The 138,604-nt window shown below is 44.0% G+C and overlaps 2 protein-coding genes and 1 long non-coding RNA gene across 3 annotated transcripts; all 3 read right to left on the bottom strand.

Annotated features, from left to right (window-relative positions):
- Positions 1-29,452: 29,452 nt before the first annotated feature.
- LOC309562086 lies at positions 29,453-126,626 on the bottom strand. The gene is made up of 3 exons (XR_014225622.1): positions 126,564-126,626; positions 88,736-88,867; positions 29,453-29,495 (listed from the first exon to the last, which is right to left on the bottom strand). It is a non-coding gene; the product is annotated as an uncharacterized lncRNA (long non-coding RNA).
- On the bottom strand, positions 58,550-71,378 carry GPX7 (glutathione peroxidase 7). The gene is made up of 3 exons (XM_082265935.1): positions 71,210-71,378; positions 63,203-63,464; positions 58,550-59,172 (listed from the first exon to the last, which is right to left on the bottom strand). Exons 1-3 carry the CDS (start codon positions 71,333-71,335, stop codon positions 59,009-59,011), a joined length of 552 nt encoding a protein of 183 aa, XP_082122061.1. The 5' UTR covers positions 71,336-71,378; the 3' UTR covers positions 58,550-59,008.
- On the bottom strand, positions 122,402-123,207 carry LOC309561036 (uncharacterized protein). Its single transcript, XM_082264750.1, has one exon. It carries the CDS (start codon positions 123,152-123,154, stop codon positions 122,405-122,407), a length of 750 nt encoding a protein of 249 aa, XP_082120876.1. The 5' UTR covers positions 123,155-123,207; the 3' UTR covers positions 122,402-122,404.
- Positions 126,627-138,604: the final 11,978 nt, after the last annotated feature.

Genomic DNA, 138,604 nt, shown 5'->3' with positions numbered 1-138,604 from the left:
ACGTAGTTCCAAAACATCTGGGGTGCCAAGGTTCACCATCACTGCACTAGAGGGATCCCCAGCAGAAGGATAGAGGTCCTGATTCTCCTATATAGATCTTTAGTTGCCATTTGTTTTAGGCATGAATGGACACTGGTGCAATATTCATTCATGCAGTGTTTGCGAAGCACTTGTAGACCTCTGTCAATTATGCTATAATAGAAGGAGGTCCTGATTTCCCTATATAGATCTATAGTCATCACTAATGGATCACCAGCAGGAGGAAAGAGCTCCCGATTTCCATATATAGATCTTTTGTTTCCATTATAAGGATCACCAGGAGGAAAAAGAAGTTTCTAATTCTTCTATATAGATCTTTAGTTATCACTAGAGGAATCACCAGCAGAAGGAAGGAGGTCCTGATTCTCCTGTATAGATCTTTAGTTATCACTAGAGGGATCATCAGCATGAGAAAGAAGGTTCTGATTCCCCTATATAGATCTTTAGGAATCACTAGTGGAAACACCATCAGGAGGAAGGAGGTCCTGATTTCCATATATAAATCCTCAGTTATTGAAGGGTTAATGGTTTTTTCATGCTGTATTTTCTTCTGTTATTTCTGCAATCTTCTGATTTATAGTCATAACATCTTGTTTGTTCGGCTATGTCTGACTCTGCAGAAATATTTGCACATAAGAACATCTTGATTGGTAAATTTGTTGTGGGAATAGTTTATACTTGTGTAGTATGCCAAAAAGTATCATGTGATCGTGAGTCATACTAAAGCCAAGCCCCTTATTACAAAATACATTTTTTTTGTTGTTCTAACTGTATAAATGCTCGGGACATTTCCTGAAATAAACAAACATGCTTTGACTCTACCCTTGTGTATATCTCTGTGTGTTCCCGAATATTTGTAGGGAGTCCATCTAGCCAATCGGTTCAAAAGTCCCTTACAGTTTGGTGTCAGTGTGTGTGATGCAAGATCATCTAAGGTGAGTGAATTGTGCCTTATTTTTGGCGCATTCTAACACCTTAGCTCTGATTATTTTACTTTTTTTGCATTAAAAGAACCACGGGCCATAAAATAGTTTTAATGGGACAGATATAAAAGATCTGTTGGTACCGATTCGGTTGCTCTCTGCACTCAAGTTTTGCAGGAGCTGCGCAGAAGCTGTGTTGTAACATGGCAGGTTTTGATGGTTGGATGGCTCCCACTATGTGCATATTAGCTGTATTATATGCTGCATGATTAAAGTTATAATATATATACAGTATGTATGTATAAGAGTTATATGTGAATGTGTGCAATGATGCTGCACTCTTGTGGTTGACCAGATTGTCGGATGTCTCTGTAAAAAGAGATTTGTACAGCCGATCCCAGTGAGAAGCAGGTCTTTGTGAGAAAAGTCACATAGGGATAGCAAAAGGAGAGGCTGTTTAGTACAGTGGCTACCCCGCATCTTTAAAGAGTTTTTAAGGTTTGATTGAAAATGGGCTCCCAAAGTAGCAAATATACACCTCTGATTTATGGAGAAAATTGTAAAGATTATGTAGGCAGAGTGTCATCAACTAATTATTACCATGTTAACCCTTGGGTTTTGAATATAGTGGTCTGGACAAAGACTGTGGGAAGTGGTAATCTTTTTCCAAGGGAAGGGGCTAATGATGAATTTCATATGAGGATGATTAGAGGACTTTGTCTGGGAGACACAAGTGCCTATGATGCATTTGGCCCTGATCCCAAGTGGGATATGGAATAAATGAAGGGAGGAGGAGAGAATTGGTTAAAGGTGGCTCCACATTGGCACCCAGTAGTGGATCCTAGTGAGGTTAAGAAGGGAAAAAAACAAACAGAGAAAGGTTGTACGTAAACGAAAAACGAATGTAAATAATGAGAGTAAAGGGGAGCAGGATTGGTGTGCAATTGATAGGATTGCTGCTGCAAAGAAAGCTAGCGGTGCTCTATCTGTTAGGTGAAATAACAATCCTTTTGTTGGATACCCCCCCCCCCCCCCAGCATACCAACCCGTCCTGTGTGCATCCTTGTACCCCAATTTAGGCGAGGCCCCTAAACCTCAGAAAAATCCAACAGACTGTATAGCCTTTTTAAAAAGAGCTACAAAAGGGAGACAGCTGTCACAGGAAGATATGAGGCTTCTTGTGGATGGTATACTGGCATATGAGTCAGGATCAGGTTTTGACTGGATAAAGGTACCGTCTATTAGTACACTTCAACCAGCGGGTACTCCGGCAACCGCAAACACTTTGGCCACAGAAGCTGGCAGATCAACAATGTGGACAGAATTAGAAACTGAAATGGTTAGATTGTGGAAGGGACGCACTTCCCTTCCAACGGCAGTGGCATGTAAACCAAGTCTTAGGGAAAGAGATATGAAGTTGGTGGAGAAGGATGTAGCAGGTTGTTTTGAATTTAAAAAACCCGAAAAGGCGTTTTTTAGTGACCAAGGATTACAGCACTGTGATCCTGGGCAGGCAAGGGAAAGAAACACGACAGGTGAAAGGAGGCCTTGGAAAGGTGGTAGAGGCAAGGGTAGAGGAAGAGGGAATTTCAACAATACAGGGAGATGCATTCACTGCTTTGGATGTGGACAACAGGGTCACTGGAAGAATAAGTGCCCCCACCTCCAACAGCAGGGTAATGCTCCTTTGGGTAATCAACAACAAGGTCAGGTAGTACCTCAGCATCAGCCCCAGTATGCCCCTGCACTTTAGCAAACTCAAGCACCAGTGAGATACCACCTGCAATAGCAAAATCAAACTCAACAGCCAAAGGGTGAGTATAGTACTGCCCACACAGGAGAGAAAAAACTGTAAACACAGATTTTAGGTTAATTCCTGGCTGCCTGGTGAACTTATTGAGTAGAGACCCAATAGGTATGCTGGGAATCTCACTAACATCCACACCGGAAGGAGGGATACATGCTACATCTCCTCTTTGTTTTTTCCAGGGAGATATGGAATCTGATTAACCGTGACGTTTGGGCCCAGTCCAAAATAGATGTGGGAAAAATTTCTTGCACTCCCTACAAAGCAAGGTTAAAGTAAAGAATAACACCAGTGTTTCTTAAGCAGTGTCCACTGTCACAGGAAAAGATTGAAGGCATCAGACCTTTGGTGCAATCTTTTCTGAAACGGGATAATAAAAAGAGTCTTCTCACCCTACAACACTCCCACTAACCCTTAAATCAGTGCCTAAAGCAAAAGGCACTTATCGTTTTGTACAGGATCTGGGAGGGGTTAATATTCTAGTGATCCCTATAGACCACATTGTACCTGATGTACCATTGCTGATTACCTCTATACCCCATGACTCTACATGTTTTTCAGTAATTGATTTAAGTAAAGCATTTTTTTCTGTCCTTGTTGACAAACAGACACAACTACTTATGGCATTCAGTTTTGATGGTCGCCAACTAACCTGGGCCCGTCTTTCCTAAGGCTATATAGACTCATCTGTAGTCTACTCCATAGCACCCCATGCTACATTGCAGTCTTGGACAGCTGGTCAGGGTTCCGTCCTCCTTCAGTATGTCGATGACTAGGGATGATCGAACGGTTCGGGTCGACCATCGGTTCGACCCGAACATTGGATGTTCGATATTCGGCCGAATACCGAACTTTTTGCGGCAAAAGTTCGGTATTCGGCCACCAGAACCGCCCAAAATGCACTGGGACAGGAACTGGGCTTTAAAAGCCCGTGATTGGCCCAGAAACGTCTGCAAAAGCCAATGAGGGGGCAGGAGTCTCCTAGGAACGTGATTGGAGTGACTACGGGGACCAGAGGCCAATCAGGAGTGAATACGCCCCACACTATATAAGATGGCCCCGCCTAACCCCTAGCACAGTTATCCAGAGCCTGTTGAAGAGAGTTGAAGCAGTTCTGTCTGACTCCTGCTTGCTACACTACATTTCCTACATATCGAGTGGTTCTAAAGCTCCATATAGCAGAATTGTATTTAGCTTACAGCCAGTGTAGTTAGATACAGCGATTGTGCTGGTTCTTAGAGTTAAAAAAAAAAAAAAAAAAAACTTAAGGGACAGTGTCAGTCTTCTGCTGTATGGAGCTTTCTATTTAGTGGAAAGGGATATCTAGTGTAGTTAGGGAACTTTGTACTACATTAGTTAGATTTGAAAATTTAGTTTCTGTAGGGAAAGTGTGAGGGTTCTGTTTAGTGAGCACGTGGCACAGTGCTGCTGTATCACAGCAGGTATACGTGCTTGCTAGGCAGCAAAATACAGTGACAACTTAACGCCTGTTGTTCAAAGCGTTAGGTGCACTGTACAAAAGCCTTTGCAACTGTGCGTGACACGCAACTGCTGTGCTGTATCCAGCGACAACTGTGGGTCGCATAGCAGTGTGCGTTTTTCACCGCACACAGTTGCCAACGCATCAGTGACAACCTAACGCCTGTTGTTCAAAGCGTTAGGTCCACTGTGCAAAAGGCTTTGCTACTGTGCGTGAACCGCAACTGCTGTGCTGTATCCAGCGACAACTGTGGGTCGCATAGCAGTGTGCGTTTTTCACCGCACACAGTTGCCAACGCATCAGTGACAACTTAACGCCTGTTGTTCAAAGCGTTAGGTGCACTGTACAAAAGCCTTTGCAACTGTGCGTGACACGCAACTGCTGTGCTGTATCCAGCGACAACGGTGGGTCGCATAGCAGTGTGCGTTTTTCACCGCACACAGTTGCCAACGCATCAGTGACAACCTAACGCCTGTTGTTCAAAGCGTTAGGTCCACTGTGCAAAAGGCTTTGCTACTGTGCGTGAACCGCAACTGCTGTGCTGTATCCAGCGACAACTGTGGGTCGCATAGCAGTGTGCGTTTTTCACCGCACACAGTTGCCAACGCATCATTGAGAAATATGCCTGGTAGACCAAGAAAAGGCATACGTGGCCCTGCTGCGGAAAGGGGCACAGCTTCTAGGGTGTCTAGAGGCAGGGGTGGACGTGGTGGTCAGTCCTCAGCCAGGCCACCATTTGGATTGTTCTCCGGCAGTGGCCAAGCTATACGTCCACAGTATGTACAGGAGGTGGTGGACTATATGAACAAACCCTCATCATCGGCATCATCTGCAACTACAGTGACCCAGGCAGAGAAAAGTGGTCAGTCTTCTGCAGTTGTCAGAACAAATACAGATGAGTCCATGTCCACCTCATGTCCTCCCTTAGACCCAATTTCAGACATGGCAGAGGAGTCAGCTGAGCTGTTTGACCACAGTGTCGGCCATCTACTCCAGCCTGATGCTCAGTCCTTTATGGAGTCTGATGTTGGGTCTGAGTTTGAGGAGGAGGCAGAGCAAACAAGAGGGGAGAGCAGACGGCCCGCTCCATCTAAGACCGCACCTGTTGTCTCCCAGGCCAGGCCTGATGCTCAGTCTTTGATAGAATCAGATGTTGGGTCTGAGGTTGAGGAGGAGGCAGAGCAAACAAGAGGGGAGAGCAGACGGCCCGCTCCATCTAAGGCCGCACCTGTTGTCTCCCAGGCCAGGCCTGATGCTCAGTCTTTGATGGAGTCAGATGTTGGGTCTGAGGTTGAGGAGGAGGCAGAGCAAGCAAGAGGGGAGAGCAGACGGCCTACTCCATCTAAGGCCGCACCTGTTGTCTCCCGGGCCACTATACACACCTCATCTTGCTGGGCCTTTTTTGAGACATCCCATGCAGATAAAACAGTTGCGATCTGCAAGATTTGTAAGAAGGGTATAAAACGTGGCAAAAATGTCAACCACCTGGGTACAAGCTGCCTAAACAGGCATTTGACAACCCACCACTCGGCCGGTTGGCAGGAGCATTTAAAGAACCCACAAAAGGGCCAAAGATTGGTCAGTCGGCCTCCTAGTTCTCCTCGCGCTCCTCCTCATGCTCCATCTGCTCCACCTGCTCCACCTGCACATCAGTCTGTTCCTGGCCCTGCTATAGTCACTCGTCACCTGTTGGCAGCCTCCACTGGCAGGGATGATGATATAGCAGGCAGTGCCGCATCTACCTCCAGCACACCACCAGCTGTATCATCTAGACGCCAAATTTCGATTCCACACATGCTGGAACGAAAAAAAATGTATACTCCCCGCCACCCACATGCCCAGCGTCTAAACAGTAGTTTGGCTAAACTACTGGCTCTGCAACTATTACCATTTAACCTGGTAGAGTCTGCTCCCTTCCGTGACTTCGCAAAATGTGCAGTTCCACAGTGGCAGGTGCCAAGTCGGCATTACTTTTCCCGTAAGGCCCTGCCATCCCTATACCAACATGTGGAAGGCAATGTAGTGTCATCCCTGGCCAAGTCAGTCAGCCGTAAGATACACTTGACGGCTGACACTTGGTCAAGCAAACATGGGCAGGGACGGTACATTTCTGTCACTGCTCACTGGGTGACACTGCTTGCCAGTGGAAGGGATTGTAGCCAGGGCTCGGTGCTGCAGCCAGTGTTGCCCCCACGTCTGCAAACAGCTGGTGGTGTCGCTGATCCGGGTAGATCGATCACTTCTACCCCCTCCTGCTCCTCCTCCTCTACCTCCTCCATGCCCTCCTCTGCAGAATGGTCCTTTGAATATGATGAGATACCACGTAAACGTTCAAAGGGCTATTCTATGTCTCAGGCCAAAAGGTGTCACGCAGTGCTGCAGCTTGTGTGTCTAGGGGACAGGCAGCACACTGCCCCTCAGATTCTTGGGGCTCTGCAGGCACAGGCCCAGAGGTGGTTGACACCACGCCAGCTGCAGCCAGGGATGGTGGTTACTGATAATGGGTCAAACCTCCTGGCCGCCCTTCGTCAGGGAAAGTTAACCCATGTGCCATGCCTGGCGCATGTCCTGAATCTCGTGGTACAGCGGTTTTTGAACTCGTACCCGGGAATGCAGGATGTGCTAAGGATGGCAAGAAGGGTGTGCAGTCACTTCAGGCGGTCGTACAGTGCCACTGCACGTTTGGCCGAAGTGCAGCGCGAGTTTCACCTGCCGGTACACCGCCTCATCTGTGACATGCCCACCCGCTGGAACTCCACCTTGGCTATGCTGCAGCGCCTGTACACGCAGCAGAGGGCCCTCAATGAATACCTATGCGAGTACGGCACCAGCACTGGCTCTGCGCGCCTGGGCTTCTTTTCACCACGGCAGTGGCTTTTGATTAAGGATGCATGCGCTGTCCTCTCGCCATTTGAGGAGGCCACAAGGATGGTCAGCCGGGACAGCGCATGCATCAGTGACACCCTACCGGTACTGTTTTTGTTGGAGCACACTCTGCGTGGCATTATGGACAGGGCACTGGAGGCAGAGCAGCAGGAGGAAGAGGAGGACTTCCTTGCCTCTCAAGGCCCCCTTTATCCTGAGAATCCTGACCCCATTATGCCTAGCTCCCAGAGGCCCGAGCAGGATCCAGGGGTGGAAGAGGAGGAGGAGGACGATTCTGCGGGAACTTTTGCAGGGTTTGAGGAGGAGGAGGAGGAAGACATGCGGCAATCTGCAAGGCCTAGTTTGACTCCCTCGGGACACTTTGGAGTAGTACGTGGCTGGGAGGAGGAGGAGCCCGTTGAAGATAATGTCGTTATGAGTGACCCCGAGGAGTCAGCTTCTCAGGCCTTCGCTAATTTGCGACGCATGGGAAACATCATGCTCCAGAGCCTGCAAAAGGACCCCAGAATCAAGGCCATTAAAGAGACTAACCACTATTGGTTGGCCACCCTACTTGACCCCCGGTACAAGTGTAAAGTCTCGGAGCTTTTCCCATCCACCCATAGAGTCCACAGGATCAAATCCCTTGAGGACAGTCTCAAGAGGAATCTGGTGAACATGTTCCCCGACTCCCGTAGGGTGCAGGGGCGGGGACAACCTACCATGGATTCTACTGGTGGTCACGAGAGGAGCGTTGGAGAAGGCGTGCGGTTGACGGATGCCTTTCGGTCTTTTTTTAGTCCTCACCGCCCAGGCCTCTCAGCTGCCACATCGCATCGACACCGTCTGCATCACATGGTGGACGATTACGTGAGGGCACAAAGTGACACAGAGGGCTTTTCATGTGACGAATCCGATCCACTGGCATACTGGGTCTTAAGATTAGACCACTGGCCAGAACTGGCCCAGTATGCCATGGAGTTGTTGGCCTGCCCTGCTTCCAGTGTCCTATCGGAACGGGCATTCAGCGCAGCAGGAGGATTCGTCACAGACCATCGAACTAGACTCTCCACCGACTCAGTCGACCGTTTGACATTCATTAAGATGAATCAGTCGTGGATATCAAGCTTTGATGCACCTGATGCAGACCTTGTAGACTAGGCTATCGTTGTGATGTGGCAGTTGAGCCTCAGTTTAAGCCTGGACCATGGTGCCACCCTCAAACCCTCCTCTCATTCTCTTTACGTTCACAGAACCTCATTTTGGTTATGACAAAAACGACAATGTTTGCGCACCTGTTCCACAGGTGCACACCTTTACAATTTTTGGGCCTCCTTCAACACCAGCTCTTTGGGGTTAAGGTGGGGAGGCTATGCTAAAACAAAAACGACAATGTTTGCGCACCTGTTCCACAGGTGCACACCTTTACAATTTTTGGGCCTCCTTCAACACCAGCTCTTTGGGGTTAAGGTGGGGAGGCTATACTAAAACAAAAACGACAATGTTTGCGCACCTGTTCCACAGGTGCACACCTTTACAATTTTTGGGCCTCCTTCAACACCAGCTCTTTGGGGTTAAGGTGGGGAGGCTATGCTAAAACAAAAACGACAATGTTTGCGCACCTGTTCCACAGGTGCACACCTTTACAATTTTTGGGCCTCCTTCAACACCAGCTCTTTGGGGTTAAGGTGGGGAGGCTATGCTAAAACAAAAACGACAATGTTTGCGCACCTGTTCCACAGGTGCACACCTTTACAATTTTTGGGCCTCCTTCAACACCAGCTCTTTGGGGTTAAGGTGGGGAGGCTATGCTAAAACAAAAACGACAATGTTTGCGCACCTGTTCCACAGGTGCACACCTTTACAATTTTTGGGCCTCCTTCAACACCAGCTCTTTGGGGTTAAGGTGGGGAGGCTATGCTAAAACAAAAACTACAATGTTTGCGCACCTGTTCCACAGGTGCACACCTTTACAATTTTTGGGCCTCCTTCAACGCCAGCTCTTTGGGGTTAAGGTGGGGAGGCTATGCTAAAACAAAAACTACAATGTTTGCGCACCTGTTCCACAGGTGCACACCTTTACAATTTTTGGGCCTCCTTCAACACCAGCTCTTTGGGGTTAAGGTGGGGAGGCTATGCTAAACAAAAACTACCATGTTTGCGAACCTGTTCCACAGGTGCACACCTTTACAATTTTTGGGCCTCCTTCAAAGCCAGCTCTTTGGGGTTATGGTGGGGAGGCTCCGCCAACACCAAAACTACCATGTTTGCGCACCTGTTCCACAGGTGCACACCTTCATAATTTTTACGCCTTCTTCAACACCAGCTCTTTGGGCTTACAGTGGTATGGCTCCGCCAACACCCAAACAACAATTTTTGCGCACCTGTCACACAGATGCATATCATTGTAATTTTTTTCCTTACAAAGGCAATTATTGCTTTCATTACCAGCACTTTCATAGGGATATGGTGTCAAGGCATCGTCCGCACCACCAAATGCCCAATTTTTAAGCATCCTTTACTTCTATTCAAAGTCAAGAGACAACAGTATTCATCCAAAACATCTCTAATCTTGTTCACTCTGCACTACATTGTGGCCCCTACCCCTAACCCTCAATGTATCCGTGCATATATGTCTGTTTCTTGTGAGATTTCAAGTTAAAGTGCACCAAACACCATTTTACATGAAATAAAGTGCAATTACATACATCTTTGGACTTCTTGAAACATTTGGTAATAAAAGCCCCATTGTGGAAATACACCCGTTAATTATATGCACATTTAAAGAGACAGCACCTTTTTCCAAAAAAACCTCTAATCTTGTTCCCAGTGCACTGCATTATGTCCCCATCATACACATTGGCTGAGCCGTTGATTAGGAGCAAAAGAAAGGTGCGGTTAAGCAAAAAAGTCATTTTTGAAGGTTTGGTATGCTGTAATTCTGGTTCTGGACATGCTACAGAGCTGAAACTTCACAGGTACAACTTTTAGACCCCCCAGACACTAAATCCAAAGAAATCTCTTTTTTTTTTTTTTTTTTAATTTTTTCAATAATTGGCTATCTATCAAAAACGACAATTTTTAAGAACTTTTTTTTGTGTGATTAATAGTCCCTGGGGCATGACCCAGAACCCTAGGCACTTTTTAGGGGCATTTATTGGGTTTTAGGGCTTAAAAATGGTGTTTTTTGATTACAGAAGTTCGGGTCCCATTGATTTCAATGGGGTTCTGAAATCCGAACCGAACTTTCGTGAAGTTCGGGTGTTCTGGTCGAACCGAACTTTTCAAAAGTTCGATCATCCCTATCGATGACTTACTGTTGTGTAGTCCCTCCCTGGAGGCTAGTCAGGTTGATACTGCAAGTCTGCTGAATTATCTGTGTAAAGATGGTCACAAAGACTCCCAGTCCAGGGTCTAGCTCTGTCTTCCACAGGTTGAGTATTTGGGGTTTACGCTCAACCCCGGGGAACGCAAAATAAGCTCAGCAAGGGTTACAGCTGTCGCGGGAATGGCACGCCCACTAACAAAAAAAACATGCTGTCCTTTTTAGGTATGATAGGTTATAGCTGCCAATGGATACCAGACTGTTCCCATTTTGATAATATACTCAGACAAAGCACTTTGACAGAAGCTACTTGGAATGATGAAAAAATACATGATTACACAAGGTTGAAAACTGCAATGATGGCTGCCCCAGGGCTTGAACTTCCTGATTATTGTAAACCTTTTCATTTGTATACGAGGGACAATTGTAAAACAATGGCTGCTGTCCTTGCGCAGGAGCATGGAGGTAAGCTGAGACCTATAGCCCGTTTTTACAAACTAGCTCCAGTTTCCGGTATAAGGAATTCCGGGGTGTCCATGGGCTCTGGAAGCCTGCGAAATGGGGGTAGAGATGTCAACGGTTCTCACATTGGGACAATCAAGTGTTTTGCACACATCACATCATGTTTTGCAGTTGTTGAAAAATCTGAACACACAACATATGACATCTCAGACAATGGTTATGAGTTACTTCTCCCCCATTCTACTACCTCTCTGACAATTCAGTATGCTTCTCCCACATCAAGTCCTGCCCCCATTCTTAATGCTTTATTGGGTTTAAAAGGAGAAACTGATGAGGTTATTGAGCCTCATAATTGCATCACACAGATTCAAGACAGGCAGTCAATATTTATATTGATTCCAAATATGCACATGGTGTTGTACACAATTGTGGCCATATAAGGATGCAGAGGGTATTTGTCTCGGCTGATGGCAAATCCATCTCTCATTCAAAGCTAGTCAAACATCCTATGGATGCTATTCTCTTGCTTTCAGAGGTTGCTGTAGTTCATTGTAGGGCACATACACATGGGAGAGATTTTGTCTTCAGGGGCAATGCCTTGGCTGATAAGACAGCAAAGGAGGCTGTGCTTACACAGCCCTGTGTTCTTGCCTAACCACCTTTGCAACTCCATTTTCCCCTTATGACAGTATGATCAGAGATCTCCAAACATATGCCTTGATTATTGGTCTGCTTAAGGTTTGATAGTGACTCCTAAAGGACTCATTGCCAAAGAGGGGGGGGGGGGACAAAATACTTTAATAGGTATTCCTCAACATAGTGCCTCTGTGTTTAAAAGTCATGTACACTGAGTAGAACATAAGATTTGGATGGAAAGCAGATTTTGGGGTGGTAAAACTAACTAAACCAGGGAAATACGTTAAAAGAAAGTGAGAGAATGATATGCCTGTGTTGTGTACAAATGGGAAAAATGTAAGCAATTTTAAAGAGATAATTGCGTATGTGTGAATGCTGGAAATATTTTTCTACATCTTGTGTGTGTCCTGTTAGCTGTGTGCAGATGTAATAATTTCTTGCCCCCTCTCTTTTCTCTTTTTCATAAAAGGAATGTACTAGGATGAGACATTAGTTATAACTGGCAAGGTCACCCATGATATGACTACTCGTATATCATAGCAATGTGTGCGGGGTTAAATTAATACTATGATTAACAATGTGATCACAGTTATTTTGAATCTGTTTCCCAAACAGAATGGTAAGGCCCCGTTCACACTGGGGTGACCTCACAGGTCGGAGCGGCCGGCACGGACTTCATAACATTGAAGTCAATGCAGGTCGCTCCAGGTCGCCCCAAAGAAGCTCTGGACCCTTTTTCTTGTGTCGCTCCTATTAGAACGGGTCCACAGCTTCTCTGTGGAAGGCGACCTACGGCGACCTGTCAGGCGACCAGGTCGCCTGACAGGTCGCCCCAGTGTGAACGGGGGCTAAAAGGCATGGTTAAAGAAATAATTCCTGGGTGGGGGTGTCCCCTAGTGATTGCTGATAATGGGCTAGCATTTGTCTCTATGATCTGCCAGGAACTTTTAAAATTCTTGCAGATTCAGTGGAAATTTCACATTCCATATCATTCTCAGAGTTTGGGTATAATGGAAAAAATGAACAGGACAATCAAGGATAAAATTGTAGCAAGAGGAACTTTTAAAAAACTGGGAAGACACTATTCTAGCAGTGTTAGCAGAAATTAGGATGACATCTGCCAAAAATAACTAAATTGTCACCATTTGAAATTTTAATGGGAAAATCATTTCCAAAACCTTGGGCAAAAGGTCCTCTTCTAATCATGCCTGGTGATTTGGAGCACATTATTGTACTAGGTTGATTCGGACTTTAAATGGCATCTACGCTGACGTGTCTGTTTTCCACTTCCTTCACAGGAACCAACACATCCTTTCCAACCTGGAGATGTAGTCGTTGTGAGACAAGTAAACAAGGTCAAGGGATCTGGATTCCCCTTTGGACCACAGGCGGTGATCTCAGTGACCAGAACAGCAGTCCTGTCTCCAGTGGATCCATGTGACCAGAATAAAGAGAGTGGAACAGGTGATAAAGACCCTGAAAGCAAAGTAACAGACAAGCCGGAAGAGGCTATAGAAGATGTCCTGGCTACTGTCTCCCCAGATCTCTGGGAAAGCACTGTGTGGACTTAGTCTTTTGATTTTGTTGGTCTTTCTGCCAACATGGATCATAACGAACTGACTTAAGTGGGGGTACACACTAGTAGAAAATCTGCCGAAAATTCCCGTCCGAGGTAAAATCGTAAGATTTTCGGCTAGTGTGTACACAACTTTCAGCATCCGATGCTGACATTTTCAATGAAATAAAAAAAAGGGACAAACACCAACATTTTTATCGTCTGTCCCCAATAGACCAATTTTCGTCAAGTGTGTACGGCCTTAAGACCCATTCAGGCCCGTGTGTTTTGAGGAATATGACAAAACAAATAAGCCCATGTATTCCCAATAGGCGATTTTTCAGCGCCCATAGGTCCAATTATAGACGTACTTAAGCAACAAAGGACATTTTTACAGCACCCTAACAACAATTAATTTGACAGTGCATCGGGCATTAGTAAAAACAGCCATTATAAGGGGCAAACTTTCAACAGGCCACCACTCGGTTGTCGCAGGGTACCCACCATTCATGGTATGATGTGTTTACAGGGTGGTCACCCACAGGAAGTGAGGTGGTGGGAACTTTTTCCTACCCACTTGCTGTCTGTGTTATTGTTTTGGTTATACTTGTCCTGTATAGTTGTTATTTGGTATTCGCTGTCAGGGAAGGAATTAACAGGATGATTAACAAGGATGATGATCAGGCTTGGACAGGCCTGTTGCCCAAGTGATTTAATGGGATTTATCATATTCATGATAAAAGAGGGGATTGAAGGGTTAATGGTGTTTTCATGCTGTATATTCTTCGCTATTATTCCTGCAATCTTCTGATTTATAGTCATAACATCTTGTTTGTTCGGCTATGTCTGACTCTGCAGAAATAGTTGCACATAACAACATCTTGATTGGTAAATTTGTTATGGGAATAGTTTAAATTTGTGTAGTATGCCAAAAGGTATCATGTGATCATGAGTCATACTGAAGCCAAGCCCCTTATTGTGAAATATATTTTTCTTTCCTTCTAACTTTACATCAGGGGTGGGGAACCTATGGTTCGGGGGCCGTATGCGGCCCCAGAAGTCATCTGGTCCGGCCCCCCATGCAGCTGAGTCTATGTCTCTCAACTGACCTGTCAGAATGGAGCCGATGCTTCCTGTATAGTTCCTGCTCCGTTATGACAGTCTGAGTGAGTCACAGGCGGAGTGATATCAAATGCACTCCGCCTGTGACCAATACAGAAAACATCACCTCTTCCTCCAGCATGGCTCTGCTACACTTCTCCTAGCCAGCATCTCCCGCCAGCACACACAGCAGTACCAGCCAGAGCCAGCAGTACCAGCCAGAACCAGCAGTACCAGCCAGAGCCAGCAGTACTCACAGCAGTACACACAGCAGTACCAGCCAGAACCAGCAGTACCCACAGCAGAACCAGCAGTACTAGCCAGAGCCAGCAGTACCAGCCAGAGCCAGCAGTACCAGCCAGAGTCAGCACTACATACAACAGTACCAGCCAGCAGTACCTACAGCACAGTACCAACCAGCAGTACCCACAGCAATACCAGCCAGCAGTACATGCCAGCAGTACCAGCCTGAGCCAGCAGTACCCACGGCAGTACCCGTCTGAGCCAGCAGTACCAGCCAGCAGTACCCACAGCACAGTACCATCCATCAGTACCAGCCTGAGCCAGCAGTACCCACAGCAGTACCAGCCAGCAGTACAAAAAGCACAGTACCAGCCTGAGTCAGCAGTACCCACAGCAGTACCAGCAAGCAGTACCCACAACAGTATCAGCCTGAGCCAGCAGTACCATCCAGCAGTACTCACAGCACAGTACAAGCCAGCAGTACCAGCCTGAGCCAGCAGTACCCACAGTAGTACCAGCCAGCTGTACCCACCAGCAGTACCAGCCAGCTATACCCACCAGCAGTACCTGCCAGCAGTTCTTTTCAAAACTTACCACCACAAAAAAGTAGTCTGCGCTCCAGACTGACCGATGCAAACCTGGAAAACCTGTTGCGAGTAGCAACATCATCAATACCAGCTAATATCACACACTTCACCAAAGAGAAGCAGTTGCAGCCATCACATTAGGGGTGAGATAATTAAATGTTTGACCAAATATAACAGGCTCATTTTTAAGGTGATAATTTTGTACGGCCCCCGAATGGTTTTATAAATACCCAAATGGCCCTTGGCAGAAAAAAGGTTCCCCACCCCTGCTTTACATGCTCGGGACATTTCCTGAAATAAAGGAACATGCTTTGACTGTACCCTCCTGGGTTATATGGGTTATATGGGAAGAGGGTCTTCTGACGCATGTACTCGGTTCAGTGTCCAATAATATTCACATATGAGTTCCATCTCTGTAGCAGCTTCTTTGTTGATGGTGGAATGGAATTCCTCTGCAAAGAAGCTGCTGCAGAGATGGAATTCATATGTGAATATTATTGGACACTGAATCGAGTAAATGCGTCAGAAGACCCTCTTCCCATATAACCCAAAGTGCAGGAGAGAAAAAAATATACATCCTAAAGCCTCATAACATCTGGGATCTGGTAAGAGGCCCTTTTGTATAATAGGTGTGGGATATTGATTCACTCCCACCTGGTGTTGTCACAAGAGGCTCTCCCTGGATTGATCTCTGCTTATATATGCCCTTTACACTGCTTTTCTGGTAAGAAGCAAACCTGTGAGGTGGTGGGAAACTGTCACATTCTCTGTTGGAAAATCATTTGTCTACTTCCGCACCAGTTTACTGCATTACTTTTCACGTTCATCACACCCAGCACATCCGGATATTGAGTTGGAAAGTTGGGATTTATTTCATCACTGTATTTGGACTTTGAGTTTAATTTGGACTATTGGCACCATTCCCAATTGGGATATCACTTTATTCACTATGTACAGAGTTGGAGTTTATATGTAATATAAGGATATGTTCAACATGAATATGTTTTGATTATTCAATTGTTTTAAGATTATTCACTGTAGCGCACCAGACTTTTTCACAATCACATTTACATTCCAGCACATTGGATCTTTGGTTGCAGCTCAATTTATATTTATCAGCACACTTTTTCATACTTTCTATTTACTTAGATAGGCTTTTTAATTAAGCTGAGTCTAGAGTTTCAATCACAAGATGGAGTCGAGGGAACAAAATGGAGGATAGATATTCCTGCAAAAGGGTGTAAGATTCTGGTACCTCTGGTACCCTTAATAATCTATTTCCTTCCAAATATGCGTCCCACCTTTCTTACTAGGTGGTACGCATACACCTTTAAGACAGATGATGTCATCGCTGAGCGCCGCAGAGCGGCTATTTCAACCGCCGGCGTTCTCACTCACATCGTTCGTTCAACCTGCCTTGTGTATCCACATGCTTTCAAGCCTGTCTTGCTGTCGGAACCTCCAGCTGGTTGCTTCTACCTGGAGCAGACCGGAACCTCGCTACTGATCCCTGTATCTCGCTACCGGATCTTCCCCTCTCTACTGGACCCCTCTACTACTAACATTTACTAGTGATAAGTACCCCACAGGGGAATCCTCCATAACCTACTTACACTATCTATCATCTGCACTGTTACATAGATTGCTAGCTCTTGAGTCTACTACCATCTATCATCTGCACTGTTACATAGATTGCTTGTTCTTAAGTCTACTACCATCTATCCTTGCACTGGGTTAGTCTATCCTGTAATTGTCATCTGCTGTCCTTACCACCTGTTACCATACTCGATTACTAACCTATCTGCACTCTACCTAATACCATCTAGTACTCTCCTGAACAAACCTATCAAGTACTTACCATCTCTATCACTGTTCACACCTGTCCCTTCAGCACAACACCTTCATACTGTCATATACATTCCACCACTCCAGGAACATCTTATTGAGTGTGTATATTTCTGTATGTTGAAGCTGACAGGCCCACAGTGATGAGTCTGGAGAGTTGGATCTGGTTATTCAACACATCTCTACATGACTACTGAGTGGAGATTTTGCAGCTGCATATCCAGCCTACTACAAAAACGCAGGAGCGTTACAAAGGGATACATTTTTATATTCACCTTGGATTCTTATACAGGACCTCAAAAGTAGAAATTGTGGTTAAGTCTTAAGCTAAATTTTTTAGTTTTGGATAGTACAGGAGACCTGATTTTTCTCTAATGTAGATAACTGTAACATTTACAACTCTTATCACACCCCCAGATTGTGACTAGATAGTGATAGGATGAGCGTATCTCCCCATCAATTTTCTCTATTCTCCTATCAGGATATGTTTTGCAGTACAGCACTATTAGCTTGCTTCTTGTGCTGTTTTCCCTTTCCCAGTCATAGCTCTCCTGTACATGAGATTACAAGAGGCTAATACCAAAATAAATTCAGGTTCTTATGCTGCTTACATTAAAAAATAAATTTAGTGATGTATCCTGTAATACAGAGTAGTGTGGATTTGTGTCTATATATTTGCCTGAAGTTCAGGCTTGTTAGATATTTGTGGTACTCTGAAATATTCAGGTAATGGTATTAACAAAAAAAAAAAATAGGTCTATTTTTGCCATCATTCCATCTTCTTATCAATATCCACTTAGAGGTATCCACTTTTCAACTCAATAGGAAAAAAATGCTGTACATCTCTTTTTAAATGGCATGACAGTTCCCTGTACTCTGTGATCTCGGACCTTGACCAAGAACCCAGGATTTAATGGCTGTTCAACACACTTCTATCCTTACAGCTAGAACAAGGTGCACCTGGTGCATCCCATTAATCAGATTGGTTACACTGTGGTGAAATAAAAATTCATTTTCAGCTGGTTGTGCAATGGCTTCCCGTAGAATATCTGTATATGCCAAATGTCATTGCCAGCATAACAGCAAGCAACTTACACATTTTATGTATTCTATATGCAGCATGGTTTTATTTGTGCTACTTTCCCACAGAAATAAGAAAAATGTATAATACTCTGTGATTTTAACCACTATATATACTGTGGCAGGTCAGTTCTGCAGAACCCGACAGTGTCCTTCATCCTGTCCATACTTGTCAGGAACCTTTCCCTGGGCTAAGTACTAACCCTATCAACTGGGTTCCTTTGCCTAACCTGCCATTTGCCTTAAGCGCGCCAAAGTGACTTGGTATCCCATATTTAAAGGCTCCTATGTTAATATGGCTGCCTCAACTTAGCATCAAATCAGATGCCTACTGTCCTAGGGAGTCCTTAAGGGGCAAACTTCCCTTATAGACTCCTCTTCCCCTGTAACAATGGCACAGTGCCACCTACAGGCCGAAAGAATACCTGCATCTGCTTGCAACCTTGCCAGCATGCCCCCCACTGCAGTTATAGACAATACTTTGCAATTTGGGGTATGGAAAAACATGTGCCCTCATCTCCTTTGAAAGTCCTAGCATCAGCAAAGTCCAGTCACATGCTGGGGGGGTGGGGACATCACTGTTACCTTGGGCTGTGAGCACCAGGCATTTTAATACTGGCTGCAGAGAATGAAGAAGTTGGAAGGGATTGCCGTTAATATTAGTATAGGGGGTTGAAGGACTCTTTTTAAAGGTGTGCTGACAGCCCAATAAAAATTGAATTGGCTGTCTAAATGTAGGGAACCATAATGCACATTAACTCATTGTGTTGATGCAGGTGCATTAGCATAATCAAAAAACAAAATTGGGGATAGAATAAATAGTGTAATAGTGTCCAAATGTAAGATTCTGGTACCTCTGGTACCCTTATTTTCCATTTTCTTTTCAAATATGCGTCCCACCTTTCTAATTAGGTGGTACGCATACACCTTTAAGACGGATGACGTCATCGCCGAGCGCCGCAGAGCGGCTATTTCAACCGCCGGCGTTCTCTCTCACATTGTTCGTTCAACCTGCCTGTGTGTCCACATGCTTACAAGCTTGTCTTGCTACCGGAACCTCCAGCTACTCTCTTTTACTTGGAACAGACCGGAACCTCGCTACTGATCCCTGTATCTCGCTACTGGATCACTCCCTCACTACTGGACCCTTCTACTACTAACCTTACTAGTGATAAGTACCCCACAGGGGAATCCTCCATAACCTTACTTACACTATCTACCTCTGCACATTAAGGACTGTTACTATCTATGCATACTAATTCTATCATCTGCACTGTTACATAGATTGCTAGCTCTTGAGTCTACTACCATCTATCCTTGCACTGGGTTAGTCTATCCTGTATTTGTCATCTGCTATCCTTACCACCTGTTACCATACTCGATTACTAACCTATCTGCATTCTACCTAAATACCATCTAGTACTCTCCTGAACATTTCTATCAAGTGCTTACCATCTCTGTCACTGTTCACACCTGTCCCTTCAGCACATCATCATCATACTAACATATACATCCTATCACTCCAGGAACATCTTATTGAGTGTGTATATCTGTATGCTGAAGCTGACAGGCCCACAGTGATGAGTCTGGAGAGTTGGATTTGGTTATTCAACACATCTCTACATGACTACTGAGTGGAGATTCTGCAGCTGCAAATCCAGCCTACTACAAAAACGCAGGAGCGTTACACCAAACCACTTTTGTGGTGTCCTGCTATTAACCAAAAAAGCATATATAACACAAAAAATCGGTTAGGAACGAAGGGTCCGCTCCCTGGTAACCAAGTGGTTATTAAAGCGGTTGTAAACCCTATTAAAAAAAAAAAAAGAACCTGCAAGACAAAGGCATAATGAGCTAGTATGCATCGCATACTAGCCCATTATGTTTAACTTACCTTAAAACGAAGCCCCGACACAGACCCCCGGACATCGATGCGGGCGCTGCCATGATCCCTCGTCGTCTCTTCCGGGTTCGGCGGCTCCGGCGCGCTGATTGGCCGAAAGAGACGGCTCCAGCGCGCTGATTGGCCGGAGCCGCGATGACGTCACTCAGTGATTTTTCCGGCAAGCTCCCGGCAAGTTAATTGAAGGTCCCCCCGGACCTTCAGAGCGCATGCGCCGCTCGCGCGAGCGGCTGCATGCACTGTAAATATCTCCTAAACTGTGCCGGTTTAGGAGATATTATTTGTACCTACAGGTAAGCCTTATTATAGGCTTACCTGTAGGTAAAAGTGTCAAAAAGCGGGATACAACCGCTTTAAAGCAGATACTAGACTTGCTGGTAATTCATCATATATTTATATTGTATAGTCAAAATATGGTAAAATGTAATCAAAAAGTGTGCCACATGCACTCAAGCAGGTAACCCCTTCACACCCATAAAATACATGTCACCAAATGAACGTCTGGACCTATAAAGGGCTGCAAAAACTGTGCATTTAAAGGGCTGCAAAATTGTGATGAGTCCAAGCGACAAGCGCTAGAGAAAGCTAAAACAGAGACTATGAGAGCCTAAAGGCTATATGGACAAATGTTCTGACTTCCAACACATGGATCTCAGATTCCTTGAAGTGCACTTCTAATGGGATTACATGATAAGAATATAGAGGTGTATAAGTGATCAAGTATTTCCAATAATAGTTCAAAGAATCACTCCAGTATGGTAGTGGAAGCGAGCCTGCTTACCCCGTCCTGTGAGTCCTTCTGTGTTCACACTAATGGTGGGCTGATTGAATCTGCTCTAAGGACTCTTCAGGGTTTCTTCCCACTCCAGCTTCCATCTACCGTTGATAGGCAACCTTGGTCGCTAGGGAACAGGAGTCCAATGCCTGTAAAATGCTGCCGAGACTGACCCTTGGTATGTCTCATGAACGAGTTCCCCGCATCTCGCTGGTATCCAGGTTACTTCCGGATGTCACTTTTGACGTGTTTTTCCTTCTGGTGTCCTGCAAGATGCTCTTCTCCAGGTCAGCATGCAGAAGGTCCGAGACGTGGCTGTGACGTCTAGATTTAGTTACATCAGGCGTAGCTTCGTCAGGATGACGTTTCCCCATTCTCATGTGTCTTAAATAGAACTCTCTCCTCAGGGGGGCCATCCATAATGCAATTGTCTTAAGGTGACAGTGTATCCTGCCAGAATAGCTCTGTATACAAGTCCTTCAAACTCACTGAAGTTGGCTAATTGTTACCACTCTGGTCCCCAATAGGTGGGACCCAAATTACATAATTACATTATTCCTTCTCTATGAATCATATATATAATTGTTTATCCACTATGTAAACATGGTTATGAAGTTTATCAAGTATCGTATAGTCATTGAGTACCTCACCTAAACAGGGGGTGAGATAGAGAACAAACACATCAGGGGGACGGACAGATTAGGGGGAGACCAATTGTCCCCACAGACTATTCTAGCCCCAACCATCTAGAAACATTAGATATATGTTTCTCAGAACAGAATTTTTTTTATATATTATTATTATTATTATTAAGAAACAAGGGGATTATAGATCAATTCCATCAGTCATATAGAAATATCTGACAACTCTGTTCTGTATTTAACCCCATAGGTGCAAATACCCCTAATTTATAAATCCACCATTTTTCTTTTTTAATCAAAGCTTTATCAAAATCACCTCTTCTGGGTGATAGTCTAAGCCCTTAACCTTCATCCCTTGTAGATTACCACTGTGTACTTGTCGAAAATGTTTAGCAAGGGGTTTATCAGGGTCCTTTTCTCTCATCTCTCTTAAATGTTCACCTATCCTAATGCGCAGCTGACTTTTGGTCTTGCCAAAATAGGACTTGTTGCAGGGGCAGATGAGCATATAAATAACTCTTGTAGTAGAACAGTTGATCAAGTCTTTTATAAAAAATTCATTTTGATTGTCAGAATCCATAAATCTATTGGTATCATCCACGAATGGGAAAATCCAGACGTTCATTTGGTGACATGTATTTTATGGGTGGGAAGGGGTTACCTGCGTGAGTGCATGTGGCACACTTTTTGATTACATTTTACCATATTTTGACTATGCAATAAAAATATATGATGAATTGCCAGCAAGCCTATTATCTGCTTTAATAACAGCTTGGTTATCAGGTAGAGCGCACCCTTTGTTCCTTAGTCTAAACAATTTTTTTGTGCATTAGCATAATGCATAGTGTGTAGGGGGTCTAGATGAACCTGTGTAACCTATTGCAGTTAGATTAGGCAGACATGTGTGGAGGACTGCAGCATCTTATTGGATGATTCTGTGATGTGTCATTTTCCACTCTTTCTCCAAACAAGGAGCCAGAAATTGGAGTTTTTATTTAATTTCATATAAAACTGTCAGAATAATAAAATCAGATTAGTGGTTAGCTGCTAAGCATACAATACTCTGTTCTTTGCCTTATTAATTTAATTTGTTTGCACTAAAGTATGAAAAGAATCTAATTAAACACTTAATTTAAGAAAATTCTGATGCGTGATAAATTTGTGTGCTAAAATCTCCCATCTGCAGCTTAAGCAACAAAAACAGCCTTTCATTTTGCATTAACGAAGTCATCATATCCTTTTAAACTTTAAACAAAAATCTTTGCTGGAACGGCTTTTATTCAAATTCTACATCCACAGAGGAATGTTCTTCTCCCTCTATACTGGGTATAAAGCAGACTGCAATCACTACACAGATGAGACTCTTCAAGCTTGTTCTAGAAATAAAACAAATTATTAATTGCATAAAATATTAATCAAGTCCTGGGCAACGGGGAACAGCGACATTCATCAGGCTATACGCTGCTTTAACTGAGCTTTGCAGGGCAGTAAATTTGCTTTGCATTGATTCAAGCTGTGGCCACTGATAGAAAGGACAAGGATGAGAAGCATTTTGCTGATGATCAGCCTCCTGTTAGATTAATGAGACTCCTTAGCTTTTCTGCATAAAAAGTAAAAGTCAGCAACTACAAATACTGTAGCTGGTGGTTTTTAATAAAAGGACTCTTACCTGTCCAAGGATCCCCAGCATCCCCAGATGGGCCGGTCCTGCATTGGTCTTAGAGTCCCCAGCTCCAGCATGTTTTGTGTTGGAAGCGTACCGTGACTCCTTGCAGCTGAGTAAATAGACCCATGGCCTCCTTGGACCAGTGACGTGTCCCAAGAGGTTGCGGGTAGGGAGGCAAACTTCCAGTGGAATCACCTAAGCCAGGGGTCTACAAACTTCCTAAACAAAGGGCCAATTTACTGTCCTTCAGACTTAAGGGGGGCCGGACTGTGGCCATTGGAAGTAGCAAATGTCCAAAATCAGTGGGGGAAAAAAATCCCCATCGTTTGTTTCAGTGGGAGTAACTGTGCCTCATTGTTGGTGTCACTGTGAGCAATTGTGCCCCATTATTGGTGTCATTGGGCCCCATTGTTGGTCTCATTGGAAGGAATAGTGCCCCATCATTGGTGTAAATGTGAGGGATTGAGTCCCTTCATTGAGGTCAGTCTGGGGGGGGGGGGGCTATGTCCCATTGTTGGCATCAGTGCCCCAAGGACCAGATAACAATAAGCAAAGGGCCGTATCTGGCCCCCAGGCCACGGTTTGAAGACCTCTGGCCTAAGTTGTCTTACCGGAAGTGGGAGTGGGTACCTTCCCACCCAAAAAAAAAAAAAAAAATGTACAAAAGTGTTAGAGGAGGTGGGAGGAGGACATAGAGTTGAACTCCCCCTTTAGGGTGAAGTTCTGCTTTAACTATGCATCTGGGAAAATGTTTCCTATGGATCATGGGGAGCAGCAGGGAAAAAAATTAGAATTTCCACCAATAACATCAGTATGTTACTTTTTGGACCCCAGGCAATAGTAAACCGTAACTTTAGTTCATCATCAGATATCTATTGAAAAATTTGTGTAATATTGTTTCATATCTTTTAAGGGATATGATTAGATTGTAAATGCCTTTGGGGAAAATAGAGCTGATTTGTTTGGTTCACTGTTCTCATTAAACCCCTGCAGAATATGCTATCACTATAAACCTAGCATGGTAAATTGTACTAAGTCTCTGGTACATTCAGCCCTCTGATATCCATTTTCAGGGGAACGGTCCTATCCTATGTATGATAACATGTAATCCTACTTGATCTTCTCATTCTCTGAACACCAAGGGTTGTATTTAAAAAAAATGCAGTTCTATTCACCCTTGGAGACCATGTACATTCATTCTGTGCTAATGGGTAAAAATTAAATGTTATTGGGCTATTTTCTCTCTAGGTCGAATATTAAACTTTCATAAAGAATAGAATGAATTAGGAAAATACCACAATATAGTCAGTAGATGGAGCTGATGATCACAGGAAATAAGTAGTAGTAGGAAATAAGTACCGTATTTAGCGGCGTATAACCCGCACCTCAGTTATACGAGGGAAATTTTAGGAAAAAAGCTTAAATTGGAAATAAAACAGCTTTGAACTCAGAACTTTTTTTAAAATTAAATGCAGCCTTACCAGTGCCCATGAATGCAGCCTCATCAGTGCAGTGTCCATAAATGCAGCCTCGCCAGCGTAGTGTCCAGCAATGCAGCCTCACCAGCATAGTGTCCTGTATTACCTCACCAGCGCAGTGTCCTGTATTGCCTCACCAGCGCAGTGTCCTGTATTGCCTTGCCAGCGCAGTGTCCTGTATTGCCTTGCCAGCGCAGTGTCCTGTATTGCCACGCCAGCGCAGTGTCCTGTATTGCCTCGCCAGCGCAGTGTCCTGTATTACCTCACCAGTGCAGTGTCCTGCATTGCCTCACCAGTGCAGTGTCCTGTATTGCCTCGCCAGCGCAGTGTCCTATATTGCCACGCCAGTGCAGTGTCCTGTATTGCCTCTCCAGCGCAGTGTCCTGTATTACCTCACCAGTGCAGTGTCCTGTATTGCCTCACCAGTGCAATGTCCTGTATTGCCTCACCAGTGCAGTGTCCTGTATTGCCACGCCAGCGCAGTGTCCTGTATTGCCTCACCAGCGCAGTGTCCTGTATTACCTCACCAGTGCAGTGTCCTGTATTGCCTCACCAGTGCAGTGTCCTGTATTGCCTCGCCAGCGCAGTGTCCTGTATTGCCACGCCAGCGCAGTGTCCTGTATTGCCTCTCCAGCGCAGTGTCCTGTATTACCTCACCAGCGCAGTGTCCTGTATTGCCACGCCAGCGCAGTGTCCTGTATTGCCTCTCCAGCGCAGTGTCCTGTATTACCTCACCAGCGCAGTGTCCTGTATTACCTCGCCAGCAAAAAATCGCAGATTGCCACCATTACTAGAAAAAAAAAAAGCAATAGAAATTACATAAATCTTTGCCGTAGTTAGTAGACGCAATAACTTTTGCGCAAACCAATCAAAATATGCTTATTGCGATATTTTTTACCAAAAATATGTAGCCGAAAACAAATTGGCCTAAAATGTTAAAAAACTTTGATTTTTAAATTTTTTTTTTGAGAATGTCATATAGCAGAATGTGAAAAATATTGTTTTTTTATTTTCAAAATTATCGCGCAAAAAATAAAAAATGCACAGATGATCAAATGCCACCAAAAGAAAGCTCTATTTGTGGGAAAAAAAGGACATCAATTTTATCTGGATACAGCTTTGCACGATCATGCAATTGTCCGTTAAATTAACGCAGTGCCGAATTGCAAAATAGGGCCTGGTTATTAAGGTGGCAAATCCTTCCAGTCTTAAAGTGGTTAATATATAGTGCATTTTATATACAATATAGATCAGACCAAAATGAGGGACCAATGAGGAGGAAAGAGGGACAGAGGGACATTGTTCCGTATGAGGGACGGTCCCTTGAAATCAGGGACATTTGGGAGCTATGCGTGTATTATGCAGGCAGGGCTGCGATTTCAAATGAAACTCAAAGAATAATTTTTTAGGTCTCCAGCCAAGTGCCTACATCATTTGTGTTTTCTCTTCAGAGTCCCTCAAACGCTCACGGATCACACAGCATAGGCCAATCATGGTAGTGGAGAGCGGCTGGTGGTATACAAGCTATTATGAGGCATTCCAGCCTTTGTTTGCACTGACGCCAGTGAGCCCTGGGCCCAGCCTGGGGCAAGAAAGCTTTGCCAGGGAAAGTGTTTGTAAACTTTATTAAAAATGTATATGGAAGGGACTTACAACTGTGCAACTCATGGCAAAATATATTGTATTATCTCACAGAGGTGCTGGAAGCCTAAAGCAGAAATACATTTCACAGCAATGCAGATTGTTTATAGTGTACATAAGGGTAAATCCTTAGGAAATGGGGTTGACGACTTGGCAATTACTGCAATTTGCATATATGTTTTTCTAAAGACTATATGTCGCTTTAAGTTGGTTTCTGTAAACAATGTTGACTCTTTCTTGCTAAATTTGTGCGAGATGTCACCCCATTTATGCTATACCGTATGTTTGCATTCTTAATAACTTCCTAACAACATAAAAAAAATTAAAATTAAAATGGAAAATAAATAAAATGATCTGGGGAAAGGGGTGTCATAATCAAAATCCATACACAGTCATCGCATTGTCAGAATGAGCATTCAAACTCTCAACACTAAATTCCATCCAAAGTTTGCATGTCTCATTACAAAAGGCCCAAACAGTGACTGTTCTCAACCATGGCACAACATTAAAGTCGATAAACAGGGTCTTAAGGGCCAAATATCGGGTGGCATTGTCCAATCTCCCTTGACCAGCCCGAGTGTACAGCAGCCGGTCAAACATCAGCCAGCCAAACGCCTGGCTTCTGTCCAAGGGGCATGAATGAAAAAAGCCTGCTGATCGATATCTGATCAGCTCTCTCAGCCAATATCTGTGAGCACTGACCGGTGTGTTCTGGCAGGGGAGGGGGGGGGGGGCATCCCCCTGTCCAAACACAATAAGTCAGCGGGGGAAATCGCTGTTGAATTAGACTCTGCGGGAACCAAAGACCATAATTTGTTAAGTATTTTTTCATTCTTAAAATATAAAGAACGTTTTATCTAGTTTTCAACAGAGTGGAGGGGGATTATAACCCCTGCCAGTTTTTGCTGCTGTCTGTGTCCCTTTTATAGATATTCACCCTCTCTATTTGTCCTGTTTACTATTATCACTCAAAGTGAAGGAAAATCCTGAATTTTGGGTTGTCCCCAGAAAAATCCTCTATTGGGGACATTAGTTCTGGAGACCTGGGGGGTACCCAAGGGTTTCTCTTTAATTTGAAGAGATTTGCTCTCATTTACTGTTTGGCTATGGGACAGTGAAGGAAAATCTCCGCAATGGGTCACAGATGGCAATAAAAAATCTGACAGGGGTTATAATTCTCCCTTGCTCTATCAAAAATTAAAATAAAAGTATTGGCCTATAGTTCTATGGAAGGAATAGTGCCCCATTGTTGGTATCAGTGGGAGGCATAGTGCCCTATCATTGGTATCAGTGGGAGGAATAGTGCCCCATCATTGGTGTCAGTGGGAGGAATAGTGCCCCATTATTGGTGTCAGTGGGAGGAATAGTGCCCCATTGTTGGTGTCAGTGGGAGGAATAGTGCCCCATCATTGGAATCAGTGGTAGGAATAGTGTGCCCCATCATTAGTGTCAGTGGGAGGAATAGTGCCCCATCATTTGTATCAGTGGGAGGAATAGTGCCCCATCATTGGTATCAGTGGAAGGAGTAGTGACCCATTATTGGTGTCAGTGGCAGGAATAGTGCCCTATCATTGGTATCAGTGGGAGGAATAGTGCCCCATCATTGGTATCAGTGGGAGGAATAGTGTCCCATCATTGCTTCCAGTGGGAGGAATATTGCCCCATCATTGGTGTCAGTGGAAGGAATAGTGTCCCATGATTGGTGTCAGTGGAAGGAATAGTGCCCTATCATTGGTATCAGTGGGAGGAATAGTGCCCCATCATTGGTATCAGTGGAAGGAGTAGTGACCCATTATTGGTGTCAGTGGCAGGAATAGTGCCCTATCATTGGTGTCAGTGGGAGGAATAGTGCCCCATCATTGGTGTCAGTGGAAGGAATAGTGCCCCATCATTTGTGTCAGTGGGAGGAATAGTGCCCTATCATTGATATCAGTGGTAGGAATAGTGCCCTATCATTGATATCAGTGGTAGGAATAGTGCCCTATCATTGATATCAGTGGTAGGAATAGTGCCCCAACACTGGTGTCAGTGGAAGGAGTAGTGTCCCATTATTGGTGTCAGTGGAAGGAATAGTGCCCCATTGTTGGTGTCAGTGGAAGGAATAGTGCCCCATCATTGGTGTCAGTGGCAGAAGTTATGCCCCACTGTTAGTGTCAGTGGGGAGAATAGTGCCTTTACCAGATTAAAGAATAGTGCCTCAGGGGCCAGATAAAGCAAAGGGCCACATACAGCCCCTGGGTCGCAGTTTGGAGACCACTGGTTTACACTGTCAGATGTACTCATTTGGCAGTCTGCACTGAACCAATCAGCTTTTCCATCTATTTCTGGTCTGATATACAGTATATTGTTAATTATAAGCTATACCTGTATATTATGCGCAAGGCCTGAACTTCTTACATTCCGCACACGGAGCCTTTCCAAAAACTCACCAAATCAATATTCACCAGGCAGCTTCTCCAGATTTGTTTTTAGCTATTACTTAAAATGACCCTCTTTAAACCCATAACATGTAAAATATTTAAAGCCTGACTAAAGAGTGATCAGCACTTGGGTATTATCTCGTACATAATTTAAAGTGTAGTTGATTCGCCAAAATCTCTTTTTGTCAGAAGAAATGTACAACCTACTTCTCCACAAGCTAATTATGTCCATCAGGAAATGCTTATCTGACATTTTTTGAAAGAGACCCTATAAATAGAAAGAAAGATATGAAAGATCAGTGCCATCTTGTTTTTAGAGTGTAATCTCCAGGGCCTAATGCTCATCTTTTTCCTCCCCACCTAGCAGATCAATGTCTCGAAGCAAGTATGTAGGTCAGGAGTTCAGACTTTACAGGCTGCCTGACTCATTATGTAGTACAGCAAGGATGAGAGCCCTGGAGCTTGCACAAGTCAGTAATATCAACCCTTTAACCCCGCTACACACTTATGCGAATTCTTAATGGATCAGATGCGATCCGAAATGCCCAGATTCACATGTCATGTAAAAAAGCATTATTTCCAATGAAGGCTGTTCATATACATTATATTACCAAAAGTATTGGGACACCTGCCTTTACATACATTAATGGCATCCCAGTCTTAGTCCTTAGGGTTCAATATTGAGTTGGCCCACCCTTTGCAGCGATAACAGCTTCAACTCTTCTGGGAAGGCTGTCCACAAGATTTAGGAGTGTGTCTATGGGAATGTTTGACCATTCTTCCAGAAGCGCATTTGTGAGGTCAGCTGTGAGAATGCTGTACCCATTGGAAATTTTTATCATTTTTTTAAAGACAGATAAAGCTTTCTTTTGTTAATATTTAATTACCACTGGGTTTTTATTTTTTGCTCTAATTCATCCCAAAGGAGTTCTTTTGGGTTGAGGTCAGGACTCTGTGCAGGCCAGACAAGTTCCTCCACCCCAAACTCACTCATCCATGTCTTTATGGACCTTGCTTTGTGCACTGTCTATAAAGACATGGATGAGCAAGTTTGGGGTGGAGGAACTTGACTGGCCTGCATAGAATCCTGACCTCAACCCAAAAGAACACCTTTGGGATAAATAAGAGCACAAAATAAAAACCCAGTGGTGATTAAATATTACCAAAAGAAAGCTTTATCTATCTTAAAAAAATGATAAAAATTTCCAATGGGTACAGCGTTGCATGACCGCACAATTGTCCTTCAATGTGTGACAGCGCTGAAAATTGTCCTTGGCATGAAGGGGGTGAAAGCAGTATTGAAGGTTGTAAATGTCTCCTAAGCGATACAGAAGCTCTTTTCAACTATGCTAAACCTGTTCTTATTTCTTAAAACTTAAAAAAAAAATAAAAAATTGTTGGCTGGATATATACTTAAAGTGGTTCTAATCTTTTTTTTTTTTTTTTTTTTACTTTAACCACTTTGCGACCGCCCACCGTAGATATACTGGGGCAGGCTGGCTCGGCTGCACGAACCAACGTATGGGTACGTCCTTCTCCTGGGAAGCGGAGAAGCTCCATTAGGAAGCAGGGAAGCCGATCCACAGTGCCAGCTGCCGTGATTGCCGCTGGGCACCCGCGATCACTCCCCACAGAGAGAGAACGGCGGTCTGCTGTTGTTCTCTCTGGAATGAACACAGAGAGCCTGTGCTCCTCCTATTTAGGATCACAGGTCTCTGTGTTGATTCCACAAGTCCTTCCCCCATACAGTTATAAAACACTTCCGCTAGGCTCACACTTAACCCTTTGATCACCCCTGGGTTAACCCCTTCCCTGCCAATGTCATTATTACAGTAACAGTGCATTTTTTTAGCACTGATTACTCTAGTAATGTCACTGGTCCCCCCAAAAGTGTCAAAAATGTCAGTTAGGGGTCCGATCTGTCCGCTGCAATGTTGTAGTCCCTCTAAAAATCACAGATTGCCGCCGATACTATTAAAAATAAATAAATAAATAAATAACAATTACATAAATCTTTCCCCTAGTTTGTAGACGCGATAACTTTTGTGCAAAGCAATCAATATACGCTTATTGGGATTTTTTTAACCAAAAATATGTAGCAGAATACAAATCGGCGTAAAAGGATGAAAAAATTCGATTTTACATTTTCTTTTTTTTCAGGGGAGGGGAGGGGGATGTTATATAGCAGAATGTGAAAAATAATGTTTTTTTTTTTTTGTTTTTTGTTTTTAGAATTGTCGCTCTTTATTTGTTTATAACGCAACAAAATAAAAAATGCACAGGTGATCAAATACCACCAAAAAAAAAAAACTCTATTTGTGGGAAAAAAAGGACATCAATTTTATTTGGGTGCAGCGTCGCACAACCGTGCAATTGTCAGTTAAAGTAACACAGTGCCAAATCGCAAAAAATGGCCTGGTCGTTAAGGGGGCAAATCCTTCCGGTCCAGAAGTGGTTAATGCATTTTGTCACACTACATGTCCTATCCATCACCAACCCTAAACATTCACCTGACTCCTGTCACCGTTTCAGGGCTGTCCCGGCTGCAGCAGCGCTCCCCTCACTTCCTGCTTTCACAGGAGGTACTGAGAACAGTGGGAGCCATAGACGCCTGCTGCTGTCATTCAGCCCCCATTCATACCGATGAAACTTGTCATACAATTTCACAGGTCAAATGGCACTCTATTTTTGGCAGTGGACCTGTTCAAATTGGTGCGACACCAACTTTGCGGTGCCACGCTGATTTAAAAGAGCAGTTCCTGCACTACGTTTGGTGATTTCAGGTGTGACTTGCATAGACATCTGTGCAGATTTAAAGTGAAGTCGCATGATTTCAAAGCTGCATTCGGTGTGAGCCTAGACTAAAACTCCTGTGAGGAGAGAGCGGGGGTGCTCAGAAAATTATAACCTTTGTAGCACCCTCCTAGATAGGTGCTAGGTTGGGAGAGTAGTTTTGTCTCTGCCTGCCTATCAGGAGAGCAGCAGGTAAAATATAGCTGCACTCTGCTTATCAGGGGAGCATAATCACTAGTTAGGCCTGTTCAGTGTGTCTGATGAGTGATTCATCTGGGCTGAGGGAATGTCCCCACTGTGTCCAATAGGGAGGCCTGTTCACCCAGTCAGTCAGTGACACACAGGCTTTTGTGGCTGTCTCAGTGGATTGGCACAGACAAGTGGTGCATCCTGGGATATGCTATAAAAGCCAAGGACACATGTGGCAGGGGGTTTTTGGGCGGAAAGCCAAGTCCCAGAAGGTGGGTGATGGCTGTCTCCTCTTCTGAAGCTGTGGAAGGTGGTCACAGACAGTCGGCCTGGTAAACGAGAAAGTGTGGCTGAACCCAGAGGTCCGGTGGAGGCTGATTAGTGGAGTTGGAGGCAACGGTGACTCTGGAAAAAGAGTGTCCGTGAGTACAGAACCAGGGGTCTGCCAGGAAGGGGACCACTCCAGAGGCTAGAGTCAGTGGACGGGTGTCAGCACACAGGCAGTGAGAGTAGAGGGGGTGCCAAGTTTAGAACCCTGAAGAGAATAACCAAGCAGGAACCTTTAAAGTATCTTAGATAGGGGAAATGGAAGAAGTAATTGGCGCTGCCTAGTGGGGTGTTTGGGAATTCAATTTGTGGTTGCTACACTCCTGAGTTGAGTTTTATATAAAATGCAATATAATTATATTAGGACCTATATATGGCCTTATAAAATCATGAAACAAATGGTAAAACTGTGTAAAATCAGAGGTGGTCTATGTGCAAATTCTAAACATAAAGTAAAAACCTCTAAAATTAGATCAACATATACATACAATGCGTGCAATTGGTGAATAAAAAGTGCAAAGGAGTGCAATAGTGAATATCAGGAGTGAAGTAATAAATAATTAAATAATTAAAAAATCCAATCATAAATTAGCAACCATGAAATAACAAACAATAAATATGACCGTAAAACTCTGATAAATATAAGTGCAAAAATATATATATATATATATGTAGCTGCCAATAAATACGTGCAAAAGTGCAAAGGTGAAAAAATTCCTTCTTATATATAGCTGTGCATAGACGGCAGCACAAAAAGTAAAAAGTGTCCGTATAAATTATGAAACAAATAAATCCAAAAACATGTGCAAACTCTGTGATTTAATAGATCCAAAGAAGTCCTAAATATGTATAGTCCGTGTATGGTGGTTAAGGTGCTCTTTTCTCTATGCCCAGAGTGTGGTGGATGGGCAGAAGGAAAAAGTGTTCCCCTGAGCCTGGGGTCCTGCGCTTACCAGATTCCCTTACCCCTACAGGGGTAAACAGCGGGTCGATAATAGGGGATCGCTCCCATACACTGGCAATCAGGATATCCCTAGACCTCGATCTCTCTCCTTTAGTGGTATTCAGATGTCAGCTCAGTAGGTATAATATACTCCAGTGCAGTACCCGGGTATAGAGAAGAAAAGGGAAGGAGCCTTGCCTTTCTGTTGGCAGCCAATCACTTCTTCCATTTCCCCTATCTATGTAAATGCTCCCCTTTTAGGGTTGCATTTTTTGAAGTGGGCAGCAGCCAGGTGCGGTGTCATTTTTTCCATATATACTCCCTATCCTAAGCGCGGAATCACATAAACCCTTTCACTTTAAAGTATCTTCACTTCAGTTGCAAGGTGAAGCAGCGGCCTTGCCGTATTCTACAGTTAGCTGTCCTCAAGACTGTGAATAGTTAACAGTTGGAATATTCCACTCATCCTTTCTCTTATCCAAGTTCCAAATAAAAACACAAAAATAACATCCCCTGGATTGATTATTGACTGAGCCAAGGACTTTCATTGCTTTTTATCTGCTATCAGTTGCTACGGGTAACCCAGGGGAATCCAGAAAGTGTAATTCTCAGCAGTCCTCTAGGGGGCAGTGCTACACCTCTTTTTAATTTTTAACAAAAAAAACTGCTTTTAGTATCATTTAAAATTCAAATTGTAATGCCCCCTTCCTGCAGTACAAGGGTTAATTGATTATTTTGTCTAAGGGGTAATGAGAAAAGTGAAATGCTTACTTTATTTCTCGTTCAACCAGAAGCTGGTGCTCTAAATGTGTGCAGGATAAAGCAAGCAGGACGGGCGTTCACTGAGAACACACCATCCCAGCATGGGTGCCTGCCGGAGAGCGAGAGCAGACAGCCCCTCTTCCTGACTCTCATATCCAGAGGACCGGTACAAGGACGCATCCATCCAGTGCCCAGGAAAAGGATGAGGAACTGCGCCCCCTCTGCTAATGCATGTTGCAGAATGGGTGTACTGCCCTGCATTCATCTTTTCCCACTTTTCTCTGCTGCACCCAGGGCAGCTTCCCCTCCTGCCTACCCCTTGTCCTGGCCCTGCCCATATCACATGACCAGAAAGGGGAAGAAGAAGAAACTGCCTCATTCTTTGGCAGGTGCCAAGCTGAAGAGGTTTGAATTGTAAGTATGCAGAGGGTGAAGGACAACCCTGCCTCTGTGATTCCTCTCTCTTTCTCATGGCCCCCCTACCTCCCTCAAGGCGTGTTTACACTTGTGGTTGGGGGGGGCAGTAAAAATGCATTTTTAAATCCAACCCAAACCACTCCCCCTTATGCTGAAAAAGCAGTTGGTGAGGGTATACACAAGCCATGGCAAGAATTAAACCCTCTATGACATGTTCAGCTGACAGTACTGCCCACTGAAAACAACCCACTCAAGTGAATGGAGCCCGGCTGCAACCACAAAGCACACAGATGCAGGGCAGTGGGGCGGGCTTTTATGGGTTAAAACAGGCGTTGAGTGAGGTGCATCTCTACCACCCTGCAGCTGCTCCTTCTTAAGGTGGTGTATATATGCCATGGTGCTTTGTATTGTGGCAAAAAATTATCCTCACTGTTGTGTTCAGCTGGCATTTTGTCCTTCCAATGAAACCACTAATATAGGGATATTTTTTCCTTCCAGTGAAAGCACCAACACTATGATATTTTTCCTTCCAGTGACACCACCGATGTGAGGACATTTTTTCCTTCCAGAGACACCATTGATGCAGGGACATTTTTTCCTTCCAACACATAAATGTTTTCCTTCCTACACAAGGACATTTTTACAGTGACACCTCCAACACAAGGACATTTTTTCCTTCCAGTGAGACCACCAACACAAGGACATTTTTCCAGTGACACCACCAACACAAGGACATTTTTCCAGTGACACCACCAACACAAGGACATTTTTTCCTTCCAGTGTTACCACCAACAAAGGGGCGTTTTTTTCCTTCCAGAGACACCATTGATGTATACTGCCATTAAACACATACTGTAGGTATGTTTCAGTGCAGCATGACTTGTCCCAGCACTGATTATGCCTGTCTGCCCTTTCCCTCTGAATTCCCTTTGGAACAACAGATATTGTGCATCCTTACCTCTACAGCTACTTATTGTATGTAATGGAAAAAAGCTTCTCAGTGTTACAGAGACCCCTGATTGGCGCTACTGTCACCTGTAATGAAGAAGCAGTGCCCACAGTCTATTTCTGTGCCCACTTTAGCACAGATATGTTATAAGATTACATTACTGCTGCAACCTGAAAATCCCACAACCTGCAGCACCCGTCAAAGACCTCCACTGCTTTCTAATAACAGCTTTCGTAGAAGTGAGAATGATTAGAGCACATCACAAGCTTGTGTTATTACAAGAGATCAATCTGGTATATACAAGGGCTCAGTCTGACACCGGCTTCTAAACCAGCCCACATATTTGCTGCTAAATTCTCCTTTCCTGGAAAGTCTGTACCAGCCTTTAGTATGGAAAATGAGCTTATTATTGTGCTACATATAATGCGGCACTGTCCATCAGGGTGCAGGTTACGGACCTAGTAGACAGCGCTGTAAATTCAAGAAAACAATGCTTTTTTTTTTTTTCATTTCCACCCCCGTACACTCCATGTTTGCAAGATTCTCCCTTTCTTACATTATACTCTTCTCTTTCCTTGTATAGATTTTCCTTTTTCCTGTAGGACATCATATGACATTGAAGCAGAGATATTGGGATGATGCCTGCAGCTACAGGCATCACCCCGGTATTCTTTTTCAGGCAGCGATTCCCAACAATGTAACAGCCATCCTAGCGGCTGATTAGCCACTGGATTGCTTTTGCAGGCAGCGGGAGGAAGGTGTGTCCCCCTCGCCCCCGCCGCTTCTCCAGGCTCTCCCATGCGAATGTGAAGCACAGAAAACTATGTGGTGGTGCCGCCGAGTTACCATAGAAATCAATTTTTTTTCTCACATGCTTTCCAGGGTAGAGAAGAGATCTGGGGTCTTATAGACCCCAGATGTCTTCATAAAGACATGCCTTATTTCTATCACAATGGATGTTTACATTAATTGTAGAAGGAATAAAAGCGAGCAAAAATAATTAAAAGGACAGTGTAAAAATAAATAAATAATAATAAAAAAAATGTTTTTAAAACACCCCCGTCCCCTCGTGCTCGCACACAGGAGCGAAAGCATACGTAGGTCACGCCTGCATATGTAAACGGTGTTTGTACCGCACACGTGATTGCCACAAACTTTATAGGGAGAGCAATAGTTCTAGTGCTAGACCTCCTCTGTAACTCTAAACTGGTAACCTGTAAAACGTCACCTATGTAGAGTTTTTAAGTACGCCATAAGTGGCGCCATTCCACAAGCCTGCACAATTTGAAAGCGTGACATGTTTGGTATAAATTTGCTTGGTGTAGCATCATCTTTTATGTTTTACCAAAACATTGGGTTGTATATTGCATTTTTTTTTTTTTCTGCAATAAAATTCATTAAAATGTATTCTTCCCAAAAAAAAAGCGTTTGAAAAATTGCTGTGCAAATACCATGTGACATAAAAAATTGCAACGATGACCATTTTATTCTCTAGGGCCTCTTGCACAAATGCAAATGACTGAAGTGTCTTAATCAGGAAAATACTGCATTATGCCCACTAGAAGGAGCTGACATTATTAGGCAATAGCCCTATTATTAGACACATTACAAGGTTTTTTTTGGGACAGCTGTGCTTACAGCATATTCTTTTTTAAAAAAGTAGACACCATAGGGCTTTTTTTATATGATTGTTTTTCTCCATTAATTTGCAAAACAAAGATTAAGAATTAAAAAAAAAAAAAAAAGTTAGCAAATTACAAATTCCAGACAAAAGCAAGAACAAAGGCTTGGCATAGGAGAAAAAGAGGACCCTGTTTGTATCAGATTTCCTGAGCTTATTGTACTGTATATACCAAATGATTAGAGTGCCATCTTAGGGGGATAATATAGAATACATCTCTGACATCTCAAATCACACCCCTGACAACCACCAATCCCCTCCTAATTTCAGGCACATGTTACTCTGCACAGAGAAGGAAACAATCAATGATCATTCTGCCAGTATTTTCCAACAAGTCAGTGCGTGTGATAATGAGCGATCCCATCTCTAATTAAAGGGTAACTCCAGTCAAAATGTTTTATTCTAATTTTGGAGTAAAGATGGTGCTGAAAACTTGGTTTCTTATTGCAGTCTGTGTTCCTGTTAGGGAAATCAGATCTCACTATTTTTCCCAGGCAATCAATGTCACTGGAAGAGGAGAGCACAGCACAGGGGTAGAAATGATATGTTCTATTACCCCGGGGGCGTACCTACAGGGGTTGCAGTGGTCGCAATTGCGACTCAGCCCCATGCTGCAGAGGGCCCTTGTGCCCCCCCCCCCCCCCTGTACGCTTGGATAGGAGGAGCAGCAGAGGCGGCTGCATATAGACTAACTGATCTCACCTCCATTTTTCTTCTACAGCTGAATGCCTGTGGGAGGGAGAGGAGGAGAGGCGGCCATTCAGCGACTGCAGGAGGAAAATGGAGAGATCAGTTCATCTATATGCAGCTACGCCCACCACTCCTCCTATCCAGCTTCTTTCTGCTGCCCCTCCATGTGCTCTTCATCAACACTGTGCTCTTTCCCAGCCCTCCTGTGCTCTCCCCTGCTCCTGCCCCCCCCCCCCACCTGATATCAGGATGGATAACGAGCAAGGATCCAGTAAATGTGTCATTTACCGGCTCCTCCTTCCTTTTCTAAATAGAGAACCAGGGATCAGTACAGGAACCATAGTTACATAGTTAGTCTGGTTGAAAAAAGACATACGTCCATCCAGGGCTTTTTTTCTCCGAGAATAGGTGCAGGTACTCCCCTCTTCTGAGTCACCCCTTGACTCCGCCCCCCCTACCCACCTCCGAGTGTTGTCCTTTGGTTCCACCCTCTACCTACCTCCCAGAACCCCCCCTTTTAGAGAATACAGAACCAAGTATCATGTTGTGGCTCTAGGTAATTTGTATAGAACAAGTTAATGATAACTAAAGAAGCAGTAAAATAGATCCCCTGGAATCGGCAACAATAGACCCCCACCCCAACAATAGATCCCCCCAGCAACATTAATCTTCCCCTGCAACAATAGAAAAAACAGTAAAATAGATCCCCTGCAATCAGCAACTATAGACCCCCCCCCCTGACAATAGATCCCCCCAGCAACAATAAATCTTCCCCTGCAACAATAGAAAAAACAGTCAAATAGATCCCCTGCAATCAGCAACAATAGACCCCCCTGACAATAGAACCCCCAGCAACAATACATCTTCCCCTGCAACAATAGAAAAAACAGTAAAATAGATCCCCTGCAATCAGCAACAATAGACCCCCCCCCCCCAACAATAGATCCCCCAGCAACAATAAATCTTCCCCTGCAACAATAGAAAGAAACAGTAAAGTAGATCCCCTGCAATCAGCAACAATAGACCCCCCTTGACAATAGAACCCCCAGCAACAATACATCTTCCCCTGCAACAATAGAAAAAACAGTAAAATAGATCCCCTGCAATCAGCAACAATAGACCCCCCCCAACAATAGATCCCCCAGCAACAATAAATCTTCCCCTGCAACAATAGAAAGAAACAGTAAAGTAGATCCTCTGCAATCAGCAACAATAGACCCCCAACAACAGTAGCCCCCCAGCACCAATAAATCCTCCCCTGAAACAATCGCCCCCCCCCCCCAATAAATCCTCCACTGCAACAATAGACCCCCCAACAACAATATCCTCCCAGCAACAATAGTTCCCCAAGCAGCAATAAATCCTCCACTGCAACAATATCCCCCCCCCAAAACAAAATGCCCCCAAGAAACAATAGATTCACCCCAGCAACAATAGATCCCCCAGCTGCCAGCATCAATAGGCCATTCAGCTCATCCCACTGACCCCAGCACCCCTTTGCCATTGCATACATTCAGACTGGAGGTGCCGGAACTGCGTTCCCCCGCGTTCCCGCTGAAAAAAAGCCCTGCGTCCATCTAGTTTAACCAATAAAAGAGAAGAAAAAAAAATGAACCGTGTTTACTATGAAGGCTGTGTTCTCACTCTCCTTTCTCTGTCTCAAAGGTAAAACATCAGAGGTCTGTTTAGACCCCCTGATAAGGGATTCTTAAAAAAAATTGTAAAAAATAATTTAAAAAAATATTGAAAACAAATTAAAATAAAAAAGGTAAAAAAAAAATAAAAAATAAAATAAAAATAAAAAAATACTGACACCAGTGGTGGAACTACCAGGGTCACAAAGGTTGCAACTTGCGACTGGGCCCTGGTGTTCCGCCACTGGGCTCAGAGGGAAGGGCCCCAGCCGGGGGTCAGGGGGGCCTTTCATGGTTTCTTGCACCAGGGCCCTGAAGGTTCTAGTTACACCAGTGTATTACCCCCTTGCTACCGGGAGCCAGCCCTTTAAAGCCCAACTTCAAGAAACTTAAAAATATCTAGCAGTGCACTGCCAGGGTTCATTGCTGACATCATTGGAAGCCAGCTGCCTTTTCAATGTCCAAGCAGCTGGGTGCCCACCATTGGGTCTGCCTTCTTCTGGCCACTGTATGAAACCTTAAGCCCCCTGAGATATGTGACGTGTATATCCCAAGAGACTTCAAAGTGAGGGAGACATCATTCTCACCTGTAGCAGAATGGTGGCTAGGGTGGGGGGGGGGGGGAATAAATAAAAAAAAAAGAAGAGGGGGTAGCTGTGCAGTGAATGTCTAGTGCATCTGCAGAGTGAAGGTCTGCTTTAAGGACTCAGAGGGACTTCCAGGAATGGTGAATAGTGATGTCGCGAACCTAAAATTCGCCGTTCGCGAACGGCGAACGCGAACATCGGCAAATGTTCGCGAACCGGCGAACCGGGCGAACCGCCATAGACTTCAATAGGCAGGCGAATTTTAAAACACACAGGGACTCTTTCTGGCCACAATAGTGATGGAAAAGTTGTTTCAAGGGGACTAACACCTGGACTGTGGCATGCCGGAGAGGGATCACGCAAAAAAAAGTTCTTAAAAATTATAATTTTTTGATAGAGAGCCAATTATTGGAAAAATTAAAAAAAAATAAAAATAAAAAATTTCTTTGGATTTAGCATCTGGGGGGTCTAAAAAGTGTACCTGTGAAGTTTCAGCTCTGTAGCATGTCCAGAACCCCTAAAAAACAGCATTTGTCTTATATTTTCAGGAATATGGCTTCTCTGCGGCTGGCTTTTTCTCTTGCAGGCATTTATCGGGCATTTTTTTAGGCAGGCATGTCATTTTTTGTATTTAGTGTCTGGGGGGTCTAAAAAGTGTACCTGTCAATTTTCAGCTCTGTAGCATGTCCAGAACCCCTAAAAAACAGCATTTTTCTTATATTTTCAGGAATATGGCTTCTCTGCGGCTGGCTTTTTCTCTTGCAGGCATTTATCGGGCATTTTTTTAGGCAGGCATGTCATTTTTTGTATTTGGTGTCTGGGGGGTCTAAAAAGTGTACCTGTCAATTTTCAGCTCTGTAGCATGTCCAGAACCCCTAAAAAACAGCATTTTTCTTATATTTTCAGGAATATGGCTTCTCTGCGGCTGGCTTTTTCTCTTGCAGGCATTTAGCGGGCATTTTTTTAGGCAGGCATGTCATTTTTTGTATTTAGTGTCTGGGGGGTCTAAAAAGTGTACCTGTCAAGTTTCAGCTCCGTAGCATGTCCAGAACCCCTAAAAAACAGCATTTTTCTTATATTTTCAGGAATACGGCTTCTCTGCGGCTGGCTTTTTCTCTTGCAGGCATTTATCGGGCATTTTTTTAGGCAGGCATGTCATTTTTTGTATTTAGTGTCTGGGGGGTCTAAAAAGTGTACCTGTCAAGTTTCAGCTCTGTAGCATGTCCAGAACCCCTAAAAAACAGCATTTTTCTTATATTTTCAGGAATACGGCTTCTCTGCGGCTGGCTTTTTCTCTTGCAGGCATTTAGTGGGCATTTTTTTAGGCAGGCATGTCATTTTTTGTATTTAGTGTCTGGGGGGTCTAAAAAGTGTACCTGTCAAGTTTCAGCTCTGTAGCATGTCCAGAACCCCTAAAAAACAGCATTTTTCTTATATTTTCAGGAATACGGCTTCTCTGCGGCTGGCTTTTTCTCTTGCAGGCATTTAGCGGGCATTTTTTTAGGCAGGCATGTCATTTTTTGTATTTAGTGTCTGGGGGGTCTAAAAAGTGTACCTGTCAAGTTTCAGCTCTGTAGCATGTCCAGAACCCCTAAAAAACAGCATTTTTCTTATATTTTCAGGAATACGGCTTCTCTGCGGCTGGCTTTTACTCTTGCAGGCATTTAGCGGGAATTTTTTTAGGCAGGCATGTCATTTTTTGTATTTAGTGTCTGGGGGGTCTAAAAAGTGTACCTGTCAAGTTTCAGCTCTGTAGTATGTCCACAACCCAAAAAAAACAGCATTTTTCTTATGATTTTTAGTAGAAAACTAATGCAGTGTCTTTCCAGCTGTCTTTTTTTCTTTCTGGCAAGCTGAAATATGATATGCCAAGGCAAACATGCCTATCAGTTGATCTATGACACAGACAACACTGCACACATGGGGAAATATGTAAAACAAAAAACAGGAAAAGGAAATTAGGTGACGGTCACAAAACATGATATTGTGATTGGCCAAATAAAAAGTCGCCTCGCGATGAGGTCGCGCCAAAGTCGCGCTAAGTCGCGCCAAAGTCGCACTGGAAGCGACGCTACTTTAGTGGTAGCGGCAGTGTAAACCAGCACTAAAACATCCAGTGTGTGAATACGATCAGGTATGATGTTTTATCGGTCAAGTAGTGTAAGGGTTACGCCCGTCGCCCGCTTCACAGTGACAGACCAAACTCTGACAGACCAAACTCCCCGTTTAACAGTCAGTCAGTCCATTTGCACAACCGCAAACTCCCAATTTGCACAAGGTTGGATACCAAGCTAGCCATGTCCCGTTCCTTGTCCTCACTGACATCATTGAAGGTCTCTTCCTCCACCCAGCCACATACAACACCAAGGGTCCCCGAAAGGTGAGAACAAGCCCCCTGGGACGCCTGCTGTGGCTGGTATTCCACCTCCTCAAAGCCACCTTCCTCCTCTGACTTCTCTTCTTCAGACTCCTCTCTCTGCGTTGCCACAGGTCCAGCAATTGACAACGACAAGGCTGCTTCTGGTGGTGATGAGGACCACAACTCTTCCTCTTCATGCTCATCTACAGCCTGATCCAGTACTCTTCGCAGGGCACGCTCCAGAAAAAACGCATATGGGATGAGGTCGATGATGTTGCCTTGGGTTCGACTGACCACCAGGGTTGTCATCTCCGCAAAAGGACGCATGAGCCTACAGCCATTGTTCATGAGCATTCAGTAACGCGGCCAAAAAATACCCAGCTCCGCAGAAAGAATGAAAGAAAATGAATGGTTTTTTTTATGAAAAATTATCCTGCGGATCGCTTTTGGTCTGTACACAATGAAGCAACGACCTTATCATCTGGGGTGTGCCAACACAATCCTAGAGGTGATCGCTTCATTGTGATACGCAAGCCCCTTCACCACGACAAGGTAACGATCACGAAGGGGAATTGACACATGTATGTGCCTTTTTTTTTGTTTTTTTGCAGCCACAGTGTAGCACCAGAGGCCAGAAAAATTAGGCATGTACACATGCATGAAAAAGTAGGTATTGTTGCAGCCGCTGCTGTAGCAGCGGCCTGAAAAATTGAGGTTTTAAGGCAGAAAGTGCACTAAAACATTGCGGCTTGAACCGTAGTTGGTGGCGGAGACGTCACGTAAGTCATCCGGCATGCAGAGAATGATTATATACAGCAGCGTGTGGACCATTTTTAGGCCAAGGCATCTCAGTCATCACCAGGCCTTTTTTAGTCAAATGCATCCCCCACTGTCAGTCCCTTCGGGATCCATGCCTCATTCATCTTAATAAACGTGAGGTAATCAAGACTTTTTTGACCTAGGCGACTTCTCTTCTCAGTGACAATACCTCCTGCTGCGCTGAAGGTCCTTTCTGACAGCACACTTGAAGCGGGGCAGGCCAGAAGTTCAATGGCAAATTGGGATAGCTCAGGCCACAGGTCAAGCCTGCACACCCAGTAGTCAAGGGGTTCATCGCTCCTCAGAGTGTCGATATCTGCAGTTAAGGCAAGGTAGTCTGCTACCTGTCGGTCGAGTCGTTCTCTGAGGGTGGACCCCGAAGGGCTGTGGCGATGCATAGGACTAAAAAAGCTCCGCATGTCCTCCATCAACAAGACGTCTGTAAAGCGTCCTGTCCTTGCCGGCGTGGTTGTGGTGGTAGGAGGAGGATTACTTTCACCTCTTCCCCTGTTGGATTCCCGTTGTGCTGTGACATCACCCTTATACGCTGTGTAAAGCATAGTTTTTAACTTATTTTGTAGCTGCTGCATCCTTTGCGACTGCCGGTAATTGGGTAACATATCACAGACTTTCTGCTTATACCGGGGGTCTAGTAGCGTGGCCACCCAGTACAGGTCGTTCTCCTTCAGCCTTTTTATACGAGGGTCTCTCAACAGGCATGACAGCATGAAAGACCCCATTTGCACAAGGTTGGATGCCGAGCTACTCATGTCCAATTCCTCGTCCTCACTGATGTCATTGAAGGTGTGTTCTTCCCCCCAGCCACGTACAACACCACGGGTACCAGATAGGTGACAACGAGCACCCTGGGATGCCTGCTGTGGTTGGTGTTCCTCCTCCTCAAAGCCACATTCCTCCTCTGACTCCTCTTCCTCACACTCCTCTTCCAGTGTTGCCGCAGGTCCAGCAATCGATGGTAAGGCTGTTTCTGGTGGTGGTGATGGTGACCACAACTCTTCCTCTTCCTCTTCACGCTCATCTACGGCCTGATCCAGCACTCTTCGCAGGGCACGCTCCAGGAAAAAAACATATGGGATGATGTCGCTGATGGTGCCTTCAGTGCGACTCACTAGGTTTGTCACCTCCTCAAAAGGACGCATGAGCCTACAGGCATTGCGCATGAGCGTCCAGTAGCGTGGCAAAAAAATACCCAGCTCCGCAGAGGCTGTCCTAGCACCCCGTTCATACAAATACTCGTTGACCGCTTTTTCTTGTTGGAGCAGGCGGTCGAACATTAGCAGTGTTGAATTCCAACGTGTCGGGCTGTCGCAAATCAAGCGCCTCACTGGCATGTTGTTTCGCCGCTGAATATCTGCAAAGTGCGCCATGGCCGTGTAGGAACGCCTGAAATGGCCACACACCTTCCTGGCCTGCTTGAGGACGTCCTGTAAGCCTGGGTACTTCTGCACAAAACGTTGCACAATCAGATTCAACACATGTGCCATGCACGGCACATGTGTCAACTTGCCCAAATTCAATGCCGCCAACAAATTGCTCCCGTTGTCACACACCACTTTGCCGATCTCCAGTTGGTGCGGGGTCAGCCACTGATCCACCTGTGCATTCAGGGCGGACATTAGTGCTGGTCCGGTGTGACTCTCTGCTTTCAGGCAAGTCAACCCCAAGACAGCGTGACACTGTCGTATCCGGCATGTGGAATAGCCCCTGGGGAGCTGGGGGGGTGCAGTTGGTGTGGAGCAAGACGCAACAGCAGAAGAGGACTCAGCCGAGGAGGTTAGCAAAGAGGATGGAGTAGGAGGAGTAGAGGAGGTGGCAGCAGGCCTGCCTGCAAGTCGTGGCGGTGTCACCAACTCCTCTGCAGCAGAGCCACGCATTCCATGCTTGGCAGCCGCCAGCAGGTTTACCCAATGCGCAGTGTAAGTTATATACCTGCCCTGACCGTGCTTTGCAGACCAGCTATCAGTGGTCAGATGGACCCTTGCCCCAACACTGTGTGCCAGACGTGACATGATTTCCTTTTCCACAATAGAGTACAGGTTGGGGATTGCCTTTTGTGAAAAATAATTTCGGCCGGGTACCTTCCACTGCGGTGTCCCAATAGCGACAAATTTTTGAAGGCCTCAGACTCCACCAGCTTGTATGGTAAAAGCTGGCGGGCTAAGAGTTCCGACAAGCCAGCTGTCAGACGCCGGGCAAGGGGGTGACTCTGCGAGATTGGCTTTTTACGCTCAAACATTTCCTTGACAGACACCTGACTGTGGGCAGGTGACGAGCAGGAACTGCTGAAGGTGAGAGGTGGAGGGGCGGGTTGTTGATAGGGGGCATGGAGGACAGCAGTGGTTGACGTGGCTGAAGATGCTGGACCAGGAGGAGGATGGTGGCTTTCAGTTTGTGTGCTGCTTTTACTCATGTGTTGATCCCATAGGCGTTTGTGATGTGAGATCATGTGCCTTCGCAAAGCAGTTGTACCTAGGTGGGTGTTGGACTTCCCACGACTCTTTTGGCACAGGTTACAAATGGCATCGCTGATATCAGAGGCAGACACACAAAAAAAATGCCACACTGCTGAGCTTTGCAAGGACGGCATTCTGGTGGTGGCAACAGCTTGCGTTGATTGGCGTGCTGTCTGGCTGACCCTGGGTGCCGAATCTACATGCTGTCTGACTGCGCCACTAGCTCCTTGCGATGACCTCCTCCCCCTGCTTCCAACTCGTCTCCTCCTCCTCTCTGTCTCCCCATCTGAACTTTCCCCCTCTTCTTCTGCTCTTCGAGCAGGCACCCAGGTGACATCCACAGACACATCGTCATCATCAGCCGCTTCACTTGACAACTCAGCAAAGGCAGCAGCAGCAGGTACAACATCATCATCATCACAATGTACGTCCATGTGTATAATGCTGCCTGACTGAGACATATCCCCGTTATCTACATCCTCTGGCACTAATAGTTGCGCATCACTTATTTCCTCAAACTGATGTGAAAATAACTCCTCTGACGGATCAAGTGAAGCGGCTGTGGTGCTAGTGTTGGTGGTGGTGCCGGCGGGCTGGCGAGTGGTAAATTGAGAGGTGCCCGAAGCTGAGCTGGAGGAGGATGGTGCATTAGGGTTCCGAGCGGAAGCTGTAGACGATTGGGTGTCTTGTGTAAGCCAGTCAACTATGGCCTCAGAATTTTTTGAGTTCAGGGTCTGTGGTGGCCTCTGAACAATGGGCATTATTCTAGGGCCTAAGGAAATCACAGCACCACGACCACGACGGCCCTTGCGGGGTGGCCTGCCTCTGCCTGTCATTTTCTTTTTTAATGTGTTGTGTACTATGAGTGCAAGGTGCTGTGCCACCCTATAGGAGTGTTGGGCAGTGGGTACAGTACACTCTGTGGACCTGACAGTCACTGGCACTCAGGCACTGCACACTGCAATTAAAAAATATATATATTTTTTTTACTTGGCAAGCTGCTGTGCCACCTTATATATCAGTGGTGGGTGGGCAGTGGCACAGTACACTCTCTGTGGACCTGACAGCAGTCACTGGCACCCAGGCAACTGCAATTTTAAAAAATATATATTTTATTTTACTTTGCAAGCTGCTGTGCCACCTTATATATCAGTGGTGGGTGGGCAGTGGCACAGTACACTCTCTGTGGACCTGACAGCAGTCACTGGCACCCAGGCAACTGCAATTTTAAAAAATATATATTTTATTTTACTTTGCAAGCTGCTGTGCCACCTTATATATCAGTGGTGGGTGGGCAGTGGCACAGTACACTCTCTGTGGACCTGACAGCAGTCACTGGCACCCAGGCAACTGCAATTTTAAAAAAATATATTTTATTTTACTTTGCAAGCTGCTGTGCCACCTTATATATCAGTGGTGGGTGGGCAGTGGCACAGTACACTCTCTGTGGACCTGACAGCAGTCACTGGCACCCAGGCAACTGCAATTAAAAAATATATATATTTTTTTTTACTTTGCAAGCTGCTGTGCCACCTTATATATCAGTGGTGGGTGGGCACACAGTGGCACTGCAGTGGGCACAGTACACTCTGTGGACCTGACAGTAACTGGCAGCCCAGGCAACTGCAATAATAAAAAATATTTTTTTTTTTCAATTTATTGCAACAAGATGCTGTGCCACCGTATATATATCAGTGGTGGGCAGTGCACTGCAGTGGGTACAGTGCACTCTGTGGACCTGACACAGCACTCACTGCAATTATGACAGAGGAAAAAAAAAATATTTTTTAAAATGCCAGGTACTGTGCCTGTGCCACCCGAAATGAGTGTGGTGTGCACACAGTACAGTCTGTGGTAGGTCTGTGGCCTCTCACACACAGCGGGCAGGCAACTGCAGTGTACAATAGATATATATAGATATATATATAAAGAAAAAACTCTATTACCTTACCAGCCCTTAAAAGGGCTTTTGGGGACACTATATATATATATATATATGTATATATATAAATAAAAAAAATCCTCAATTACCAGCCCTTAAAAGGGCTTTTGGGGACACTAGATAGATATAGATATATATATATATGAAGAAACAACTCAATTACCAGCCCTTAAAAGGGCTTTTGGGGACGCTAGGTATATATATATATATATATATATATATATATATATATATAAAAAAACACAAATACCAGCCCTTAGAAGGGCTTTTTGGGGTGCTGATATTACAGCAGTAGTGGACCAAGAACACTGCAAGACCAGGAACACTGACTAACTGTCCCTAGCTTAACAGCAGCAGCAGCAGCAGCAGCAGCAGCAGCTCTCTCCCTACTCTCACTACACACACTGCTTCAGAATGATCTAAGATGGATGCTGCCCTTGCTTATTTATAGGAGGTGGGAGGGTGTGGGAGGGAGGTATGCTGATTGGCTGGAAATGTGTCTGCTGACTGTAAAGTTCAGGGTCAAAGTTTGCCTCAATGATGTCTTATGGGGGGCGGACCGAACATCGCATATGTTCGCCGGCAGCGGCGAACGCGAACATGCTAAGTTCGCCGGGAAGTGTTCGCCGGCGAACAGTTCTATACATCTCTAATGGTGAAGAGAAGGCAGCAGTAAGTTTGACCTAGAAACAGAAATGCCAAGTGCGTTCTTTGAATCAATATGATCTAATGGGTTTCTCAAGGGTGATCAAATCCGATAAAGTACACTTTTTTCTTTAATATCATTTTTATATTAATCTCTGGGTGGGTTAATAAATATACATTTTTCCTGACCTGGGGCATAACCAAGACCTTATGAAGAGCCAGTCATATGATTAGTGAAGATGGATGTCAGTCTAACTCATCTGCTGAGTGAGATGAACTTGCCCTCGGAGGGAGATTCTGATTACATGTATTGATCAGAGGAATTGAGGTGGAGTTGCTTTAGCCAAAGTAACTAAGATTTTGAATTAATATAAAGCTAGGCTGGGAACAGAATGTGAAAGGGGGGGGAGGGTTATACATCATTTCCAAGTACTTTGACACTCAGCTTTTTTTATTTAAAGCTGAACTTCAGGCAAATAGCAGATATGCTGTTGAAATACATATGCAGTATATGATCTGTCTACCTGCCGTTGGCTGCTCGATGGAGATGAGGAGCACATTCCTATGATACTCAGCAGCACCATCTAATGGCCATATTGAGGTATTTTCCTAATTCCCCCAGGGTTTTCTGATTCTCTCTAGCCACTTCTATGATTCAGAAGTCAGATGCCAAGCAGCACAGCCAGGAGGGTGGCACCACTTTTTCTATTAGAGTCAGATGTACAATGGTCTTACTGCATGAAGCTTAGACATAGTGAATTGTTCTATGATAACAACAACACAATGGTGAGCCATCAGCTCTACAGAAGGCTAGGATGGTAAAAGAACAGGGGGCACCCCCGGGGTACATAGACTAAAATGTTGATGATAAAAGGTGTTTAAGATGTTTTGTCTCTCTAGGTCAGGGGTGTCCAAACTATGGCCCTCCAGCTGTTCAGGAACTACAATTCCCATCATGCCTAGCTATGTCTGTGAATGTCAGAGATTTACAATGCCTCATGGGACGTGTAGATACGCAACAGCTTGAGGGCCGTAGTTTGGACACCCCTGCGTAGATCTTCTCCAGTACCAATATCATTATGTTTAGGTTTTCAAGGCTTCACTTTATAAACTTGAATGTGATGTTGCTCTGTCTGGTTACCCAGTTGTATGTTATGCCCATTAAATCTGGGCAGATTATCCACCAATGCCCCTATGAGAGGCAGATATTTTGCATCCAAAGCAGAATAAAATGGAAAGGGTATGCAGGCAGTCTCCATACTTTCCATTACTGTATGTTGTTCTTGAATTATTCTTAATGTATAACTAAAGAAAAATTTTTTTTTTTTAGTTTTGGATAAACGGGAGAAGGATTAGAACACCTATTACGTTTTTATTGCTGTCTGTGCCCCCGTTAGGAAAAATTCAGCCACTCTTTTTGTCCTGTTTATCATTATCATTGAAAGTGAAAGTAAAAGAAAATCTGGGTTATCCCCAGTCAAGTAATAGAGGGGAAATCTTGCAATGGGGACACTAGTTCTGGTGACCTGGGGGCTCCAAGGGATTCCCTCAACCACTTCTGGACCGGAAGGTTTTACCCCCTTAGTGACCAGGCCATATTTTGCGTTTCGGCACTGCGTTATTTTAACGGACAATTGCGCAGTCGTGTGACGCTGTACCCAAATAAAATTGGTGTCCTTTTTTCCCCACAAATAGAGCTTTCTTTTGGTGGTATTTGATCACCTCTGCGATTTTTATTTTGTGCACTATAAATAAAAAAAGAGCAACAATTCCAAAAAAAAAACAATATTTTTCACATTCTGCTACATAACATTCGCAAAAAAAAATGTAAAGATCACATTTTTTCATCCTTTTAGGTCAATTTGTATTCTGCTACATATTTTTGGTAATAAAAATCCCAATAAGCGTATTTTGATTGGTTTGCGCAAAAGTTATCACGTCTACATACTAGGGGAAATATTTGTCTTTTCTTTTTTTTTTACTAGTAATGGCGGCGATCTGAGATTTTTAGCAGGACTGTGACATTTGCGGTAGACAGATTAGACCCCTAAATTACATTTTTGACACTTTTGGGGGGACCAGTGACATTCCTACCGTAATCAGTGCTAAAAATATGCACTGTTACTGTAATAATGACACTGGCAGGGAAGGGGTTAACCCAGAGGCGATCAAAGGGTTAAGTGTGAGCCTAGGGGATGTTTTCTAACTTCCAGGGGGATGGGCTTGTGGAATCAACACAGAGACCTGTGATCCTAAATAGGAGGAACACAGGAGCTCTATGTTCATTCCAGAGAGAAAAACGGTCTGTTGTGTTTAGAACAGCAGACCGTTGTTCTCTCTCCACGGGGAGCAATTGTGGGTGCAATCGCAGCCGCTGGCCCCGCGGATCGGCTTCCCCGCTGCCTAATGGGGGCACGAGCGTGCCTCCAGCAGAGCTTGCGCGCCCCCCCCAGGAGCGATTCCGTGATCACAGTATATCTGCAGTGGGCGGTCGCCAAGTGGTTAATTTGAAGGGATTTCCTCTCACTTCCTGTTTTGTCTGTGAGAAAGGAAGCAACATTAAATCTTCCTAATGGGACACAGGTGACAAAAAAACTGACAAACGTTATAACTCTTCCTTATCGTATTCACAGAAAAAAAAAAGTTTTTCCCAATAGTTCTACTTTAAACAAGGTGTACATCGCCATCGCCAGCATGTCATTTGATTTCACCTTAGAGGAGCTCAGGTATACTGCTCCATGTACGATAACATCCGAACACCAGTGAACTGCTGCTGGGGGCCACTAGATGGAGCTGAAGAGCATAGTTAATGCCATCTAGTGGCCACAATGCAGTAAAGTTTACTTTCACTTTTTTTTTTTTTTTCCAATAAATACCACTGAATCTGTGAATATAACTGGAGAACATTGGATTTGCTACCATTTTGTACCAAATTAATTTACATGGAATTTCGATGGACAAACAGCTATGCAGATATTTTTTTTTATAAATACACCCCTAAATATATCCTTTTGTAAGTCAATTTAATGTGATGCTGACTGACTCGAGTGCTTTGGAGGATTTGATTCTGAAATATGAACAGATAGAATTTAGTTTCATTAGGCCATCTTCTGTCTCCTCCATCAACAGCAATGTGTGTAAAGAGTGAGTCCCAAGAGGTTCCTTTGCTGCCTTTCCACCATCTGCTATGAGCTGCTGATAACATTGTTCTAATTCTTTCTCTAATTTTCTGCAGTAAATGTTTCCTCCCATGAGTCTAGACTTCAATATTTGTTTTATATTGTCTTAATTAATTTATAATTTCAAGACATATGTTAGTTTTTTTATACAGTAATTAGCTGCACATCCTCTACCTCACTCCATGTTTTATCATGCACAGGGATGATATTACAGTGGATGGCTTTGCAAAAGAAAATACCTAATGAATGATTTTTCATTTAACCACTTAAGCCCCGGAAGATTTTACCCCCTTCCTGACCAGGGCCTATTTTGCGATTCGGCACTGCGTGAGTTTAACGGACAATTGTGCGGTCGTGCGACGCTGTACCTAAACGAATTTGGCGTCCTTTTTTCCCACAAACAGAGCTTTCTTTTGGTGGTATTTGATCACCTGTGCGATTTTTTGATCATGCGCTATAAACAAAAAAAGAGCGTAAATTTAGCAAAAATATTTTTCACATTTTTTTATATGAAATTCCCAAAAAAAATGTAAAAATCAAAATTTTTTAACATTTTAGGCCAATTTATTTTTTTACTATATATTTGGTAAAAGAAATCGCAAAAAGCGTATTTTGATTGGTTTGCACAAAAGTTATTGTGTTTACTAACAAAGGGAAAGATTTTTGTCATTTTTGTTGTTTTTTTTTTAACGCGTACTGCGATTTTTTTTTTTTTTGCGGGACTGCGACATTGGAGCGGACAGATCGGACCCTTGACTGACATTTTTGACACTTTTGGGGTTACCAGTGACATTACTACAGTAATCAGTGCTATACATATGCACTGTTACTGTAAAAATGACACTGGCAGTGAAGGAGTTAACTGTATTGGAGAGGGAGGGGTTAAGTGTGTCCTAGGGGCATGTTTCTAACTGTGATTGACTGTGGCTTGATGTGTAAGAGCCGTGATCAACGGTCCTAGATAGTAGAACCGTTTGATCACCATTCTTACACAGGGAGAACTGACAGGCGGCTTTGTTTACACTAGCCGCCTGCCTTTCTCCCGCTGTCACGGACGGTCGCGAGTGCCCGGTGGACATCGGGTCCGCCGGGCACACGTGTGGGGGGGTCCGTGACCGAGCGGGAGCGCACATCCGGCGGCGCGCGCTCGCTCCCAAAACCCTTACAGGTTAGCGACGTAGCCCTACGTCGCTCTGCCTGTGAGGGGCTTACTGCCGACGTAAATAGTCGTGCGGCAGTGGGCAAGTGGTTAAAATGACTGTCACTAAAACCAAAAAAAAAATTCTAGCACATACCTGCAACAGCTACCTGTGACCCTGCTGTACCTAATTTTCAGACCTGGTAATGTCACAGTATGTTTGGTTACTCCTGCCCCTGCATTAAAAGTCAAGCAGTGTGACGGACCCGGGTATCAGATCCCTGCCCTCCTCACTAACTAGTGACAAAGGACTGGCCACTTACATGACAATGCCACCCTCAGCTGCACCCTGCACAAAGATTTTCCAGCTCGCTGGACCACAATCTAGGTGCCAGCAGGCTGAGAGAGATTGTCACTGGGCTAAGTAAGCAATTAACCCTTTAACTGCCACTGCCCCCATGGGGGAGCTCGTCATTTTAGCAATACCATTTATGATTTTGGAATGATCATCTGTAACACACAATGTCACCAACAGGTATGTTCATAGGATTTATCCTATACAGTAGCACTCATAAAGGGGCAGGTTCTTTCTTAGCTTGCATTAAGAGCTTAGGAACAAGGTAACACTTTTCAAAATGTGGTTTTAATAATGAGAAGTACAAAGTTATCCTGGGTTTATGACAATATCATGTTCCTCCCTTACACACAGTTTTATACCACTAATCATATCTTCCAATATGTACTGGTTGCATTCTTGAAACTGATAGATTATTGTTCAGCATTGAATTTTGCATCTAGAGATACTAAACACGGGGTAGCTCAGATAAACTCGTCACCCAGGGAATATCTGACAGCTATCTTCCCTTCTATATGTGCTAGTGTGGACATGTATGACCTTGATTCGTTCAGTAAAACATCCCCCATTCAAATATATACTTATTATTAATGTGTCATGTTGTTCCTGTAAAAGTTTATGAATCATTTGTGGATTTGTTATGTTTTGAATTGGGCAGAGCTCTCTGATTGCCTTTTATGATTCCCATTAGTTCTGGGTATCCTTTTTATGACATGCTATGTATTCTTAATGGATTTGGTCATAGTTTTACGATAGGCCTGGAAAGCAGAACAAGACATACTGCCAGGACTCAATTAGCTGTTTCCAGCTCTGCACAGGCCTAAACGCTGGTTCCTGATGTCTCTGAGTTGAGATAACGGCTCTTTTGAAAAAAACATATGCATTCCATGAATTAAAGGAGGAGGGAGGGGATAAGATCATTGTTGCAATCTGTAACTGTTCTGCAAGACTGTCATGGCTGACCTATGATGACTGAACAATATGGTAGCTACAGCTTTTTTCTGTGTCCAGTACATGATATTACAAGCAGCACATACTGTAGCTGCTGACTTTAATTATTAGGACACTTACCTGTCCTGGAACCCAGCAATGTCTGCACCTCAGCCGATATTTCCATCGGCTCTTGGGTGCTACCACCGCCATAGCCTGTAAGGGAAATTGGCAGTGAAGCCCTGTGTCTTCACAGCTGATTCCCAACTGCGCACTGCGCTTTCTGGATGGCCTAGCGGCGGCAAAGGAGGAGGGGGACCGAACTTCTGACAGACCTCGCTGCAACAAGGTCTAACAGAAGTGGGGAAAGAGGGGGTGGGGGAGTGCCAATTGTTGCTGGATGGAATCTACCATTGCAGGGCGGGGTCTACTGTTGCTGGTGGGGGATATTTTCCTCTTTTCTATGTTGTTGGGGGGGATCCACTGTTAAGGGGGGGAGGGTCTATTGATGCTGGCTGCTGGGGGATATATTGTTGCCAACAATAGTCTTTTGGTGCTGGTGGGAATGTTTCGTTCCTGGGGGAGGGTCTATTATACATTTGGCAACTTTCTGGGGGTACCTGTTTTTGACAGGTACCCATCCCCACGGCGAGGTCTGTCAGAAATTCTGTCCCCCTCCTTACATGCCGCCAGGCCATTCAGTCAAAAACAGGTACCGGCTGCCCACCGAAAGGTCCCAAATGTGGCACTGGAGGGGGGGAGAGACAGGTAAGTGGAGCTTCCACTTTTAGATGGAACTCTGCTTTAAGACATTTGTATGGAATTGATTAATGATTATAGACCCCTCCAGCATCAACAAATCCCCCCAGAGACAATAGACCCCCAGGCACAATAGACCCTACTCCAGGAACTAAACATACCCCCAGCAACAATAGATTCCCGCCAGCAATATAGACCCCTGTTGGCATTAATGGATCCCCCAGCAGCCAGCATCAATATACCCTATCCCTCAACAGTGGATCCCCCCCCCAACAACATAGGAACCCCAGAGTAAAATATCCCCCACCAGCAACAGTAGACTCCCCTCCACAATGGTAGATCCCTCCAGCGACAATTTACACCCCCCACAGTAGTTAGCATCAATATACCCTCAAGCACACCCCAGACCCCCTTACCATTACATACATTCTATGCTCAAGGTGCCAGATCTGCTTTCCCCAACATTCCCGCTCAAAAAAGTATAATAGGCTGCCTCACTGGCCAAAAGGAATGTATTGGGGGTAGGAGGAATGGGGGGAAATGTGCTTATAGGTGCCTGTACTTTATACCTGTCAGCAACTTTTTGTTTTTATATTGTTACCCCCTTTTCTACCAGCGCTGTTTATAAATGGTAATAGGTATTAGCAGATCAGCACTGGCACTGCAACCACCAGTTGTCAATGAATGCAGGGATCCAGCAAAAAAAAAAAAAACAATCAAAACAAAAGTGCCACTCAAAGCGCCATAGTGTTTAACCCAGTGATCCCAACTCTACCGTATGCCGACAGCAATTTGTAGAAAAAAAGTAGAAGCGCACACCAGATGGTCATCCCGGTTTCTAGGATATCAGAAAGGTTTAGTTTTCTCCTTCCAAGTCACAGTCCTCAAACTCATTTCACCGGGTCAAGGACTTAGTCATAGAGGTCCAGAGCTAGACCCTGGAGTTGAAATGATCAGCTCCTGGGTTTCTGATCATCCTATAGGTCACTCCATAGAAGAGCAGGTAAACGCATGTATTTATATGGGAAGGGATGTGACATCACGGCACTTCCTGTCAGCACAGAGTAATTTCAGGCGTTTGTGTTACACGTATGCACATTCGAGTGTACAATACATTCCATATGCCAAAATCTAGAAAATGTCAAAATATTTATGTTCATATGCCAGTATTTGCACGTACGGAAATGTTTCTTTACAGTAAGAGCCGTGAAAATGTGGAATAGACTCCCTCCAGAGGTGATTCTGGCTAGCTCAGCAGATTGCTTTAAAAAAGACCTGGATTCTTTCCTAGGTGTACATAATATAACTGGGTACTAATATTTATAGGTAAAATTGATCCAGGGAATATCTGATTGCCTCTCGGGGATCAGGAAAGATTTTTTTTCCCCTGCTGGAGCAAGAATATGCATCTGTGTGCAGGCACATAAATAATGTGCTGCCTTTTAGTTCAGGGGAAAAAAAAACACTTCACTGACCTTTTTCAAGCTGCAGTGTGCAAGGGGTCTATAGCGATCTATTGCTTGCTGATTGTAGCTTTTAGAAGTGATCTGCTGCTGCACAGCTGCATGGGGGTCTTGATCTGGACTCCACTGGCCAGATCCATGCCCCCCATGAAGAATTTTGATTAAAAAAATTGTAAAATATATATATATATATGTTCTGGGACGACAGCCATGCAGATGCAGTGTGTGGCATATGGTCTGAGCACTGACAGACCCCTTCAACCTCTGAAGCAATGCTGGCAGCACTGATCCGTCTATTTCCCAAAGACAACCTCTGTATATGACGCTGAGCACGTGCACTCAACTTCTTTGGTCGATTATGGCGAGGCCTGTTCTGAGTGGAACCTGTCCTGTTAAACCACTGTATGGTCTTGGCCACCATGCTGCAGCTTGGTTTCAGGGTCTTGGCAATCTTCCTATAGCCTAGACCATCTTTATGTAGAGCAACAATTCTTTTTTTCAGATCCTCAGAGAGTTCTTTGCCATGAGGTGCCATTTTGAACTTCCAGTGACCAGTATGAGAGAGTGAGAGCGATAACACCAAATTTAACACACCTGCTCCCTATCACACCTGTGACTTTGTAACACTAATGAGTCACATGACACCGGGGAGGGGAAATGGCTAATTGGGCCCAATCTGAACATTTTCACTTAGGGGTGTACTCACTTTTGTTGCAGTTTAGACATTAATGGCTGTGTGTTGAGTTATTTTGAGGGGACAGTAAATTTACACTGTTATACAAGCTGTACACTCACTACTTTACGTTGTAGCAAAGTGTCATTTCTTCACTGTTGTCACATGAAACGATATAAAATATTTACAAAAATGTGAGGGGTGTACTAACTTTTGTGACATACTGTACTTAGAGTCTTTCAGGGGTGAGTCAGGACATTTTTCTTGCAGCTTAAAGTATGTCGCACTGCCCCCTCGAGGACTGCTGAATTCTTCACCTTTTAGGATCCCTCTGGGTTACCATTAGCAACTGCATGCACAACTTGACACTTTACTTTCCGGCTCAGTCAATAATCAGTCTAGGGGTTGTAGTTGTTTTATTTTGAATAGGGATGGGAGAAGGGATAGAGTGGTATACTCCAGAATTGAACTATTCACAGTTGATGAGGACTCATATCTGAAGATGCAGCCAAGCTGCATCTTCACCTTGCCACTGGATGAATTTAAAGCGGAGTTCCAGCCTATTTTGCAACTTTAGTGATTCCTCGAGTGCTCACTATGCTGATCAACAATTGGGCATTTTCATTTTTTTTCGGGGGTCCCTTACCTTATTTTCAGGGCATTTTTGATTGTACTTCCCCCCTTCTGCCCCCCTCTGTGGCCGCGGCCGCCGACATCACTTACGCCTTTGCATTGCATCCTGGGAGCTGTTTGTCATCACTTCAGGAGGCTGAAATCAGGAAGAACTCCCTGGAATCAGGAAGAAGGACACAGCAGATTACACTGCAGCTTCAGATGCCCACATCCAAGATGGCCGCGCTCAAACAGCGTTTTTAAAGGTAAGATTTTGACTAAAATCCAATACAGTACACCTTGTAAGTAGGAGAATAGTGGTTCTGTAAAGGGTGATGGATTAGTATTATAGGGGTATTTTTAGTTAAAAAAGGTATTTGAGGCTGGAACTCCGCTTAAAGGTAAAGTCTCTGAAGTGAAGACTTGATTGAGCAACTATCTTCAGAGTACTCGCTTAGCACCCCCTTTCATTCCATCAGCTGACACCCATCCTCTGACTACTCTACTCTGGGGTGACCCCCCCACAGGTCAGGCCCTCAGACACGATCCCCTGTACTCACTATACTGTTTTTCCAGGTTCTCCAGTGTCTCAACCCATCTAGCCAGCTCTCCTGGACCTCTAGGTTCAGCTCCTTCCTTCTGGTTCACCAGGCCGTGAAGGAGTAAGAGCTGTGAAAATGTGGAATAGACTCCCTCCAGAGGTGATTTTGGCCAGCTCAGTAAATTACTTTAAAAAAGGCCTGGATTCTTTCCTAGGTGAACATAATATAACTGGGTACTAATATTTATAGGTAAATTTGATCCAGGGAATATCCAATTGCCCTTTGGGAGATCAGGAAATAATTTTTCCCCTGCTGTAGCAAATTAGATCATGCTTTGCTGGGGTTTTTCACCTTCCTCTGCATCAGCTGCGGGCATAGGATTGTGTATATGGGATTGTATGGTTTGGTTTTCTTTTTTATTGGTTGAGCTAGATGGACTTGTGTCTTTTTTCAACCTGACTGTGTCACTTTTGTCTGCTGCTTCATTCCTCTGCTATCAGCATGAATAACTTCTGACAAGTTTCCTGACACCAAGAGAAAAATGATGATAGGGGAGGGATCACCATCTGATTGACAGCCCTAGCTCTGTTGCTGTGTGGAGGGGGGGGGGGTGTCCCTTACCTTCTCTCCAATCAGCTCTGAGACCTCTCCTCACTGAGCTTTGCAGAGTGTAACTTCAGCTCTCCACCCCCTTTTTCTAAACCTTTAGACAGGCTTTAAAATTCAGCATTTTGAATGGATGTAGAGAAGAGAAGGCAGCAGATAAACAGGTACAACGTATGTAGGAGGATTTGTTTAATCTCTGTGTATCACCTGAGGCCAGTCACTTCACAGAGTATATGTGAGGGTTTACAACCGCGCCCCGTATATACTACCACTTCAGTTTCACATTGTGAGAAATGCAAGGAATTCAGCAGCTATAGCGGGGGGGGGGGGGGGGATTTGGCTGACAGAGCTCACATATGATATCAAAATCCAAGCCCAGCAGATTTCATCTGGAATTGAATTTTAATTTCTACGTGGGCTGCCTTTCAAATCCTATGAAAACAGACGTGTCAGGACCCCCAGCACGTTGTAATGCTGATCCCACATCTCTGGTTGTTGTATTAGGCTAATTTTAGCTCCCGAGAAGACGAGAATAAACCAATACACAGGAGACGGAGGAATTCTGCTAACCTTCTGACTCTGATTATTGCATTTTGCTCAGAGAAATACATTTTCTCATTCATTTTATTGGAAACATGTCTAGTGGCATTTGTCGAAATTTCTTTCACAGTCATGGTATACTTATTTCTTGAATAAAAAAAATACCTTAGCCTACAGAAAAATCGCAGAAAATGGCAATTTTTGCCCTTTATAGTGATGAACAAGCCCAGCGACACAGATAAAATGTCACGCATTCGGGCATGCAATTACCGCGTAATGTCACAATTGCTTATTTTTAGTCCCGTGAGATCTTCCGGTGTCACATCTTGTGCGGTTGTCTTCTTACTGTTAGGGATGACCGCCTGAACGTTGTTAATTTATTGATTTTATTTTTTTTTGTCGATGTTCTTAACCAATCAGTAATGTCCATTGGCAGTAATATAGTATAAAAAATTGGATGATTTGATTGGTCAGACGCAGCATGTTGAATTCCTATTCCCTGAGCTGCCTAGATGAGGCCAATAGGTATCATAATTCATCCTTCTTTTTCAGGATCAGCTTCCTCACGAGTTCTGTGACATGTGGTCTGATCTCCTCCACAGAAACCGTTGGACCCCATGCATTCACCACTTTACCATTTGGATCAATCAGATACTTCCAGAAGTTCCAGTCCGGTTCTTTGCCGGAAGACTCTGCAAAACACACATAGGTGGCATCATAACTACCAAATAAGAACACATTGATCACTCCTAACATATGGCACCTGTCCAACAATTGGAATTTCAGCTTAGCCAGCCTGCCCGCCAGACGCTAGGTCCCTGACCCAGGGCCACTGATAGGGGGGGACCACCAGCCCTCCTGTAGGGGGCCCGGGCACACAGGGGGGACCCAACAGAACAGGGAATTGGTGTGGTCGGGTGGAGGGGCAGTTACAGAAGGAAGCCCTGTGTAGCTCTCTGCATCAGCTGAAAGCCTTTTTCTCCCCCTTCTGCCAGCTTTCAGCTGCTGCAGGGAGAGACACAGACACAGGGCATCATTCCTATAATTGCTTCTACAACACCGATCCCCCTCCCTGTTCTGCCTGCATCTGATCCCCCCCCCTCCCCGTGTGCACCCCTTTGACTGTGCCCCCCCCACCCTCCGCAGCGCTGCAGGCTTCCCTGTCCTGTAATAAACATAACAAATTAAAAAAATTAAATATTGTAAAAAATAATTTTAAAAAAATGTAAAAAAAAAAAATAATTGTAAACATTTGAAAAATTATAATTTTTTTTTAAGCAAATGTAAAAAAACATCAAAAAGGGCTAATTCAAACATGTTTGTGTCTGCTAATAATGATTTTAGTGTATTTTTAGTGAAAATATTGTCTTGATAAATTCGGGGGGCTGCCAGGTAGGCTGTAAGGGGCCCCGTGATTTCTAACAGCAGTCCTGCCCTGACCTTACCATTCTATACTGCACTTATGCAATACAGCCTGGTCACTTTGCACATCACGTGCTGGTTGGACAATGAAGAGTCAGCGGAACACTTAAGAGGTGATCATTATGCTCTCTTCTCCTGCTGGAAAACTCCCAATGATAGACTGACAGCACTGTACAGTACAGGTGAGCCTGATTTGCATAGTGTTTTCTCATGGGATTACAGGTGGTTAATGATCTTGTACTAGGAAACAAAATAAAACATTCTTAACCACTTAAAGACTGGAAGGTTTTACCCCCTTAATGACCAGCCCATTTTTTGTGATACGGCACTGCGTTACTTTAATGGACAGTTGCGCGGTCGTGCGACGCTGTACCCAAAAACAAATTGATGTCTTTTTTTTTCCCACAAATAGAGATTTCTTTTGGTGGTATTTGATCACCTCTGCGATTTTTTTTTTTTATTCGCTATAAACAAAAAGAGCGACAATTTTGAAAAAAAAAATATATATATATATATTGTTTACTTTCTGATATATAACATTCCCAATAAAAACAATTTAAAAATATATTTTTTTATATTTATGGGTCAATTTGTATTCTACTACATATTTTTGGTAAAAAAAAATATCCCAATGAGTGTATATTGATTGGTTTGCACAAAAGTTATCGCGTCTATAAACTGGGGGAAAGATTTAAGTAAGTTTTATTTATTTATTTATTTATTCTTACTAGTAATGGCGCAATCAGCGATTTTTACCGGGACTGTGACATTGCTGCAGACAGATCGGACCCCTTACTGACATTTTTGACAGTTTTGGGGGGTCCAGTGACATTACTACAGTAATCAGTGCTAAAAATATGCACTGTTACTGTAATAATGACACTGACAGGTAAGGGGTTAACACCAGGGGTGATCAAAGGGTTAAATGTATGGCTGCAGGGCTGTTTATAATGGCAGACCGCTCTTCTGTCTCTCCGAGGAGTGATCGTAGGTGTCCGGCGGCAATCGCGGCCGCCGGCCCCACAGATCAGCTTCCCCTCTCGCGATATGCCATGCGCACACGTCTCCGGGCAAGGAGCAACATATGGGTACGGCCATTCGCGTATCCCTGCCACCTTGCTGCAGTATATCTGCGGGTGGTCAGCAAGAGGTTAAAGCTGAACTCCAGGCAGTTAGATAGAAAAAGCGGAAAAAATTGCACTATTTTTTATTTTTTTACACTACTACCAAAAGTATTGAAACATCTGCCTTTACACGCACAAGAACTTTAACCGCTTGCCGACCGCCGCAAGTACATATACTGCGGCGGTCAGCCCCGTGTAGGCAAACGCCCTGTGTGCATGAGTCCGTAGGGTTCAATATTGAGTTGGCCCACCCTTTGCAGCTATAACTGCTTCAACTCTTCTGGGAAGGCTGTCCACAAGGTTTAGGAGTGTGTCTATGGGAATGTTTGACCATTCTTCCAGAAGTGCATTCGTGAGATCAGGCACTGATGTTGGATGATAAGCCTGGCACGCATTCTCCCATCTAATTCATCCTAACAATGTTCTGTCAGGTTGAGGTCAGGACTCTGTGCAGGCCAGTCAAGTTCCTCCACCCCACAATCTACCATGTCTTTATAGACCTTGCGCTCCGATTCTGTCCATCGCACTGTGTTTTTTTTTAAAGCGGTAGTATACTCCGCTTTTTCATTTTTACCTACAGGTAAGCCTATAATAAGGCATACCTATAGGTAAAATTACGGTTTAGGAGATATTCACCCTGCATGCAGCCGCTGACACCAGCGGTGCATGCGCTCTGAATTTCCAGCGTATCTTGCCGCACCTTCAGAGGTCATTGCTGGCTCCTTGCCAGAAAGTGAACTTCCGCGTGACATCATCGCGGCTCCGGCCACTCACAGCGTTGGAGCCGCCGAACCCGGAAGAGACGCCGAGGGAGCATGACAGCTCCCACAGGCGACCGTGTGGGGGCTTCGTTCTAAGGTAAGTATTTCATAATGTGCGATGCATACTAGCTCATTATACCATTGTCCTGAAGGCTTTTGTTTTTTTTTACACAGGGGATACAAACGCTTTAACCATTTTGGGGTGTAGTTAACCTAACATTAATAACCACTGTTGTTCACATGAACGCTGTTGTTTCCCACACCACATTGAAATCGCACAGCGTTCATGTGAACAACAGTGGGTGTTAATGTTAGGTTAACTACACCCCAAAATGGTTAAAAACACACAGTGTGATTGACAGAATTGGACTGCATAGGTGTGAACACCCATGTGTGATCGGATTCCAGCACAGCGAAAAAAAAAAACTGCAACTTTTTTTGTGCAGAGGAGGTGTGATTTGAGCGATACAAATGAATGGCTCAAATCGCTCTGCACAAACATTGCATGTGATTTGCACTGTAATTCGGGGTGATTCCTGTGGAAATCACATGGGATGTGCTGCACCCCATATATTTCAACTGAGCCTAATGCCCCGTACACACGTGCAGATTGTCGGCAGAAAATGTTCGGCCGCCGAACGATCGGCCGATTTTCGGCTTGTTAGTATGATGCTTCCGACAGCCGACAGCGCACTTTCGGCCGAAAAGAATCTGTCGTGCAAGCATTAAAATTTTTGTAGGCCGACACCAGAGCGGCCGATTGTTCGCCAGTCAATACAGAATTCGGCCGACAGACAGCAGATTTGCAAGACTGGGCATGCTCAGAAAAGGAAAAACATAGGGAAAGTTAACCATCACATGACATCACTTCTGCAGTCGCCTGTAGTCGGCGGACAAAATTCTTGTGCAGTCTTTTGCACTTTTCAACAGACACGACAGCCCGGGGACAAAAGACGGCCGATCGTTCGGCCGACGATCTGCACGTGTGTACGAGGCATTAAGCTGGATACACACTATACAACTTTTGTTGTTCAATTTCCTTTAGATTTACCTTCAACTATGTAGTATAAGGGCCTGCCTGATTGCATACAAATTGAAAGTGTTTAGGTCTGACCTCCATATTATATGGTTTTGGTAAATCTAAAGGAAAAAATCTAAAGATAATTGTATAGTGTGTATCCAGCCTTACTGGTTAAGGTTGTTGTTGGGGTTACAGGAAGGATTAGTGTTAGAGTTGAGGTTACAGGGAGGTTGAGTGTTGGGGGTTACAGTGAAAGTTGGTGTTAGTGTGGAGTGTTAGGGTTACAGAGTGGGTTAATGTGATGGGGCCCTTAGGTAAGGGTATCAGTACTGGGTTATAAATGACTAGTAGAGATCTCCCAGTGCCATAAGCTTATGTCCCCCCAATCTCTTACCAGTCAGATATTTGAATGCATTATTGGCTCCAATACCGGTGACTGCTATCTTGCTGAACATGGGGAAGGACACGCTGTACTGCTTCCTGACAAACTGATCAATCTCACGCTCCGTGTCTGGCTCCTGATGTCCAAACTGATTACATGGGAAGCCCAAGACATTGAAGTGGTAAGGCCCCAGGTCCCGCTGGAGCTTCTGCAGTGCCTTGTAGTGGCCTTCTGTGTACCCACACTGACTGGCCACATTCACCACCAGTGACACCTGGGAAAAAAAGACAAAAATTTAAGTAGAAGATTTAGAACCAGCACTGAAATTTGTAGGTATGGCAGCATTGTCCCTATGGCACTTTTGCCGCTATGGATATAAAAAGTCTACACACCCCTGTTAAAATGTCAGGTTTCTGTGATGTAAAAAAATAAGACAAAGATAAATCATAAATAAATAATGTGGTTGCATAAGTGTGCACACCCTCTTATAACTGGGGATGTAGCTGTGTTCAGAATTAAGCAATCACATTCAAGCTTATGTTAAATAGGAGTCAGTACACACCTGCCATCATTTAAAGTGCCTCTGATTAAACCCAAATAAAGTTCAGCTGTTCTAGTAGGTCTTTCCTGACATTTTCTTAGTCGTATCCTACAGCAAAAGCCATGGTCTGCCGAGAGCTTCCAAAGTATCAGAGGGATCTCATTGATAAAAAGGTATCAGTCAGGAGAAGGGTACAAAAGAATTTCCAAGGCACTAGATATACCATTGAACATGTCATCATCAAATGGAGAAAATATGTCACAACAGTGACATCACCAAGAGCTGGACGTCCCTCCAAAATTAATGAAGAAGAAGAAGAAAACTGGTCAGGGAGGCTGCCAAGAGGCCTAGAGCAACATTAAAGGAGCTGCAGGAATATCTGGCAAGTACTGGCTGTGTGGTACATGTGACAACAATCACCCATATTCTTCATATGTCTGGGTTATGGGGTAGGGTGGCAAGACGGAGGCCTTTTCTTACGAAGAAAAACATCCAATCCCGACTACATTTTGCAAAAACACATCTGAAGTCTCCCAAAAGCAAGTGGGAAAATGTGTTATGGTCTGATGGAACTAAGGTTGAAATTTTTGGCCATAATTCCAAAAGATATGTTTGGCGCAAAACCAACACTGCACATCACCAAAAGAACACCATACCCACTGTGAAGCATGGTGGTGGCAGCATCATGCTTTGGGGATGTTTTTCCTCAGCTGGAACAGGGGCCTTAGTCAAGGTAGAGGGAATTATGAACAGTTCCAAAGTCCTACAACCTTCAGGCTTCTACTAGAAAGCTGAACATGAAGAAGAACTTCATCGTTCAGCATCAGAACGACCCAAAGCATATTTCTTTCTCTCATTTTTTTTACATCACAGAAATCTGACATTTTAACAGGGGTGTGTAGACTTTTTACATCTATTGCATATACAATGGTGCTATAAAGAAAACTGTTTCTGAGAGAACCCTGGAGGCTTTCATTATCTTCAGTACTATGGGATGTATTTATAAATAATCAACAGAGCTATTCGTCATGCAAAAGTGAATGTACATTTGTGTGTGAATGGGGTAGAGAATGGTATTAAAGTAATATTAAGCCTTTTAAAAAAATACCAAACATGTTATACTTACCTGCTCTGTGTAATGGTTTTGCACAGAGAAGCCCCGATCCTCCCTTCTGGGGTCCCACGCCGACACTCCTGACCCCTCCCCTTCTGAGTATCACCCTCCAGCAATCTGCTTGCTAAGAGGGGTGATCCTGCCTTCCTGCTCCTGAGCCCCGCTGCCTGCATCCATCGACACAGACAGCAAGGCTCAGCCTTGCCTCCCCCACCCACCCTCGTCATAGGTTTTGATTGACAGCAGCATGAGCCAATGGCTCCCAGTGCTATCAATGTGCCCTGTTAGGAGGGAGAGAGCTGGGAGAGCTGCAGTTCTTGTACACAGTGCTGGATCGAGAATGGTCACAGGTAAGTATAAGGGGAGTGGGGTGGGGGGGGGGCATTAATGTAACAAACTTTAAGGCTTTAGAACCACTTTAAAGAAGAACTCTGGGCATTTTTTCCCATGCAGTAGGGCTGTGCCTGCATTACATGGGTTAACTGCTCATTTCTGTCTAGGGGGTGAGGAGAGAGGTGATATACTTATCTAATCTGCTTGTCTTCTGAGCACAAGACTGGTCCCCACTGCTCCTGCCCCCACCCCCCACGCTAATGGTCTTGTGCATGGACTGTTCCTGATGTCAACACGCCAATAGACCGACTCTGGATGTGAGGATGGCAGGAACAGTCCACTCCTGTACGTGGGGGAGCACTGTTTAATGGAGGATCAACGGATCAGGTAAGTATAGCTTTTTGTTGCGCCACCACAGTTAACCAATTCAGTGCGGGCAGTGGGGGTTAAATGTGTGCTTAACAATGTGTACTGTGTGTTATGTGCTGCTTTTAGGATAGGTTCACACTAACCCGCACTGTGAGTTCCAGTTGCAGAAATCACATTGATTCCCACACCCGCATCGCACTGCTCCTGTGAAACATGCGGGGCTGCCATTCATTCTGTGATCGCAGGGGCGGGTACCGCAGGGAAACTGCATGGTTCAAAAGAACATTTTTAAAAAGGTGCATGCACTTTTTTTATGCGGTTCACGCAGCACAGCAGCCCTATCAAATGAATGGAGCAAACCCGGGACACATGGCCCGCACTAGTGTGAACCGAGCCTTACTAAGCAAAATTGCTGGGTTTTTTTGTTTTTTTCTGTGTTTCCAGGATCCAATCAGACACTCTAATAATGACTAAATGCACCTAGACCTGCTTCACACAAAAAGTGCCGGTTCATAAATATGCGTTACGGGAACCCTGTGAATCCACTGCGGGTTCCCGCATCGCACTCTACTTGCAGGCAGTTCACACTGTCATATGTGAATCTCTGTGGGGGGCAAAACAAAGTTAATGACACCCCCAGATCAGTTCACCTATCCCAGTGCAAATTTCCAATTCGGACATGAATCGGAATCATGAATAGGTGTGAACACCCATGCGATCCGATTCTGGTGCGGACCAAAAATAGGATCCTGTGCGACTTTGGTCCAAATGTGATGCAAATTCAGCCATGAAATCTGTATGACTGAATTCCCAACGCACAGACGTTGCATGTGATTGGCAGTGCGGTGCGAATTGCATGCGATGTCTGACATTGCTATAGTGTGAACCAACACTCAGCTCTGCAAACACATTCATATACATTTATAATGTGCCCACGGTGCCTTTTTGTTGAATTTGCGGTGTGCTTTTTTAGCCATTATGATTTTTTTTTTTTAATTGCATTGACATTGGTCTTTGTAGTGTGTGGTGGTACATTGACATTGGCCTTTGTAGTGTGTTGTGGTACACTGACATTGGCCTTTGTAGTGTGTGGTGGTACATTGACATTGGCCTTTGTAGTGTGTTGTGATACATTGACATTGGCCTTTGTAGTGTGTTGTGATACATTGACATTGGTCTTTGTAGTGTGTTGTGGTACACTGACATTGGTCTTTGTAGTGTGTTGTGATACATTGACATTGGCCTTTGTAGTGTGTGGTGGTACATTGACATTGGCCTTTGTAGTGTGTTGTGGTACATTGACATTGGCCTTTGTAGTGTGTTGTGGTACATTGACATTGGCCTTTGTAGTGTGTTGTGATACATTGACATTGGTCTTTGTAGTGTGTTGTGGTACACTGACATTGGTCTTTGTAGTGTGTTGTGGTACACTGACATTGGTCTTTGTAGTGTGTTGTGGTACACTGACATTGGTCTTTGTAGTGTGTTGTGATACATTGACATTGGCCTTTGTAGTGTGTGGTGGTACATTGACATTGGTCTTTGTAGTGTGTTGTGGTACATTGACATTGGCCTTTGTAGTGTGTTGTGGTACATTGACATTGGTCTTTGTGGTGTGTTGTGGTACATTGACATTGGCCTTTGTAGTGTGTGGTGGTACATTGACATTGGCCTTTGTAGTGTGTTGTGATACATTGACATTGGCCTTTGTAGTGTGTTGTGATACATTGACATTGGTCTTTGTAGTGTGTTGTGGTACACTGACATTGGTCTTTGTAGTGTGTTGTGATACATTGACATTGGCCTTTGTAGTGTGTGGTGGTACATTGACATTGGCCTTTGTAGTGTGTGGTGGTACATTGACATTGGCCTTTGTAGTGTGTTGTGGTACATTGACATTGGCCTTTGTAGTGTGTTGTGGTACATTGACATTGGCCTTTGTAGTGTGTTGTGATACATTGACATTGGTCTTTGTAGTGTGTTGTGGTACACTGACATTGGTCTTTGTAGTGTGTTGTGGTACACTGACATTGGTCTTTGTAGTGTGTTGTGGTACACTGACATTGGTCTTTGTAGTGTGTTGTGATACATTGACATTGGCCTTTGTAGTGTGTGGTGGTACATTGACATTGGTCTTTGTAGTGTGTTGTGGTACATTGACATTGGCCTTTGTAGTGTGTTGTGGTACATTGACATTGGTCTTTGTGGTGTGTTGTGGTACATTGACATTGGCCTTTGTAGTGTGTGGTGGTACATTGACATTGGCCTTTGTAGTGTGTTGTGATACATTGACATTGGCCTTTGTAGTGTGTTGTGATACATTGACATTGGTCTTTGTAGTGTGTTGTGGTACACTGACATTGGTCTTTGTAGTGTGTTGTGATACATTGACATTGGCCTTTGTAGTGTGTGGTGGTACATTGACATTGGCCTTTGTAGTGTGTGGTGGTACATTGACATTGGCCTTTGTAGTGTGTTGTGGTACATTGACATTGGCCTTTGTAGTGTGTTGTGGTACATTGACATTGGCCTTTGTAGTGTGTTGTGATACATTGACATTGGTCTTTGTAGTGTGTTGTGGTACACTGACATTGGTCTTTGTAGTGTGTTGTGGTACACTGACATTGGTCTTTGTAGTGTGTTGTGGTACACTGACATTGGTCTTTGTAGTGTGTTGTGATACATTGACATTGGCCTTTGTAGTGTGTTGTGATACATTGACATTGGTCTTTGTAGTGTGTTGTGGTACACTGACATTGGTCTTTGTAGTGTGTTGTGGTACATTGACATTGGTCTTTGTAGTGTGTTGTGGTACATTGACATTGGCCTTTGTAGTGTGTTGTGGTACATTGACATTGGTCTTTGTGGTGTGTTGTGGTACATTGACATTGGCCTTTGTAGTGTGTGGTGGTACATTGACATTGGCCTTTGTAGTGTGTTGTGATACATTGACATTGGCCTTTGTAGTGTGTTGTGATACATTGACATTGGTCTTTGTAGTGTGTTGTGGTACACTGACATTGGTCTTTGTAGTGTGTTGTGATACATTGACATTGGCCTTTGTAGTGTGTGGTGGTACATTGACATTGGCCTTTGTAGTGTGTGGTGGTACATTGACATTGGCCTTTGTAGTGTGTTGTGGTACATTGACATTGGCCTTTGTAGTGTGTTGTGGTACATTGACATTGGCCTTTGTAGTGTGTTGTGATACATTGACATTGGTCTTTGTAGTGTGTTGTGGTACACTGACATTGGTCTTTGTAGTGTGTTGTGGTACACTGACATTGGTCTTTGTAGTGTGTTGTGGTACATTGACATTGGCCTTTGTAGTGTGTGGTGGTACATTGACATTGGCCTTTGTAGTGTGTTGTGGTACATTGACATTGGCCTTTGTAGTGTGTTGTGGTACATTGACATTGGCCTTTGTAGTGTGTTGTGATACATTGACATTGGTCTTTGTAGTGTGTTGTGGTACACTGACATTGGTCTTTGTAGTGTGTTGTGGTACACTGACATTGGTCTTTGTAGTGTGTTGTGGTACATTGACATTGGCCTTTGTAGTGTGTTGTGGTACATTGACATTGGCCTTTGTAGTGTGTGGTGGTACATTGACATTGGTCTTTGTAGTGTGTTGTGGTACACTGACATTGGTCTTTGTAGTGTGTTGTGATACATTGACATTGGCCTTTGTAGTGTGTTGTGGTACATTGACATTGGTCTTTGTAGTGTGTTGTGGTACACTGACATTGGTCTTTGTAGTGTGTTGTGATACATTGACATTGGCCTTTGTAGTGTGTTGTGATACATTGACATTGGTCTTTGTAGTGTGTTGTGGTACACTGACATTGGCCTTTGTAGTGTGTTGTGGTACATTGACATTGGCCTTTGTAGTGTGTTGTGGTACATTGACATTGGCCTTTGTAGTGTGTTGTGATACATTGACATTGGTCTTTGTAGTGTGTTGTGGTACACTGACATTGGTCTTTGTAGTGTGTTGTGGTACACTGACATTGGTCTTTGTAGTGTGTTGTGGTACACTGACATTGGTCTTTGTAGTGTGTTGTGATACATTGACATTGGCCTTTGTAGTGTGTTGTGATACATTGACATTGGTCTTTGTAGTGTGTTGTGGTACACTGACATTGGTCTTTGTAGTGTGTTGTGGTACATTGACATTGGTCTTTGTAGTGTGTTGTGGTACATTGACATTGGCCTTTGTAGTGTGTTGTGGTACATTGACATTGGTCTTTGTGGTGTGTTGTGGTACATTGACATTGGCCTTTGTAGTGTGTGGTGGTACATTGACATTGGCCTTTGTAGTGTGTTGTGATACATTGACATTGGCCTTTGTAGTGTGTTGTGATACATTGACATTGGTCTTTGTAGTGTGTTGTGATACATTGACATTGGCCTTTGTAGTGTGTGGTGGTACATTGACATTGGCCTTTGTAGTGTGTTGTGGTACATTGACATTGGTCTTTGTAGTGTGTTGTGGTACATTGACATTGGCCTTTGTAGTGTGTTGTGATACATTGACATTGGCCTTTGTAGTGTGTTGTGGTACATTGACATTGGCCTTTGTAGTGTGTGGTGGTACATTGACATTGGTCTTTGTGGTGTGTTGTGGTACATTGACATTGGCCTTTGTAGTGTGTTGTGGTACATTGACATTGGTCTTTGTGGTGTGTTTCGGTACATTGACATTGGCCTTTGTAGTGTGTTGTGGTACATTGACATTGGCCTTTGTAGTGTGTTGTGGTACATTGACATTGGCCTTTGTAGTGTGTTGTGGTACATTGACATTGGTCTTTGTAGTGTGTTGTGGTACATTGACATTGGCCTTTGTAGTGTGTTGTGGTACATTGACATTGGCCTTTGTGGTGTGTTGTGGTACATTGACATTGGCCTTTGTGGTGTGTTTCGGTACATTGACATTGGCCTTTGTGGTGTGTTGTGGTACATTGACATTGGCCTTTGTAGTGTGTTGTGGTACATAGACATTGGTCTTTGTGGTGTGTTGTGGTACATTGACATTGGTCTTTGTAGTGTGTTGTGGTACATTGACATTGGTCTTTGTGGTGTGTTTCGGTACATTGACAAGTGGAAAATGCCGCATGCTGTACTTTAGTAACGCACAGAATGGTGTACAACGGACTCACTGAAATACATGGATTTATTCTTTTTTCTGGCATAGGCGCTCTCATGTATAAAAACTCATACGGCTGCATCCGGGGTGAACGAGCCATTTAATACTGGAACATCTCAATGCAGGAAAAAGTGATTGGGGGGTAATAAAGTTGATTCAATTCCCGGATGACATGAGAAAAGGTGATGAGAGAAGTGTGAATGAAGAGCACAGAGTAGGGATGATGGTGTAGGGAGCCCCTCTGATCTGATCCATGCCACGTCCTCATCCCTGGAAGAGCTCACAGAGGGGAGGGGGGGGGGGGAATCACAGAATGTTAACTCTCTATGAGCCGGACAAGAATTGCAGGCAGCTATCCTGGAATGATCCCTGTGCTCCCTACACTGCATGTTATCAGAGGATCCGCAGTATTAGTGATTATCTGCACAGATCACACACAGGGTTAGTATCGGTGAGTCCATATCACCAGACATTGGGTAACCGATGAGGATCGGAGTGTTAGTAGAGGAAACTCACCGATCCCCGGTACTTCTCCAGAGACACCAGCTTCCCCCTGATATTCACCACCTTGAAGGTGTAGAAGTCCCGATCCTTCTGCAGGGAGGGGGCCAGGAACAGGAGGAGGAACACTGCCGGGTACATGGCGGCTATTATCTACTAATCTACACCGGCAGGAGGAGGAGGAATAACCGGACAGCGATCCCCCGCCACTACATACCAATGGAAGAGTCCTCTACTCTCTGGGCATGGATACTTTCATGACACGCCCATCCAAATAATGGAAGGGCGTGGTTATAGACAGCTGGAACAACTGGAATATAGCGAGGCGGAACGACACGCCCACCACTGTATAGAAGAGACCCAGCGCTGAACATTTTATGACACGCCCCCTAACTTTTAATGATCCATTGGGGCGTGGTTACAGGCAGCTAGAATAGCGACCCGCCCACCAGAAGGGTCCGAACATGCTAAGACTGGACACGTCCCTAATGTTCCACCTAAAGATTTGGGAAGGGGCGTGGTTACAGATAACTACAGCATTGAAATACAGACTGAGACTCCTCCCTTACTGGACTCAGAAGAGCCCCAACCTTCTAATACATTATTGACACGCCCATATAGGCTTGGGGGCGTGGTTACCGACAAATACAGTATTAGAATCCAGTGATGCGGAGAGCTTCTACTACTATTGTATCTATAGGTGTGTGCAGGGAGTACCCTAATCTCTCTGTACACAGAGCCAGTTCCCCTTACTGCCCTGGCTCCCCTACCCTCCATGTTCCACCCCACCAACTCCTCTCTCACCGGCTGCTGTGCCAGATGTTTCAGGACAGAGAGTGGGGGAAGGGGCTGATCAATATGTCATTTACCAGCCCCCTTCCTTTTATAAATGGACACAGTGAGCAGTGCACACTCACTCACTATGATCAATCATAACCGAAGCATAACAAACTGTGTTTACAATGCTTCAGTTTGTGAATGATCAGCACAGAGCACTTGCCATTCATTGGCTGTCCGGTGCAGCTGAGGATGCAGAGAAAGGCGCCTGTGTCTGAGCTTTGGGGTGACACCCTAATATGATAGTCTGCACACACCTAGAATTGTAGCCATAGAAGAGCTCTAATGTTCTAAAACGTTCATAACACGCCCTTATAGAGTTGGGGGCGTGGTTACAGACAACTCCAGCATTGGAATACAGCGATGGGGAGAGGATCTACCACTATTGTATACGTAGGCATGCTCAGGGGGTGTGCCAGGTGTGTCTGGGCACAGGGCCGCTGTTAGAAATGATTGGGCCATGTCCGCTGACACCCGCTGCTATCCGATCCTGTCCGTGAAATCCGGACAGATGGAAACCCTATTTTCCATCCGTCTAGCGGATCGGATGAGAGCGGACAGGCGGTCTGTTCTCATCCGAATCCCCCATAGAGAGCAGCGGGGCTCTGACACCTCCGTCTCTGCACACAACACGGAGACGGAGCTGTCACCTGCGGACGGATGGAAACCCTATTTTCCATCCATCTGGAGGATTGGATCGGATGAGAACGGACAGGCGGTCTGTTCTCAACCAATCTTCCCATAGAGAACAGCGGCGGGCATCTGACATCTCCGTCTCTGCACACAGAGCAGAGCCGGAGCTGTCACCCACCTGATCAGCGGGGATCGGTGGATCGATCCCTGCTGAGCAAAACGGACTCCGTTGGGGCCTAAGTAACATGCTGCCAGCAAATCTTCGAGTAGTGTGCCTATAATGCTCACTGTGAGCTTCTCAGAGGGTGTGTCAGAAGCTGCAACAAGTCCAATCGAGGCCTCCCTCCATTTCCTGGCTGAAGGACATCCAGCATCATCCCTGTCTTTTCTCCTCAGAATAATGCCTCGTACACACGTGCAGATTGTCGGCCGAAAAGATTCGGCCGACGACCGATCGGCCGATTTTCGGCTTGTTAGTATGATGCTTCCGACAGCCGACAGCGCACTTTTGGCCGAACAGAATCTGTCTTGCAAGCATTAAAATTTTTGTATGCCGACACCAGAACAGCCGATTGTTCGCCAGTCAGTACAGAATTGGGCCGACAGACAGCAGATTTGCAAGACTGGGCATGCTCAGAAAAGAAAAAACACACGGAAAGTTAACCATCACATGACATCACTTCTGCAGTCGGCTGTTGTTGGCCGACAAAATTCGTGTGCAGTCTTTTGCACTTTTCAACAGACATGACAGCACCGGACAAAAGATGGCCGATCGTTCGGCTGACGATCGGTACGTGTGTACGGGGCATTACTTTCTCTGGCTCACCCTCTTCCCTAACTACATTTCAGTTCGTTGAATCATGTAGGCTCATCACATGTAGGCTCATCACATGTAGGCTCATCACATGTAGGCGTTACAGCAGGGGCTTCGTTTAGGAGGCCATGTACTGCATCCGGCCAGCCCCTCCTACCAGCCATGATCTGCCTCAATTACATAGAGAAGCACAGAGACAAAGTAATGAAGTCAACTGATCTGAAATGAGGTATATAGTGAAAACGGTTTTATCATTATATCAGCAGATTGGAAAGAGGAGGAAAGGAGAAACTAGAAAAGACAAAATTTGCACAGAATAAATTTCAGTTGTAAATAATACCATTGCCATTGTCTTTTTAACTGCTTGCCGCCCGGCCACCGCAGATATCAATTAATACAGAGCTCTTGTGTTCCTCCTATTTAGAAACACAGGTCCCTGTGTTAATTCCATAAGCCCATCCCTCTCACAGTTAGAAGACACCCCCCCAAGGCTCACATTTAACCCTTTGATCACCCCTGGTATTAACCCCTTCCCTGCCAGTGTCATTACTACAGTAAAAGTGCATATTTTTAGCACTGATTACTGTAGTAATATCATTGGTACCCTCAAAAGTGTCACAAATGTCATTTAGGTGTGCGAGCTGTCCGCTGCAATGTTGCAGTCCCGCTAAAAATCGTTGATCGCTGCCATAACTAGTAAAAAAAAAATAAATAAATAAAAATGACAAATATTTCCCCTAGTTTGTAGCTAAGATAACTTTTGCGCATACCAATAAAAATAGGCTCTTTGGGATTTTTTTTTTTTACCAAAAATCTGTGGCAAAATACAAATTTGTCTAAAATGATGAAAAAAACGGAAAATTGTATCATACTTACCGTAATTTTCCTTTCCTGGTGCCTATCCATGGCAGCATACTAGTGATAGAGCTCCGCCTCGACTCCACCTTCAGGATCAGTGAATAGCATAAATTAAAAAGGTATAGCCCCCCCCATCATTCTCCGTAAATAGGAAAACCGAGGGAGGGATCGTATGCTGCCATGGATAGGCACCAGGAAAGGAAAATTACGGTAAGTATGATACAATTTTCCGTTTTCCTGGTGCCTCCATGGCAGCATACTAGTGATAAATAACTAGCTTACACGGGTGGGATAATGCTTAACCAAAAAATAAAGTTTAATTAGACAAAGACATTGCTGCTTGAACAACTCGTCTTCCAAATTCAACTGTCGTTAGGGCCCCTGGATCAACTCTATAGTGCCTGAGAAACGTGTGCTGTGACGACCAAGACGCCGCCCTGCATATTGTCTCCAATGAGACGTTTGCTCTCGTTGCCCATGAAGTTGACACTGCCCTTGTTGAGTGTGCGTTCACTCTGGAAGGAACATCCATGTTTTGTGCAGTATAGGCCTTTTGAATGGTCTTGACTACCCAGGATGCCAAGGTCCTTTTTGAGGCTTCCTTTCCTCTGTTTTTACCCCAAGGAATCACGAAAAGCTTTTCCGAATTCCTGAAGGCTGCTGTCATTTCCAGATAGGCTTTTAGTATCTTGGGAACATCCAGTTCCTGACACGAATCTGAGAAGACTGGTAATGCCCATGGTTCACTTAAGTTGTCTGGCGTAGTCACTTTTGGAGTAAAACCTCGAAGAGGCCGTAGCTCCACTCTGTCAGGAAAAAACGATATATGCTCCTCCCCTATTCCCAGGGAGTGCAAGTCTGAAATTCTTTTGCCGGACGTGATCGCCACTAGAAAAACTGTCTTCAAAGTCAGGTTCCATAGCGAAATTTGTTCCACCGGCACAAAAGGGTGTTTGGACAGCATCTCCAGAATCAGAGGAAGGTCCCACTGAGGAAAGGGACTTCTATTTGGAGGACGAATCTTAAGAACTCCTCTGAGAAAGGTGATTACCAGCGGATTATCTGCCCATCTGATGCTGGTTGCCGCTGAAATCGCTGACACCTGAACTTTAAGTGTACTCAAGCCGAGGCCCCTGTCTAGGCCAGACTGAAGGAAGGCCAATACGTTTGAAACAGAAGGCGTGATGGGATCAAATTCTTCTGTTTCCGCGTAGGACACAAACCTATTCCAGATCTTAGCATATACGGAATTGGTTGCTGGCTTTCTGGCTTTGAGGAGAGTATTGATGACTTGCTGGGAGCATCCTAAGGATTCAAACCGCCTCCTCTCAACAGCCATATTCGAAGGTTCAGAGTCTGTGGTCTTGGATGGAACCTCCCCTCCTGTGATAGTAGGTGAGGAAAGGGAGGAATCTTGATCGGGGAGCATACGCTCATGCGTAGGGCCAATGGAAACCAAGGCCTCTTCGGCCAATACGGAAGGATTGCCAGTATCTGTACTGGTTCCCTCGTCAATCTCAGTAAGAACCTGTGAATTAGGGGACGTGGTGGAAAGGCGTAGCCTGTCGTGAACCGCCATGGGCAGGACAGAGCATCCACTTCCTCCGCTTGCGGGTAAGGGAGACGTGAAAAGAAACTCGGGAGCTTGGAGTTCTCTGGAGTTGCGAATAGATCCACTTGTGGGAGATCCCATAGGCTGAGGATCTGCTGAAAAATGTGCGGATGTATTGCCCATTCGTTGGCGTCCTCGAAGTCTCTGGATAAATGATCCGCCACTGTGTTCAATCTGCCTGGTAGGTAGGCTGCTCTGAGGGCCACCAGATTCCTTTCTGCCCAGATCATAATGGGCTCTACTTCCCTCAGGAGGGTCCTGCTGCGGGTCCCTCCCTGCTTCTGGATGTATGAAACCGCTGCCCTGTTGTCTAGGCGTAGTAGGACCCTCTGCGCCCTCACCTGAGGAGCTAGTGAGGTTAGTGCCATGAATGCCGCCCTCAGCTCTAGAATGTTGGAAACCAAGTCTTTCACCGGAAAGGACCATCTCCCCTGAATCTGTATTGTTTCGCAATGCGCTCCCCATCCCTGGCTGCTCGCATCCGATGTGATCATGGTCCAGGAATGAGAACCCAGATGGTGAGGTTTGGCGAGATTCTCCGGATCTGTCCACCAATGAAGGCCTCTGCGCATCATCGATGTTATCTGGATCGTTTGCGAGAGTTGACGTGTGCGCCACTGGGACAGGAATCCCGACTGAAAGAACCTCAGGTGCCAATGTGACCATGGCACTAGAGGGATGCAGGAAGACATTGAGCCGATCAGACTCATACATTGTGAAGCTGACATGTAGTCCCTTCCTATGGCATGAAGTGTCTTTTGAATTATTGCTGTTGCCTTCGTTTGGGGTAGAGAGACCGTGCCTCTGGCCGTGTTGAATTCTGCCCCTAAGTATACCATCACCTGGGTTGGAGATAGTTGACTCTTCTGCCGATTTACTAACCACCCTAGATCCTTCAGGGTTTGTAGTAGAATGTCCCTGTGGAGAATCAATTTCCGTGGACAGTCGGCTAGGAGGAGGATATCGTCCAGGTAATGATATACTCTTAATCCTTTCTCCCTTAGGGGGGCAAGGGCCGATATCAAGACCTTTGTGAAGACTCTTGGGGATGTGCACAGGCCGAAAGGCAGAGCTTGAAATTGTAGGTGGACATGACCTACTGCGAACCTTAGATATTTTTGGAAGGCGGGAAGTATAGGAATGTGTAGGTAGGCATCTTGCAGATCCACAGATATTAACCAATCCATAGGCTGTACTGTTTGGATTATTGTCTGTAAGGACTCCATCTTGAATCTTTCCAGATGAATATAGCGGTTTAGACCTTTCAAATCTATAACCGGCCTCCAACCCCCTGTCTTCTTCTCCACCAGGAACAGGGTTGAATAGAAACCTGTGAAGCGTTCCCCATAGGGTACCGGTACCGCCGCTTGTTGAAGTTGAAGTGAAACTAGAAAGTCCTTTAAGGCCTGTGCCTTCTGTGGGGATGATGGTAGTGTCGTCTTTTTGTAAGTCGCCCGAGGTGGTTGCTGTTGGAATGTCCAGAAGTGACCGTAACGGATGGTAGAAAGGACCCAAGGGTCCTGGCATTTTGTCATCCAATTTGGTAAGAAGTGGCGAAGTCGGGCTCCCACTGTATCGGTCACTTCTTTTCTGGCGTCAAAAGGACTTTGTCTCCCCTTGTGGGGTAGTGAGATTTTTATTTTTTCTGGATGCCAGAAAGGAAGACTGGGTACCTTTCCAGGGCCTCTTATTGTCCCTGAATGGACGGGTCTGTCTGTAGCCTCTAGAATTTGACTGGCGGAACCTTGAAAGGAAACCCCTTGTTCTACGTTCCTTCCTATCTTGTGGAAGAATACCAGTCTTTCCTCCAGTGACCCTGGAAATGGCCTTCTCCAATCTTTCACCAAATAGAGATTTACCATCAAAAGGTATTTTGCACCAGCTCTGCTTTGATGCCAAGTCAGCCGTCCAAGGCCTCAACCATAGTGCTCTCTTAGCCATCACTGAGTGGAGCATTGAACGAGAGGCACACCTAATTGTGTCAATGGCGGCTTCTCCCACGAAGTCTGCCGCTAACTTCAATTCCTCAAGTGACTTGATAATATCTTCTTTAGGGACTTCCTGTCGCAGAGCTGTCTCAACGTTGTCAGTCCAGGAATGAATGGCACTTGAGACTGAAGTCAGCGCAATAGCGGGCTTACAAGCTGCCCCTGCGGCCAGATAACATCTTTTTAGGTCAAGATCAATGCGCCTATCCAATGGATCTTTAAATGAAGTTGAATCTTCCATTGGAAGGGTCATGTTCTTCGCTAGACGCACCACCGCTGCATCCACTACTGGCATGGAGGATAAGGCTTGTATTCCTTCTTCCGGCAACGGATAAAATTTATTCACTCTGTTGAAGGAGAATTTTTTATCTGTCTTACTCCATTCATTCTCAATAACTTCCCTTATTTCTCCCATTAAAGGGAAAGCGACTTGTTTCCTCTTGAGGAAAGGGAAATATGACTTTGACTTAGGCCGGGGTTCCGCTGGTTCATCCCAGGCGATGGCCTGCTTAACCGCCTGAATAAACGGCTGAACTAAGGCAAAGTTGAAACCTGAAGACTCTTCTTCATCTGAAGATTTATCCGAATGTTCCTCCGAGGAAGAATCTCTAGCGACTGGAACTGCGCTAACATTGATAGAGGAAGGACCTGCGATCACCGCATCCGATTCCTGTGGCTGAGAAGCCTGTGGTATAGGACGAGCTGGGATGGTGGACATCAGCTCTGAAATTGAGTCCTTCATTGTTTGTTTAAGTAGGTCAACTACTTGGCGGCTCTCCGTGTCACAACTGGCCGCATAATCCCTGAGACAGTCTTTACAGACCAGCTTTCTCGGGAGGGGTTCCGCGCCACAAGACCAGCACTTTTTTCTTGAAGAATAATGGGGTGAAGGAGAGCGATAACGGCTCCTTGATCTTGATCTCTCTGGGTATCTTGAGGAATGTGACCTGCGATCAGGACTGTGGTCATCCCGTCTTCCCGATGACTTTTGAGATCTCTTCGATGGTACTGGACTGTGACAAACCAAAAAATAATGGATGTCAGTGGCGCACTCTTTTTCTTTTTTTTTTTTTTTTTTTAATACTCACGAAAAGTTGGTCCCATACCTATTACGGTCAGGTGGATCTTGGTTTCGTGAGGAATGACTCATGGTAAGGGCAAAAGGATCAGCTGAAAAAGGAAAATCATAATAGAAAGACATGTATACATATATATACATATATACAAAGGAAGGGTAAGAACGACAGCATGAAACTACCTACCGAGTGAGAGCAAACAAAAGAGGTCTGCAGGGCTAGGATAGCTGAAACCGAAGACACTGCCACTCTAAACTTCCTGCCTTAAATACCTCAGGCTCCACCTCCACCTGAGCCGAGGTACCAATAGGATACAGGAAAGCCTTTAATTGGATCCCCTTTTTTTTTTTTTTTTACTAGTACCGCCCCTTTAAGGGAACAGCCAAGTATGCTGTCCCTAATCCCTTGATAAATTTAACCTCCCCTGTCTGTTTTCTGTTATAAATATTTATACAGGTTTCATTTATCCATTTTGAATTGTCTTTACCTTTCTGCTTTTACTTGTCTCTTTTTTTTTTTTTTTTATTGAGACCACGGCAAAATGGCCGCCGTGATCTCTACCGCGCATGCGCCGCTGCCGCGAAGCTACCGCGCATGCGTCGCCGTCGCAACCCGACGTGTCGGCGCACCGCTACTCCAACCAAAAAAATGGCCGCACTGGGAGTCAGTGCACATGCGCCGACCGTCGCGTCATCACAGCGCGACCGGCACGAACAGGACACGAGGACGCCACAGACCCAGGAATCGGCATGGGGGAAACACTCTGCAGAAAAACAATAAATGCAAAAAGAAGGATACGACGGCAAAACTCAGGTACATCTCAAATAAAAGCGTGCATGCTAGATTGAATAAATATTGGGGAACTTTACCTAAAGGGGAGCCAGTACAGGAAGAAAAACACACCATAGTAGACAAACAGAAAAGCCAGGAAAGAATGCTGATCCTTCTGCCACCATAACTCCTCACCTCATAAGTAATGAACTTGATATTCATGCATGTATACATACACATCAACATATATGTATCTATATCCGTCTATATATATACATATAAATATATTTTTAGAAAAGACGGCATATCTGTTCCACGTTAGGAAACGCCGTTACTCACAGACCCCAGAAGATCCACAGAAGGGGTTCCCAGTCTTATTAGCGCGTTTAGCGGCCCAAGAACAGGGACTGCACACGGGAGAGGCTGAACCCGGTGGAAGCTGCCCGTTTTCACAGGCAGAGGTAGGGACGTACTGCTGCCATCTTCACTGTTCAAGAGGTATGAGGAAAAAAAGGAGAATGATGGGGGGGGCTATACCTTTTTAATTTATGCTATTCACTGATCCTGAAGGTGGAGTCGAGGCGGAGCTCTATCACTAGTATGCTGCCATGGAGGCACCAGGAAAATTGTTTTTTTTTTTTTTTTCAGAATTGTCGCTCTTTTTTTGTTTATAGCGCAAAAAATAAAAATTGCAAAGGTGATCAAATACCACCAAAAGAAAGCTCTGTTTGTGGGGAAAAAAAGGACATCAATTTTATTTGGGTACAGCGTCGCACGACCGCGCAATTGTCCGTTAAATTAACACATTGTAAAATCGCAAAAAATGGCCTGGTCATTAAGGGGGAAAATCTTCTGGCAGAAGTGGTTAAATGACCCTTTTGTACTTTTACCTCTGGTGGTTTGTAGATCGTTATTTCATGTTATTCTTCAGTCGTTCTTTTTCAGATCATCTACAAGCTGTTCTCTTTGCACTTCACCTCCAGGATCTGTGATAAGACTTGCGGAGATGAACACTCCCGTGGAGTCCATTGTGTCCGTATACAAAGCCAGTATGAGAGAGGTGAGCGCTCTCTTGTCATTGCCTCCATCTGAGATGTGTAATGTGGACACCGGCTTTGAGGCTTTGAGCAGTGTGGGTCATTTAGTCTATTTAACCCCTTGCCTACCGGGTACTTTCATCCCCTTCCTGCCAAGGCCAATTTTCAGCATTCAGCGCTAGCACACTTTGAATGACAATTGCGCGGCCATGCAATACTATACCCATATGAAAGTTTTATATCTATCTGTTTTTATTCACCACTGACTTTTTTTATTTATTTATTTTTTTTGCTATTTTTTGCTAAACAAACAAAAAAAAGACTATACGTTTTTGAAAAAAACAAAATGTTTTCTTAATTTCTGTTATAAAACTTTGCAAATAACCCCCTTCCTGCCCAGGCCAATTTATAGCTTTCAGCGCTGGCACACTTTGAATGACATATATGCGGTCATGCAACACTGTACCCAAATAAAATTGTTATCATTTTATTTAACATAAATAAAGCTTTTTTTTGGTGGTATTTAATCTCTACTGGTTTCTTTTTTTTTTTTATTCTTTGCTAAATAAAAGATAAAAAAGACCAAAAGTGTTGAAAAAAACATAGACAACAAGGGGAGTTTGTGGGACTTTAAAGGTGCACAATAAAGAATATATTTAAATATAATGATGGAGAAAAATCATTATTCTTTTTATAAAAAATATTTCATTTTATTATTTTCGAAAATAATAAAATGAAATATTTTTTATAAAAAGAATAATGATTTTTCTCCATCATTATATTTAAATATAGTCTTTATTGTGCACCTTTAAAGTCCCACAAACTCCCCTTGTTGTCTATATTTATTACTTAAGGGATGTGGTGCATTTGAAGTACTCTCCAGCAAGAGACAAAATTTAAATGTTGAAAAAAAACTGTTTTTCTTAGCTTTTGTTATAAAATTTTGCAAACAGGTAAATTTATTTTTCCTTTGCTGATGAGGCTGCACTGATGGGCATTAATAGGCAGCACTGGTGGGTACTGATAGGCTGCACTGATGAGGTGGCACTGGTGGGCACTGATTGTCAGTACTGATGGGCACTGTTGGGGCTGCACTGATCATCAGGAAACCGATGATCAGTGCCTTGATTATCAGTGTAGATGTCCCCTTTTCACACTTTCCTACCTACCAGCTCTTCTCTTTAGATGCTGTGACAGAGCGAGGAAAGGAATCGCTGGTCACTTAATTGGGGATTGGCGGATCGATCCCCCGCTGAGAAAAACGGAGTCCGTCCGACGGACGGAGTGTGTGAAAGGGGCCTAACAAGTAAGTGTGTTTACATTGTGATTAGCTGTGATTGGAAACAGCTGATCATGTAGTAAAGAGTCACTGTAATTGGTTCTTCACCCCATTTCTGTGATCAGCTGTGTCCGATGAACACAGCGATCACAGTGCATGCCAGGTGCACCCTATCAACATAAAATAAAAATTGCCAGTCGAACAAATTACCATGAAGTGCCACTACAAAAATCCTAAAACATATTATAAAATGTGTAATACTATCAGTTCAGAATTAGTCCACTTCCATGTGCTTTTCATTTGTGAAAAAGACCACTACAATGCCGTATCGCAAAAAATGGCCTTGTCAGGAAGGAGGGTAAACGTTCTGGATCTGAAGTGGTTAATTTCCAACCCTGCTTTCTGGGGATCTTGCCTTAATAGTTGTTCCAACCTGATAGAATACAGAATTGTTAATTTGTGCAACAACTACTGTACATCAGTATTTACTAGGGAGATATATTCTTCAACCAGTAGATGGCAGTGTTTATAGGTGTGTAGCTGTATCTATGGTATGCTCTATGTCTTTTCCATGAATAAAGTTCCTGTTTCCTGAAGCCAAACTCCAGTTCACACTTTTTAATCGGTTAGGGTCCTTTCACACAGTCCGCCTCCGTTGGCAGACTCTGTGCTGCTCAGCGGGGGATCGATCCATTGATCCCCGCTGAGCAGGCGGATGACAGCTCCGTCTCCGCTCTGTGTGTTGAGAGGGAGGTGTCAGAGCCCCGCTGCTCTCTATGGGGGAATCAGATGAGAACAGACCGCCTGTCCGCTCTCATCTGATCCGATCCGATAGACGGATGGAAAATAGGGTTTCCATCCGTCCGGATTTCATGGACAGGATCGGATGCGGATAGCAGCAGGTGTCAGCGGACATGTCACCGCTGACATCCGCTGCCCCATAGGGATGCATGGAGCATCTGATCAGATCCGCCTAAAAAACTGACAGGCGAATCTGATCGGATCGTTCGTGTGAAAGGGGTCTTACAGCAAACAGTTTTTTTAAATATGCCACAAAACAGCGCTTGCAATGTGTAAATATCCAAATTGAATTAAATACGTGTAAACCGCATCAATTATTAAGAAATAATCTCTATAAAGTGCAATCGTGCTAAAACTAAATAGTTCAGAAATAAATAGCATCAATCAATAAAATGGTAATCATAAAGTGCACATGTGCTAGAACCAAATCTTGAAAAAGAAGTGCATAAAGTGCAATAGTGCTTATTCCAAATACAATAAATGGTGCTAAAGTGCATATGGTGATAGAAAAAATGTCCAAGATATGGTAATTGTTTTACCCCCACTCATGGTCACTCCCCCCAGCACCAATCCCTCCAGCAGTGATTCACTGTGGCTTCCTTGCATCCGTCAGCTTCCAACCCACCCTGTAGTGCTGCTGGCTGGCTTTCCCTTTTCCCTCCCACCAGCTGCTGCTGGGGCGCACAGGATAGCTGTCAGGTTGGAGAATGGAGGGGGGGGGGGGGTTGGTAAACATGTATTTTCCAGCCCCCTTTCTTTCCTTGAATAAACAAAGGGAGTAGTCATTACCAATCACTCCTGTGTCCATTCATCACTCAAGCATAGTAAACAGTGTTTAATATGCCTCAGTTTTGAATGAACGGGAGTATCTATACAGACTCCTATTCATTCATGTACAGTGCATCTCAGGCTGCAGAGAAAGGGACTATCCTCAGTCACTTTCTCTGTCTCAAAAAAGAGATGTCAGGGGTCTCTTTAGACCTCTGATATCTCACCAAAGCACCCCCCCCCCCCCCCCCAGAAAAGTACAAAATGATGAAAATAAAATTGTAAAATAAGAAAGTAAGTAGTTAAGAAAATAATAATGGTGTATTTTTTGTGAAAATAGTGATTTTATAAACATTTGCTTAAATTTTGCAGGGTAGCAGTAGCACTTTTATATTATTCTACAGGTCATGTGGTTTCAGAAAATGTATGGTTTGGGGGGTCTTTTACAAACTCTGAAAGCTGTAAGCGAAAAAACAGTAACCTATCCCTGATCCTTCTCCAGTCCCACAGACTCCTCTAACTCTAGCTCAGAAAGCAGGAGGGGCAGAGAGAAGATCTGTTACATTGTATTACACACAGGATATAAAAGATGGTTGGGATCCCTGGATCATTTCAATAAATTTCTGTGTTTGTGCAAACGCGTCAGGACGTTTTGATCGCAATCACGCAATTACGTCACTTCCGGGACCAGGCGGTACGCATACTGGAACGCGGAAGCGGCGTCTGCCTCGGATGTCCACGGTTTGTGCTTTACTGAATGCCTGTTGATATCTGCTACCATGTAAGTGTACTGTATCTACCATATTTTAATAAAATCTGCCTAAACGTACTTCACTATATCAGCCCTTTTGTCATTTATTATCAACTCTGAGGAGCGTTGTGGTGGCTGAGGAGTACGGAGTTAGTAACAAAGAACCCATCAGGGTTCTCTGTCGGATGCAGATATTCTTTTGAACCTGGATCTTTATCCTGCATTTAAACCCTGCTTGCACTGACCCCCCTATAATCAAGGGGTCTGTGCCCTCTGGTAAGCGCTTATGCACACCGGGTGGTCCTGTGTTTGGTGAAGGGATTTGTTAGCTCAATCTCGTCAGGAGGCAATTACAAGATGATATACGGCCCTTCAGTCCTCACCCCCCCCCCTTAGATAGTGAATTCTCTCCTCTGGCCAGGAGACATAACGACACAGAGCACTCAAGCTTAGCGTAGATACATCTGATTTTATTGCAAGTTTCGCTCATATTTAACCACTTAAGCCCCGGAAGATTTTACCCCCTTCCTGACCAGGGGGTATTTTGCGATTCGGCACTGCGTGACTTTAACGGACAATTGCGCGGTCGTGCGACGCTGTACCTAAACGAATTTGGCGTCCTTTTTTTCCCACAAACAGAGCTTTCTTTTGGCGGTATTTGATCACCTGTGCGATTTTTTGATCACGCGCTATAAACAAAAAAAGAGCGTAAATTTTGCAAAAATAGCAATATTTTTCCCTTTTTTTTATATGAAATTCCCCCAAAAATAAATGTAAAAATCAAAATTTTTTAATATTTTCGGCCAATTTGTTTTATGCTACCTATGTTTGGTAAAAAAAATCGCAAAAAGCGTATTTTGATTGGTTTGCGCAAAAGTTATTGCGTTTACTAACAAAGGGAAAGATTTTTGTCATTTTTGTTGTTTTTTTTTTTAACGCGTAATGGCGGCGATCTGCGATTTTTTTTGCGGTACTGCGACAATGCGGCGGACAGATCGGACCCTTGACTGACATTTTTGACACTTTTGGGGTTACCAGTGACATTTCTACAGTAATCAGTGCTATATATATGCACTGTTACTGTAAAAATACACTGGTAGTGAAGGGGTTAACTTTATTTGAGAGGGAGGGGCTGTGTGTGTCCCTAGGGGCGTGCTTCTAACTGTGATTGGCTGGGGCTTCAACTGTATGCAGAGTGATCAATGGATCTACATAGTAGATCCATGTGATCAGCTCTCATACAGAGAAGAGAATGACAGGCAGCTTGTTTACACAAGCTGCCTGACTTTCTCCCTCTCCCCCGCCGATCGCAGAGTGGCCGGCGGCGATCGGGTCCGCCGGTCACGCGCGCGGGGGGGTCCGTGACCACGCGGGAGCGGGAGCGCGCCTCCGGCGGCGCGCGCTCGCTCCCTAAACCCTCACAGGCGAGCGACGTAGACCTACGTCACTTTGCCTGTGAGGGGCTGACCGCCCACATAGATAGTCGTGCGGCGGTCGGCAAGTGGTTAAGGGAAGTTTTGAGCGGCAAAAACTGCTTTAAACTGGTTACAATTCATCGGTCAATTTAACAATAGAACAAATCTCACAGAAACAGTCACATGAAAAGGCTTTTGTTTTCCCTATACACTTCTGTAAGTGTGGGGTGTTGTGTGTCTGAGATTGTGTTTGTGGAAGAGCCGCTCTGTCTGTGTTCAGCTGTCATGTGTTAATGTAAGCAATTGTCAAATGTGTTTAGGTGTTGTCTGTCATCTCTATGCGAAGCCTTAACTTGTCAAGTGTCCAAATGAATGAATGAAAAGGTGTTTGACATGTAAACTCCTATCAATGTCTTGTCGTCTAAATGCAAAATACAGCTGTCTGATGTCCAAGGTGTATGAATGAGGAGTGTCAAATGGCTCGTTAATGACATTAGCAAGGGACCACATTCCATTGATAAGTGGGCATAAGCTGAAATATTTTATGAAATATAATAAGGCACGTTAATACAATCTTTCAGGATTGAAGACCAAATGTGTGTGAATTATTTATCCCTCAGAGACTCTGTTATTAGTAATCTTGAGCGATTTTGATTGATGGTCTATGGGACTTTATTCACCAATTCCTCTATTTTGGATTATTTACCATTTTTGTGTTTGCACATTGTTATATACATGTTATGTTATTTATTCCATGTTTGTTGCAATATTCCATATCATTAATTAATTTATAATTTATTCACATATATACTTTAGAGTACTTCAATAGGTGAGCGCAGCATCTTTATACTTCACAGTATAATTTGTTCACATTTCACGTTTTCACGGTTTTGTTGCAGCTCCAAATTCGGTTTATTACACCTACCTTATATTTGTGTTCTTTATACACATATATATGTAAGTGCACGTTTACTTTAATTTTTGGGTGTTGACTATTTATTCATTCTGTTGCGCAGATACTATTGGCGATTAACGCCAATCTTTTTTCATTCGAAAAACAGTAACCGCCAGATTTTTAGAGTAAATTGTTTTTATTTACAGTTTATTGCACTTTCGGTTTTCACCATTTCACAAAATGGCATGATCTTAAATTAAGAAAAAGCTATTTATTAACTTAATACAGTTTTAACTTTTATATTTAGTAGGAATTTAGCAGAAATTGTTTTTATTTACAGTTTATTGCACCTTCGGTTTTCACCATTTCACAAAATGGCGTGATTTTAAATGAACAAAAAGCTATTTATTAACTTAATACAGTTTTAGCTTTTATATTTAGTAGGAATTTAGCAGAAATTTTGTACGTTTTGCCATGTACAGGTATGTATCTACTAATAACGATTTTAGTGTATTTTTAGCAAAAATAGCAAATTTATAAAAAGGTTTCACAGATATCACAGGGCCTAAAAAAATCAGTAGCACCTTCTTTGTATTCTACCGGTCCTCTGCGTTCAGAAAATGTATGTTTTGGGGGGCCTGAAAGCTGTAAGGGAAAATATTTTTTAAAAAAAGGAAAAATTGCGAAAATGGTCTGGGCCACCTGAGTTAAAAAGTGGAGTGCAGGGCCTGGCAGCAAAATAATTAACGTTTACCATAATTAACCTTGTCTGCACTGTGCTGGGAGATCTCAATAATGAGGGGAAACTAAAATTGAGAAACCCAAATTGCTTAGAGTAGTTTGCAGCCTGTCCGAAGACTGCTCCAAACAAACTCCTGGAAAGGTAAGAAAGATATCATTTTTGTAATTATTTGAAGATCTGCCATATAAATGGGAATGCATAACAAACATTTAGCCAGATTTTTTTTTACCGCAAAAATGGAAATACACTTTGATTCCTATGTATCAGAATCTGTAATCATGTTGACATGCAATTTTATGTGTTTGTGTATTTTATGTAATATATTCAGTCTGAATTGCCCAGGTTTGTCAGTTTAACTTGAAGGGATATATAGTAGGTCAGGGGTGTCTGATGGCAGTAGAGTCAGAAGTGATGAATCCACATCAGCTCTACAGAAGATGTTATTATCAGAGACTGGATTCTGGTAGGCTGTAGTCTAGGCCAAAGCTCGACAAAGTCCAGGTGCCGGGTTGCCATGGCGACTAGAAATTGCATCCTGGCACCTGGGCTTTTGTCAGCCCGTTTACTCTTGCAGGGATGCACAATTTGTATCTCCCTACACCCAAGACATGTAGTTCTGGGCTCCAGCCAGGTAGTTTTTTCTACATTTAGTCCTGCTCACTTGGCCGCCCGATTGCTTCCACACAGGCAGGTAAAGTGCCCCCCCCCCCATGTATCCCTGGCTCTGCTTTCCCATCTGCGGGTGCTGGACACACGTTTGCCGTTTGCTCTCCTCCCCATCTTGTTACTGACCCGGAAGCAATGTATATGACATCGCTTCCAAGTCCCTGTTTTGACAGTTTCCCTGCCAGAGTGGCATAAGAATGGATAAGAATGTAATGCAATGCGATCTGCATTGCATTACATTCAGCGGAGCACAGGGGAGACATGCAGGGTCTTTTAGAGAACCTGTTACCAAAAATTCATCACATAGGGGACAAAGAAAAAATGTTTTAATTGTAAAAAATTAACTCCCAAGTACATAATCACCCCCCACCCCCCCCAAGACAATTTTTTTTTTAGGCTCCCACCCACACATATACACACGTACAAACATAAACACAGGCTTTGGGGTGCATATGCACGAAAACGTTGATTGTGATACGCGTTACATATCACTGCGCACTCCCACAAGCTGGCTCCTAGATTCAAAGCAAATTTGTCAAGCCTTGGTCTAGGCCAGTGATGGCGAACCCCAATTGTTTTGGAACTACATTTTGTGCACTGGTCCAAATCATTTGGTGGAGGGGGGATTATGGTGTGGGTTTTATTTTCAGGGGTTGGGCTTGATCCCTTACTTCCAGTGAAGGGAACTCTTAAGGCATCAGCATACCAAGACAATTTGGACATTTTCATGCTCCCAACTTTGTGGGAACAGTTTGGGGATGGTCCCTTCCTGTTCCAACATGACTGCGCACCAGTGCACAAAGCAAGATCCATAAAGACATGGATGAGTGAGTTTGGGGTGGGGAACCTTGACTGGCCTGAACAGAGTTCTGAACTCAATCTAATATAACACCTTTGGGATGAATTAGAGCAGAGAGTGCGAGCCAGGCCTTCTCTCCAACATCAGTGCCTGACCCCACAAATGGGCTTCTGAAAGAATGGTCAAACAATCCCTTAGGAACACTCCTAAACCTTGTGGACAGCCTTCACTGAAGAGTTGAGGCTGTTATAGCTGCAAAAGGTGGGTCAACTCAATATTCATCCTACGGACTAAGACTGGCATTCCATTAAAGTTCATGTGTGTGTAAGGGCAGGCGTCCCAATACTTTTGGTAATATAGTGTATGTTCTTTCTCTATATACTTTTTAATATAATGTGTCCCTTTTTTCCATCTCAAAAAGTTTGAAGTTATAGAATACCCAATCTCGTACAAGGAAAATTATAAAAAACATTAGGACATGACTGGACCATAAAAGTCAACATAGCAACACCACATTCACTAAAGTAAAGAATAATTCACTCTGCAAAGTGAACATACTCTTTAGTAAATCAGCCCTGGTTCTATAGTCATTGTATGGTACGTGTACCTGTAGATGGAGTTCTGGTACATTTACCTGTAGATGGAGTTCTGGTACGTGTACCTGTAGGCAGAGTTCTGGTACGTGTCCCTGTAGATGGAGTTCTGGTACATGTAGATGGAGTTCTGGTACGTGTACCTGTAGATGGAGTTCTGGTACATGTACCTGTAGATGGAGTTCTGGTACGTGTACCTGTAGAGGGAGTTCTGGTACATGTACCTGTAGATGGAGTTCTGGTATGTGTACCTGTAGATGGAGTTCTGGTACATGTACCTGTAGATGGAGTTCTGGTATGTGTACCTGTAGATGGAGTTCTGGTACGTGTACCTGTAGATGGAGTTCTGGTACATGTACCTGTAGATGGAGTTCTGGTATGTGTACCTGTAGATGGAGTTCTGGTACGTGTACCTGTAGATGGAGTTCTGGTACATGTACCTGTAGATGGAGTTCTGGTATGTGTACCTGTAGATGGAGTTCTGGTACGTGTACCTGTAGATGGAGTTCTGGTACATGTACCTGTAGATGGAGTTCTGGTACGTGTACCTGTAGATAGAGTTCTGGTACATGTCCCTGTAGATGGAGTTCTGGTATGTGTACCTGTAGATGGAGTTCTGGTACGTGTACCTGTAGATGGAGTTCTGGTACATGTACCTGTAGATAGAGTTCTGGTACGTGTACCTGTAGATGGAGTTCTGGTACGTGTACCTGTAGATGGAGTTCTGGTACGTGTCCCTGTAGATGGAGTTCTGCTACGTGTACCTGTAGAGGGAGTTCTGGTACATGTCCCTGTAGATGGAGTTCTGGTATGTGTACCTGTAGATGGAGTTCTGGTATGTGTACCTGTAGATGGAGTTCTGGTACATGTACCTGTAGATGGAGTTCTGGTATGTGTACCTGTAGAGGGAGTTCTGGTACATGTCCCTGTAGATGGAGTTCTGGTATGTGTACCTGTAGATGGAGTTCTGGTATGTGTACCTGTAGATGGAGTTCTGGTACATGTACCTGTAGATGGAGTTCTGGTACATGTACCTGTAGATGGAGTTCTGGTACATGTCCCTGTAGATGGAGTTCTGGTACGTGTCCCTGTAGATGGAGTTCTGGTACGTGTACCTGTAGAGGGAGTTCTGGTACATGTCCCTGTAGATGGAGTTCTGGTATGTGTACCTGTAGATGGAGTTCTGGTATGTGTACCTGTAGATGGAGTTCTGGTACATGTACCTGTAGATGGAGTTCTGGTATGTGTACCTGTAGATGGAGTTCTGGTATGTGTACCTGTAGATGGAGTTCTGGTACGTGTACCTGTAGAGGGAGTTTTGGTACATGTCCCTGTAGATGGAGTTCTGGTATGTGTACCTGTAGATGGAGTTCTGGTATGTGTACCTGTAGATGGAGTTCTGGTACATGTACCTGTAGATGGAGTTCTGGTACATGTACCTGTAGATGGAGTTCTGGTACATGTACCTGTAGATGGAGTTCTGGTACGTGTACCTGTAGAGGGAGTTCTGGTACATGTCCCTGTAGATGGAGTTCTGGTATGTGTACCTGTAGATGGAGTTCTGGTACGTGTACCTGTAGATGGAGTTCTGGTACATGTACCTGTAGATGGAGTTCTGGTATGTGTACCTGTAGATGGAGTTCTGGTACGTGTACCTGTAGATAGAGTTCTGGTACATGTCCCTGTAGATGGAGTTCTGCTATGTGTACCTGTAGATGGAGTTCTGGTACGTGTACCTGTAGATGGAGTTCTGGTACGTGTACCTGTAGATGGAGTTCTGGTACGTGTCCCTGTAGATGGAGTTCTGGTATGTGTACCTGTAGATGGAGTTCTGGTATGTGTACCTGTAGAGGGAGTTCTGGTACGTGTCCCTGTAGATGGAGTTCTGGTACGTGTCCCTGTAGATGGAGTTCTGGTACGTGTACCTGTAGATGGAGTTCTGGTACCTGTAGATGGAGTTCTGGTACGTGTCCCTGTAGATGGAGTTCTGGTACGTGTCCCTGTAGATGGAGTTCTGGTACATGTACCTGTAGATGGAGTTCTGGTACCTGTAGATGGAGTTCTGGTACATGTCCCTGTAGATGGAGTTCTGGTACATGTACCTGTAGATGGAGTTCTGGTACATGTACCTGTAGATGGAGTTCTGGTACGTGTCCCTGTAGATGGAGTTCTGGTATGTGTACCTGTAGATGGAGTTCTGGTACGTGTACCTGTAGATGGAGTTCTGGTACATGTACCTGTAGATGGAGTTCTGGTACGTGTACCAGTAGATGGAGTTCTGGTACCTGTAGATGGAGTTCTGGTACGTGTCACTGTAGATGGAGTTCTGGTACGTGTCCCTGTAGATGGAGTTCTGGTACGTGTACCTGTAGATGGAGTTCTGGTACATGTACCTGTAGATAGAGTTCTGGTACGTGTACCTGTAGATGGAGTTCTGGTACGTGTACCTGTAGATGGAGTTCTGGTACGTGTCCCTGTAGATGGAGTTCTGGTACATGTACCTGTAGATGGAGTTCTGGTACATGTCCCTGTAGATGGAGTTCTGGTACGTGTCCCTGTAGATGGAGTTCTGGTACGTGTACCTGTAGATGGAGTTCTGGTACGTGTACCTCTAGATAGAGTTCTGGTACGTGTCCCTGTAGATGGAGTTCTGGTATGTGTACCTGTAGATGGAGTTCTGGTACGTGTACCTCTAGATAGAGTTCTGGTACGTGTCCCTGTAGATGGAGTTCTGGTACGTGTCCCTGTAGATGGAGTTCTGGTACGTGTACCTGTAGATGGAGTTCTGGTACATGTACCTGTAGATGGAGTTCTGGTACATGTACCTGTAGATGGAGTTCTGGTACATGTCCCTGTAGATGGAGTTCTGGTATGTGTACCTGTAGATGGAGTTCTGGTACATGTACCTGTAGATGGAGTTCTGGTACATGTACCTGTAGATAGAGTTCTGGTACATGTCCCTGTAGATGGAGTTCTGGTATGTGTACCTGTAGATGGAGTTCTGGTACGTGTACCTGTAGATGGAGTTCTGGTACGTGTCCCTGTAGATGGAGTTCTGGTATGTGTACCTGTAGAGGGAGTTCTGGTACATGTCCCTGTAGATGGAGTTCTGGTATGTGTACCTGTAGATGGAGTTCTGGTACGTGTACCTGTAGATGGAGTTCTGGTATGTGTACCTGTAGATGGAGTTCTGGTACATGTACCTGTAGATGGAGTTCTGGTACATGTACCTGTAGATGGAGTTCTGGTACGTGTCCCTGTAGATGGAGTTCTGGTACGTGTCCCTGTAGATGGAGTTCTGGTACGTGTACCTGTAGATGGAGTTCTGGTACCTGTAGATGGAGTTCTGGTACGTGTCCCTGTAGATGGAGTTCTGGTACGTGTCCCTGTAGATGGAGTTCTGGTACGTGTACCTGTAGATGGAGTTCTGGTACCTGTAGATGGAGTTCTGGTACATGTCCCTGTAGATGGAGTTCTGGTACATGTACCTGTAGATGGAGTTCTGGTACATGTACCTGTAGATGGAGTTCTGGTACGTGTCCCTGTAGATGGAGTTCTGATATGTGTACCTGTAGATGGAGTTCTGGTACGTGTACCTGTAGATGGAGTTCTGGTACATGTACCTGTAGATGGAGTTCTGGTACGTGTACCAGTAGATGGAGTTCTGGTACCTGTAGATGGAGTTCTGGTACGTGTCACTGTAGATGGAGTTCTGGTACGTGTCCCTGTAGATGGAGTTCTGGTACGTGTACCTGTAGATGGAGTTCTGGTACATGTACCTGTAGATAGAGTTCTGGTACGTGTACCTGTAGATGGAGTTCTGGTACGTGTACCTGTAGATGGAGTTCTGGTACGTGTCCCTGTAGATGGAGTTCTGGTACATGTACCTGTAGATGGAGTTCTGCTACATGTACCTGTAGATGGAGTTCTGGTACGTTTACCTGTAGATGGAGTTCTGGTACGTGTACCTGTAGATGGAGTTCTGGTACATGTACCTGTAGATGGAGTTCTGGTACATGTACCTGTAGATGGAGTTCTGGTACATGTACCTGTAGATGGAGTTCTGGTACATGTCCCTGTAGATGGAGTTCTGGTACATGTACCTGTAGATGGAGTTCTGGTACATATACCTGTAGATGGAGTTCTGGTACATGTCCCTGTAGATGGAGTTCTGGTACGTGTACCTGTAGATGGAGTTCTGGTATGTGTACCTGTAGATGGAGTTCTGGTATGTGTACCTGTAGATGGAGTTCTGGTACATGTACCTGTAGATGGAGTTCTGGTACATGTACCTGTAGATGGAGTTTTGGTACGTTTACCTGTAGATGGAGTTCTGGTACGTGTCCCTGTAGATGGAGTTTTGGTACGTGTCCCTGTAGATGGAGTTCTGGTACATGTACCTCTAGATGGAGTTCTGGTACGTGTCCCTGTAGATGGAGTTCTGGTACGTGTCCCTGTAGATGGAGTTCTGGTACGTGTCCCTGTAGATGGAGTTCTGGTACGTGTCCCTGTAGATGGAGTTCTGGTACGTGTCCCTGTAGATGGAGTTCTGGTACATGTACCTCTAGATGGAGTTCTGGTACGTGTCCCTGTAGATGGAGTTCTGGTACGTGTCCCTGTAGATGGAGTTCTGGTACGTGTACCTGTAGATGGAGTTCTGGTACATGTGTCTGTAGATGGAGTTCTGGTACGTGTACCTGTAGATGGAGTTCTGGTACATGTACCTGTAGATGGAGTTCTGGTACATGTACCTGTAGATGGAGTTCTGGTACATGTACCTGTAGATGGAGTTCTGGTACCTGTAGATGGAGTTCTGGTACCTGTAGATGGAGTTCTGGTACATGTACCTGTAGATGGAGTTCTGGTATGTGTACCTGTAGATGGAGTTCTGGTACGTGTACCTGTAGATGGAGTTCTGGTACATGTGTCTGTAGATGGAGTTCTGGTACGTGTACCTGTAGATGGAGTTCTGGTACATGTACCTGTAGATGGAGTTCTGGTACATGTACCTGTAGATGGAGTTCTGGTACATGTACCTGTAGATGGAGTTCTGGTACCTGTAGATGGAGTTCTGGTACCTGTAGATGGAGTTCTGGTACATGTACCTGTAGATGGAGTTCTGGTATGTGTACCTGTAGATGGAGTTCTGGTACGTGTCCCTGTAGATGGAGTTCTGGTATGTGTACCTGTAGATGGAGTTCTGGTACATGTACCTGTAGATGGAGTTCTGGTACGTGTACCTGTAGATGGAGTTCTGGTACGTGTACCTGTAGATGGAGTTCTGGTACGTGTACCTGTAGATGGAGTTCTGGTACATGTACCTGTAGATGGAGTTCTGGTATGTGTACCTGTAGATGGAGTTCTGGTACCTGTACCTGTAGATGGAGTTCTGGTACATGTACCTGTAGATGGAGTTCTGGTACGTGTACCTCTAGATGGAGTTCTGGTACGTGTACCTGTAGAGGGAGTTCTGGTACGTGTACCTGTAGATGGAGTTCTGGTACGTGTACCTGTAGATGGAGTTCTGGTACGTGTCCCTGTAGATGGAGTTCTGGTACGTGTACCTGTAGATGGAGTTCTGGTACCTGTAGATGGAGTTCTGGTACATGTCCCTGTAGATGGAGTTCTGGTACATGTACCTGTAGATGGAGTTCTGGTACATGTACCTGTAGATGGAGTTCTGGTACGTGTCCCTGTAGATGGAGTTCTGATATGTGTACCTGTAGATGGAGTTCTGGTACGTGTACCTGTAGATGGAGTTCTGGTACATGTACCTGTAGATGGAGTTCTGGTACGTGTACCAGTAGATGGAGTTCTGGTACCTGTAGATGGAGTTCTGGTACGTGTCACTGTAGATGGAGTTCTGGTATGTGTCCCTGTAGATGGAGTTCTGGTACGTGTACCTGTAGATGGAGTTCTGGTACATGTACCTGTAGATAGAGTTCTGGTACGTGTACCTGTAGATGGAGTTCTGGTACGTGTACCTGTAGATGGAGTTCTGGTACGTGTCCCTGTAGATGGAGTTCTGGTACATGTACCTGTAGATGGAGTTCTGCTACATGTACCTGTAGATGGAGTTCTGGTACGTTTACCTGTAGATGGAGTTCTGGTACGTGTACCTGTAGATGGAGTTCTGGTACATGTACCTGTAGATGGAGTTCTGGTACATGTACCTGTAGATGGAGTTCTGGTACATGTACCTGTAGATGGAGTTCTGGTACATGTCCCTGTAGATGGAGTTCTGGTACATGTACCTGTAGATGGAGTTCTGGTATGTGTACCTGTAGATGGAGTTCTGGTACATGTACCTGTAGATGGAGTTCTGGTACATGTACCTGTAGATGGAGTTCTGGTACATGTACCTGTAGATGGAGTTTTGGTACGTTTACCTGTAGATGGAGTTCTGGTACGTGTCCCTGTAGATGGAGTTTTGGTACGTGTCCCTGTAGATGGAGTTCTGGTACATGTACCTCTAGATGGAGTTCTGGTACGTGTCCCTGTAGATGGAGTTCTGGTACGTGTCCCTGTAGATGGAGTTCTGGTACGTGTCCCTGTAGATGGAGTTCTGGTACGTGTCCCTGTAGATGGAGTTCTGGTACATGTACCTCTAGATGGAGTACTGGTACGTGTCCCTGTAGATAGAGTTCTGGTACGTGTCCCTGTAGATGGAGTTCTGGTACGTGTACCTGTAGATGGAGTTCTGGTACATGTGTCTGTAGATGGAGTTCTGGTACGTGTACCTGTAGATGGAGTTCTGGTACATGTACCTGTAGATGGAGTTCTGGTACATGTACCTGTAGATGGAGTTCTGGTACCTGTAGATGGAGTTCTGGTACCTGTAGATGGAGTTCTGGTACATGTACCTGTAGATGGAGTTCTGGTACCTGTAGATGGAGTTCTGGTACCTGTAGATGGAGTTCTGGTACATGTACCTGTAGATGGAGTTCTGGTACCTGTAGATGGAGTTCTGGTACGTGTACCTGTAGATGGAGTTCTGGTACGTGTACCTGTAGATGGAGTTCTGGTACGTGTACCTGTAGATGGAGTTCTGGTACGTGTCCCTGTAGATGGAGTTCTGGTACGTGTCCCTGTAGATGGAGTTCTGGTACGTGTCCCTGTAGATGGAGTTCTGGTACATGTACCTCTAGATGGAGTACTGGTACGTGTCCCTGTAGATAGAGTTCTGGTACGTGTCCCTGTAGATGGAGTTCTGGTACGTGTACCTGTAGATGGAGTTCTGGTACATGTGTCTGTAGATGGAGTTCTGGTACGTGTACCTGTAGATGGAGTTCTGGTACATGTACCTGTAGATGGAGTTCTGGTACATGTACCTGTAGATGGAGTTCTGGTACCTGTAGATGGAGTTCTGGTACCTGTAGATGGAGTTCTGGTACATGTACCTGTAGATGGAGTTCTGGTACCTGTAGATGGAGTTCTGGTACCTGTAGATGGAGTTCTGGTACATGTACCTGTAGATGGAGTTCTGGTACCTGTAGATGGAGTTCTGGTACGTGTACCTGTAGATGGAGTTCTGGTACGTGTACCTGTAGATGGAGTTCTGGTACGTGTACCTGTAGATGGAGTTCTGGTACATGTACCTGTAGATGGAGTTCTGGTACATGTACCTGTAGATGGAGTTCTGGTACCTGTAGATGGAGTTCTGGTACCTGTAGATGGAGTTCTGGTACATGTACCTGTAGATGGAGTTCTGGTACCTGTAGATGGAGTTCTGGTACCTGTAGATGGAGTTCTGGTACATGTACCTGTAGATGGAGTTCTGGTACCTGTAGATGGAGTTCTGGTACGTGTACCTGTAGATGGAGTTCTGGTACGTGTACCTGTAGATGGAGTTCTGGTACATGTACCTGTAGATGGAGTTCTGGTACATGTACCTGTAGATGGAGTTCTGGTACATGTACCTGTAGATGGAGTTCTGGTACATGCAGCTGTATTTATAGGAACATGGTTCAATGTAAAGTCCAGTGCCAGATGGAACTTTTTTCTTCCAGCTTTGAATAGAGGGAAAGGACTAGAACCTCTGTTGGTGTTTATTTCTCTTTTTGTCTCTATTGGGGAGATTTCTCATCAGTTTGTGTTCTTGTTACAGGGTGTCTCATAGACAGGAAATTTGGGGAATTTTTTTTAACCGGTTGCCGACCGCCGCAAGTACATATACTGCGGTGGTCAGCCCCGGCCAGGCAAAGTGATGTATGGGTACGTCACTCGCCTGTCACTTGCATGTGAGCCAATAGCGGGCGAGCGCGCGCCCGCTGAGGAACACGCCTGCCCCGGCTTGTTACCTGGGAAGTCCATGCGTGTGACCGGCGGTCACTCGCGATCGTCCGCCGTGAAGGGAGAAAGGCAGGCGGCTAATGTAAACAAGCTGCCTGTCATTCTCCCCTGTGTAGGAATAGTGATCATACGGTACTACTATGTAGGACCGTTGATCACTGTTTCTACACCAGTAGCCATGTCCAATCACAGTTAGAAGCACGCCCCTAGGGACACACTTAACCCCTCCTTCCCCAATAAAGTTAACCCCTTCCCTGCCAGTGTCATTTTGCGGTTACAGTGCATATATATAGCACTGATTACTGTAGTAATGTCACTGGTAACTCCAAAAGTGTCAAAAATGTCAGTCAAGAGTCCGATCTGTCCGCCGCAATGTCGCAGTACCGCAAAAAAAATCGCAGATCGCCGCCATTACGCATTAAAAAAAAAACACCAAAAATGACAGAAATCTTTCCCTTAGTTAGTAAACGCAATAACTTTTGCGCAAACCAATCAAAATACGCTTTTTGCAATTTTTTTTTTTTACCAAACATATGTAGCATAAAACAAATTGGCCTAAAATGTTAAAAAATTTTGATTTTTACTTTTTTTTTGGGAATTTCATATAAAAAAATGTGAAAAATATTGTTATTTTTGCAAAATTGGCGCTCTTTTTTTGTTTATAGCGCAAAAAGTAAAAATCGCACAGGTGATCAAATACCACCAAAACAAAGCTCTGTTTGTGGGAAAAAAAGGACGTCAAATTCGTTTAGGTAAAGTGTCGCACGTCCACGCAATTGTCCGTTTAAAGTCACGCAGTGCCGAATTGCAAAAAAACCCTTGGTCGGAATGGGGGTAAAATCTTCCGGGGCTTAAGTGGTTAAAGGGAACAAAAACAGCAGATTCGCAGAGTGACATGCAACTGGCTTCTGAATTATACAAAAAATGAATCTACTTATTCTAAAACATAAACAGAGCGGAAAAGAAAAATTTCTGGTGTCCGTTGAATACGTTTGAGACATAACATAATATACAGCAACATTTTATGTCATTATTTGAAGCTCTTAGTGTCCTTGGCACTTTTATTGACCATTTGTTATCAGGGAAAGGAATTCTCAGCTTGTTAGGACTAAAATAAAAATAGCACATCCCAAATACAGAACATTTCAGGCACGCACGTCATTGGATCATCACACTCATCAAAAACCACTTTGACATTCCATCCTCTGACTAGTGAGCACTTCATCATACGTAATCCCATAGCTCACAGACCAACATCGTTTATATACTTATTGATTAATACAGCTTCCGTATCTAACCCACATTCATAGGTTTGATATGGTGTATCCACTTCCATAACAAAGGAGGAATGGGACGTTATTTGAGAAGCCACAGCTAATTGTCCAATACATATACTGACTGTTAAATCAGCCTCAAAAGTATTTACGTGTATATGTGTATTTATATATTTAGTTCCCAGATGAAATGACAATACATTCCTTCCTGTTTTAAAGCATCTTCCTTTCCAGGATGTTCAGCTGATGCTATTATGCTTCACCTATAGTGTTCAGGGCCGGGACAAGGGGTGGGCAGGAGAGGCGGCTGCCCTGGGCACTGTGGTGTCATGTGAGGTGGGGACACCACGAGGAGATAGGGGGGAGGGGATTTGTGTTAGGAGGAGGAAATTAAGGGTAATAATGGTCCTAAGAGGGGAAATTTGGGGAAGTGTGCTAGAAGTGGGGATTTGGGGGGGATTGGTATTGGGAAAGGTGAACAGGGTTTGTTCTAGGAAGAAGGGAATTAAGGGGTTTGTGCTAGAAATGGTGACTTGGTAGAGGGGGGAAGGGATTTGTGCTAGGAGGGGAATTTTTTTATTTTGGGGGGGGGGGGATTTGTGTAATTATGGATGGTTGAGGGGTATCTGTGCCAGGAGGCAAACTTTGAGGGGGAGGAATTTGTGTTAGGATGTGGAATTGGGGGAGGGAAATTTGTGCGAAGGGTGGATTTGGAGTGGGGTGGAGAGGATTTGTACTCAGAAAAAACATTTGGGGGTTTGGTGCTAGGGGGGGGACATTTTTTTTGGGGGGGAGATCATTTGTCCTGAGGGCATATAGGGAGAGAGGATTTTAGCTGGGGGGGGGGGGGCAAAGATTTGGGAAGGAGAGAATTCCAGTAGGGGGACCTACTTAGGGGGTAAGCAATTTATGCTTAGGGAGGTAAGCATGCATCTTGTAGGGGGTGGGGGGGCGCAATTTCATGTTCGCCCTGGGCTCTAGATGACCTTGTCCTTGCACCTTCAAATGCCTTTGGTCTAGAGCAGTGGTTTCCAAACTACGGTCTGAGGTCAGATGTGGCTCTTTACTTTTCTGGCCCTTGGGGCACTATTCCACCAACTGATACCAATAATGGAGCACAATTCTTCTTATTGATATCAACAATGGAGCACTATTCCTCCCATTAAAACCAATGAAGGGGCATTGATGATGGGACATTTTCTACTCCCACTGGCCACAGTCCAACCCCCCCTAAAGCCTAATGGACAGTAACTGACCCATTGCTTAGAAAGTTTGGAGACCCTTGGTCTAGAGTATATAGGATTATTCATAGCATACAAAATAATACCACAGTGTGGATTTCTTACACCTTTCCAGTTAAAGTGATTGTAAACTAATAAAAAAATAAATAAATAACAAACATTTTATACATACTGTACCTGCACTGTGCAATGGAATTGCACGTACCAGGCCAGAACCTCCTCTTCTTGAATCCTCATCGATGCTCCTGGCTCCTCCTCTTCTTGTTGTGCCACCATAGGAAGCTGCTTCCTACCATAGCACACCTGTGGGCTTCATCCCGAGCAGCACCAGCACTGTCTGCATCAATTGACACAGACAGCGCAGAATGACCCCGCCCCCCGCCCTCTCAGCACAGGATTTGACCGATAGATGAGGGAGCCAATGGTTCCCACTGCTTCAGCAAAGTCTGTGAGAGTGGAGAGCCACTAAAGATGAGGACAGAGGTGGATTGAGTGAGGAATAAGTATAAGGGGAGGGGGTTGAGGGGGCATACTGCTACCTAAACATTTTTACCTTATCGCAAGCAATGCATTAATTTAAAAAATGTTTAGACTTTAGAACCACTTTAATAACCAGCAAAAAACACCTAACCTATACTTTACTCTCAACAAGAGAATCCATAGCTTCATCCTAGAAAGCTGGGCAAAGAAAAGTTAGGCTAAATGACTATATGATTGAATAAAGAGATGAATTCTAGGTATGAATATGTTTACACAGTTACGTTAATCCAGCTTTGACCAGGGTAACTATGCTGCATATACCATACCAGTGAGATCCTTCTAGAAACTGGAAATCACTTTAACCACTTAAGCCCCGGAAGATTTTACCCCCTTCCTGACCAGGGGGTTTTTTGCGATTTTTTTACTGCGTGACTTTAACGGACAATTGCGCGGTCGTGCGACGCTGTACCTAAATGAATTTGACGTCCTTTTTTTCCCACAAACAGAGCTTTCTTTTGGTGGTATTTGATCACCTGTGCAATTTTTTGATCATGCGCTATAAACAAAAAAGGAGCGTCAATTTTGCAAAAATAACAATATTTTTCACATTTTTTTATATGAAATTCCCCCAAAAAAATGTAAAAATCTAAATTTTTTAACATTTTCGGCCAATTTGTTTTATGCTACATATGTTTGGTAAAAAAAATCGCAAAAAGCGTATTTTGATTGGTTTGCGCAAAAGTTATCGCGTTTACTAACAAAGGGAAAGATTTTTGTCATTTTTGGTGTTTTTTTTTTTTTTTAACGAGTAATGGCGGCGATCTGCTGTTTTTTTTGCGGGACTGCGACAGATCGGACCCTTGACTGACATTTTTGACACTTTTGGGGTTACCAGTGACATTACTGCAGTAATCAGTGCTATACATATACACTGTTACTGTAAAAATGACACTGGCAGGGAAGGGGTTAACTGTATTGGAGAGGGAGGGGTTAAGTGTGTCCTAGGGGCGTGTTTCTAACTGTGATTGGCTGTGACTACTAGTGTAAAAACAGAGATCAACGGTCCTACATAGTAGAACCGTCTGATCTCCATTTTTACACAGGGGAGAATGATAGGCGGCTTGTTTACATTAGCCGCCTGCCTTTCTCCCTTCCCGGCGAACGATCGCAAGTGACCGGCGGACATCGGGTCCGCCGGTCACACGCACTGACTTGTTAGGGAATGAGCCGGGGCGGGCGGGCGCCTCAGCGGGCGCGCGCTCGCCCGCTATTGGCTCACAAGCCGGTGACAGGCTAGTGATGTACCGGTACGTCACTTTGCCTGGCCAGGGCTGACCGCCGCAGTATATGTACTTGTGGCGGTCGGCAAGTGGTTAACAGGCACCCCTACTATAGTGATCTCCTCTAGCTGCTGAGTACTGGGTCAAGCAGTTGCCCTGCTGCCTTATGAACAAAGGAGGTCACTTGCTCAGCACAGGCGCCATTCAGAGATCACTTTGCATTCTCTCAATGAGCATGCAAATGATTGGATGAGGTGAAGAGACAGGTTGGTGATGTCACATTCTCCACCGCCTCCATTTACAAAATGCTTTGTAAAGTTGGGGCCCATGCCGAGCCCCATTCAAATAATGAGATATTACCCTTTTCAGATTTTTTCAAGATAGATATACACACAGGGGAGAACTTGGCCAGGGGGGCAGGGGGGAAATTGCCCCCTGGGTAGCTGTGATGTCCTGTAAAAAGGCTGCACCGCTTCTGCCACAGACATGCCTAAAGGATTCCTGGTGAAGAGAAGTAAAAAGTCCCCACTACTGACCTACTGAGTGCGGGATGAAGACAAGGACAGAGCGCAGGTATCCCCCGCAACATGGGTGATGTAAACTGTGTCTGAGCAGAGGCCGGTTCCATGCCCCACTGGAGACTCTTCTCCCCCAGGCAGCTCCGACCGAGCTGTCCCAGCTCCCCTCAACTGCCCCCTGCTGGCCGGGTCGGGAACCCGGATTCGGCTGATGAGTAGAGAGTACCTGGAGCGAAGCTTTAGCCTGGAATGGGGATCAGGAGGAGTCCGGGGAGAGGGAGAGTGAGAGGGGGGCCGAGTCGCTGCACCATAGGCCTCTGGTTTATACTTGCCCCCTGGGCCAAAAGTTGCCAGTCAGCCCCTGCATACACACATCTGGGAATTTTACACCTAGTCTGTTCCGATTGGGGACATGAACTGGACTGAAGGTACACAAAGCAAACATTTGGCCTTCGTTGACATTGCATTGCTAACATGCATATGCAGATTATTAATTAGCACTTTGTGCACTGTATTTTTGTTAACAAAATAAAAAAAAAAAAACGTTGAATTAACTTGTATTTTACAAATTATGTTGTTTAAAGCAAACATAAGGCAGTTCTTACCATTACTCTGAATGGTACTCATGTAATGATGTGTAAGTGAACGGCAGTATAGGCTGTGGAGGTGGACTGAGTGAAGCTGGCCTTCATTCAACATGGAAGACTAGAGACATCTTGTGGCAAAATTAAGTAATGCGACTTTTATTGTGCATTCTTATTTTATTTTTTAGCTATAATATATGATAGTCAAATGAAAGAGTATACATCAGAGAAAATAAAATACATTTTAAAACTTTTATTTCAATGGAATAAGGGTTCTCACTCAAAGGATCACCAAGTCAAATTGGGTTTAAGAAATACTCACGTCATTTCTAAATAGCAGTACTGGTGAACTGGAATATTTGTTTCCACATTTAATGACTTTATTTAAACTGAAAATAGGCTTTGGGTGAGTAATGGTGGGTTGAAAGGCCTGCTGTTCTCTGATTGAAAACTGCAAGATTTCCTTATGTTGGGTTGTAATTGGATTATTTACATAAAATGGAACTAAACTGTATCTGAGCACAACAAATTGAAAGTGCTATTTAATTGATTTTTAATAATCAAAGCAAGCTCACCCATCCATCCATGTCTCAGTGCTTTATTTTGTTGAGAAATCACTTAAATTCCATAGGAATTGCAATAAAACAGGGTTGGAAAAAAAATGGAAATACTACATGAGTTGCAGGTGTGAAGGTGATGACATATTTGGCATTGAAAGCGGATGTGATGTAACATTCTTTTGCTTCCGCTATGTGATTGACTTACAGGTGGGAAGCCTCACTTTCATCATTTACTGCGTACGCTGCTAGTAATTCGGAATCATGTCAGAGATGAATGTGTTTCAAAGAGGGAAAATTGTTGGTGCCCGCTTAGCTAGTGCCCCTGTGACTGAAGTTGCCAATTTATTTGCGGTGTTGTGAGGTACAGTATCAAAGGTTATGACAGCGTATACAGCTCCTGGAAAAACGACGTCTGATAAGCATAAGCGCGGTTCACATGGTCAACTCACTGAAAGAGACAAAAGGACATTGCAGAAGATTGTGACCCGAATTTTTGCATTAAGAAAGGCATCAGATTCCATTATCCACCATCCAAAACACCCCTGATGACATCATATTGTGACAAAACGTGCAGGGAGGAGCCAACGGCGTATTACAGACTGGGGACGTGGCGGCCATCTTGTCGGTTTGAAATGACTGGATAAACTGTTGTAAGGGTAATCCCAAAACTCACGGGTTTCAATAACATTTTGACTGTTGAAGCCAGATTGAAAATTATATTTATTTAGACAAACATGTAGGTAGGAAGCCATGTTTGGAGAGCAAGTCAATCACATACATTCTGTTGGCTTAATGAACATTGCTCTAACTGACTAGGGTTTCCAATACAGTTTTATACACTACAATGGGTGGCACCTAGCTATCTAATTTCTTTTGAAGTCCCATCTGATGAAATCTTGGAGTCTTTTGGTATGCGAACGGCCATTCACATAGATGTGTGACTTCCAGTTTAGTTCATTGAACAAATCTTTAAAGACTTGAGATAGCAATCTTGCAAATGAAGGGCTGAACACAACAGCTGCTCTAAAATATGACTTCTCACACAAGATAAATCCAATATATCTGCTTAATCACAAATCAATGCCCGATAATCATAAGTAAATATTTGATAAACAAAATGGCTGCTTCCCTTTTCCTCATCACTGTGAATACTTTGAATATGTTGGACATGCCGGAAAGCTTTTACTTTAATGTACCTGCTTGTAATATAATAGTTTTTTTATATATATATACACTATGAGAGGTGTCCTGCTTATCTCCACATGACCCAACTGGATTATGGAGACCAAGGGAGAGGAGTACTAAAGAGAAACGCTGAGAGGATTTTACTGCCATTTGCACCTATATAGGATCTGCTGCCTACATTGACCTTTGTAATGAGGGTCTGTGTGAATTGGTAAGAGGCTGTGTGATTGGGTGTCGGTGTTGGTCCTCACAGCACTAATAGAAGATTGTATCAGTTGAAGACTGTTTTTAGGCTCTCTCCTTGGATGTGGACACTGTCTCTTCTAACTGATTAGCGCTGCACTTATTGCCACTCTTTTTCATCAATCTTTTGCAATATTCAAGATTTAGTGTTAGCTGCCTTTTACATTTATTAATTTTTATAACCAACCATCTCTGCCAAGTGCAGCATATTATTACTTGTACTGATCCAAGACTTATATTTGTCAATTCCCAGGAGAATTCAGGCCGTCTTGGATGGCAAAGGTGTTCCAACACCATGTTAGGTAACAATTTTGTTCTTTTACCATACTTGTATGTAAACTTTTTACATATATAATTTTATCCAACCCCTGTAAATGCATTTTAAGGATGTGAAAGGTATTTTTGAGAGTCAAAGTACATTGTTTGATATTGCTTTAATATATTTTTTATTTTCCAGGTATTTTTGCTGCAATGTCCATATGAAAACACAGCAGGAGAACAGCGGGTTATTCTGAAGTGAAATCACACCTTAAAGAAGAAGGCAGCATGCACATGGGTGACTAGCACCAGTGACAGTGGCAGGAATCTGCTAAATCCTGCTGCTCTTTCTGCCATCTGTGGGTGGTTAGCTGCAGCTGCCAAGCCCTGTACACTTTGACAGGTCGCCGACGACTGCAGTTATTCGTGGCTGCCAGTTACCTGTGGTGATCACTGCTGGGTGCAGGTAAAGTGCGCATAGGCACAGATGCTACATAACCTTCACAGCACACTGAGTCAATCTTCTGTCAGCTAGGAAGGATGCAGGATGGCGCACACCACTAGAGCTGATGGCAGCATGGCAGCACCATGTGCCTTGTCCAATATTGATAGTGCAAGTCATATTTACCAACTTTTTCTCACTGGCCTCTTCCTCCAACTCCTTGGAATTAGTAGACCCCCCCCCCCCCTTCCAGTGCCTAGCATATATCTTACATCCCAGACTAAACTCAACCATGCTGTACTGCAGTACTGTACTTGGGGGGGAAAGGAACCACTCTGGGCCTAAGCCGAGAGGTGGCTGACCCCACAACATCTTCAGCCAGCCATGGTCATGTTTGACAAGAGAACTGATAGAATATAGATTGAAAGCGCTCCCAGATTGTGGTAAGCTGGGCGCCTATATAGCGTATTGAGTGCCACATCCTATTACAAGACTAAACAAAAATGTGGAAAGAAGCATGGACTTTGAAGGCACTGGGTACATAAAATATAACATTTTATTAAATCACATATGTTAAAACTTTAGAAAAGAAACAATAGCATGGGCATCCCATTCTTGAAAAAGGGACAAAAATATACACAAATGGCAGTTTAGGGTGGCATGCATCTGCTTGGAGTCCCTTAGGGTATATTTAATGGCCCCTCTATCTGATGTACTTAAGTGGATTATATTACCTATTTTATACTGTATATTTGGCAAACCAGCTGGTGTGATATATCTCTGAGCTGCTGGCCAATAGTCATTTGCAGTACATGATTTTTGATGACTTGGACTCCTCATCCACCCTCCCCGTTATTTACTACCTCCTTGCTTTTAACGTTTATGATTTGCTGATTATGTACAGAGCATTGATCTATTAGCTCCAGAGGAAGCTTAATGCGAAACATGTCAAGCAACACGGCTCAATGAAATATTATACCTATGTGTTAGCACATCGTCCGATCTCCCTGGGAAGACAGTACACCTCCCTGTCACCTTCGGCAGATCGCCTTGATGTGAAGTATTGATTACTGTATCATGCTATTCCAATGATCTGTATTTGTTCACTACTCATCAGCAATGTAACTGCAAGAGTTGGTTATTTTTGTATATTTTTGTCCCTTTTTCAAGAATAGGATGCCCATGCTATTGTTTCTTTTTTGATGTTTTAACGTATGTGATTTAATAAAATGTTATATTTAATGTACCCAGTGCCCTCAAAGTCCTTGTTTCTGTCCGCATTTTTGTGAACTAAACCTGCTGACTGCCTTTTGCCTGAGAAAATGTACAGGTGTACCTTTCCTGGCACATGTCTTTCTTCTCCTCCCTCTTCACCTCCTCTCTCTACTCCTTCTCCCCTTCCTCCTACACCTCTTCCTTCTCCTATGTGATCAGTTTGGTTTTTTTTGCAGAAGGCCGTCCCTGTCCTGGTCAAGCAAACAATGGCAGGGATAGTAAAAAGCAAACTGTGTAAAAGTATTGGCAACTAAGAAGGGATATCCAGTTGAATTTTGTGGGGCTATCACATTTGGTGGGAAACTCATTTCAATTCCCCTTGGTCCTTGCTTGCCTTTCCCATTGAGCAGAAGCAAAAAAATAGTCCCCAGACCATGGCTCGAGTCATGCAGGACATTTTCCAGAACAGAAATACCGTTCCTGTTAGCAGCCGAGTCCTGCAGGACAGGCCTTTGAAGTATACGAGCTGAGGCGGGGGGCAGCGAAGTTCAAGTGGCACGGCCCGCTCACCTGGGCATGGCATGCCCAGGATCAGCCCTGCAGGAAGGGGAGGGTGTCCATACCAACAGGGGGCGGTCCGCCCTGGGTGCCAATTATTGGGGGAAGTGTCCTCCCCTCCCTCGGTCCTCCTTCAGCCGCGATGTAACAAAGTCCCACCTCCTAGACCGGCTCCAGTGATAGGCAGAACACTGATCCAATGCTGGAAAACCGACCCAATGTGACGTGTATCTTAGGAGGTGGGACCTTGTTACAGCTGCCGCTGGAGGAGCAGGACCGAGGGAGGGGAGGACGGAGCGCTGGGATATTCAAATCCAAGATCTGCGACACAGCGGGAGATCCTTGCTATGTGTTATCCATCCAGACACTAATAAAGCTGCATTGCTGGGCACTGATGAGGCTGCATTTGCTGGGCACTGGTAAGGCTGCATTGATGGGCACTGAGGAGGCTTCATTTGCTGGTCACTGGTAAGGCTGCATTGATGGGCACTGGTAAGGGTGTATTGATAGGCACTGGTAAGGCTTAATTTCTGGGCACTTGTAAGGCTGCATTGTTGGACACTGATGAGGCTACATTTGCTGGGCACTGGAAAGGCTGCATTTGCTGTGCACTGGTAAGGCTGCATTGATGTGCACTGGTCAGGCTGCATTGATGGGCACTGGTCAGGCTGCATTGATGGGCACTGGTCAGGCTGCATTGATAGGCACTGGTCAGGCTGCATTGATGGGCACTGGTCAGGCTGCATTGATGGGCACTAGTAAGGCTGCATTGATGGGTATTGGTAAGGCTGCATTTGATGGGCACTGGTAAGGCTGCATTGATGGGCACTGGTAAGGCTGCATTGATGGGCACTGGTAAGGCTGCATTGATGGGCATTGGTAAGGCCGCATTGATGGCCACTGATCAGGCTGCATTTGATGGCCACTGGCAATGCTGCACTGGTAAGGCTGCATTGATGAGCACTAGTCAGTCTGCATTGATGGGCACTGGTAAGACTGCATTAATGGGCACTGGTAAGGCCGCATTGATGGACACTGATCAGGCTGCATTTGATGGCCACTGGCAAGGCTGCATTTGATGGCCACTGGCAAGGCTGCAATTATGGGCACTGGCAAGGTTGAATTTGATGGGCACTGGTAAGGCTTCCTTCGATGGGTACTGGTAAGGCTGCATTGATGGACACTGGTCAGGCTGCATTGATGGGCACTGGTAAGACAGCATTAATGGGCACTGGTAAGGTTACATTGCTGGGCACTGGTAAGGCCACATTGCTGGACACTGGTAAGGCCGCATTTGATGGGCACTGGTAAGGTGGCATTTGATGGGCACTGGTAAGGCCGCATTTGATAGGTACTAGTAAGGCTGCATTTGATGGGCACTGATTGGGCTATATTTGGGGGGCGCTGGCAAGGCTGCATTTGATGGGCACTGGTAAGGCTACATTTGGTGGGCACTGGTAAGGCTACATTGATGGGCACTAGTCAGTCTGCATTGATGGGCACTGGTAAGACTGCATTAATGGGCACTGGTAAGGCCGCATTCATGGGCACTGGTAAGGCCGCATTGCTGGATACTGGTAAGGCCGCATTGCTGGATACTGGTAAGGCTGCATTGATGGGCACTGGTAAGACCACATTGATGGGCACTGGTAAGGCTGCATGTGATGGGCACTGGTAAGGTAATGTTGCACTTTATTTGTTATAAAAGGAGTGTATGTGTATATACAGTGTGTGTGTGTATATATATATATATATATATATATATATATGCGCAAAGCGCCTGTATAAAAGCTTGGAACAAGACGATGTGGTGCACCAGGAGTGATGGTTTGCGGTGTTTTGAGAGCATGGTGTTGCACATCCAAAAGAAAATAAATGTTTATTTGTTAGAATATACAGTGATACACACTCATAAAAGATTCAAAGGACCTTACAAGAGAAAAAAAAAGACATATAAAACAACTAGTGTATCCACAGATTATGAAAAATTCAATGCATACATAGTAGAGGTGCTAACCTCTCAATATCTGTCTCAAAGAGAGATGGGGCTGTCACACATCCAAATCATCATGTCTTGTACAAAGCAGAAGAAGAAACAAAAAATGGACTGCTACATAGGAACCATTAAGAATTAAACCGGTTACATAGCAGACAGTGTTCACACAGTACACAATCTGCATGTACAGCACAACCTACATTGTCAGCCCTATGCCAGTGTACCACTCCCATGTGGAGCAGTGGGTGTCATATCATTCCCTGGCCAATTGAGAGGCCAGAACCCCTTACTCAAGAAGAGTAAGTCCACTGTATAAGCTTCCCTTGCCTGGTACCAGCACAATCCAAGATCCATTAGCCCACCCAGTCACTTGTTGAGACATCAGTGTAGGGTGGTAAGAAGCATAAGACTGTTTATCCAGACACGGGCAAAAAGAGATATACACTCTGGAACAATCCCCCCTCCCCTCTATTAGCTAATCCACATACACATATACATCCCATAATAGGTTGATTCCAAGGCAGACAGAAACAATAGAACAATGGGATACAGGCACTTGACAATAACAACAAACCCCATTCCACCTCAAACTATCTAGCAATGGTCTGTGAGATAAACTCCTACAAGCAGCCTGAATAGGTCAAACCAATTTAGCATAATATATTTCTTGAGGAATATTGTTGATAAATATTATTGTCCAAGTGAAAGAGCCCTTTCATTTTTTTCAACACAAACCACACATATAGAACCCAGGATAACAGGGGTAAAACACAATACTGAGTCGGGTGTGGTTGTACAGTGGATCTGATTAGTGCAGGCCTGACTGGGGTTCTTGGTTACCCTGTGCTTCTAATAGACACAAGGTGACTTACACATAAGAGGGGCAGGGGAAGCTGGACAAGGAGTTTCCCGACCTCTCTAAGGTAATCTGGGTTCCACAAGCCCCCCCACCCAAAGTGACTCCTGTCACACCCAGCACTGGGAATAAGCCCAGGGAGAGGATGGAGTGACCCATGAAGCATTTAATGGTTGCATCGCTGAACCAGAGGGGATTATTCTACTGACTTTAATTCTGCTATAGGACGTAACAAATGATGAAAATGGTAAAAACCCTTCCCTCCCCCTACTCCCAAATTATCTGAGATACACAGCATTTTGATACCTGCATAACATTCAGTAAGGGACCACATCTACTGGTCCCTTACTGAGCCTACAAGCCCTAAACCTATTGTCTCTTTGCACTTTTGTAAGCAGTACCCTCTGTGCTTTCACTACCAAAGCTGTCAATATGGCTGCTGTACCCCCACCTTTTTATTATTATATTTTTTCAAAAACCCCCTTATTGGCCCTTCTAACCCAGATGACTTCATTTTAAAGACCACTGCATTATATCTACTATGGCAAAATTCTGCAATAATTAGCTGGGTCCAAAACCCATGCCGCAAACCCGAACCTCATCCTTACTTTTTTACAGTTTTACAATTATTTATTTGATAAGATGGTTTATTTTACTTTAGTGAGAGAACATTATCTGCATTGTTTGTAGTCTCATATTTTAGGTTTGCGGTCTGGTAAGATTATGATGCATTTTATTACCTTATGTTGTGCTTTTTTAGCTGATTCACCATCTATTAGTGCTCTAAAAAAGTAATTATTAAGTTAAGCAGATGCACTAGAGGGCGCTGCATCTCTTCAAGAACCCAGCCCAGAAACCCGTAATTAATGTATATGCTTAGTTTATTCTTGCATTGCTCTAAATCAGATTTTTTTTTTTGCCTTGAAAAGACCTTTACATTTAGCGATTTTTACCTCTATGTTCTCTATATTAACAAGTCAGTGATCAAAATAATTGTAATCATTTATATTTGGAATCATAAGATTCTCACACAACTGCAAACCTACCAAGACATGGCCTACCAAGACATGGCCTAAACTGACAGGCCGGGCAATGAGAGCCTTGGAACAGCCAAGAGATCCACAGCTCAGGTGGGAGAATCTGTCCACAGGACAACTATCAGTGGTGCACTCCACAAATCTGGCCTTTATGGAAGAGTGGTAAGAAGAAAGCCATTGTTGAAAGAAAGCCATAAGAAGTCCTGTTTGCAGCTTGCGAGAAACCATGTGGGGGACACAGCAAACATGTGGGAGAAGGTGCTCTGGCCAGATGAGACCAAAATGTAACTTTTTGGCCTAAAAGCAAAACACAATGTATGACAGAAAACTAACACTGCACATCGCCCTGAACACACCATCCCCACCGTGAAACATGGCGGTGGCAGCATCATCTTGTTTGGATGATTTTCTTTAGTAGGGACAGGGAAGCTGGTCAGGGTTGATGGGAAGATGAATTGAGCCAAATACAGGGCAATCTTAGAAGGAAACCTGTTAGAGTCTACAAAAGACTTGAGACTGGGGTGGAGGTTCACCTTCCCACAGGACAATGACTCTAAACATACAGCCAGAGCTACAATGGAATGGTTTAGATCAAAGCATATTCATGTGTTAGAATGGCCCAGTCAAAGTCGAGACCTAAATACAATTGAGAATCTGTGGTAAGACTTGGAAATTGCTGTTCACAGACGCTCTCCATCCAATCTGACAGAGCTCTTGAACAATTTTGCAAAGAAGAAAGGACAAAAACGTCCGTCTCTAGATGTGCAAATCTGGTAGAGTCATCCCCAAAAAGACTTGCAGCTGTAATTGCAGCGAAAGGTGGTTCTACAACAGGGATCCTCAAATTACGGCCCTCCAGCTGTTGAGGAACTACACATCCCATGAGGCATTGTAAAACTCCGACATTCACAGACATGGCTAGGCATGATGGGAATTATAGTACCTGAACAACTGGAGGGCCATAGTTTGAACACCTCTGTTCTACAAAGTATTGACTCAGGAAGGGCTGAATACAAATGCATGCCACACTTTTCATATGTTAACCATTGCCGCCCGCCCACCGTCAAATGACGGCCCCCTAGAATGGCCACTCTCGCGCGCCCCAGATCTTGGACACGGCGCAACCCCCGATCTTGGTAAAGAGCCAATGATGTGGCTCTTTACCCATGTGATCGGCTTTGTCCAATCACAGCCAGTCACATGTAAATGAGGAAGTGCCGTTTACCTGCTCTCCTCGCCTCACACTGTCAGAGTGTGTGGCGAGGAGAGCCGATCAGCAGCTCCTCCTTAGAGGGAGGTCCAGGAAAGGCAATCAGGGCACTGATCATCAGTGCCCTGATTACAGTAAACTACAATAGTGCACAAACAGTGCCCAATCAATGCCCATCAGTGACACAAAACAGTGCCCAATCAATGCCCATCAGTGACACCAATCTGTGCCCTTTATCAGTGTCCATTAATGATGCCAGTCAGTGCACATCAGTGCCTATCAGTGTCGTCTCACAGTGACCATCAGTATTGTCTGTCAGTGGCCATCAGTGCCGTCCGTCAGTGCCCATCAGTGCCGCCCACCAGTAAAAAACAGCAGTGAATAAATACCACTGAAAGAAAGCTATATTTGTGTGAAAAAAATTATACAAATTTCATTTGGGTACAGCATTGCCTGACCACGCATTGTCATTCAAAGTGTGACAGCTCTGAAAGCTGAAAATTGGCCTGGACAGGAAGGGGTGGAAGTGCCCTGTATTGAAGTGGTTAATTTGTAAAAAATGTTGAAAAGCATTTATCTTTTTCCTTCCACTTCACAATTATGTGCCATTTTGTGTTGGTCTATCACATAAAATCCCAATAAAATACATTATGTTTTTGGTTGTAACATGACAAAATGTAGAAAATTACAAAGGGGTAAGAATACTTTTTCAAGGCACTGTAGGGCAGCTGCATTACCCATATGTATGTGACCCTGGGTATTATTTGCTTTGGATACAAGCACTAAATATCCAGACATTATTCAAGGTAGACATTCCATACCGCTCAATTTTCCCGAACTAAGTGTTGATTTCATGGTAGATTGTCTCCCTCTAGTGGCACTAGAAAGGATGACGTATTTTGTTAATAACCAGTAAGAATTACATTATTGTTTAATTTTTATTCTTTACCTTTAGCTGCAATTCATCCTTATTATTTATACGGAGCTTACAAGATCCTCTGCACAACTTATACTGGGAGAGCAGGCAGTTATTCCGACCTTTCCTTCCTTTAATTTCCCTTAGAAAGGCATAGGAAATTATTTAATTTGGCTAGTATCATATCTAGGGCATATATTATTATCTCCAATATATGGCCCTCCAACATGGGTGGCTGTGATCCCCTCATTCCCTCCCCCCTCATTCTAGATCTCAATAATTTATTTATGGCATTACACATTGTAGAATTTTTCTTTGTGAGTGAAAACTATATTGTATCCCTGGAGATTCGCTCTGCTTGATCTCCAATGGTGGCCATATACACTTCAATCAATTCACGATTCAACCACAACAAACAAATCGACAAATAATCAAATAGTCATACCTTCCTTTTGATCAATTTTAGACTTGATTTAGATTGAATTTGATCAAATTGCATTGATCAGCTGGTGCAGAAAATTATCAACCATTTTGCATCGGTCAGCAGAACTGAGATACTCAATTTAAAAATATAATCTATTGCAAGTGATCAGATTATAAGATTACATTTTGGAAACAGAGATGCACTCAATAACTTACAATCGTAAGTTAAGATTGTATCTTAACTAATCGATCGAAAGCCACTTTCCCGTGTATAGCATATGGTACGAGCGAGTCATCGACTATAGATCAGTTATTCTTATTGGAAGAGATCTATCAGAAAATAAATCAATCATGTATCAAAGTGTGTGTATGTGTAGTCACCATAACTCTTTGAAGGTCAATATCCTCTGGTTTTGGGTGCTGTTTGTGGCACCCTCACCCTAAGGAAATTACAGCCCTCAAGTATGTAATGTAAATAAATGTAGTAAATTATACTGTATAAAACTACAGTATATACACCCTATATTACTAAAAGTATTGGGACGCCTGCCTTTACACGCACAGGAACTTTAATAACATACCAGTCCTAGTCCATAGGGTTCAATATTGAGTTGGCCAAACCTTTGCAGCTAAAACCGCTTCAATTCTTCTGGGAAGGCTGTCCACAGGGTTTAGGTGTGTCTATGGGAATGTTTGACCATTCTTCCAGAATCGCATTTGTGAGGTCAGGCACTGATGATTGCACTCAGTGGTTTATATGCGAATTTATGCTGGTCGTTTGGTGAGTGTATTTTATTGCTCTTAATAAACTAGGAATTTTACTACTACACTATGAAGTTTTCCTGCTGATTTTTGATCCCTATGTGCCTGAGTTTACCGTGTGGATGAGTTCCTTATATTGGGAGGACTGATACCATCCAGTGACTGTGTGATCCCTGGTAAATCACACAAAGATCATCTGACCACATGAGAGTTGTAGTCCATCCCTGATGGTAAGGGTCAATGTGTGGAAAACTGTCGGTGGAGGATCTATCATGGCACTATGATTTGGAACTTGCACTTTAGGACTCTTTTATTCTGACCTTTACTTGAGTCACCTATATGGACTTTTCTTGAAGAGCTGCACTTGTACATTTTATTTGTTACCATTTATTGTCAGTAAATTGTTCTAGCTGATTTTTCTCATATGTCACAGTCGCATGATTGAGAGCCTGTCCAATTGCAGCCAGTGACAGAAGCTGGCTGTACTGGTAAAGAAAAATGGAAGTGCTTATCTCTCCTGCTGTCTATGCCACTGTACATGCTCTGGTCAAGAGGAATCACTGACTGAAGTCGGTCAAGAAGTCAACATTTCCAGCTTAAAGCGGAGTTCCGGCCTCGGTTGGAATTTAGATAAAAATACCCCCGGGACAGTCAGGGCTAGTGCATTCCACAATGGATAGCCTCTGTACTGTCCCGGGTCGCACTTACCTTTTAGAAGAAATACTTACCTTGAAAATTTCTTCTCCAGCGCTGCCATCTCAGGAGTGGGCAGCTGAAGCCAGCGCGTCCTCTTCTGCGTCCTCTTCTGTGACGTCGGAGTCCCAGAATGCCCTGCACCGGCCCCGCTTGTCACTTCCGGGGCAGGCGCGGCATGCCCAGAAGCTTTTTAGCAGGAATGACGCGCCCGCACCGGAAGTGACGAGCGGGGCCGGTGCAGGTGCATTGACTCCTGGGAGTGATGACGTTCAGCTCCCAGGAGTAAACGCCAACAGGAAGTGATGGTGCGGGCCACGGCCGCAGAGGGAGGAAGTGGAAGGAAGGTGAGTATATTTTCTTCTATAACAAGGTAAGTGAACAAAAAAAAAAATCAGGAGCATCCATTTCTTTTTCAGGTGACACTCAGCAAGCGGATGGCCCAAAATAGATTTTTTCGATTTTGAGGCTGGAACTCCGCTATAACATAAAGCAGAACACTTGTATAGACATAGTAATAACCATAATAACAGTAATAGAGACACGAGGCACTCCTTTGTTATAATAGGGACAGTTGTCTAAAAGTATGGAGTATCATTTTATGACTAGTGAAAGAAGTATAGAAATCACAAAGGACAAGCAATAATGGCCCCTGAGGCCCTTACATTATCATATGATACCCATATTTGAATGGAGTCGGTGTGGCCAGGATTAGTATCATCTTCCCAGAGATCTCTCTGTATTGTCATACAACAAAGCTAATCAAGTCCTCTATCTAAGAGGTTGACATGTGCCGCGTTGACCTAGTCTGGCCGTACATGACCACATAAAAGAACGGGTAGAAAACATCTGAGGACAGAAAAAAGCATCTCACCATCTATTGTTCTTGGTAAAAGAATCTGTCTGTGGCCATCCAAATGCTGGACACATATATACTGCATGTCAGCTTTACATCACATTATTTTAGGTTTGTGACATTTTATATCAATGGTGCTACCCACACATACAGTTTGCTTTGTAATTTTGTTTGTATATCCAATCATAATCAACTTTATTTAAAGTCTAACATCCACCCTTCCCAACCCCTCCCCCCCCCCTTCATTCGTAGAAGCTGTACTATAGTTCGTCAAGAGTTCAACTATGTCTGTTCTTTTCACCCCCTCCTTCATTCATTGAAGGTGTACTGTAGCTTCCAGCAATGAAGAGTGTGTTGTCAGGCTTCTCCTTGACTCTGACGTGTCACATGATTTGCTTTTTTTTAAAAAAACTCCAGTTTTAATTACTAGTGGCCACTGCAAACTATTTGCTGGAGTGTGCAATATACACAGGGGCTGACTGGCAACTTTCGGCCCAGGGGGCAAGTACAAACCAGAGGCCCATGGTGCCTCTCCCCACTCTCCCTCTTCCTGGCCTCCTCCTGACCCCCATTCCAGGCTAAAGCTCCACTCCAGGTACTCTCTACTCACTGGCCGAACTCGGGGCTGGCCGGGGGGGGGGGGTCTCCAGTGGGGCATGGAACCGGCCTCTGCTCAGACACAGTTTACACCATCCATTCTGGGGGGGGAGGCCTGCGCTCTGTCCTTGTCTTCATCCTGCTTTCAGTAGGTTAGCAATGGGGAATTTTTACTTTTGGCATGTCTGTGGCAGAAGCAGTGCAGCCTTTTTATGAGGCATCAGAGCAGCCCGGAGGGCAATTGCTCCTTGCCCCTGGCCCAGTCCTCCCCTGAATATACAGCACAGCATACACAGTGCAGTGGTCAAAAGTGTGGAATGCATGGAACAGCATACAAAATGCAGAGGTCAGGAATAAATACTGTATGTACAGCCCATTCTACAGAGCAGCAGCAGTCAGAACTTTTTAATGTACAACCCAGTGCATTGTATTCAGAGCCCAGCTTACCAAGGGCAGTGGTCAGGAGTATGTATCATACAGTCCAGCTTGCAGTGTGCAGCGCATAGGAGTATATATGGTACAGCCCAACTTGCAGAGTGCAGTGCTTTAGGAGTATATATGGTACAGCCCAACTTGCAGAGTGCAGTGCTTTAGGAGTATATATGGTACAGCCCAACTTGCAGAGTGCAGTGCTTGAGAGTATATATGGTACAGCCCAACTTGCAGAGTGCAGTGCTTAAGAGTATTTATGGTACAGCCCAACTTGCAGAGTGCAGTGCTTGAGAGTATATATGGTACAGCCCAACTTGCAGAGTGCAGTGCTTGAGAGTATATATGGTACAGCCCAACTTGCAGAGTGCAGTGCTTTAGGAATATATATGGTACAGCCCAACTTGCAGAGTGCAGTGCTTTAGGAGTGTATATGGTACTGCCCAACTTGCAGAGTGCAGTGCTTTAGGAATATATATGGTACAGCCCAACTTGCAGAGTGCAGTGCTTTAGGAGTATATATGGTACAGCCCAGCTTGCAGAGTGCAGTGCTTGAGAGTATATATGGTACAGCCCAACTTGCAGAGTGCAGTGCTTTAGGAGTATATATGGTACAGCCCAACGTGCAGAGTGCAGTGCTTAGGAGTATATATGGTACAGCCCAACGTGCAGAGTGCAGTGCTTTAGGAGTATATATGGTACAGCCCAACGTGCAGAGTGCAGTGCTTTAGGAGTATATATGGTACAGCCCAACGTGCAGAGTGCAGTGCTTTAGGAGTATATATGGTACAGCCCAACGTGCAGAGTGCAGTGCTTTAGGAGTATATATGGTACAGCCCAACTTGCAGAGTGCAGTGCTTTAGGAGTATATATGGTACAGCCCAACTTGCAGAGTGCAGTGCTTTAGGAGTATATATGGTACAGCCCAACTTGCAGAGTGCAGTGCTTAGGAGTATATATGGTACAGCCCAACTTGCAGAGTGCAGTGCTTTAGGAGTATATATGGTACAGCCCAAATTGCAGAGTGCAGTGCTTTAGGAGTATATATGGTACAGCCCAACTTGCAGAGTGCAGTGCTTAGGAGTATATTTGGTACAGTCCAACTTGCAGAGTGCAGTGCTTTAGGAGTATATATGGTACAGCCCAACTTGCAGAGGTCAGGAGTTTATATTATACAGCCTAGCACAGGGCCAGATTAACGTAGGGGCTATTGGAGCTGCAGCTCCAGGCCCCTACCTTTTATATAGGCCCCGGGTTGGCCATATTCACTGTTACCGCTCTTCTGTCACTTGTAAACACAGAAGTCTGGCTTCTATGCTCGCTTCCCCAGGCAGCTCCCTCAGAACCTCCCCACACAGCGCGAAGGCCGGACAAGGAGGGACAGTTGCCGATGCATGGATGTGTTTATGGGCTTCAGAGACAGCATCCCATGTTGAATTAGGCATGCATGGCTGCACCCTTCCTCCTCTGGGTGCATGCCAAGGCACGGCCCTTAAGGCCCTTCAAAATCCTCAGCACCAAGCCCATGATACTCTTAATCCGGCCCTGGCCTAGCATACAGGAATATGTAATGTACAGCTCAGCAAACATAGTGCAGTGGTCAGAATTATGTAATATATACCCAACATTGGGGTACTCCTGGGCTTTCACAGTCTAGCAAGCTACTAAATCTAGGGTTCTGTTAGAAATCGCCATTCATTTTATTTTAATGAAGAAATAAAACATGTCATGAACATTTTTTTCCTTTTGTTTTTTGTTAACACAAACAATGTATTACATTGTGAATACAAAAATAGTGGGAGATGCACTAAAAAAAGTTCTTTCTACAAAACCCCATTCCTCTCTCTTACATGCATCGCCCCCTAAGTCTTCATGGCAGTGAAGATGAAGTTATATAAACATGAATGAACAGTGTGAGAAGCAGCTGCTGCCCTCCAGGCTGCTTTCTATCAGCAGGGAGATCTTCCATAGATTGAGAAATCATATGTAACTCTTTCATAACCTGTGCAGTCATTTAAAGTAGGGAAAAGTTTACATGACCAGTATTAGGAGGGTATACAGTAAAACCAAGGCAAAACTTTATTTTTTTTTTTGGTTTTGGGTAGAGTGGAGAGGGATTGGAAGACCTGCCAGTTTTTATTGCTGTCCGGGTTACCATTATCATTGAGAGCAAAAGAAAATCCCAAATTTTGGGTTCTCCCCAGAAAAGTAATCATGAGGAAATTTTCCAATGGGTACACTAATTCTGGGGTCCCCAAAGAATTCCCTTTAATTTGCAGGGATTTCCTCTCGCTTCCTGTTTGGTTATGGTTTTTGGTTATGGGACAGGAAGTTAGGGTACATTTCCCCAATGAGATGGCATAAAAAAATCTTACAAGGGTTATAACTAGGGGCAGCTGGTCCACAAGAGTAGCAGGGGCGCCGCCCGCACCATCTGTGTGGCGCTGAGTCAACAGGTTTTTACCTGGTCCGTCATCCCGTTGGCCAGTTTTATGTTGTCCTCCCACCCTGCCATACCAGCGAATCAGCTTCCGGCTTACTGCCCCAGCCAATCAGGGCAGAAGCCGCGGCACCAGGCACCAGGGGAGCCACCTGTCTATCCCAACCACCCAGATCCACTCTGGTTATCATCCCTCGATTTTAGGGAGGACAGCGGGACCACTGCCTCTCACAGGAGCTGACACTCCTACAGATGCGCTGCCAGCATACCCCAGCCGTCCACACAGATTACCCCACACCTTATGAAGGTTGCATAGCAGGGCTCCTCACAGTGCAATCCAAATTGGAAGCTGTTTCCTGTATGGTATGTGGAATCAACCCCCTGGTTATGTTTTTAGGATGATGTTTATCATTTGTCAGGCTCACTGACCAGTCTGGTTTTATATGATTTTATGACTAAGATTCAATACCCTCTGCATGTTTGCATTACCTCTGGTTACTATAATATTTTGGAGTTATCCTTCCCTGTGGGATTACAATTATGAGCCAGATTTTCCAGCATCATGTATTTGGCTATATAGATTCACATTCCCCAGCGCTATACATTGAGGAAATCTGTGTATATTCTTCTTTGCCTCAACGACCCCAAACACACCTCCAAGACGACCACTGCCTTTCTAAAGAAGCTGGGGGTAAAGGTGATGGACTGGCCAAGCATGTCTGCAGATCTAAACCCTATTGAGCATCTGTATAGCATCCTCAAACAAAGGTGAAGGAGCGCAAGGTCTCTAACATCCACCAGCTCCGTGGTGTCGTCATGGAGGAGTGGAAGAGGACTTCAGTGGCAACCTGTGAAGCTCTGGTAAACTCCATGCCCAAGAGGGTTAAGGCAGTGCTGGAAAATAATGGTGGTCACACAAAATATTAACAGTTTGGGCCCAATTTGGACATTTTCACTTAGGGGTGTACTTGCTTTTGTTGCCAGCGGTTTAGATATTAATGGCTGTGTGTTGAGTTATTTTGAGGGGATAGCAAATTTACACTGTTATACAAGCTGTACACTCACTACTTTACATTGTAGCAAAGAGTAATTTCTTCAGTGTTGTCACATGAAAAGATATAATAAAATATTTACAAAAATGTGAGGGGTGTACTCACTTTTGTGAGATACTGTAGAGCCAAGCCAAAAGATCTGGGGAAAAATTCAACTATATGAAAAATGTTATTGAATAATTTTCTAAATCTCAAAAATTTAATATTTTCCTGGATTCTTACTCTTTTCCCTAAAGAGGGGTATGTGGTGGGTTCATAAACATACTTACATACTGGCTGGGGCACATGCCTTTCAATAAGAACAGCTCTACTTTTCTTTAAACTTTCACTAATCAAAACTACAAAACTAAACCTAAACTTACTTCCCCTGTGCAGCTGCCATACACTGCCCGAATTTTAGCCAATTCCTGCTGACTTGGCCAAAATTCGAACAATGTATTGGCTCCTTCAACAAAAGCCTGTAGTTCCATTAACTCAAAAAGCTCTGTAAATTAATGATGTGACCCTGGGGGTGGAGCCCCGCATGGCCGCGCCTTTTTTTAAATTGTGACAGTGGTTGCGGGAAGAAGGTCTCCTGCCCACTGTCACAGGGGAGGGGGGGGGAGAATCGAGGGGTGAAGTGGTGGATGCTCAACATGTTGGAAGAGGTGAACATATGTGTAAACTCCCCCTTTCCAGCAGTCTGTACTCACCTTTTCTTGCTTCCACACCTTTCTGTCTTAATTCAGGGAATGACACAAAAGGCCTATGCATATTTTGGGTATTGGTGGGCATGTTAATCACTCCCCCATCCCTCCCTCCCTCCCTTCCTTCCATACGGTAGCCCTAGGTGCCTTGTGATCGGCCCAGTACTTTACATGAGGGCAGGGAAACAATTGGAGCTCACATACAGCTTTCTTTCCCTGGTCCTTGTCGTTGAACAGAATGGAATGGGAGAGTGGAACGGAAATTAGGAGCAGGGAAACGGGGATAACGGCATGGGCGTGAGAATACAGCAATGTGTAGTGCTTGGGGAAGGGTGGAGAGTTAAGCCCCGTACACACGTACCGATTGTCGGCCGAACGATCGGCCGTCTTTTGTCCAGTGCTGTCCTGTCAGTTGAAAAGTGCTAAAGACTGCACACAAATTTTGTCGGCCAACAACAACCGACTGCAGAAGTGATGTCATGTGATGGTTAACTTTTGTCGGCCGAAATCCGTACTGACTGACGAACAATCGGCCGTTCTTTGTTGGCCTACAAACATTTTATAGCATGCACACCAGATTTTGTTCGGCCGAAAAGTCGCAGTCGGTTGTCGGAAGCATCATACTAACAAGCCAACAATCGGCCAATCGAACGTTGGCCGAATAGTTACGGCCGACAATCGCTACGTGTGTACGGGCCTTTGGGTGATCCTTTCAATTTACTTTGCATGGGAAAAGGAAAGGGTCACTTTCAAAACCAAGAAAGTACAAAGACCAGGCAGGGAAATGGTTTCCTATGAGGACTGGTTGCGCACAGTTTTGTAATATGGCTTTGGTGTGCTGCCATCAGAGCCTGGAGGAGATATACTCGCCTCCGAAGAGGTCTTTTTCTTCTCCATAGAAAACTGGGATGCCTGCGCACTAGAGGATTCTCTGGAAACTTTCTTGTAAGTGGGTTGTAAAGTTACGGGGATAGAGGTAGTGGTTTGTACAGAACGGTGTACAACTTTCTTGGCATCTTCTATGGATTTTTTGTACATGAGGTAGGACCTCTCTATGTCCTCTTTCTCTTTGAGACTCTCTTGCAGAAGCCTAGAAAGATGGGCATTTTCATTTGATAGATCTTCCATTTGGTTTTTAGTGTCCTGTAGCTGGGTCTGCAGCTCTGCTTTCTGCTTTTGGTTCTGAGCAATGGCTGGGACCATTTCCTGCAGCTGAACAGAAAGCAGTTGATTATCCTCCTTCAGCTGGGAGCATTGATCCTCCATTTCATGAAGTTCCTTGATGATATCCTTTGTCACCTTGCCTTTGAATTTGGGATTTCCCTCCAGACCCACCTCTGTCCGCAGTTTCTTCACAGTCCTGTGAAGACTTTTATTCTCACTCGTCAGGTCCTTTACTTTGTTTTTCAGTTCTAGGATCTGGCTGCGAGTGGAGACTTCAAGATGTTTTAGTTTGTCCCTGGCTGACTCTTCTCTGCGGAGGGCATCGTCTCTTTCCTTCTGGCACTTAAGCACATAACGACTTACTTCATATGAGGACATATAGGACCTAACCAAAGGCCACTTGGGAGGATCGCCAGTGCTCACGTCAGTAGAAGACCTACAATATAAATTACACTGTATGTTAGGAGCATTAAAAACAGCAATAGAAAGTATTTGTAAGTTAAAGTGGACTGAACATCTGATATTATGCATGCATGCTGATGTGCAAATGTAACACTCAGAGCTATTAAATGAGCAGTATGGCCAAAGAAGTTTTGGCCATACTTCTCTTGTGGATCAAAGGAGTGCTTACTTTTGCACTCCTATGACACAGATTCTGCTGATATTGGGCTATTGTCAATATTGTCCCGATTATACCAAATGCCTAATTGACAGCTGGCTCTGCCTCCCAGCACGAGGCTGAGAGCCGGAGCCAGCTACACCCACACCCCTCCAAGCCGGCAGTCCAGTGAGTGCTGGAGATGCAGAGCAGAGAGCAGTGACTGACAGTCAGCACTCTCTGCTCTGAGCAGACCGAGAACTAAGTGATCAGCAGTCATGTGATTGTTCAGTTCTTGGGCTTAGAGCCGATGTCTGATAGCTGCAGCCAGGGCAGCCATCAGAAATTTTGGGGCCCCTAACACATCTTTAGGCTGGGGCCCCCCAGGCCTGACCACCAACATTCCCCAGGGCCCAATGGCAATCTCACCAAGTCCTTTAGTGCTCCCATGTTTATTTAACACTCCTACAACTTAATATATGAAAATGAAGAGTGTATTCCAGGTCATCAGTGCTTTCAAGATTTAACAGTAAGCAATTATATTTTGACCAAAAAATATGAAGCCAGCCACCACAACATTTCACCTCTCCTTCCTTTACATGACCTTTTCACAAGGGGGAGGGGGTAACATTTTCACCCTACCTTCCTTCACATGACCATTTCATTTCAATCAAGACACAGCCCCATATATTTATCAAAGAGACACCCCTATTCCGCAAAGAGACATCCCCTCCAGCAAGGTAAGGTTTGTCTTTTTGCTGATGACACAAAGATATGTAACAGGGTTGATGTTCCTGGAGGGAAACGCCAAATGGAAAAGGATTTAGGAAAACTAGAAGAATGGTCAGAACTCTGGCAACTGAAATTTAATGTGGATAAGTGCAAGATAATGCATCTGGGGCATAAAAACCCAAGGGCAGAATATAGAATATTTGACACAGTCCTGACCTCAGTATCTGAGGAAAGGGATTTAGGAGTAATTATCTCAGAAGACTTAAAGGTGGGAAGACAATGTAATAGAGCAGCACGAAATGCCAGCAGAATGCTTGGATGTATAGGGAGAGGTATAAGCAGTAGAAAGAGAGAAGTGCTTATGCCGCTGTACAGAACACTGGTGAGACCTCACTTGGAGTATTGTGCGCAGTACTGGAGGCCATATCTCCAGAAGGATATAGATACTCTAGAGAGAGTTCAGAGAAGAGCTACTAAACTAGTACATGGATTGCAGGAAAAAACTTACCAGGAAAGGTTAAAGGACCTTAACATGTATAGCTTGGAAGAAAGAAGAGACAGAGGGGATATGATAGAAACTTTTAAATACATAAAGGGAATCAACTCGGTAAAGGAGGAGAGCATATTTAAAAGAAGAAAAACTACCACAAGAGGACACAGTTTTAAATTAGAGGGGCAAAGGTTTAAAAGTAATATGAGGAAGTATTACTTTACTGAGAGAGTAGTGGGTGCATGGAATAACCTTCCTGCAGAAGTGGTAGCTGCAAATACAGTGAAGGAGTTTAAGCATGCATGGGATAGGCATAAGGCTATCCTTCATATAAGATAGGGCCAGGGACTATTCATAGGATTCAGATATATTGGGCAGACTAGATGGGCCAAATGGTTCTTATCTGCCGACACATTCTATGTTTCTATGTAACACAGCCCAATCCAGCAAAAAACACATCCAATTCCAGCAAAGAGACATCCCCTCGGCAGTTTGGGACACCAGGGCGGCTGGGCCCCTCTTGATGCTGGGGCCCCCTAAGTGTGTATGGGCTGTCCCCCCCCCCGATGGCAGCCCTGGCTGCAGCATCACAGTACGAGTGTGTGAGTACATGTGTTTATATTTGTATATATCCCAATCCTCTCTTTACTTAGCCCTCCAAGAAATCACAGCGTTACTCTCACAATGTCTTCATTTTTCTTTTTCATTTTCTTAAAGCGTAACTCTACTTTTGTTGTGAAAAAATAAAAAACATTACCCCCAGGTGATCTCTGTACATTGCAGGGATTTTAACGAAAGTTGTTGCAGATTCCTACCTTTTGTTATTCTGAAGAAATCACTCCATCTGTCTGTGACCATGTGGTAAAATCTAATGTGAGTGGTTTCTTAATTATCAATCAGCTGGTTCAACTGCAGGGCACTAATGAGGGAAATTCCAGGACCTGCAACCCTTAAGACATGTTCCTATTGGGAGTATCTCACCAAAAATGAGATTTTTTATTGCAGGGGATGCCTGAAATCTGACTTGTATCTTTTTGCAGACTTATGGGAAAATCAGTGAGCCAATCACACAAGTAGGAAATGACATTTCTGGGGGCGTTCTGTACACATTCTGTTTACAGAACCCCTCCAGGTAGCCCTATTTCATTGCATTTTACAGAAAATTACAGTGCTGCAGACTAAAAAGGAAAGGTAATTTAATTTTAATTGAATAGCATTCAATCATAATATGATTTGTGTCGCAATTGTATATGCTATATTATAATTTTTTTATTTGCTATTTTTCCCCATTAAAAAATGAATTCATCCTTTAATTTCGCTTTTCTTTCAAGAATGACAGCACCTTATTTGTTTAGGCACTATCCAGGGTGAGTATATTCCTTCAGGATTAAGATGCTGGCTCAAGGATAACACAATCATGTAAATCCTGGTTTCCGTTTAGTTTTTAGATACACTATATTACCAAAAGTTTTGGGACGCCTGCCTTTACACACCCATGAACTTTAATGGCATCCCAGTCTTAGTCCCTAGGGTTTAATATGGAGTTGGCCCACCCTTTGCCACTATAACAGCTTCAACTCTTCTGGGAAGGCTGTCCACAAGGTTTAGGAGTGTGTCTATGTGAACGTTTGACCATTCTTCCAGAAGCATATTTGTGAGGTGAGGCATTGATGTTGGATGAGAAGGCCTGGCTTGCAGTCTCTGCTCTATTTCATCCAAAAGGTGTTCTATCGGGTTGAGGCCAGGACTCTGTGCAGGCCAGTCAAGTTCCTCCACCCCAAACTCACTCATCCATGTCTTTATGGACCTTGCCTTCTGCACTGGTCCAAATAATTTGGTGGAGGGGGATTATGGTGTGGGGTTGTTTTTCAGGGGTTGGGGTTGGGCTTGGCCCCTTAGTTCCAGTGAAGGGAATTCTTAAAGGCATCAGCATACCAAGACATTTTGGACAATTTCATGCTCCCAACTTTGTGGGAACAGTTTGGGGATGGCCCCTTACTGTTCCAACATGACTGCACACCAGTGCACAAAGCAAGGTCAATAAAGACATGTATGAGCGAGTTTGGGGTGAAGGAACCTTGACTGGCCTGCACAGGGTCCTGACCTAGAACACCTTTGGAAGGAATTAGAGCGGAGACTCGAGCCAGGGCTTCTAGTCCAACATCAGTGCCTGAGCTCACAAATGCACTTCTGAAGGAATGGTCAAACATTCCCATAGACACAGTGGCGTCACTAGTGGGGCCAGAGGGGGCCATGGCCCCCCCCAAAATTACACTGGGCCCCCAATGTGCCCCCCCCCCAATTAAAATGCGGTTTATAAATTTAGCCTGAGGCACCGCGCTGCCGTGGCAAAAGGCTACCTCACTGAGCCTATTCAATCAGGGACAGGCCAGCATAGGGAGGGCGTTCCTGTTGGAGGCATGGCAGTGGCGTGACGTCATGTGGCAGAGGGAGAGTGCGCGAGCCTGCACTGTCACAGTAAGTGAGTGCACCAACCACCAGCCAGCCCAGCCCCGCAGAGCGCATGCCGTGGACAGCAGAGGAGCCAGAGTACAGGGCAGGAGGAGCAGGCCCGGGGAATCCATTTTAGAGGTGGTGGGTGAGTTGCAGTGAGTCCACTGCACATTTACAGTCTAATACAACCCTCACACCCCTGCAAAAGACAATGTGAACTGACACTCTGACAGAATTTTATGACTGAACATGGCAAACATGTATAATACATGTCAGTAAGTTTGCTTTGTCCAGCTGTAAAATTCTGTCAGGAATATTTCATGCTTATGCGTTGGATGCTCATTGCTAAGAATATTTCATGTTTATGCGCTTGATGCCCATTGTTAGGAATATTTCATGTTTATGCATTTGATGCAATGGGCATCAAACACATAAACATGAAATATTCCTGACAATGGGCATTAAACGCATAAACATGAAATATTTCTAACAATGGGGAACAAACGCATAAACATGAAATATTCCTGACAAAGAGCATCAAACGCATAAACATGAAATATTCCTGACAACAAGCATCAAACGCATAAACATGAAATATTCCTAACAATGGGCATCAAACACATAAACATGAAATATTCCTGACAACAAGCATCAAATGCATAAACATGAAATATTCCTAACAATGGGCATCAAACACATAAACATGAAATATTCCTAAAGTGAATGTGCAAAGGGGTTGAGACGGCGCTACCTAAAGTGATCAAGTGCTGATTTAAGGTGCAATAGTGTGCAAAAAACCCCATATGATGAGGGGTGACACCCGCTGATTTTAAATTATAATTCCCAAAGGTTAAAAAGCAAGAAACACAATTTCGTGTCGATCCACACCAACCGATTCGATCTATTAATGTATGGTGAATTTTTGTTTACAAATAATGATTGTGCAACAGATAGACAAGACTTTTAGTGAATTTATTCCAATAAAGTGGTACAGTGCAAAACTGATTAGACTGATGAATGATACATATAAATAAAAATAAGAAATCCCTGGTGGTAAAGTGGTGAGTATAAGAAATAATAAATCCTGAAGTGATATAACTCTCAGAGGTTTAGGTGCTGTATTACCCTAAGTGACCACTAGGTGTAGCATATACAACCTGTTTCAATGGAGTGGTCCAAATGGGGTAGATTTCGGGGTTCCTCTCCTCTCTTGATCCAGCAAAGCACCAGCTGGCGATCTCACAAAAAGAAAAGAGAGGGGAGCCCCATGAAGCAGTATATAATAGTACGCCAGTACAGAAAGTAATATCGACTCATGGTGAAGCTGCCTCGGATCAGTGTAGAGCAACGCCGGGAAGCTTCCGCATTCCACGGCTGCAAAGTCAGAGACCGGAAGTGATGCAATAACGCAATGGACCCGCCCTACGCGTTTCGTCAGAGGACGTCTGCTGGAGCGCACACTTTTGCACACTACTGCACCTTAAATCAGCACTTGATCACTTTAGGTAGCGCCGTCTCAACCCCTTTGCACATTCACTTTATTCTTAACCCTTCGGGGTTTGGTTGTTGGCTGCTTAGACCTACTATTTTTATTCCATCCTTCACTGTTTCACCTCATACTCCATAGCGCTGGTCACCTTTGTCTTCTACTCATGAAATATTCCTGACAACAAGCATCAAACGCATAAACATGAAATATTCCTAACAATGGGCATCAAACGCATAAACATGAAATATTCCTAACAATGGGAATCAAACGCATAAACCTGAAATATTCCTAACAATGGGAATCAAACGCATAAACATGAAATATTCCTAACAATGGGCATCAAACGCATAAACATTAAATATTCCTGACAAAGAGCATCAAACGCATAAACATTAAATATTTGTGATGATAGGCATCAAATGCATATACATGAAATATTCCTGACAAAGTTTTAGGAATATTTCCTGTTTATGCGTTTGATACCCATTGTTAGAAGTATTTCATGCGTTTGATGCAATGGGAGGATTCCTCCTCTATGCAATCCGAGAATTTCTCCTCTATTACTGTTCTAGTGACAACTTCAAATTTGAGATTTTCTTTCACTTCTTCTTGGTGATAACGGTCAACAACGGTCAACAAGACAAATAGACAGGGTGAACCTTCCTAAAGGAGACACAGTCAGCAATAAAAAAGTATAGTTTTTTGAATCCTTTTCAAATAAAAAAAAAAAAAATGTCAGTTATTCTTTAAACTCAAGAACAAACATGTAACATATTGCAGCTTACCAGTCCTCAGATGTAGTGGCTGCAGTAGTTTTCTTTTTTTCAGGCTAAGTACATTTTCTGAAAGTACAGAAAAATACATGTTGATTCTATAAGAATTCCGGTGTTCTCGTCACTTCGTGTACACTGTGAGATCATATCGCAAAGAAAAAAAACGTAAAAAGGGGAAACTAATACAACCTCCACATCAAAGGACTGGTAAGCTATAATATATAATACATTTTAGATTTAGATACACTTTAAAGCTACGCTCCAGGTGAAAAAATTTTCATTAAAATATATTCCTCAATAACCACAAAGGATATAAATTCAATTTGTGTGCACCAAACACCTTTGTAAACCCAAATAATACCGTGTAAAAGTCGCAGTGACATCATCACTGTGCTGTAGACGTCTTGTGCAGAGAGCAGAACTGTGGGAGGGACCCAGCTTGCCCCACCCACTACGGGCTGCCTGAAAAAACTACAAGTGGGGGTAGATACCCTGCTCTGACAACCACTGTAAGGGGGCATTTTTTCCCAATGAACCCCAATGAATAGGTATTAGTGGGGGTTTCCCAAGACCTTGGAATAATTTTAAGGCTTTCTTTGCAGTATATAGGTTGAGACAGACTGCTCTACATGCATTTTTAAAGCGGAGTTCTAGTCCCCCAAATACTTTTTTTTTTTAAACACTCCTCTGTACTTGTTCAAACATATCTAGTAACATTTAGAACATGTCCTATGTGTAGTCCCTGTAGTTTGTTTTAAAATATTTGAAGACTAACAAGATCTCGGAAACAGGCAGGTTCCATGTCATCTGTGGACATCTGAAGCCATCTTCTCTTGATTTCCAGGATTCGGTGCAGCTGGCTACCCAGCATGCACCTCCCGATCTCGTGCCTGCGCACTGAGTGGTTCTCTGTCTTCCCGACAGGTTGCCATAGCAATGGCGGAAGTTCCTGCCCCATTGCTATAGCAACCTGTCAATCATGACATCCCGATCCTCCCGTTCGCCTAATTCCTGGTCTGGAAATAACACGAGATTTCGTCACTAGGCGATTCGCAAAGATTCCTGGGACACAGGACGCCCCTATCCCAGGAGCCCTTGCAAATTGCCTAGTGATGTAATCGCCAAGGCAGCCACAGCCGGAAGTGCTGCAGAAGAAAAGTTAAAATAAGGTATGTACAAATAAAAAAAAAAAATAATTGCCATACAGCATTTGGTATGGACATGAGAGTAATTGGACCTTTAAAAAATGGGTGGAAAGGATTGAATATGCTATTCGCCTGGGTACTAAATAGGGACTTGTTATTAGTTTTTAAATGCCAAGTTGACCTTTTGCACCATGTTTTACCCAAATTTAAAAAGGAATTCCATTGCATCTGGGCACCACAAACCAAAAATGCTATTCTATTCATTTTTAGTATTTAAAACAAACTTCCCCATCCATCCATGTCTCCATGCTTTATTTTGCTGAAAAATAATTTTGAAAAGCGCCCCCTGACATTTCTGGCCATCTTGCGTAAGGGCAGATGATTCATATATTATATCATTTACTTCCTGGAATCCGTCTCAGGCATTGGCTGAGCTGAGAATCCTCCCTCCCCTCCTCAAGACTCCTGGGATGTATGAACTAATTTGCCGAGGCATGGAAACCAGAAAGTAACTGAAGAAATGCAAAAAAAAAAAAAAAAAAAGTGTAAAACAAGTAAATATGATCTACTTTCCTATCTATTTACTAATGCTAGCAGCATAAGGATTGGAAATAGTCCAAGTTGATTGAGAGAGTGAAGTTCTACTTTAGGGTTTAACATGGTGCAATCGATTCCCCTCCCACCCTTAGGCCAAACATTATACAATTTTCTTGTAGATTTACCAAAACCGTGTAATATGAGGTCAAACCTAAACATTTTCAACTTGTATGCAATCAGGCAGGCCAATGCACTACATGGTAAATCTAAAGGAAATTGAATAAGAAAATTGTATAATGTATGGCCAGCTGAGCTATAGGGTTTTATATACATAATTGTTCACTTGTCAAAGTATGGAATGTCAAAATGCTTTGTGTTGATCCAACGCCGTACTTGTATGTATCTGAAAGGTTCTGTCTTTGGGATGTGGCATTTTTCTTTTACCCATGAGAAGCTGAGGATTCCTTTGACTTTCAATAAAAGTTCCAAAGACACTATGGTAGAACTTTTTCACAAAAAAAAAAAAATGACATGAAATGTTACTGTATATGTGTTAGGTCTGGAATAAACATGGGAATTTTTTCTTTCAGGCTCTTTTTAGGTTGACTAATTTTTTTTTTTTTTATATGTCAGAATCCAGCCGCATGCCACTCTGCACATGTTTATGCTGTCTTTGTGCCCTTTAAAGAGATTTCCCCAAATGTCCTGTTTATGTAACCAGAACACAAAGTAAGGAGAAATAGCAAACGCCAGCTGAGGTTCTAGTCCTTTCCATTTCTAGCCGAAAATGATTTTAAAAAAACAACAAAAAAAAAAAAAAAAATCTAAAACAATGTTTATATCAGATACCCTGATCAATTAAAATAGAAATACAGGCAGGTATTTATCCATCATGCCATACCATCAGGGAGGCGTGCGATTGGCCCCAAATTTATTCTGCAGCAAGACAACACCAAACATACAGCCAATGTCTTTAAGAACTATTTTCAGCGTAAAGAAGAACAAGGAGTCCTGGAAGTGATGGTTTGGCCCCCATAGAGCCCTGATCTCGGCATTATGAAGTCTGTTTGAGGTTACATGGAGAGACAGAGGGATATGAGGCAGCCTACATCCACAGATCTGTGATTACCGGTAGTTCTCCAAGATGTTTGGAACAACCTCCCTAAACCATTTGCACTGTATTGTATACAGAACTTTAAAAGTACCATTCTCTTGTAATTAGGGGTTTTTCTTTTTTTTTTTTTTTTTTTGCAATTTTCATATGTTCATTAGGAATGTTGGTACATGCTTTATTTTTTGAGAGCATTCAGAGCTCTGTCCTCTGCTAGAATCATGCTCCTATGAGGACAGGTGCACCTACCAGAGTGACATATAGAAGCGTAAGTGCCTACAACAGTGGTTCTTAACCTGAGTCAGTCTCGCGGGTTCAGCGGAGGTCAAGACACACACCCAACTCATATGATTCGTGATGACACGCCCCGCTCATTGGCTGCAGGTGATCACGCAACATCGCTTGGCCTATCTGTGCTGCAGGGAATTTGGCGCGCCCAGTAGTCGAATTGTAACTGTCGTGATGGTACGTCATGTGATTTATTTCTTAAAATTAATCCCTTAATATTAATATTAATCCCTTCATACTATGTCGAGCAAAAAAAGGAAAGTGGTCGGACGAATATGTACATTATGGATTCACATGTATAACGGAACGTGATGGGAGTCAGTGCCCTAACTCCACGATTTGCAATGCCAAGTTGAGCAATTCTAGTCTAGCACCGGCAAAACTAAGAGAACACTTCCTTAAGCTGCATGGAGATGGAAAATACAAGAACACAACGCTCGCTGAATTTAAGGTGAGGAGAGAAAAAATCATATTTTATTTTTCCAATTAAGAAGGGTTCGGTGAATGCGCATATGAAACTGGTGGGGTTCAGTACCTCCAACAAGATTAAGAACCACTGGCCTACAGTGACTAACTATTGTCAAAGTATAGGGGTTGATTTACTACAGAGTATGAATTATCCTTCCCTATCCTTCCTTTTAGTGAGTAGGGTGGCACTAAGTTGACTTTATTCTTTCAGACATATCCTGTTTTTTTTTTTTCTTGTACATGATTGGGTATTCTTTGGGGATTGGGTAAGTCCGTTTTCACACAGCTTTACTTTGTTCACCAATCCAATTGAAAAATGATTTTGAAAAATGAACATGCTCTACTCCTTTAGTAAATTAACACCTATGTGTGATTTCAACAGATTTACTTATTACACAACAGGATCTCTGGAAAGTCACAGTCATCACTTACAACTGACTTGAATAAAAGTCAGTTATAATGGCTGGCTCTGAGAAAGAGGAAAAACCTTGAAACGCGTTATTCTAGGTTTCTGCAAGATAGTCCTTTGCGATGTTGATAGTACTACATGGACTTAAGCCAATGGTTTTATAATAAGTTATGATTCAAGCATTCCTTTGGGAGTATTACCTCTGTTTATGAATCAAAGACATTTATTGAGGATAATGCGCCCTCTGTTTTGTTCCTGACTTGAACAGAAAACTTTGTAAAACAGCCCATACACAATAAATGGTTTTATTTTTTTTCGTTCAACCAGCGGGTTTAATGGAAAAAATAAAATGACTTGTTACCCTAATCTAAACATTCGATGTGGATGGGGGAATGCTCCTGCTGAGCCTTTTCCGCTGCCAGAAAACACAAATCACCACTACCGGCTATAGCCAGCAGCACTGATCAAGCAGTAAAAATCCGACAGACCTGTTTTACAGTCAACCGTTAGACTGACTTCTGTACAACTAGCCTGCCCATACATGGCTCGAAAATCATCTGGTCCCTGCTGAACCAGCTGAAATTTCACCCATGTATGGGCAGCTTAAAGGTGTTGTAAAGTCAGAAGTTTTTTTTTTATCTTAATGCATTCTATGCATTATTATAAAAAGCCTTCTGTGTGCAGCAGCCCCCCTACTACTTACCTGAGCCCCCTCCCTACCCAGCGATGTTCACATGTGCCTCAGCCGCCCTGGACTCTCTCTCCTGATTGGCTGTGACACAGCAGCGATGCCATTGGCTCCAGTTACTGTCAATCAAACTCGGCCAATGAGATAAGAGAAGGGGTGGGGCTGAACTGCAGCTTCGCGTCTGAATGGATACACAGAACTGCAGCTCAGCTTGGGTGCCTCCATAGCAAGCTGCTTGCTGGGGGGGCACTCAACAGGAGGGAGGAGCCAGGAGCTCCAGCCAGGGACCCGAGAAGAGGAGGATCTGGGCTGCTCTATGCAAAACCATTGCACAGAGGAGGTAAGTAGAATATGTTTGTTATTTTAAAAGAAAAAAAAAGTAGACTTTGCAATCATTTTAAGTGTCAAATGCCTAAGTTGTTCGACTTCATCATAATTAACCAAGCAGATCTATGCAAAAGATTAACACACATATACAAATCCACTGACAGAGAAGATATCAAAGAATTCCACAGTTATAACACGAACATTAAAAAATATTTGGATTTAAAGGATACAATTTCAAACTCATTCGATCAATAAAATTTCAGGTCATTTCTATATTGTAGGTGAGATTACTTTGTATGTGCCTTTGCGTAACCACAGACATAAGATAATTATTTCTGAGTCCAGGCAAAATGATTGTTGTGGGCGATAACGGTATGTAAGTGAGCGCCCTCAAACCCATGCAGTCACCCCCATACTGGCTGATCTTTGGGCAGAATCAATTGTCTGTGACAAACATATTTTTAAATAATCTCTATTGTTCAGCAGAGATTAAATTGATGCTGTAGGTGCCTGCAGAGCCCATAAACTACCATTCTTATGACGTTCTACAAAACTACTACATGGCTTTTGTAGCTTCCAAACCACCGTACACATAACAAGTGCATTAAAGTGTAAAGCTACATTTTATTTTTTTTTAAATAGAAAACAGTTTAAACACTGCAAGACTTTTTTTTCTTTTTGCTGTCCGTGTACCATTGGTACAATCTCCCTCCCAGAGACAAAGGAAATCTCCAGACCTTAGGAGAATTCCCTCTAGACAGTTGCCCTCAGATCAGGTGTCCCTATTAGGTGATTTCCCCTAACCTCTTTCCTGGGAACAATGCTAAAATTTTTGATTTCCCCTCTCTTTCAATTTCAAGTAGAAGTTGAGGGGAATCTTCCCAATTAGAACACAGATAGCAATAAATTGTGACAAAGGGCATAACCCACCAATACTCTATCCAAGAGATATTTGATGGCTAGCAAACTAATGCACTTATTCCTGTAGGAATGTATTATTTCCTAAAAACTGCTGGGAAAGCAAAAGATTGCCCACATTTATAAATCTGGATTCTGGTAGACATACTCATGGTCTTAGTCTGCTTATCACAATGATGCTCTAAATTGTCAATGTTGTATACAAGCCAATGTAGCTCATCAGCAGCATCCAGACGAAGGTTGGATGATAGCTATACACTGACAGCTGTACAAATAAGCACCTCTTACCTGCCAGACACTGAAGTCATATCACGGGAGCATAGAGCAATCTTCTTGTCCTGTCTGCAGGTATTGAAGGGCTATGGCGGAAACAATAATTACACCTGAAGCACCCAAGCTAAGGAAACCTCATCCGGGCTGAAAGCATCACTTACAGTGGCTGTGTAGAGTTACTGTCATTAAGTAAAGAGAATCTTGCCTGGTTACTGGCATAACACTAACTGATGCATGATTACACTCCGATGTCAGCCCTCTACACCCTACAGTTACCAGAATCCAGTCTCTGATAAGAACATCTTAATATAGAACTGATGGTGATTCATCACTGCTGACTCTACTGCCATCAGACACCCATGACCTACTATATATCCCTTAAAATTAAACTTGTCACCAACCTGCACAACTGAACATATAATAAAAAATACATAAGCAGTTTACCTTTAATTAAAATTGCATGTCAAAATGATAAGCAGATCCTGATATACTGTATAGCAAGCTTAAGTTAACCAGCTTGGATTAACTTTCTGCATGTTGGCTTAGTGGTCAGCACTTTTGCCTTGCAGCACTAGGACCCTTCAAATCCTAGACAGCACCCTATATGCACAGAGTTTGCATATTCTCCCTAAAGGTACTCCGGTTTCCTCCCACACTCCAAAGACATGCCGGCAGGTTAATTGGTTACAGTTTAAATTTGTCTTAGTATCTGTATGTGAAAAAACGGCCTTAGATTGTAAGCTCCTTGAGGGAAAGGGCTAATTTGAATTTACAATATGTAAAACACTGTATAAATTGTTGGCACTGTGTAAATACCTGTAATAAATAAATATGCAAATCTATGGAATGAATACTCTTCTCTATAACGGACCACCACGGCACCTGTGACAAAGCAGGAGAGCAATTGGTAGGCTTGTCACTTTACAGGAAGGACCTGAATACTGAACTTCATGGTGGGTTTATCAGCTATTGTTTAACACCTTCTCCCTCAGGCCTATAGCAAATTGACGGCCGGCAGGGGCTTTGCCATTCTGACTGGACGTCATATGAAGTCCTTCACATCGCACCACGTGTGCACGCCAATCAGAGGTGAGCTGTATCTATCAGACACAGCGCGACACTGATCAGGGTAAAGAACCCATGACGTAGGCTCCTTACCATGTGATCACCTGTGTCTAATCACAGCTGATCGCATGTAAGCAAATGCTGGTTATCTGCATTTACTTTCCTCAGCGCTGTCAGTGTATGAGGAAAGGAAAACCGATAATCAGCTTTTCAGTTACAGGGGGCATTTACACTGATAATGCTGGCACTGATCATCAGTGTCCTTATTATAAGTGCAGCCCTATCAGTGCCCCATATCAGTGCTGCCTCATCAATGCCGCCTCATTAGTGCCCATCAGTGCTTCCGCATTAGTGCTTATTGGTGCAGCCTATTAGTGCCCATCAGTGTAGCCTCATCAGTGAAGAAGAAAAATTACATATTTGCAAAATTGTATAACAGAAACGAAGAAAAGGCTTTTTCTTTTTCCTTAATTATAGAGCATTTTTTTTAGCAAAAAATAAAAAACCCAGTGCTGATTAAATACCACCAAAATAAAGCTCTATCTGTCTTAAAAAAAAGTTATACATTTTTTTATTTGGATACAGTGTAGCATGACAGCGCAATTGTCATTTACAGTGCGGCAGCACTGAAAGCTGAAAATTGGCCTGGGCAGGAAGGGGGTGAAAGTGCCGGTATTGAAGTGGTTAATGAAAGCTGAAGATTTAAAAATATTAAAAATTACTTTGAAAATTACAGGAACATGTTAAAGAATATAGGGGGTTTTTTTATACAAGAATATAGAACATTTACATTTTTTTTGTCTACAGTATATCTACATTAACGTTGAATGTTTTTTTAATAAAATGGGATTTTTGTACTTACCATAAAATCCATTTCTCCGAGTTCATCAATGGACACAGCACTCCATAAATCATAACAAGTGGGTTATATTGTCTCCTCCAGGAGTAGGACTAGGCAGAACAAAAAACATCTGGCTATGCCCATGGGCTGTCCTCACCTGGTATATAACCCTCCTCTCTGCTCTAGGTAATCAGTTTAGTAGCAAGCAGTATTAGAAGTATCAGAACTCCATAGAGGGGTGGGTGCTGTGTCCATCGATGAACTCAGAGAAAAGGATTTTAATTTCAATAACTGTTTATTAAAGTTTCACAGGAAAGGGTACAAAGTTATGTCATCGTAATGCTGGTGTTTTCCCAATAACAGAGGAACAGTCAAATCGTCACATCAACACAATAGATGTCCTGATTAAACATGTAACATAAACAAGGGTAACAATTACAGTCTGAACATGGCAGTGCCATCCCCCGCCTAGACACCCCACTTGGGAGCAAACTGTGCCGTAAGGCGGGGACACCATCACCACCCCGACCTCACATTTCCACACATAAAAATACATAGAATTTCATGTGAAGACTTCTGCAAGTCTCTGACATGTCTAGAGCTTTCATACAATGAGCATTGTCCTCTATGCACTGCAAGAGGTGAACACACCTACCATCTTTAATAAGAAGAGTAATAAAAGAATAAAACAAAACAAACAAACTTGAGTCGGATTGTAACTCGTACACACCAAAGTCATACTTTAGTTAATGTATTTGATTTCCAGTACTGGTATATTTGTCATACCATTCTTTCCATTTGTTCCATCTAGTGTTAACGGTCTTTAGGGAATCTGTTGCTAGTGCAAACATTGTTTCGTATGTATAGTGCTGATGAACTAAAGCTATTACTTCTGATATTTTGGGGATTAAAGGGGATTTGCAGTGTCGTAAAATGACTAATCTGGCTGCTAGCATTATGTTGATTATTGTGTTTCTTAGCAGTATTGGGATTGTGCCATTTCCTAGATTCAGCAATGCCAAATCAGGGGAGAGTCTTACAGGCATGGATGTGATATCTGATACAATTTGAAAGATGAGGATGCCAGAATGAGGCTAGCAATTTGCATGACCAGAGACTATGTGGTACAGCGAGCCCGGTTGACCACAATTCCTCCAGCACAGGTTAGAAGTCTGGGAGTAGAACTTAAATAGGCGGCAGGGTGTTAGGTACCACCGTAGAT

This window comes from Pelophylax lessonae (assembly GCF_965119305.1).
Source record: "Pelophylax lessonae genome assembly, chromosome: 8".
NCBI classification, from domain to species: domain Eukaryota; kingdom Metazoa; phylum Chordata; class Amphibia; order Anura; family Ranidae; genus Pelophylax; species Pelophylax lessonae.
Note: the sequence above shows the minus strand (reverse complement) of the source record. Positions and strands in the feature narration are given on the sequence as shown.

Bases quoted from the DNA above. Each gene is read 5' to 3' on its own strand.
- GPX7 (XM_082265935.1), bottom strand. From the start codon at position 71,335: ATGTACCCGGCAGTGTTCCTCCTCCTGTTCCTGGCCCCCTCCCTGCAG. The intron at 63,465-71,209 runs GTGAGTTTCCTC...TTTTTTTCCCAG, and splicing joins TGGAGAAGTACCGGGGATCG to GTGTCACTGGTGGTGAATGT. The intron at 59,173-63,202 runs GTAAGAGATTGG...TGTGTTTTGCAG, and splicing joins TGCATTCAAATATCTGACTG to AGTCTTCCGGCAAAGAACCG.
- LOC309561036 (XM_082264750.1), bottom strand. From the start codon at position 123,154: ATGTCCTCATATGAAGTAAGTCGTTATGTGCTTAAGTGCCAGAAGGAA.